This window comes from Excalfactoria chinensis, chromosome 1, assembly GCF_039878825.1.
Source record: "Excalfactoria chinensis isolate bCotChi1 chromosome 1, bCotChi1.hap2, whole genome shotgun sequence".
Lineage (NCBI taxonomy): Eukaryota > Metazoa > Chordata > Aves > Galliformes > Phasianidae > Excalfactoria > Excalfactoria chinensis.
Window position 1 is genome coordinate 40,447,345 of NC_092825.1, and position 144,179 is coordinate 40,591,523.

A 144,179-nucleotide genomic window follows, 5' to 3' on the forward strand; every position below is an offset into this window, starting at 1 on the left:
CTCACCCCTTTGTAAATAATTCTTGTTTCATAGGAATACGTGGACCAGGTGCAATGTGACTTAAACCCTAGGATGTATCTTCCTGTATTGTACAAAAGCAGCTGTATCATTTTGATTACCACTTCACTAACTAGTGCATGTTTTCTCTATTCCAACAAGTTTAGACTTCTATCAACCTGCATTTCACAAAGGCAGCTCAAAGACAAGAATTGTTTTTAATTTTATTTCATTCCCCATAACTCACCAGTGATAACAATTTGCAGTGCTTCTTTTTGCCCACAGTGTATATTATGCAATGAAAACTGAACTAATAATCTTCTTAAACTCTGAAGCTTAATAACAGCATTCAGCTCATGAGTGATTCATTCTAAGAGAAAAACTTAAACACAAAATTAATGCAATTATAAAGATTGCCTATGAGACCCCAGGAAGCAGAACCATTCAAGGCCAGAGAGTTTAACCTCATAAAAGACAACAAATGCAGAGGAAAATAAATAAATAAATAAATAAATAAGGCAAAACCAAGGCAGAGTAGCCACAGGAGAAACATCTTGATTGCTGTTGAACAGTTTCATTTTGGCAAAGGAAAAAGGATTTGTTTTGTGGGTTTTCTTTTCTTTTCTTTTTTTTTTTTTTTTTTTTTTTTTTTGTTTTGTTTTGTTTTTTAGAAAAAGAACTGACACAACAGTGACAGCAACTATTATGAAAGGCTTGGTGAAGCACAAAAGTACTCTTTTCCTCTGCTTCTGTATAGACTACTAAGGATAGTGAGGAAAAAAAAAAATAAGACTTTGATCACTACTTAGTAACTCAAGTGAAGTGATGATAATAGCAGAATTTACTTTAAAACCCAGAAGTGTAAATAAAGCTACCTTATGTTCTATTTTACAGCTATATCCCATGATTTGCTCTAGTTTATAATCTTCTTTCTGGAAGAAACCAAGTCCCAAAAGAAATCCTATACAAGTCTTGTATTTTTGCTTCTGTCTTGTGCAAAATAATGTTTTGGCAGCCAAGAAACTTAAAGAACAGAAGTAGAACATGATTAAAACATATCAAAGTTCCCATAAATACTATAAAAAGAGTTGGTTGCCAACTATAACATTTGATTGTGTGTTTTTATTGCCCCCAACTCCACAGTTTCAGAATGCATTTCCAAAATTTTCTATTTTTTTAAGACCTCAAGTTGTTCCTCCTGTTCTCATTCCACCTTTTCACTTTCCCACATATAAAAGCTACTTCTAGGCTAGAAGTTGTCACCATGAGTTTCTAGTTGAAAGGCTGAGGCCACAAAGTAACTTGCTTACATTAATTTCACAACACTTTTATCTCCATAAACTTCTAGCTTCATGGATCTCTTTAGCTAAGAGAGAAGGAATATTTCATGCTCGTTTCTAAGGAGAGAAACACAGTCTAAATGGATTGAAAAAATACCTTGAGGCAATCAGGACTCACAAGGGATAAGTAGTAGTAGGACTAGAGTGAATGACCACAATAGCATCCATTAGAACAAGCACCTGAAGCATGCTATGAAATAACACTGTACTGATAAGATCCCCCTCAGTTTTCTCCAAGCCAAACAGTTCCAGGTCTCTCAGTCTTTGCTCACAGGGGAGATGCTTCAGGTCTCCAACCATCTCTGTGGTCCCAGTCTGCAGGAGGTTACACTGACACCTCACTGCTTTCAGCTAGGTTGAACAACACTGCACAATGTCCATATGCTCCTCCTCCCCCTGTGCCTGGGGGAGCAACTCTAAGTTACCCCAGCATTATATCCTGCCTAGAGCTTCCTTGTCTAACAGCAGTACCCAGTCCAGAGAAGGTTCTCCTCTCTATTGGAACCAGGACAGCTATCATCCCTAGTGCCCTCTAGAAAGGTTTAGTACTTTTACACCTGCTTGCAAATGAAAACCTTCAGAAGGGAGAAAACAAAAAGCAAAAAGCACTGTTTTACTCATCTGTTGGTCCTAGGAAGCAGCATAACTGTTTCTGACAAGTTTTTTTCTATACTAATGATCATGCTAGTGATAAGGCTTATTGAACTGTAATACACTCCTCTCAGGAACTACCCTTTGCCCAGAAAGCATTCTCCTTTTGGAGGCTAGCTCTTAAATGGTCCCAGTGAAGGTTGGACCTAAGATCAGGTGGGAAGCACATGTAAGTTGTTTGTACATTTCTACATATGTTTCCTTGGCCAGCCACCCCCTTCACCAGGTGCTTGATCATCAGTTCAGACAGTTATAATAGTTCCCTTACACCATCTGTAACAGAACTGTGGCTTTGCAGGGCAAATTTACACTAAAACTCTCTTTAACTGGATAAAAGAAAGAAAACACAGCATTTTAACAGTGCATTGTTATACCTTCCCCATGCAATCCCAGACAGTAGAGAGACTGAGTGTGATTCTATCACTTCTTATGCTTCATTAACAAGGTAATTTGCTAAGCTATACCTCAGCAACCTTGATTGTAAGTCCTGTGTTTGCTAAGGTGCTGTTAATAAATTAATCAGAAGAGTGGAGTCACAAAGAAGTTAATTTGATTCTTCCCTATATTCAATATTGATAATTTCATCAAAAAGAAAAATAAAACCAGAAATTTGATGATACTTCTGAAGACCTAGCTGTATTTTTAGTGCTACTGTCTCATAAGACCATTATTTAGTAGGTTGACCAACTATTAGGGGATTATTCAGAGGTAGCTCTTAGCTGTACAACGCTAGCATCCCTTTCAGAGCAGCATTTAGCAGAGTATACAGTGCCTCTCCCTCAGGAGGAAACACTGTTTCTTACACTGTCTTCAATTGCAGTGGCATGGCATGGCTGAGCCGGCAGTGACAGGAAGGCTCTGTCCTGGATGGTACTCATCCAGGAAATAGCTGAAAGGTAAATGGGAGATACAGCTCTTGTTGGTATCAAGCTAAAAATATATGCAAAAGAATCAGTCCTACTTTAATGCTCTAGTAGCTGACAATCTTTTTTTTTTTTTTTTTTTAAGAGCAAGTGCTGGCAAGTTAGATCAAGAAGGGAGCTGATAGAAGACAGCTACTTAATCTGCTGTAAAAAAATGAATCTGTTTTAATCCGCATTGCGTGTTCTACAAGCAGCAAACAGCAATGCTGCAGAACCTGAGAGGCTAAACTGATCTCTCAGCAATTACCTTCTGTAGAAAATATTCATCCATTAAATAAAACCATAGGATCAAAGTTGGAAAAGACCTCTAAGATCATTGAGTCCAACCAGCAAGGATGCCAATTAAACTGTGTCACTCAATAACACATCTGTGTGCTTCTTGAACACCTCCAGGGATGGCAACTCCAGCACCTCTCTGGGCAGCCCATTCCAGTACATGACAACTCTTCAGGGGAAAGAATTTTTTTGTAATATCTACCTTGAGCCTCCCCTGCTGCAACTTAGTCCATTCCATCTCATCCTAAATCCAGGTTGTATGCCCATGTAGAAGTCTTCCTGTGCCGACCACTCTAATATTAAACCCCTTTGTTTCAGGGTGCATTTGGAACTGAGAGACAGGATGACTCAGGAGCAGAAGCAAGCAACTACATGCTCAGGGCAGAGTGGATATTTATACATTTTATTTGACACATGCAGACAGGCATACACTTAAATAACCCTAGTAAGCAGCAAGCAGAAACTCCCTAAGCAAATGCTGTATGAACCTTAGTAAGCCAAACCAGAAACTCCCTTTAGCAAGCACAACATTACTTACCAACCCTTGGGAGATGAACAAAGCTCCAAGTAGGAGAAGGAACATGCAGGCACTGGATTTGGTAGGTAGTGACAGCAGGGTATTCTCTGCTTCAAAGTGCACTTTCCTCTCAAATCCACTACAACTTCCCTCCTGCAAATATTCTCTTCAGGATCTGCAGGGGTTTTTCCACTTGCATGCTGCATCCGCATGGCCAGGGCATGGTGCAGAGCCCAAGTGGAACACCTGCCTGCAAGCAAGCTCAAACATGTGCAAAAAAGATAACTGACAAGATCAACTTCCTACCAAAACAGACAAACAGCTGTAGCTGCAAATCCTACTTTCCTTATAACTGTGGTTCTAATCACAAAACCACCAAATTATGTTCCCAGAATCCTTTCTTCCAATTAGAAAGGATTGTTTGGTCAGAATTGTTATGTCCCTGACACATCATTTTAATCTGCTTCTTTTCCTTCTATAATAAAAAAAATCTTTAAAAATTATTATTGCATATTACAGTGTATTTCTTTTTCTCACCCCTTAGGTGCATGGGTTTTGTAGTCATGTTTAGAGTCAGCCTTTAGAAATGGAAAATTTAAGCAAAGGTCATAGACATGTATATAGGACTGCATTAAGCAACTTAAATAAAGGAAGTTACTTTGCCAAGTCTCATCCCTAGCTGTATAGCTGACCAATTGCATACCAGAAGGAATTTCTTTGTACCTTATACAGACTATGATAAAACCTCAGCTTCTGAGGCACAGTTCTTTGAGAAACAGAAGGCATCCTCTCTTCTTCCTTCCTGCTCACAACCAGACAGCATAATTGAGAGAGCCAGAGAGGGTAGCACTCCTGCTGAGGAGGACAGGGCTCTGTGGGGAAAGCATTATCTCCACACCTCTCCCTGATGGCTGCAGTGTGCTCATGCAGTCACAGACCAAATATCAAGCTGTGCTCTGGTGGGGGAAGCCTGATTGCAGTGCCATTGCCTGCCTGCCTGCCTTGCAGGGCTCAGAAAACAGAGATAATTATGGGCACTGGCAAGAATAATCTGACCTACTAATGGAAGTAGGTCTCTAAATTACCTGCCACAACGGAGGGAAAAAGGACCTGGATGCTTCTCTGAAAAAGTCGATAACAGCCTCTGCTCAATGCACAGCATTGATCAAAAGAGCAAACAATGTTAGGATGCAAACGGAGCGATGTTGAAAATGATATTGAAAGCGAACTCCATCATATAAATCAGAAAGCCTCCTCTCTCTGAACCACTGTTCTGTGCTGATCACTTCATCAAAAAAGGATGTGTCACGGGGTTTAGAGAGAGACATCAAAAATGAAGAAAGGCTTGGGAAAACATCGATTGTGTGAGGAATGGAATCGCTGGGACAGGTCAGCTTCAAGAGGTACTATTTAGGGTTCCATGAATAATACATTCAGTAAATTGAACTTGGGATAGCAGGGAATTTTATAACCACCTGGTTTAGTAGAAAAAGTGAATTTGTCAAAATGGAAATATTCTGTGGGTATGTATCATTTCAGAAAATGACTTCAAAGGAGTCACAGCCAAAGGCTTCTTCCTGTCAAGGACATTTCTCCCATGAGAAACATGACTGACTAAGCAAACTGAGATAAAAGATTTTCAGATCTGTGTCATGCATCATCTCAGAACAGAAAGCAAAAATTTAAGTTCAAAATCCCAGGGCAAAGCCATACTGGGTATGACCAAGAATTGGAAACCCAAAGTTCCAGAGCTCTAGGAGCTTTGCATCCAATGGCACTGTGTCATAAAGATGGGAAAGGGTGAGCAGAACTGGAATTTACACTGTACTGAGTCACTGTCACAGGGACAATGATGTGTCTCCTATCTGTGGGGCAGGTGAAAGGACACAAGTTCAGGTGGCGTACTGCCCTGATGGCAGAAGTTTGTGGGACAAACTTCCTTTGGGAATACTTGGGAATGTGTCTTCCCCAGAATGGTCCAATATGCACAATTATGACAGCACGATTATAGCTTTCTACCTCTTAATTTTAAGAACTCTCTATTTTAACCTTAAATCAAAGCAAATTTTCCATTTTTCTGATAAAAATCTGTGGAAGTCCTAGTATTCAAGGAAATACAGGGAAAGTGGCATCATAAGATTCATAGCAAGTGTGTTAGGAATTATAATATCATATACATGACAAGGGGACAAGAGGTGATGACATTACACTTTTACAAAATGAAATATTGGAACATAACCTTTGTGAAATGTCATAATTTTTAAAAGAGTAAAAATACCAATTATCTGTCTTCAGTGTAGTTACTTATTTATAGAACATGAAGGAAGTTGAAACCTGACTTTGAAAAGAATTCATTTAGTGCACCAAATAAAAGGAAAAAAAATAAAAATCCATAGAGCTCATTGTTTCAATTATACTAGGCTAGAGGAAGATATATTTAGAAAGAACACAAAAATCGATCACTTCAAGCCATGAGATCACTACTAAATGAAGAAACTTTCCAATGCAATTACTCTTTATATCTTTGCTTTGGAAATGCCTACGGTTCCTCTAAAGCTCCCTGTTCTTACCACCCTAGGAATCTGCTTATGGGGATATCTGGATTGGTAGTTTCCCTGAAGAATGTCTTCAGCCATCTTACTCTATGCATGTAGGGACTGCAAATTTCAGGCACTGTCAGTTCCATGGAAAGGGAGGTACAGTATATAAATTTACAGTACAAACAGCTCAATGAATCCAGTCATGTGGCATGTGGAAAAACAGTTCCTTTAGCAACAGCAAAACAGTGTATATTTAAATTATATATATATATATATATATATGTATGAACATGAATACATATACAGAAAACTTTATTTTCAGGACATAAACTCTTTGTGATTGTTTGCCACAAGTTTACACAAGAATGAAGAGGTTGATTTTCTTTATAACAGCTCTGATGAAAGTCATATCATAGAATCACCAAGGTTGGAAATGACCTTTAAGACCATCTAGTCCAGTCATTCACCTATCACCAGAATTTCCCCACTAAACTGTGTCCCTTAGTACCACGTCTAAACATTTATTGAACATCTCCAAGGACGGTGACTCCTGCACTTCTTTGGGCACCTATTACACTGCCTGACCGCTATTTCAGAGGTGTCTCGTAATATCCAACCTGAACCTCTTCTAGCACAACTCAAGGCTATTCCCTCTCATCCTATTGGTAGTTATGCTGAAGAATAGGCCAATTTCACCTCATCACAACTCTTTTCAATTAGTTGTAGAGAGTATACTGTCCACAAGTTGCCTGTACCTTCTTCCATAGGAGATAGGCTCTCTTTTTCTTCTGGAGCATCAGCAAAAGTTGTCTGTTTATCCACATCAGTTTTCTTCCCCTCCTGCTCATCTTATGGCAAAGGTGAACAGTCTGCTCCTGTGCCTTTAAAATTTTCTTCTTGAGGAATTACCAGCCTTTCTCAACCCCTTTCTCTTTCTGGACTGAATCCCAAGGGATTCTCCTGACCAATGTTCTGAACCGTTCAAAATGTGCCCTCTGGCAGTCCAAGCCAGCAGTTTTGCTGATCCCCTTCCTGACTTCACCAAATATAGAGAACTATTCATGGTTTTATTCATGAAATTTCATGGTCACTCTGTCCAAGATGTCTCCCAGTTTCCACATCTTCCACCAGTTCTTCTCTGTTCCTGAACAGAGGTCTAGCAGGACACCTTCCCTAGTAGAATCTCTTCCCAGCTGCATCAGGAAGTTGCCTTCCATACATTCTAGAAACCTCAAATCTTTGAGAGATAAATGGTATCATCTGGTGTGTTAAAACCTATTTCCATTTTGCCCCCCAATAAAAAGTGTTTGCTAGTCTGTTGGAGTACACTTTATTCACTGCTCTTTCTTGGTCTTAAATAGTGCTAGTGTGTACTGTCCTAGGGATTATAAAATAATGGCCTTTACACCAGCTTTTTCCAAAAGAGCAAATGTCGGATCAGTCATGCTTCAATCAGGGGATGAGAGTCCGCTGTGAGTCCCTCAGGAGAGTCTATTCAAAGTGGTGCAGTGCACTCAAGGACAAATAAAACAATGGGAAATCAGAAGACTTCAACTACTGTGTCTATTTATTCTGCAGCAACTTCAGTCTGAGCTATGGTGATAGTCTTTTAATGCTTTAAATCAAACAGCCAGTATCTGTGGCCTCAAGGTAAGAAATGTTCAACATCTGTAGTTTCTACAGTTGAAACATTGCAGGAACCCTACCTGAAAGAAATTTTGCTGTCATGAATCTCAGTGCTACTGTCATGCACTGTTTTCACTAAGGAGCACATGACTGTCACTTCACAAAACACTGAAATAAGATGAAATTTTAAGTAATTTACAAAACAATGTGGTTATAATATTTTAGAATTTCACAATACTGCAGCCATAAACTGTTTCATTTTTTTAACAGTCTAAAAACTACTCTTGACATCTGGCCATGGCATGAGAAGTTCTATCACTTTCTACTTCAGTAGGCCACCTGTTCAAGCTGTATCTGCCTTGCATGCCCTTTGGTGAGAGAGAAAGAACTACCATGGCAAACGTAAGTAGGAACAAACTGAACATCAAACCTCCCAGAACATTTCATTTCTAAATGCTAATGGGCTGGTACTTTGGAGCACAAGCTATTTGTTGCTCCTGTCTTGTATTGCTAACCAGTTGCTTCCTGTGCCAAGAGAACAAAGTTTTTGATTGAAAGTAGCCAACTGAAATAGCTGGCACAAGGCACTTCTTATCTATTTACCACTTCCAACTATTTATAAATGACTGTCACATTCCTATAATTGTTGCTCCTTCAGTTCTGTATCTTATTTGTTGAGTTTGCAAATGTGACTTCAGAAAAGTCCTGCTGGATTTTACATCCTCATTCACCTCCAGGAGGAATAACAGTTTGTAAAGCCACAGTGGATACCGCAATGAAAACCTTGTAAGCCACTGAGTTCTCTGCTGTGCTTAGTCAAAACACACTTGAATTTTAAAATAAGAATAATTTTGCTGAAGTCAATGGACTTGCAGTGAATCATGTCAGAATATGCTTTGCCTGGCGCATACTCCTCGAAAGCATTCTCATCTTCAAAATCTGCTCTTCAGGTTTTCCCTGCAGTGCAGAAGGAGCTGTAAAGATGAAAGAAGCACATTCTTTCCTTGCAGTGGAAATTCAGCAATAAACTTTCACAATGGATGAGCAGCAGCAGTGAGGGTACCAACCTTTGAAGATACTGCTTTTGTCCAGGGGGAGCAAAATGTGTCGTAAACAAACAAACAAACATAAAACATACCATTATATACATGTCGTTTTAAAAGAAGACTCAAAATTATTGGGAATTAACTTTCTAAATAACTGAAGTATTCTGCTACTCAGAAAATAGGCCCACTAGCAACTACAGGAGTGGAATAACTCCATGGAGTTTACCTGTGTGTATACTCTTTGCTGACTGCTGCTACCACTGCCTGCATCTTGATCCACTGCAAACTAACAATAGCAGTACACGTCCACTCAGGCTTGACATAGTGCTTGATCCAATTTTTGTTTAGTGTGAGCTGAAACATGCTCTGAGACTTGAAAACTGGCTTTTTAGTAGGAAGGAAGAGAAACTGTAGTCGGCCTCATTTTGGATAAAACTTGATTTGGAACCATTTGTTCTTGTAGTGTTAATTTTACTTTGGAATGCAAATGAACACACAGACATTCTTTTATAAGAAGTTATTTTAAGTTATATTTACCATCAGATTATATGAACATCTTTTTTATTTAATTTATTATTAGTAGTATTACTTTATCTTTGCTTGCACGACCATCAGGAGAAGAGGTAGGACTAAAGAAAGCATCCATGTTTTCAGGAACCTTATCATTTTGGAACATTTTGCAAATTCTGCTGTTTACATCTGCCTAATTACCTTTTTTTTCTAGGAATCTGCAGAGGGAATCAGTAGCATAACTTCTGTATTTTAAGCACAAGGGCTTTACTCTTATTACTTCTGTACCACAGTAGTGTGCTTCTATCATTTTCACCCAGAAAGAAAAATAGGATGTGAAAAGCAAAAGCATTTAGTATCTTCTGAGATTCCTCAATTTCATATTCATTGAAGAGAGAATGAAGGAATAGTTTTTGTTACCACTTTTCCAGTCATCTGCACCTTTACCAACTTCTATTTCTTGGACATCACAGAATCATAGAATTAGGATCATAGAATTACCCAGGTTGGAAAAGACCTCAAAGATCATCAGGTCCAACCGCAGCCTAACCATAGTACCCTAACTCTAACAACCCTCTGCTAAATCATATCTCTGAGCACCACATCCAAATGGCTCTTAAACATTCATATTAACTTAAAAGTTCATATTAAAAGTGGGAATGGATATCTAAAAAGTTTCCAGACTGGAAAGGTTAAAGTAGGCTCTCAGTTTCAAAACAGCTCCTTGGAAAGGGTGTTTCCTTGAGAGGGCTGTCCAGTTTGGGTGATAACATAAATGCCCTTTGGAAAGTGTGAGATAAGGCAAAAGTACAGTAACATCATCACTTTAAGATTAAAATAATGTAGCTGTTTAGTGATTTTAAATGTAGGCTGCTGCACCTCTCCCTCGAGTTGGCCACCAGGAAGCATAACAAGCCTGTAATGCATGTTAGTGGTAAATTTAGAGCTGCTGCAGAACACTGTAAAGAGGCTGAGCTCTGGAAGGCTTGAATCAAACTTACTGTAATGAAGGTCCACCCGTGTTCATTGTCTGAGCCTATTCCTGGGACTGCACTGACCCCTAGTGACTACAACTCTAATCAAATTACAGAGCCTCTATACAGTTACTATTTGTACACAAAGTACTACCATACAGAGAAGTTTTCATTAGAAGGTGTCTCAATTAGGATGAAATTATTAAAACCCTTCTTTTTAAGCAATGTCTACTGGAAGGAAAAATTTGCCCTGTTTTTATTTTACAATAACCATTTATTTGTTTTCTCATGTGTGTGCTGAGTTGAGACATACTTTGATATATTAAGAAATGAACAGCTTATTTAAAACATCGCTGCTGCTAAGATCCTGGGAGTCAGTGGTTTTAATTTATCTGTATAAGTTTGTCCAGGAATGCAGAGTCAGCTTGGAAGCCTTGCAAACTTTTAATAAAATACAGATGGCATCGCTGTTAATCTGTTTACTATCTAATATGCTTCACCTACACTACATATCTGATGTGCTTTTAGAAGTACCATCTGGAAAAACATTAGCATATTTTTACATGTATCAAGTGACAGCAACAGATCATTTCTTTTCCCTGAGCCTTTCAACTCAGCAGCAGATTAGGTTGAAGCATGCATGATATGGCAAGTTCAAGCAAGTTCAATTCTCCTTCAGTAGCTCTCTGACTATTATCTCCGGAATAGAATCATAGAAACATAGAATCATAGAATGACCCGGGTTGGAATGGACCTCAAGGATCATGTAGTTCCAACCCCCCTGCCTAGCAGGGCCACCAAACATACACCTTTACTAGATCAGGTTGCCCAGAGCCCCATCCAACCTGGCCTTGAACACCTCCAAGGACGGGGCACCCACAATCTCCCTGGGCAGCCTGTTCCAGGGCCTAACCACTCTCCTAGTAAGAACTTCCACCTGACATCCAACCTAAATCTTCCCTCCTACAACTTGGATCCATTTCCCCTAGTCCTGCTATTGTCAGCCCTTTCAAAGAGTTTACTCCCCTCCTGGGCGTAGGTTCCCTTCAGGTATTGAAAGGCTGCAATGAGGTCACACCACAGCCTTCTCTTCTCCAGGCTGAACAAACCCAACTCCCTCAGCCTGTCCTCATAGGGGAGGTGCTCCAACCCCCTGATCATCTTTGTGGCCCTCCTCTGGACCCTTTCCAAAATCTCTATGTCCTTCTTGTACTGGAGGCTCCACACCTGGACACAGTACTCCAGATGGGGCCTCACAAGAGACTAGTAGAGAGGGACAATCACCTCCCTATCCCTGCTTACCTCCCCTTTCCTGATGGAGCCCAGGATCCCACTTGCCTTCCGAGCCACCAGAGCGCACTGCTGGCTCATGTTGAGTCTCTCATCCATCAGGACCCCCAGGTCCTTCTCTGCCGAGCTGCTCTCAAGGACAACTCCTCCCAGCCTGTACAGGTGCCTGGGGTTCTTCTGGCCCAAAAGTGCAAAACCTTGCACTTTGCCATGTTGAACCTCATTAGGTTCACCTGAGCCCAGCTTTCCAGCCTGTCGAGGTCCCTCTGGATGGCATCCCTTCCTTTCACAGTATCAACCGCACCACTCAGCTTGGTGTCGTCAGCAAACTTGCTGAGGGTGCACTCAATTCCCTCATCGATGTCATTAATAAAGATGCTAAAGAGCACCGGTCCCAAGACAGACCCTTAGGGGACACCACTTGTTACCAGCCTCCACCTGGACATAGAGCCATTGACCACCACCCTCTGTCTGCGGCCTTTCATCCAAATGCTTATCCATCTAGTTGTCCACCCATCAAATCCACTTCCCTCCAATTTGGAGATGAGGATGTGGTGGGGGACCATGTCAAAGGCCTTGCTCAGGTCCAGGTAAGAGGTTTGGGGATGCAGGGTTTAGGGACGTGAAAAAAACTAGAATCCTGGCCACCAGTGAAGACCGAGGTGAAGAACTCATTCAGCACCTCAGCTTTTTCTTCATCTGTTGAAACCAGTTCTCCTTTTAAATTTACCCAAGTAGGTATGCCCGTTTTGGCCTGTCTCTTCTGGCCAATGTACCTGTAGAAGGTTTTCTTATTGTTTTTCACATCCCTTGCCAAGTTCAGTTCTGCTTGTGCCTTGGCTTCCCTGATCCCACGTCTGCAAGTCCGGGCGGCATCCCTGTATTCTTCCCAGGTGACACAGCCTTGTTTCCAGAGCTTGTACACCACTTTCTTCGCCCTCAGTTCTCTCAGCAGGTCCTTGCTGAGCCATGCCGGTTTCCTACCTCGCCTGCCCCCTTTCTTATTCAGTGGAGTGGAGACCTCTTGTGCTTCCAGGAGGGCATCCTTGAAGAGCAGCCAGCTCTCCTCAACATCCTTGTCTTTGAGGGCAGCACGCCAGGGGATCTTGGCCAGCATTCCATTGAGTAGCTTGAAGTCTGCTCTTCTAAAGTTCAGCATCCTGATCCTGCTCTTTGCCAGGCCCACATCGCTTAAGATCACAAACTCAACCAGGGCATGGTCTCTGGAGCCCAGGCAGCCTCCAACCTTGACGCCTCTGATGATCTCATCAGCGTTGGTGAGCAGCGGGTCCAGCAATGCTTCACCTCTAGTCGGTCTGTCCAATACCTGAACCAGTAAGCTATCATCAATGGATTCCAAGAGCCTTCTGGAGCTCTTGCAGCTCGCCGTGTGGTTTTCCCAACAAATGTCTGGACGGTTGAAGTCCCCCACCAGGACAAGAGCCCGTGAGCCAGACACCTCACACATCTGGAGCAAGAAAGCCTCATCAACAGCCTCCCCTTGATCAGGTGGCCTGTAGTATACCCCTAATACCAGCCGACCTTTATTAGTCCCATCTCTAATCCTAACCCACAGGCTCTCAACTTGCATGTTGCTGAAGATCTTATTTTCAAGTATTATCACTTTAAGTCAGCATGGGGGTTTTGTCATGTGTGTGAAAACACAGAAATCTGCTATTGAGGCCTCATGGCATGAAGAGTTGAATGCCCTCCACTTCCTTTAAGCACAGACACGAGCCCAACCAGGTTTGCTGCACTGTGGATCACACAGTTCTCCATGAACAGGGATGAACAGGGATGAACAGGGCTCTGCTGGTTATGGAGTGGGGGTGTAGAAACTAAGAGAGCAGGGATTTTTATTGATTTCAGTTACATAGATTTCAGCAAATAACTTCAGATGTGAAAGATCAGTCCATAAAGGCAGGCTTTTATGCTTGTCAACTCTGCAGTCAAACCTCAGTGGAATTTATTTTAATCTAATTAATTACGGCGCTGTTACTAGCAAAGTAAATATTGTAGATAAAATTCCATATACAATTCATTTTTATTAGGTGCATTTATTTTATTCTTACAAATATACAAACACTGTGTTTTAACCATACTGTAGTAACAACACTGTACATTAAAGCACAGCCTCTGCTGCAGGTGGCTCACCATTAAACTCCTTTAACCTGTTTGCCTTTTGGTTACTGGTTGTTTCTACACCCAGTAAAATAAAACAGGGCTAAGACTCATTTCCTCTCATGTTAGCTCAGAACTATAATAAATGCACAGACTAACAGAGCTCTATTGGTTTAAATACGATTAATTGAGAGAATCAAGTGGAATATTTCTGTTTTCAGATGTCATAATGATTTCTCAGATTTCACCATATATATCTGAATGGCAATAAACCAGCTTCACTGTTCATACATTTGGAGACTGGGAGGTTACTTCGTTACCGCTTCAAATCCAAATTATATCAGCCATAATGACATTTTTTTTCCACACCATTCAGTGCTCCCAACATGTTTCATTAAATATGAATTTACCAGGGAAGTCTAAAACTGTTGCACTGCCTACTCTGTCATTACCTAAGGCTGGAACACTGGGAAACATTCAAATTTTATCCCCATCTGTTCTTTCTAGTAGTTTTGAGCAAGTTTCTGGCAAAGAGATTGTTACTAATTGCAATAACATCTCAAAATTCCACTTCTTGTACATTGATAAGGAAAATCAATAGTCTTAACACCTGTAACAAGCAAACAGTATTAACTGCCCTACAAAATAAAACTGTTAAGCTATAGTAGGAACTTTGGTCTACTGCTCTCAGAGCCAAACAAAGAATAACATGAAATTGCACGAGTTAAATATTGAAACCCTTTTTAACTAAATGGAAAAAAAAAAAAAAAAAAAAAAGGGAACAGACCAGAATAATAATCGAGCCATGCTCAATTTATTGTCCTGTTAAGTATAATACTGTAAACTACAGAGAGATTGGACAAGCACTAGAGGTAAGATTTACATTTAGATAGCTGGGAAAAATGAGAAATATTTCATACAGTGTTAAAAAATAGCTGGGCAGAAGAGCCCTCCAAATCAAGTCTTTAAGATGCCTCAGGCAGACAACAAACAAAACATTGCTGCAAGGCACAGTGTGCTGCAATTTGAAAATCCAGTGTTTAATTAGAGAGAGGGAGACATTTTCAGTGCACTTAGCAATTGGTTTTAAAAAGATGTCCCGTGTCTTTCACATTTTCAGTATCTCAGCTAAAATAGACAATCCATATTCTCAGTTAAGGACAGCAATGCTCAGCTGCAATAATTACAGCATTTTAAACATTCATATTATTAAAAATTAAATTTCTAAAAGCTATTAAAGTGAAAACATTACCACCACCTTTCATATATATGTAACTATTCAGTATTAGGCACATCCTTGGCTACTGACCAGTAGTCTATAAAAAACAGATAACTCTCTGCCTGGTCCACTTAACTCTATTTGAAACACAACCGTTTCTGTTACCTGTAAATGCAATTTTCAGTATTGAAAGCTATTTTGACTTCATCTTCCAACGATCCTCTTTTGGGTTCTACTTCCTGCCTACACCAGACTGCCTTCTGATGTGGCAGTCAATATATTTTCATACATTGCCGTTTAATGTTTGATTATTGAACCAATCATAGAATGAAGGTGATCAAATCCCATTCTCTCCATTTACAGGTAAGAAACCAGAGTGATCCATCATACAGAACAACAACAAAGATCACTGAAGCAAATAAAAGATGTTAAAACAAAATTTGTGCCCTCTAGGGGAAATATCAGAAAAGTGCCATTCATTACAAACACTTAGGCTGTTTTTTCAGAAAGCAATATTAAAATCTCTATCAAATCTTTTATACATTTGTTTAAAATATGTGTAAAGACATATTTCAGGTAATTCTTGCAAAAATGGTGAAATATCAAGGTCAAACTTGGACTGAGCCCCCAAAAATCAAGCAAAAAATTATGTCGTCTATGAACCTGGCTTTGACAGCCACACAGACATCTTCAAGAATGCATCAGTACTGCTGCTTACATTCAGAGTGCTATGAAACTGCCAAGTACAACTAATAATATCTATTCATATTAATAATTATGTATCAAAGCATCTATCTGATAAAACAGGGGAAGACTGCTTAAGGATCTTTTACTATCAGTCCTCCAGCATATAGCCAAAGTCTGTAAAGAAATAGTTTCAAGTGTCAAAATTTCAAAGCAGATTAAAATTTGTGAGCAGACTGAAGATCTTTTTAGGTGCACATACAGAACATACTTTTAATAAACACTTCTATCATTTCTGAATGTTAGAGTGTACTTCCTGTATCTTATTTTGTCATTTTTGAGTCCAGTTGTGCAGTATTTCTTTTTCTTCTTTAACTTAAAAGTTTTCTTAAAAGTTTTGGCTTCGTATCTTTCTGCTGCATATAAATCATTGTCCTTTTTTCTTGGTCTCCATTTCTGCTTGGGTCTGTGGTCAAAATAGATACACTGAGCATTTTGTGTACAATTTGAGTAAAACAGACAGAGATATTTTAAGAAATAAATATTCAACAATTATAGAAGCCGTAGAAACGAAATATTTCATACTAATAAAATACATCTATTTTCAAAATGTTGCATTCTTTTCCCACCAAAACCTTTCAAAGCAGATGTCTGAGAACTACGAAGTACTTGCTTGAAGTAACCAGACACGGCAGCAAGACTAGATGACAGTACATGGTTTCAAGTTGTGAGAATCCTTCTTTGTTTTCTGGCTCAAAACTTAATTCCTGAGGTATTTCTTGTGATAAGACTCTAACTGATTTATGGAGGAGGCAAGTGATGGGTGCTACAGTGTGACAATCAGCATCACTTTGTGGACATTTGAAAGCACCTTCCTTCAGAGCTGTTTGCCTCTGGAAGAGAGTGCTCAGAAGTGTTTACTAGCGGAAGATCTGGCCTGTGACTAAATAGCTCCAGCTTGGTATGGGAAAATTGGGGAATTATACCATTGTGTCCTGTGAAAAACAGGATGCAGGCGGACATCCCTGCTCCCTCTTATCTGCTGGAAAGGAACAGAAGACGGGAACAAAAGAGTTTCTGCTGAGATCCCAGAGCCAAAAGCTGCCATTCCAAGGAGAGCTGACTCAACCACTTTGGATTTGAGCTACCACTCCAAAGAAAGCTGACTCAACCACATTGGACTTATAAATAAGTTTGTACTACCATTGGAAATTGTCGACATGGTCACAATCATCATCAACGGAACAACAAGGCCTGAAGACCTGCCACTACTGCAAATCAATGACTGAACTACAAACCATGCTGGATCCATGGTGGTGACTATCTCCCTCTTGCTTCCTACAAAGATTCCTTGCTTCTGTTTCCTAACCATACCCAACACCCTAACTTGTAATAGTGTCTGTCTTTCCCTTCCCCATCTCCCTGATTAAGATTTGTAATAAACTGGTCGGACCAACATTTGAATCGTTGTTTCTTAATCTCATGCTGGGTATACATATATCAAAGAACCTCCTGTCCCTCCTACAAATTGGAGCAAGACACAAGTGCTTTGCATCTATATGCTGCCTAAACAGAATGCTGCATCTCTGACATTTGGTTGGGGAAGTTCTAAGAAATTTTAAGAGATACATTTTCTCAATGAGGAAAAACACTTCTAATGAAAACACTAAATTATAAATATTTCTACAGCAAATCTACCTGAACGGTTGTTTTAAACTTAGAGAATGTCTTTGCGTGTGGATTTCTTTTCCTCCAAGTTGGTGCATTGTAAGATCCTGAAGAATATTTGTCTGCAGAAGAAAAAATAAAAAAAAAATTCTTAATTTCTGCCACATTTTTAGGAAAGATTATCTCATTCTGCTATATAATTTAAAAATAACAATTACTGAAGTATCAAATTGCTTGATCAGATGAGTCATACATCACCCCCGTAATGCAAGCTATCATTATAGATTTTCCATGATGCTTACAGATTCTTCAGAACAAATGTTCCTGTGTTGAAAATCTTTCTAAAGAGTGGATTGCTTTTAGAATAAACAAACCCATAACCCAACAAACCCTTTTATCTCTGCTCATGAGTGCATCAGATGCAAGACAATATGTTAAGGAATAGTCATTTTGTATAAAATTTGGTACCAGTTTTCAGTCTTTTATTTGAGTCAAGCACATTTTTTGGCTCCAAACCCTATGGCTCCGGTAGTCTGCAAAGAAAAGGTACTGAAAATGGTGAGAGTTCTTTGTATGACAAAAACTCTGGACAAAATTTCTCTGAAATGCTCTTTCCCTTTTCTAGACTGGAAATTTGTTAAAATATATATTTTCCGCTAAAAACATTTGCTCCGTTATAACTATACACACAATCTATTATTCCTTCAGATCTGAACAAAACAAATGTTAAAAGGAAAAAAAAATCCAAAACATTACACTGTTAGTCCCTAAGACTAAACAGTGATGTTGAGATTGATTTCATCTACACTTTCTCATCTAAAAACAATGATCTGTCAAGGGATGTTCCTTTTATTGGAAATGAAGAGAGAAAAGCACCTCAAAATGGAGATCCAGCTTAACAAAAATAAATAAAACTGGCAATGTATTATTTTATTATTTAAATTATTTATTTGTCACTTTAGTGACATATAAAAAGAAAACAAACAGCACAATTATTAAAATATCAATGAAGATTGGAAATAAAACCAAAGCTGTGATACTATACTGTGTGAAGCTGCATTAGAAAGTTAAAAACAAGTGAGAGTTATGAAATTAATTACATCTGAAAGAGCAAAAAAGTAACATATGAGATTCTAAATCCCACTCTAAGCTTCTTGTAAAATTCATGACATAGTAGCTTTTATCAAGAAGACAGATGGTAAAAAGATGAAGGAAAACATCATCCTGAAGGAATGGCAGGAAGAATTAATTTGGCCTTCCACTCAGTATAGACAATGTGAGAATATAATAATATATATCACAAAAGTTCGGAGCAAACTTAAATTGGTAACAGAACTTTGAATACTGTCCAAGACTTCGTTTATTCTGGAAGAAAATTTATCATAAATAATGAAAATAATCATAAATCATACATAAAACTCCAGTGAAATACTAGTTGCAAAGACAAAGACAAAAAAATAAAAGGTCCTTCCTTCATCCTCTGTCAGGAGAAGAAATGGTACAATAAATTTTTCTTGAGAGGAAATTAAAATTCTACTGGAAAACTATTCCTACTACTATTACTATTGATACTTAGAGTAGCACAATAAATTAAAGTGGAATATTACGAGGTCTATTAAACATCATATTTCAAAAGAAAGAAAGAAAAAAAAAAGAAGTGGGAATTAGTACAATGTTTAAATGCGTTTTTATCTCTACCTATGGATATTACTGCAATTTAATTATGAAAATTATGCTGGATGTTGTGGTTTTATGATTTTTGGTTATTGGTATTCCACATCGTAATATCATGAAGTGCACTGGGAGTTCAAGTTAATGCTCCAGTTCCAGGTACTTGTCCCAGAAGAGAACTACATTCCTCAGAAGACTGTTTGCTTTGCTGTTATCATTTCTGCTCAGGGGGAACAGATGTAAGGCCTTGGTAAGCCCTCTTTTCTATCATCAGCTTCTCTTTCCTGCTGCTCATCCTGACCACACACATCACCTCAGCACTAGCACACGGCCTACAGCTTTCAGATACACTCTTTCATGATATTTATTTGCTTCAATTCTAACTATATTGTACTATAGTGTGTTACCTTGCATTCAGATACTGCATTTAGTAAATTAGTTTGTTTCTCCTCAGATCACTGTCACTGTTTTTAATTATTTTGGGGTCCCCTGTTTCCTTTATGTGGAGGGGTGGATTTTGCAAAATCCCTCTACCCTAGTAGTCACAGAACTGAGCCAAACCAGCCCATAAACCATAGACAAGTGACAAACATGAAAGCAGCAGAATACAGCCAGGTATTTTAAGAGTCATCTTAAGACTTCTGTGTAAGCAGAAACTCACCTGGATATCCATTAAAGATTGGTTCCTGTATTACTCTGTTATTACGGTAGAACACATACGCTGATCTTCGAGGTTCTGCAGAATTGAAGTAAGTGTTTCTTTCAGTCTGTCTCACAGAATGAACAGAAGAAGCAGTTTCATTATCCTTCCTTTGATAATTTCGTTGGTAATTTGTTGTAACTTTTGAGTATGAAGTGGGAATTCCTAGAATTGAAAGAACAAATTTATAAAAGTAATGTTGTGATATTACTCAAAATTTGACATATCAGAGATAAATGAAGGCTGGAAGATCAAATTTATATATATATATATTCTGTACAGACAGTCCACTCAAAGTATAGACTGTCCATGTGCAACTCAAAGAATTGAATGAGGTACTGCTAAATCATCAAATAGTTTAGTTTATTGAAATGGATAAGCCAACTGTTTTCTAAAAATACCTTTGCCTGTTCCTGTATTAGGTGAGTTTCTTTGCTCCTCAGAAATCCATTTCTTTTTCTTTACTCCCTTAAAGTGGTATTTCTTCACCCTTTCAGAGCTGTTTGTTGCTGAAAGATTTAAATAGCACAGATTTACTTTTCAAAGAGCACACATTTTCTTCCCAAGAAATGCTATGATGTGTTGAAAACCTAATCTCACACTTCATTCACAGGTTTCCTTAGGGAAGGAACATTCATTTACTCTTCAATTGTTTTGCAAGAATAGTTACATAAAATGAAAGCAAAAGTTGCTACATTTCCACTAGCACAGTTCAAGGTCTCAAAATCCTGATAGCAAGCTCAAACTTCAACAATAACAAAGTCCAACAGTACTTTGAACTAGTACAATTACTTTGACTGATTCTGTCTCAGAATGTTGCCCACTAAGAATCAGAAAATCTTCAATTATACTGTAAAAAAATTAAAAAAAAAAATAAAATCTCGTGTAAAAATCAGAAAATATACAATAAAATTAAGTACCTTTTACATTTGAGTACTTTGATGCAGTTGGTGCTCTTTCAAAAGGTAGTACCTCACTTCTTTTCCCATTAACGTATTTATTTCTCTGTGCTGCAAAATAATCACCCCCTACAGAAAATGAAAAAAATCATCTTTACTAAAGAACATGCTGAAAAATTAAATGTGTATGATTTAATTACAGCATTGCTTCTCAGCTGTAACTTTTTACTAGTGATAGTAAAAATCACCTAAAAGACATATACTGTGCATAAGTCATAGTAAAAGAGGTAGGTCAAAGAGAAGGTGAACATGAGCCAGCAGCATGCACTGGCAGCCTGGAAGACCAACTATACCCTGGACTGCATTAAAAAAGGGTGGCCAGCAGAGAGAAAGAGAGGTGATTTTCCCCTCTACTCAGCTCTTATGAAGCCCTACCTGGAGCCCCCAGCACAAGAAAGATGCAGAGCTCTTGGAGCAGGTCCAGAGGAGGGCCACTGAGACGATCAGAGGGCTAGAGCACCTCTCCTATGAAGAAAGGTTGAGGGAACTGGGATTGCTTAGCTTGGAGAAGAGAAGGCTCCGGGGAGACCTCAATATGGCCTTCTGATACTTGAGCAGAGAGTATACACAGAAGAGGGAACAACTGCTTATGAGCGCAGATAGATAAGGGGGAATGGTTTTAAACTGAGACAAGGGAGATTTCAATTAGATATCAGGAGAAAGTTTTTCACACAGACAGTGGTGACGCACTGGAAGAGGCTGTCCAGAGTGACTGTGGATGCCCCATCCCTGAAGGCATTCAAGGCCAGGCTGGATGCGGCTCTGGGCAGCCTGGTCTGGTGGTTGGTAACCCTGTACATAGCAGGGGGGTTGAAACTGGATGATCATTGTGATCCTTTTCAACCCAGGCCATTCCACAATTTTAAAATAATATGTAAGATACATTTATACTGCTTCATTCTTGTCTGAAGCTAGAAGATGCACACCACTTTGCTCAAAGCTAGACCAAGTATCCCTAGTATAGTAATCAATTATTCTGCATCAACAAACCAAGGGGAGAAAAAGGAATAACACAGTAATTCTTATTAGTTTTTACCAGTATTTAATATTTATGAAGAAAAAAGGAGCAAATACTGTTATGTAAACATACGCAGTCATTCCTACGCTGACTTTGTTAACTTCACAAGCCACTTCTTTGTCCAAAATAAAAGGGAAAAAGTCAAATGAAACCAGCGTAAAGGTTTTTTATATATACTATAATCTTAAAAAAATGGAATCAAAAATGGTATTTTCTTTACCTTTAGTGGTGTAGTATTAGGAGTGTATATGATGTGAGGAATAAAAAACAAAACAACAAAAAAAAAACAACTATGTATTTCAATTATTATTTTATATTTAAGCAGTGACGTTTGTTGCTGGCATATCGATTTATGGCAGCTTTCTCTACCACATTATGCTCAGTACCAAGAAGCCAGTGTTAATTACCTTCATTTTCATAGGATTTATCATGTGTTCTGCTAGTACATGGCACTGATACATTCCTTCCTGAAGTCTCTCTCTCTCTTTCCACATTATTAGATTTTGTAGGAATTGTATTACTGTCACCTGGAAAGGCAAAGAAAGAACATTTTAGCTCCCTGTGTATAAGCACAATAAATGAAAATGTCATTCTCTTCCCTCCACATCTATGAATTAGTAATTAGCTTAAAGCAATTTCCTTTAACTGCTTGCTTTATATTCTTCTTTCTATTTATTACTTATTTGGATAGTGTATGGTGTAACTTAAGCTCTGATGTGTAGCATGTGAGTTAAGGAAATCCCACAATAATTAGGTTAACCTGAGATATGGTAAACTTTGTCTACAAACATGAAAATACCTACCTTTCCACAAATCATGCTCAACAGTTTCCATTGGTAATTGCTCATTTTCCAAAGATGGAGATGGAGATAACATTTCTGTTGACTGGTGTTCCTGAGGGTACTGAATCCTGTAATATTCTCCTAAACATATCCCCAAAAGAGGAAAAAATGCATTATATATAATATATATAATAAATTATATTATTAAGTTTTTATTTTCTATATTTATAATATTATTTATATATTATATTATTGTCATTATTATTTATATATTTATTATATGTTCATAAAAGGGTCACCAATTTCATATTTACCAGATTTATAGCACATTTCCTTTATTGCTCTTTCCTCTTCAATGTCTTCAGCAGTCCTTTCCAATAGATCAGAAATACCTGCAGGAAACATTTTAAAAAGATTATTTTCTTGTGCTGTACAAAGACCTTTAATGTTATTTTAATTAGCTAATAACACAGTGAATTTCATTTTTGTCATGATTATTCCTAAATGTTAGGTTTTCCCAAGTACAATGGAATTTCAGCTACAGCACCTATTAAAAAAGTCGATTTTTGTTGACTTGAAGTGATTTTAAACCATTTTCAGTATTAATTTGCAAAACATTTGTTTACTCTCATAAGGAAATCTCAAGGAACATGTCATCAGGGACTTCTTGTCACAAAGCCTCTGCCCAATGTTGTTAACCTGTAATGTCTGCTGGCACAGCTGGTGAAGTGAGTGTTTCTTGTCTGTCTCAGTTAAGATTAATAAGACTAATCTCTAAGTGAGATGCATCCAACTGCTTAATTACAGGTGTAGTGGTTTTTTTTAGTATTTGTGTTTTGCAATACATATATGTGTGTAAACCAGTGAAGCATATTACATGAACTCTACTAGATTTAAGAATAAACTTTTGTTGTAATAAAATGCGACTGCTAACTGGATTTCAGCCAGTTTAATAAATCAAATTGAACAAATGATTTGAGTGGAAGGCACGCAACTATCTGTTGTAAACAAATGTTCACTGATGATTATGTACAGCCCCAACTCCTGTCCAGAAATCTTTTCCCATAAAAAGAAGTACTGCCTAAACTTGCGATTTTTACAGAATAAGTAACCCATAACATTAGATGCTCCCAAAGAAAGAAAATACTTGGAGCTGTACAGATCAAAAACATTTTGTTCACTGTGAAAACAAATTGTTTCCTGACCTGCTACTGTAAATCCCCTACCAAGCATTCCTCATTGCTAACTGGTAGCAGTTCTGGCTAACTTTAAGCCACACAGTAAACCCTCAGTCAACAAATACTATTAAATATTAAGAATACTGGTGAGAAGAGGAAGATATTATGTGTTTCTAAATGAGGAAATACCATCTAACTGGATCACCCTCAAATTGAGAACTTGTATACTATATTATAGTATCTGACAGACATCTGAATATTTTAAATTCTAACTGATGAAAAACAGAATTTGTGAACTATACCAGCATGAAAATATGAAACTAGATGCTTTGCAGGAGTTAGAAAATACTGGTTTAGTCATGCATCCAGTGATCAACAGTTTTGTTGGAAAACAATTTCGAAAACTTGTCAACAACTCTTTCCCAAAATGATTAATGGTCATTAAGAATAAATCAGTTACGAACTACATTGCAAAAGGTGAAAAACAACCACTCTACTTCCTTGCAAGAGGAAAAATAAAACTTGTTTACTATTCCTGTTGTCTTCATCCTTGTCTTCATCCTCGTCTTCATCGTCCTTATCTTGGCCGAGTTTTATAACCAGTGGAGGGTGAATTGGTCTTATAAAAGCCTCCTGAATTCTGAGCGACTCTTGACTATGGGCAGAATTCAGAACTCCTTCTTGGCCTTCCTGTTGAAATACAGTATCTGCAGAAAAGAACATGATACTGATTTTTTCAGGAGGGAATTGCAATACAAAATCCAGGTTCAGACCAGCAGGAAATCCTCTGAAATAATTATCATATTTGAAGTATCTTCAAATAGATTAATTGTGCCTTTAACTTCAGAGGCAGCAAAAGAGCACTTTCCAAACACAGTGAGAATTAAAATGCATGCATGCTACCTCCTCTGAAGGAAAAGATAACACACTGCTGACTATAGCCTTCTGAAAAGAGAAGCATTTTAATCATTCTACGCTGTTTAAAAAAGTCTGTATATCTCTTCCTGCTAGTAGACAGACAAATCTAAGTCAGTAACTTTCTTCCTTCCACTCTCTTTGTAGATAGTTTACAAAATAGGGAAATATGTGCATAATATGTACATGTATATAATATATGTATATTAGTAATATCTTGGTTGAAGTGAATCAATGATTCTAGGACTCATCTTATGGAAATATATTAAGCATGCTAAACAGCAGGCAGGCCTGTATTTGCTCCACAGGGCATCAGTTTTGAAGAATTTAGTACTGTTAAGCACTAAGCCAAATCAAACTTAACAAGATTTTTAAGTCTTGAAATAAATAGATACAGTTTTAGTATTTGAAGTGTTACTGTGAGCACCCAGACTGTGGAGTTACACATATTCAAGTAAAATGCAACAGGTCAATTTTCTTGTTCTGATTCTTGGATATTACTCCTAGAAAGCGTGCCACAGTGTCTATTGGACATCTTATCTAGTTCATACCATACCCAAAAGTGTACTGAAGTTTACAACAGCTCTGGCTGGCAGAGGCTGATGCTGTGGATATTGGAACTGCACTAAAAGCAGTATGGACGCTCATACAAACATCACTACCACTGCCTGTGGGAACCCAAGTGGGGTAGTGCCTGAAAGGTGGGCCCTGGGGTACAGAGCTATGTTGCAGCAGTGCTTGGAGAGCTGCAGCCTGTGGGAAGGCCATGTGGGATCAATTTAAGGATGGCATCCCACTGGAGTGACCCCAACGCTGGGCAAAGAGTGATCATAAGGGAGCAGAAGAGATGAAGCATTAAGGACTGACTGCAGTCCCCCATCCCCCCCATTCCCTTGTGCTGATTCAGGGGAGGAGGTAGAAGAGAATGGACAGAGAGGAATGTGGTTTTAGTTTGCTTTTTGTTTCTCAATTCTCTAGTCTTTTAGCAGTTGGCAATACACTACATTAATTGTTTCCTTAGAGAAAATGGATAATTTCATACTTTCTTAGAAGTATTAAGTTTGTCTATATGTATGAACTTTATATATAAAAATGATAGTGGAGAAAGTGTAATGCACACAACTGCAAGCTATTGGTGATATTCACTGTGGAACAGTTGAGCGCCAACTATTACATTATAGAGAAGGAAAACATTTTAATATTTTAGTCCCTGAATGATGCTCTAGAGTAAGGCCAGAAAAGACCCTATCAATTCAGAAGTTAAAAGATTAATGATGTCCTATAAAACAAAATCTTCAGACTAAATCTGAGTTGTGTTTTCTGTGTAGTGCAAAAAAGGATGACTTACCATCTACCACTCCAAAAATACAGCACAGATGAAAAGTTAGTGTAAAATCTGTATTCCACAGATCCCAGCAATCTAAATTGCCATTTACTAATTCATCTTTTACATAACTAACAGCTATGAAGGTTTTTAATGTTCCACCTAGATAAATGAATATAGAAACCCATCCATATACCAATACAACTCCTTTATTCACTACGAACTTAATGTGATAGCTAGTCACACCTGATTTATTTGCAGTGCTGCATTTCTTGATGTTAACATGCGCTATTTAAGCAGTGGAAGTTTAAGGATATTTTCAAATATTTTCTTAATTTGGTAGACAAACTGTAGAGGAAATGCTTTTACTTACTGCTACTAGGTGGCAGAAAAAGTCCATTTATATTACGAGGTTTGCTATGATGGAAGATGCAACTGATCCTCACACAGCCTAATGGCTGCGTTTCCCAGAAACACAAGATGTTGCTGTAGTTTTGCTGTGAGACAAAACATTTTCAGACATTGTAAATGTAAGCATACAGGTGGACTACACTGACTAACATACAGTGTACTGCGAAGAACTGATGATTAACACTTTGGAGGACTATACAGTGGTCTGTTAGAATGTTTAAAGTTATCTATATTTAAACCAAAGGATACAGAACCATTGCCAGATTAGAATAGAGTACATCTGTCTACATACTCTACTGCAGACATTTTATGAGATGTTGGGAAGAAAAAAATATTTTTATTGTATACAGTATTTATTTAATTTACATTTAATCTACAGAAAGGGATAATCAGACCTATCTCAAATGAAATCTGCTGTAAAGTGCAAATCTCATGCACATACTCTCTTAAAAGACATGGACTTGCGGGAAAATAAAGACTACAAAAACCCAAAACCATAAAGATGCCTAAAAGAACCTGAAAATGTACTACTTTAGGAGCTTGTAATCCTTGTACAGACTTGTCAGATATGGATTACAAAAGAAGGAATAAAACTCTTCCGTTTCATTTCCCATTCAAGACCACTTTGGCAAGAGAAAGTCACTTTTAACTTCAGACTAAAAACTATGCTTGAAGGAACTCAGTCCTATTTACCTTTGTGCAAACACCTCCCTTGTCTCCATAATGCATACAAGCTAAGAGGTTTTTCACAGTGACAAAATCTTCACTATAAATCCTAATGAGGAGAATGAGTTTGAGGCTTACACGTGTAAAATTCCCATATATGATGTATTAGTGGCTGTTTTAAGTGAGAATCTCCTCCAATGAGACCATAGATCAGCCAAGTACAAAATTATTATGATGAAAAATATTTACAAGTTACAAAAAATGTTCAGGATTTGATGTTCTGAGACTATTATCATTAAACTGCTTAGGCCATCTGCCAGTTGTTTTTTCATACGACACACATAAGCTTAATGGGAAAAAGAAAGTATTGACATTGTTTCATTCAGTTATTTAATTATTGCTGCTTCACTTCTACATACAATAACAGTGCTGGGATTATACTGCTCAGGATTTTTCCAGATTAAGTCTGTGTACAGTAGTGCACAATTAGCATGTTTCCAATGAAAGTCCCTTTCTTTAGTCAAAATGGTCTCCCTGCCTTTTTAGGTTTTTCGATTCTAGCATTTTCTTTGATTATACAATTCATTTTCCATATAACCTGAGCTATCATTCACAAGCATGTCACAAGGAATCTCATAATTAAAAGCAGGTGTGTTCTCATGAATACCCTGAAGAACGGAAAATCGAGTTTATATTTGGGGTATGAATTATACGCCAGCTGAGAGTTGCGAACACCAGATGACCAGCTATTTCTCAATGAATTTGTCTATTTGTTTTTTTGAGGAAAACGCAGACCTTAAATTGTCTGAATTTCCCCTAAAGTAAATTGGAATATTCCCATCTGCTTTGTGGAGGATAAGTTTTGCTCAGCTACAAACTTTAGCAGCTGAAGGGGCAGAATCACGGAGCAGCATCTCAACACCACATTGCTTTTGGAATTCAGCCAATACAGCTGGTTCATGCACTGAGACATGCTTGGGTTTGGAGCCAAAGCCTGTTTCCAAAGCACTAATGCCTAAATTGCTAATGCTCAAACAGATGCAATAACCAAGAACCCTGCACCCAGCGCTGGATTTTTACCAGTTGGAACAGAAACATTTATTTTCTTGAAGGATGAAACCCATTATGAATGGCTTCATTTTCCCTAACAGGCTTTAAAGAAATTCAGGTAACAGGTGTAAGCAGAAATTATAAACGTGGTCTATTCATTCGGATTTAATATTAACACTGGCAGATTAAGAGAGATGAGTGATGAGTGATTTTTAAGAGAGATTTTAAACTTCTGTGCTTCCTGAGCATCTGAGCCCTACTCACAAGAGTAATTAGGATAATTCGCCCTTTTCACTTCTGAAAAATCAGACAACTGATTTACACATACTGCTATGATAAAGACATACCAACTTCTACCGGTAGATAATAAATCTCCCTCTAAATATGCATGTATCAAAGAATTCAAGGACGCTGACCACTCCCAAATCTATAGCATTTACCTGTGTGTACGGAGAATAAAAATAGCGATCATTCCCACCTTCAGCCATTTTCACTTCTTACGCATCAACTCTGCTCGTTTTATTCAGGCAGAGCATACACTAAAACATAAGAGCTATCCCAGTACGGGGAAATTTTAAATTTTATCCTGAAAACCGTACTTTCCTTTAAAAATTGGGTTTTCAGAACTTCAGCTCCGCTTCTGTTTTGAAACAGGACTCCGACTGACAGCGTAGCTAAAACTAAGTACAGCAGAGCTAAGGAGGTGGCCAGGTTGGTTAACAGTCAAAGATGGTGGCTACTGGGGATAGAATGTTACGTTTCCCTGGTTTCCACCACTCCTCTAGATCTTGTGGCATCATCAGATGACATCACATAGCCTTTCAGGCTTGAACCTCCTCCCTATTTGCACTGCTGGAGAATTGAACATGTTAAATCGAACCTTTTCCAAGTTTCTTGTTAACTCCTCTTTCACAATTTCTTCTTGCAAGGTTTCTTTCAAAAATTTTGCTGTAAAGTGGAACAGACCCGTTTGGCATAGTTTAAACAGTACCCAGTCTCTCACTGCAGGAACTGTGGCCTCCTAAACAAATATTTAATACAACAAATACAAATCTTACCTCTAAAATCCTTGAAACCAATGCTTTTCTTACCGTATCTCTCCTTGTACTGAGACACTTGCTGCTTCCTGTCAGTACACTCTAAGGCGCTGAGTGCTGATGTTGTTTCTGTTAATCGCTTTCTCTCGCTCCCATGATGTCCACTGCCACAACTAAAGCGGAGAGAACAGCATAGACTTGTGTTACCAGTTAACACCTCCATTCTCATTCAGGTCCTGGGTTGCGATGACTTCGCTTGAAAGTGCTGGCTAGGCTCAGGGTGGGCAGGAAACGCAAGAGCTCTAGCAGTTCCGTACGCTTTCCACCTCAACTCAACACCCAGGAAATTTAAGAAAATAGATTAAGAACAGATTAATACAATGAATAAGGGACGACCAGTGGGCAGGAGCTAATAACTAAACAGTAACTGAAAACATAACTGAAACAGTTACCGGTGCCAGGAACAACTCTTAACTCCGACTGCACAGAGATCCTGAGCAACGAAAGGAGGCGGCCGTCCCGCCAGAGGTACAACCTGACACTTAGAAGTCTCCGCTCCTTGGGGACACCGTTCCCATACCCGTGCAGAGGCGGTGCGAAGGCTGCCGAGCGAGGGCAGCCGCTGAAGTAACAGCCAACGGCTTTCACCTCGGCCCCAGCGCGAGCTCCGACCCGACGCTCCGCCCGCCGCGGAACATCCCCGCCCGACGCGAGAGGCGGCCCCGCTCCGCCATGGGGCTCCCGCCGGGTGCCGCCGGACTACGCCTCCCATGGCGCAGCGCGGTGCCGGCGCGCTTCCGGCCGGGAGCGGGGCCGGCGGTGGGAGAGAGCCGGCGGGGCCATGAGCCGCAGGGGTGCGGTGCAGCGCAAGGTGCCGTGTTTGTTCGTGACCGAGGTGAAGGAGGAGCCGTCCGCCAAGCGCGAGCGCCAGGTGACCGGAGCGGTGCGGGCTGGGGGAGGCGCTGGGCCCGGTAGGCCGAGACCGGGAGTTGGCGACAGCGGCGGTGTCGCCCAAATGAACCCGGCCTGGCTACGGGGGAGCTCCCCAGGGGCGAGGGCGAAATGTCAGAGGGCGGGTGGCATCTGTCTGTGCGGCTGTAGGCTTCCACTTCCTGCCTTCCAGTTGGACTGAAACATCTGCGGGCTGACAGTGAGCTGGGAGCTGTGTGACTTTAGTCGCTCTTTCATTAAGGAATGGAAGAACTGAAATAGCGCCAATACATCAGTAACTGCATTGTTAACCTTTCAGTACCTTTACCCTATAATGGTCCTTTCCTTTCCTATATTGCTATTCCTTCATATGGAAAAAATAGATGGAATTAGGTATGTAGGCAAGGAGCACTGGGGCAGTGGCTGCTATGAAAGGCAATGCTGGTAGGAAAACTGACGGATGTTTTCTTCACTATTTGAATATATTATCTTCATATGAACTTTATGTTATGGTTATAGGTAGGGTTAATGGAATGTTTGAGGGAGAACTCATTGCAACCTTTCAGTATTGAAAGGAAGTGTATGGAAAACGGGGAGAGTGGCTTTTTGTACGTGGTCTGATAGTGATAGGGAACCATTTCAAAGAGGGGAGATTTAGGTTAGATGTTAGAGGGAACATCATTATTCAGAGGGAATGATGTGCTGGAATAGACTGTCCAGAGAGGTGTTGATGGCCAGGCTGGAAGTGGCCCTGGGAAGCCTGATCCAGTGGGTGGTGCCACTGCCTGCCGCAAGGGATTGGAACTATGTGGTCTTTAAGGTCCCTTCTAACCCAAGGCATTCTATGATCCTATAAAACAGTCCTGCAATGTAAATGGAGTATGTAGAAGCTTCTCTTTTTGTGAGTCCTATGTTCTGTGTTCGGAGACATTTTCAAGATGAGGGCTTCCTTATGCTTGACCAGCAGGCAGAGACAGTGACCAGCTTATAGTTCAAAGCTGACTAGGGAGAGAGGAGGGAGGGATGATTATTATACAGGAAAATATTGTTAATTCAAACACGTACAGGCCAGCAGTATAAAGCAGGAAAGTATGAAAACAATGCAGTAATGTAGCAGTGATTAGGATTTAAAATACATGTCTTCTTTTCAGCCATTTAAAGTTTTGGCAACAGAAACCCTAAATGAAAAGGCGTTAGAGGCAGATATATACCATGCAATTCCTACTGAAAAGGTGGATGGGACCTGCTGCTACGTAACTACCTATAAAGGTAATAAGGAAGATCCATGTACAGGTTTCTCATGCTGACTAGTGGCTTGTTGTAGTTGATCACAAAGTAATAGTTACCATAAATATCTTGAGTTGTCCTTAAAGTTGTTAGAAATTTTACTCTCTGATATATGTGAAGTACAGTTTAAGTTAACATGCCTCATTTGAAAAATCATTATTAGTAGATGTTCTTTGCATGCTAGAATTTATGTAGAGGATGTTTAACTTCCTTGAGAAGGGTCAAAATTATGGAGGTACTATTATGCAGTAATAGGGGTACTATTGCGTAAGTAAACCGCTGTTTTTATAACTTTGGGGTCTGTAGGGCAACCATACCTATGGGCCAGGCTGGACAGAAGACCCAACAAACAAGCCGAAAAAAGGTTCAAACGATTCTTATATTCAGTGGACGATTGTAAAGGTCAGTAAAGATTTTTTCCTGCAGGATACTTCACCTCTCATCTGACACAGAAAATGTTACTTATCCAGCTCCATTTTTTTTTTTTTTTTACATGTCACTCATCTTTTCTTCTCTTGTCTTAATTTAAATATATTACTGGCTATTCAGGTGGCTATTTCTTAATCTTAACTACTTAAAGGCCAATATGTTACTTTAAACCTCTTGATTCTAGACTGTAAATCAAGCACTGGTGCTTTTACAGAGTAATGTGCACTGCTGTCTTTCAAATAAGGTTTAGATCGCAGTATTTTAATGCTTCCATTGATGGAGGATCAAAATGTAATTCTAACAGTTTGCCAGATTCTAAACCCTGCATTTATATGTCTAGAATTTCTTTGGAATGTCGAAGAGGATTTCAAGCCTGTTCCAGATACCTGGATCCCAGCCAAGGAAATAGAGTTCTCTAATGGCAATCCTTTGCCTGATGAAAATGGACATATGCCAGGTACACGTGGTAAAATGGTGAAAAAATACTGTTTTGAAGTGAATCAGAATTAGTAAAAATAGTAGCTGGCACATATAGAAATCAGTCAGAATATTATTCGTTCATTATCCAGAAAGGCTTTGTTCTGACATACTGAAAATAACAGTTTGTCTTACAGATGAAGTTTGTCTTACAGATGAAGTTCTGTACGTCCATACTAGAAAATTGCCATGTTTGTATTCTTCTTATATTTCTTAGTTATAACTGTTTCTCTGATAACTCTGTTTTTAGCTAAGGTAACTGCTGTGGTTTTCTGTTGTTGTTTTGGTTTGGTTTTAATGCATATACAGATTTATTTGGCGTTTGATAAATTTAGATGCTTATTTTGTTAAAATGGAATGTTTTTTCATAGGTTGGGTGCCTGTGGAGAAAAACAGTAAGCAGTATTGCTGGCACTCATCTGTTGTAAGTTATGAGACTGAAATGGCACTTGTATTGAAACACCATGCTGACCCTGGGCTTTTGGAAATCAGACCGGTGTCACTGTCAGAACTTCTAGAACAAACACTGGAGCTTATTGGGACAAATATTAATGCAAATCCATATGGTAAGTTTGTACTGATAAAAATATTGATATTTTAGCTGGAAAGGCTTTAATTTTCTTTGTTTAATTTTTTATTTCTTTTTCTCTCTTTGAATAGAAGAAAAGGCATGTTTAAATATGTAACATTTATTAGGAAGGAAAGGAAGGGCTAGCTCAAAGAATACTCTCAGGTTGGTACCCAAAATGCACTCAGCTTAGAACATGAAATTGTTACAAGTTTGTCTATTAAACCTCTGTCTGCCTGCATGTTCTTCAGGAGTTAATATGAAAGTGCTTTGCTGTAGCTTTTCAACAAAGAGCAGCAGTTTTATTCATGCAAACAAACATAAAACTTTCTGCATGAAAGTAACTGTGATTTTAGAAATATGTGCCTATTACATATATCTGTTTATAGGAAACAGTTTATGGCATACCTGAAACTGAGGTTTCTGCTATACCGATGCAGAGCTTTGTGACTCCTGAAAGTTGGTTTTGCTGTCCAAGACCTCTGCTTTCTCAGTATTCAGGACATAATCTAACTAATCTTTACTGCAATTTTCAGGCAGTTAATGAGTACAATCTCATTTTTAATGAGAATTTCCCAGGGAAAAAAAAAAATACGCTGGCTGGAAAAGTTGTGCTTTTTTTCTTGATGCTGCTTAATTCATTAAAATAGAAAAATTCATTCAGCCAATTTTTTTATAGTTTTGGTCTTAGTTTTCAGTGTGTTCTTTGGCCACTGAAGAGGCAATGCTTTTTTATTAAACATCCTTGCCTAAATGATATTGCGCATTCATTAGAAAATATGCACTTTCTCAAACTAAGATGTTTGTGATATGAGTCGTGATCTGAAGCATGAAGAATTTAGTGGCTCTTTGGTTACCGAGGAGGTGAACATGAGCATGAAACTGACGACTGTAACAACTGAGGCATGTTAATGTATATTCTATAAATAAAAGTTGTATGAGGAGAAAATGGCTACATTTGATATTTATGTGTAATTGGTCTTTTAAAGACAGTATATTGCTGTAAAGTCTAGTAGAAATCTGCCTTTATAGAGCACTTTTTAGATGTCTGTAATAAAAGTGAGGTAAATGTTAAAACACATAACTGCAGAAAGATTTTTGTTCCCTTTAACGTAGGACTGGGAAGCAAAAAGCAACCTATACATCTTCTGGTACCACATGGAGCATTTGAAATAAAGAATCCACCTACTTTGAAACAAAGTGACATAGTGTCCTGGTTTGAAGGCTGCAGTGAGGGCAAAGTTGAAGGAATTGTTTGGCACTGCCGTGATGGATGTTTAATCAAGGTAAATAGATAGACAGATATGTAGAAAGCACTATAATAATTTGTAGTTGCTGGGGCATTGCGGCTTATCATTCAGTTTTTACCTTCCTTCTCAAATTCTTTGCTAGCAATCGTAGCAAATTTGGTTACAGCAGATATAAGCAAGCCACTGAATAGCATTCACCACAGCTGATGGTTTCTTATATTTTTTTATCGCCTACATTATGTTTATAGTAATTGAGAGTGTAAGATAATTTTCCTATCTACACAGCATTTGGTCCATATTTTAAAACTTTGTTTAAAAATTCATTTCTTCTAAGGTTGACTTAAGAGAATAAGGACTGATGGATGTAATCTTTGATTCATTAGCAAGTTAATTTTTATTTCTGATGCTTTAGAGGACGCAGTGTTTCTTGTTTGCTTTTTGTGCTTTGCTTAGTCATATTATTCTAACAACAGATAACTCATAGATGTTTATCAGAATTGACCTAGTACAGAGAATCCTAGAACTGAAGGCTCCAGACAGGGAATTCTCAGGCTGGTATATCAAAATCTCTAAATGAATCTATTTCTTCTTATTTTAGCTCCATCGCCATCATCTTGGTTTATGCTGGCCACTTGCAGAGACATACCTGAATTCTCAGCCCGTTGTTATTTCTTTCAATAGAAATGACTATGACTGTGATTTTGGACCAAAGAGTTTGTTTCACCAGTTTTCAAAACTAGACGGTCAAAGATTTGACAGACTCAAAGATATCAAGTTTGATGACTGAATTTACTTTTCTATTTAATAGCTCTATGTCCTGCATTCCGCTTTTTTCTATCACAGAACTCCTTACAGAAAGGAATCTTCCTGCTTGAACATCAAGCTCTGTACTCTACGGTTTGAAGTCTTTCTTAAATGACTTATCATATGTAGTAGTGTATGTGACATCCAGAGCTTCTAGCATGTTTATTTTCATTCTTGAAAAATCCTCAACTTGTGCACCCATTTCTGGAACTGCTAATGGTGAAGCAGCACGTTGTCTAACAAACTGGCTGATCCAAGTAGCTTAGTTAATGAATGTAATCAACTGTGAAAGTTCCCTAGGATGAGCTTTGCTAAATATAATTACTGTGACACAACATGTAGAACTCAGATTCAGGATCTAGTTGGTTCTTTTTTTATCAGTGATGAATATATTTCTGGTGGGACCGGAATTAGGCCTGAAGTTTGATGACTTCTTAAACCATTTATGTCTTTCTTGAGTGAAAATATTTTATGGTCTTATTCAATTGATAAGCTGCAGCTTTGTGCCAGAACCTGAGAAATGAATTAAGCTACATCCTACATCTGCTTCCACTATTTTTGTGCAAAGATTAGAGGGAGTAAAAGGAAGTATACTCATTCTATTTTGAAGATTCTTAGTGAGAGATCTGATTTGGCTTCATAGTACACATTATAAGACTGCATCTGAATTTATGAAACATATTAAGAATTTGAAAAAAGATGGCACAAATAATAAAGTAAGAATGCATAGTGGTTTGAGTGGGCTTTTACTTGTGCTACAAAAGTATACATCTATATGTATAAAGTATACAAAATGAAAAAATTCACATAGTAACTGTACATTTATCTACAAAAATACTCCTAGTTTGGCTGCTGTACTGCGAGCATGTTTTCCATTCTTTACTCTTGAATTTTCTACAATTAATGTAAAAATAATGAACGTTGTAAGAACAGAGATGACCACAACACAGTCTACTGTTAAGATGCGAGACAGACAGAATAAATTACAGCATTGTTGATTTGGAATTTACCATACATAAAGTGCTTTCAGAGTTTCTGAACTTCTGGTTAGAGTTGAAAACTCGGTCTTTTCCTTAAGAACATTTATTACTGCAATTACCGTTCAGAATAACGGCAGACTTGATGGGAGAGGTAAAACTGGTTTTCATTTTGACTGGTGTATGTGGATACTGACCGTAATCCATTGACTTAATGAATTCAGCAAACTGCAGAATATGCCAAATCATTATGACTTCCATACTTTTTTTTTCTTACCCTGGAATGACAGACAATTCAGTATTCTGTAACTGTCCTAGAATTTATTTTCCTTATCAGTACTAAGGAAACTAAATGCCTAATCAACAGAACTATTGGCTGGGCTATCCACTTGCATGCCAAACTCTTCAGACAGCTTCTTTAATCTTTCTTCTAAAAGAATATTTTTTTTTAATTCTTCGTTATAGTTGTATTTCAGATCTTCAATTTCTTCAAAAAAGGAAGGATTGAAGTTTTCCAGTTCTTTTCTCATCTTTTTTGTTTCTTCCTATTACAAAGAACAAAGGGATATCATCTGTAATCAAAACTTAGGAAATACTTGGCATCAACAGCTTTTTTTCCCTTTTCCTTCAGAGGCAAAGGTGTTAGAGAACACGCATTCTACAACAGACAAATCTACTTGGGAAAATTCACTAACAATAACAGCTTCATAGGCATAATGCTTAGAAATTGACTTGTTTTTGTGTTATTTAGGGTATTAAATAGGTTATTCTAGCTGACTATAGTTGTGATCATTATCTTTCCCAAGATCATCTCTGCAACTCACCTTTAGCTGCTCTTTCTCCAACTCAGAGGCTTTCAGCTGTGCCTGGAGGTCAGCGACTTCTGTCATTAACTTATCATTTTTTTCCTTTGAAACTTCACTATTTCCTGCAAAAAATATTGATAGGAAATTACAGGTAAGTATAATCAATTACATAAATAAAATTGTTACAATAATACTTCAGCTGTTTCAACTATAAAGAGATGCAGTGTGTAAACTCAGTTGTGATCAACAACCACCAAAATTTCAAATTATCCTGGCTATTCTTTGGTTCTCCCACAAATTAGGTAATGGTGTATTATTCTTGTTATTGAACGCAGTACTCAAATGACCAGACTATCAGCACATTCCTGAAAAATACATGTGCAGTTTTTCTAAATTAAATACAGAAAATTTGGAAAAGAGAGCTTAAGGATACTATTAATTATATTAATGATTCAAGAGCATGTTGTTGTTTGTTTTGTTTTGTTTTTCTTCCTAGTGTTATGGCAGCGTGCTGCTCTACAGCTCTCTTTGCTTTTGCTGTGGCTTTTTCTGACAGCTACTAATCTTAAATCATTCACAGGGCTGGTATCCTGAAATAGACACTTGTTTTCTAGAAGCCTGGAACCCAAGGCAAGAAGAGTAAGCAGGAAGGTTTCAATGAATGACTGAAGTTTTACAAGCAGTATTTGAGGTTTATAAAGCAGGAAAGATTTACTTCTGGGAACAAGAAATCTTGCAAAGATTCCAGCCTCTTGCTCAAAATAATTTTTTACTAATACTTCCTTATAAATATCTTAGGTAAATTCACAAACCTTAATTTGCTTCAGTTTATGGTATACTGCCACTAATAAAACCATAGAAATATTTGCATTATATTATCTTGGACACATATTGAGTAAAAATAGTTTTAGGCCCAAACTACACAAAAATCGTTATTTTATGTACTGGAAATGATTACCAGCTGCAGGATCTTCACTTGTGTACATGTGTCTCTGGTGCTTATAGTCTTCTATCTGGCGTACTAGTGCTGCTTTTTCTTCCTTTAATTGACTATTAGTTAATCTGGAATATAAAATCATTTTTTAATAATTTAAAAAATATTATGATGTTTAGGAATATGTAATACGTAATTAAAAATTGCAGTGGCTTTTAGCTGATCATTCTCATTTCATATATGTTGGCTGAGGAATACAGTACCTTAAAAGCTGAAGCTCCCTGATGAGGCCATGCTCTGTCCTTGCACTTTCAGGAAGGCGGCTGAGAAGCTCAATCTTTTTTGTTTAAAACAAACAAACAAACAAGTCTTTGTCTTGAAAACAGTATCCACAGATCGTGCATTTTACATGGAGTTAGTTACTTCTCTTTGACAGAGTTTAATAAAACAAAAGAAATAACACTAACATAGTAGTGGTGTAACCAAGTACTACAAAGGGTTGGAGAAAAAGTAATAACCTACGTCCAGTTTCTGCAGAGTTTCTAATTACGTACAGTACTCTTAAAGCTGGAGTGTGCTGCATATTTCATGAAGGATGGAAAGAAGTATTGAAGAGGATGTTAGGAACATAAATTGAAACATCAGAATGACGTATAGATATACTTATGAAAGTGATAACTCACTAAAGGTACTGACATATTTGCATACCTAGTGTCCAATTTTCTTTGTGTCATTTGAAATGCACGTAACTGCAATTAAAACTCAAATTAATGTATATTGACTAGAAATGATCTGTAGTCATAAACTAGAAGCAAAGAGGGAGTTAGCCTGTAGACATACCTTTCAGTAGAAGATACAAGAGCAAAAATTTAACATCTCTTTAATTAGATTTGTTTTTTTTAATACAGTGATTATTTATGAACTCTCATAAGCCTACTATTAGGAATAGATTTTGGTTCTATTATTACCTAAAATTCTTTGACAACAGATCCGTTTCTTTGAAATGGAGTGAACCATGACCACATCCTTTCATTTTCATTTGAGACAAAACAAACCTGAAATTGTGTTGCCTCAGAGAAATGTCACATCATAAAAGAATTTTCTCTTAATTTTGCTACTGGTAAGCAGGATCCAGCAGTTCAGGAGATGCTTGTTCATGTTAATAGTGCTGACTTTAAACCAGACAGAGAAAAGCAAACATAAGCAAATTGTAAATTGTTTTACAAAACTCCATTCCATGTTCTCTTTCTATTTACTGAATACATTTACTTGGTTAGGGAATGTATGACTTCTGTGTATTCAGCACTTTACTCTGAGAAGTGCCAGTGCGAGACATCCAGGGAAGTAAACCATGTACTTCTCAGTAAACAAGAAGATGGAAACTAATCCAGGATAATCCACTTACATAGACACAGGCCTACATCTCTGGCATACGTGAAACTCAAAATCTAATCCATCTTTTCAAGTGTACCTTAGTCAAATTCAGCAACTCTTCCATGTGTGAGTTATACTGTAAGGACTGTGTAAGGTGATGCCATATTAGAAAGAAACACAAAAATCCCCTTCAGGGTGGAAAAGTCATTCCCCAAAAAGACCTGAAGAAAGAAGAAAGTTCCTGTACAAAAATAACTGTGCTGAACAAGCTAGAATGATTATAAGACAATATGAAGTATCCATACTTACAGCCTTTCAAATGATCAGTGAAACTGTAAGTAAAAAATATATAGAGAAATACTACTTCCCCTGAGAAATCAGTATGTGTTTGTAAGTAATAAACCTTATAAGTCAGTGAAAATATCTAAATGTACAATTATGGCAACTAAAACTGAAAATAATTAAAGACATAGATTAAAGAAAAATGAACTCTGTCAGTATGGACATCAGAAGAAAATTAAAATTTATCAATCTATTCTTAGGCTCATCTGGTTCAGATTTTTACTCACTTGCTCTTTTAGATCCTGTAAGTTTTTATCAGCATTGTGTTCACGTTCTGTTGCCTCCTGAAGCAGCCGTTTAAGGTCAGTAATGCTCTGGGTTTTCTTAGCAATATCCATTTCCAGTTCCTTCATCTTTGATTCATGCATCCTGAGATTAGGGTCATTATGATTATTATTGTGTAAAGAGAGAAAGATAAGTGGAAATGCTAACACTTATAAAAAATAGAAATCAAGATATTCTCAAAGCAGGAAAGGTGTTGAAAAAAAAAAACGTGAAATGTGTTTGGAGTGCAAACCTTCAAATAATCACTGATCTAATTTAATAACTGAGCTGAATGAAACATTTTAGGATTATTTTAGAATAATGGTTCTTATCACTGTTCCACCATTACTGACCTTACTACTATAATAAGGAGTTATTGTAATCCTCTGTGGTTTTGCACATATACATCAAGCTATTCCTTGCTAAACCATGCATGTCTCTTACTGCACTCAGTTGGATGATGCAGTGGATGCACTGTTCAGGTCTTACTTCATTGTCTGTGTTCTAACAATTTATGGAGAATAAATCAATGTCATGCAAAAACTTAATACAGATGCAGGAGATGCAGACTCTGAACAGAAAAAGTGTTCTACAAGAAATGATGTTCTGCCTTGAAGTCTGAGGAGGAATCCATTTTGCTTTGAGCCAGCGACAAAAATCTTTTCCTAGAAACAGAAGTGTTGACTGGACTGCGAGACACTGCTAGAAATATCTACTCCAGTCCTCCTGCTGAAGAGACTTTTCAGATGTGGACTGAAACCTCTTTGTACTTGCCAAATGGTAAAATCCCTAGGATCGTGTAGGTGATACCCTACCAAGGACTTTTTATTACCATGTACCTGATCTGGAAAATATGTCGATGAGGTGGATACATGATAAAATGCTCCAATGAGCTTTTCTAGCTTGATACTATTTATTTACTTCAGAATGTTGTTAACCTTCAACCATCTTAAACCAAATAAAAAGTTTTTATTCACACTATTTGAAATAGTCAAGTATAATTAATCATAATGCTATATTTATATACATAGGTTTCTCCAAAAGTAATATCTCCTGTTTATTTTCATGGAAAGTAGAGAGCACAGTAATGCTATATGACAGCTAAGAATCTGCTCTGCAAAACACTGCTTTTCATCAGTATTAGCTGTGCATTTTTTCTGCCAGTGATGAACAAAAGCTTGCATAGTACAAATCTGTACCAGCGGAGGTGACCCCCTGTCACCGCTGCTAAAATACACCACACCCACTGCCTCACTATGCTCACATCCACTGTTGGGTCTCCAGAAGTGATCAGCAAGTGTTGATGAATGTGAATGGGCGCACCTTCTTCCATATGGAGGAATTCAGTTACATGCCTTTGCTTCATATGCACTTCCTCTGTCAGATGCTATTTTGACAGGGTGTCACTCTGATGCCATCTGTCTCATGGCAACAAAATGCAACAGACTATGGGCAAGGAAGTTCAGATTCTACTTCCATACCACCACCATTTGCAGCTGGTGTCATGGGTCAACATAATAAAACAAGAGGTGTTACTTTTGAAGCAGCCCTCATGCATACACAGCTGTGTGTATATATATATATATATATATATATATATATGTATATACACATTAACACACTACTATGCATATTGACTAAAAAGAAGTTAGTATAAATGTTTTTCAAATAGGTGAATAACTAAGAGACAAACTATATTCAAACATTAAGCTGATAACACAGGCCTTAAATGGTCTACATCTTCAATACATGTTCTTCCTTCTGTGGCTGACAGACAGTATTTCCCTCTTTCTGGCACTAAATACGGCAGTCATCTGACCTTGCATGTAGACATTTTACCTCACTTTGTAACTACAAGTTAGAAAGTTAGAAAGAAGGAGAAAATGAAGGAATTGCTTTTTAAAGTCTCAGTGAAGTGAAATGGTTCAGCTGCAAGTCAGAGAAGCTCTACAGTTCCACCATGGGATCTCACAGCAACGCAAGACCAGAGAGACTGAAGTTCAACAGTAATCTGACCTTTTCTGAACTCAGACAGATGTCTCTTGTCTAGTTAATTTTCTTCCCTTACAAAGTTGCTGGCAGAGGTAGATAAATTTTTTTAGATACTTTCTATCTCTGTTTGTAAACACTGAAGATATTTTTGCAGCATGAGCTTATTTTGTTATGAGAACACATAGAAGCCCAGGGCTAAGTATTTTTCCACAAAAACCTGCTCTGCTCCATGCCTCTGCAGGACTGAAGCTGTTTCTTTTTCCCAGTAGCATAAACATTATTTCAGTTTCTTTAGGAATTGTCCTTTGATGTGCCAAATAGAGGTGATACCCAATTAAAAATTCCACACCTCTTTTTACAGTGGAAAACATGATCCAGTGCTAGTTTCTCATTTTTTCGCCCTTCTACTGTAGGTAACAGGACTGCCAGGCTGACTCCATTCCAGGTCCTTCAGAACACCTATGTGTACATGTCCCAAAGAGCATGGAAATCCCAGTGGGCTTACTAACAACCTCTGCACAACCACATGGTTTTAACTGTAGATGAATAAATGCAACCAGGAAAATGCAGGTTCTGGGCTTCTGTTTTTTATCTCCCCTCCACCCTCCATATTGCTATCCTTTTGCTGAGATAGTAAAGTATGTGCTTTTCATGTTCAGCAAAAAATGCTGATCTTATTCCACAAAACCCTCTTCAGTACATTTAAGCAGCAAGGAGCACAAAATAGTTCCTTTGTCAAAGCTATTCAGGAGTCTAAAGCTGATTTGAAGAAGGAAGGACACAGCTTCTCTACAGAATCAGCTAACAAGGTCAGTACTTAAGGATGGTAGATCTCTGCTGGATTTTTGTACTGATTCTACAGACTAATAGAGAATCAGACAATAAGCATGGTATTAGAAACAATTTCAAAAGAGAAAAGAAAAAATATGAAAATATAAGCACGTATTTTTTATAACATTAGAAGAATGAAGAATAATTTTAATCCATACCTTGCTACAGCAACTGATTTCCAAATTCTTCTGTCAGCTTCATCAAGTTGAGGGCCTGTGCTCTCAGCCAAATTTAGCTTCTTAATGGCTTCCTCCAGCTGTACAGTTAATTTCTCATTTAATATCTCCAAATTGTTTTTTGCTATTCGTAGCTTCTCTCCACTGTCAGCTTCCTATTGTTCAATTAAAAAAAAAAGGTTGCATGATACGTTGTATGATATGTAGCACTGCATTACCTAAGAAGGTGTTGAGACAGTCAGAGCTGACAATGTATCCTAGATACATGTATCCCAGACCACTAGCATTACAACAACTTCCAAATTCCATCTGAGCCTGTCTTAGATATCTCCTCTTCACATGTATTTAAAAGTTCTTTAATGGCAATAACAATACTTAGACAAGTATCCACCACACTGACCGTTTTAAAAAGAAAAAAAAATACTTAGCACAAGAAGCTAATGGAAATAAATTATCATAAATCATATACAAATCATAATATATATAAATATCATCATATATAATCATAAATAAATAATCATGACAATGATCATACCTTTTTCAGCTCTTTACGTAGCCTCTCATTTTCAGTAATGACTTTTTCCATTCCTTTGGTTTTAGATTCGTAATGCATACTCAGCTGTCCCCGAAGATCAAGTTTCATTTTTTTCATTTCAGACTAAATAGTAAATAGTTTGTTAAAGCATATTTACATTACATGTTTCCATTTTTTTGAAGCACAGCAGTTACAGTTACCTTAGCGGACTGAACACTTCATCACATATTTAAATGTATCATAACATACAAAGTAGCTTTCCATAAATCTTGCAGTATGTTAAGCTAAAGTGAAATTTTACTTCTGTGCACTTCTGTACTAATCAATGGGCTTGCTGTTCAATTTTCCTACTAATTTGTATATGAACTGCTATTTGAATATACTATTTAAGATAAATCAGTACCTTTAATCTCTCATTTTCCTGTTCAAGACTAAGTAATTTCTCATTAGAAACCACAGCTGGAGCTTTTTTCAGATCTTCATTTTCTCTTTGGATTCTCTCTACCACCCTTTTCATCAAACCAATGGTTTTTTCCAGTTCTGCGACTGTCTTTCCACTTCTGCCAGCCTGTGCAGAAAAGAAAAGAAAGATACAATACAACCTTCTGAGACACTTCAATTCTTGTTGTTATGCCATATTTTCCATTGCTGTAAACTCATTATAAAGTTGTTAAAGTTTAGAGTCATTTGAATCCTCAAGATTCTTTCTTACTCAGCTTTACAAAAGATCAAATGATATTTTCACTTTCAAAGTCAAATTATCAGCTCCTTCAATTTGTTACTTAAAATAAGCTGCAGTTAAATCTCAAAATTTAATGTATTTTATTAAATAAAGCATTATAAAATTAAATCAAAGTACTAAGTTTTATTTTGTTGTTGTTTTTTGTTCAGATGGTTTAGATATTTTATTATTTTTGATCAAGTTTTTCTTGTAAAGCAGTTTCCTGGTTCAACTGACTGCAACTTCTTGAAGAGTAACACTATCTAAAGGGAAAAGAAAAAGTCATGACTTCCTGTGAGCTTAAAGGACTCATACTTCTACAAATTAAAGTGACAGAAGAACAACAACTTAAAGCATAAGTAAATTTGAAAAAAAAAAAAAAAAAAAAAAAAAAAAAAAAAGGCAATCAGCAATTATTTTCTCAATTTTTCTTCAACCATCCTATTTATGAGGCAGAAAAGTATTTAAAAGTGCTCAGATGCCTTTATTTCCTTATATTCTTTGCAGCAATGGACTTCCTCAGCAATAATGATTTAAAAATGTTTCCAATTTTTGGGCCAGAAGTACCCCCTTTCCACAGAGGTGAACACCACAGTAGAGCAAAAAATGGGGAAGGATTTTAGGAGCCTTACATAAACCTATATAGTGTGGCAAGTTTTGGAAGTGAAAATTACTTCTTTCTTCTCTAAAAGCAGTGAAGGGATTAAAAGTTTTGTGGCTGTACACAGCAGAACTAAGAAAAACCCCTAACAGACCTTTGTGTCTGAAAAGGAAGTTTCAGAATTTGCTGCCTCCACAGAATCTTTGAATGGAGCAGTTTTACAGACTGAACTGCATTATCCAAAAGCTACAACTGCAAAAGATACAATTCTTTCCAGATACCCCAAAGCAGAATTTATTCTCCTTGTATACTTCAAGGCACTTGCTTAATTCTGCTTCATTTCTGTTTCACACAAATAAATTTGAGAAGTCAGCAAAAGGAAAGGTGCTCAGCACTGCTGAAGCCTTTCTTACTGTAACTTTTCAAATATTGCTATATTAAAGCAGCTGACAATGACTAGAGTAAAATTTCTGTAGTCTTGCGTAGTAAATGCCTTCACTAACAAGTTACATTAACATCTGCATCAAATAAAAAAAAGCTGTTATAATTGTAATTTTTTATTACAAAGGCTGGAACTCCTCTTTTTGGTACAAACATGTTTCCCGCAGATAGGTTTAATGACAAAACAAAGCTGCAATACTGCAAATATTTAATATAATAGCTCTATTCATTCTAATGGTCCTATTTTATTAATTTATTATAACACTTCAACAGTAAAATAAAGAACATTCACTGTTTGCTTTCAGTTCATTCAAAATAATGTACCTTAATAAAGTACTTTTTTCATATAATGTAATTATGATGAAAAATGGTGTTGCAATACTCACCCCTCTAACACTGCCCAGTTTTCTTTCAACATCTGCTTTCTCATTTTTGAGAAGTTCACACATTCTTTTTAAGTCACTTACTTGATCCTAACAGAACAAGGTAATAAGGAACTTGATTATTTATATTTCAAATCGAATTAAGAGTAACAAAGTTAAAGTTGGTTTTATTATTAAGAAACCAATTTCCCCATTACAGTGACATTTCTAATAATTTCTACCAAGCTTTCTTTTATCTTTTGTAAGAACATGACAAACACCCAGTATATACAAAACATCAGTTTCTTTTTAAGAAATCCAGGTTAAAGGGGACAAATGGTAAAGAGATGTTACCTTTAGTCTTGGCAAATCTCTATTGGCTTGCTCTAGCTGGAACCTTAGCTCAACATTTTCAGATGATAATCTTAGATTTTCCTTTAGAAGCTCTTGTTCTCTTCGATATTGATCATCTGATCCTACTCCTGATGTCTTCAGAAAACAGAAGAAAAATTTATTATTATTATTAAATCATAGGACACTATTCACTGTACCAATTGTAGCTGATAACAGCAACAGACAATTAGTATTTTTTCACAGAAAAAAAAAATCAAAACGTTTACCATCTTTTTGAAATTTTTTCATCTTGGAAACTTTATGACATATAACTGATCAGAATTGTATCACCAATTAACAAGACCTGATCTACTTTGTCTTATGGACATGGCTTAGGAGTCATGGTGACAATGCACTGACAGTTGGACTAAGTGACTTAGAGATCTTTTCCAACCTTAATAATTCTATGATTCCATTATTCTAACTATTTTTGTTATATTTTCTAAACTTGTTTGGCCACTACAGAAAGTTTACAAATTAGAATAAGCTCTTAAAAAAAAAAAAAAAAAAAAAAAAAAAAAGCCAAACCACATTTAATTATCAAACTATTGGTTACAAATGAAGGACAAAGTCTAAAAGACAGAAAAGGTACTGAGTACAGTAAGCTGTGACACTACCTGGGAACAAAATCTAAATTTAAGGACATATTCTGATATGTTCATTAAATACTTCATATAGCTTCATATAGCATACGAACTTAAATGAAATCAAATAGATCATAGAATGAATCAGTTCCTATATTTTAAGACTTTACCCACAGAGGCTATTACATAAAAAATACTTTGTATGCCAAATGCAAGTGTAGGCACATGAAAAATTATTCGCCAATATCAGCAGAGAGGAAATCCTTTTGACCATACAATAATCTGTAGGCTTTATTTATGTTAGTATGGAATTAGCTATATGACCCATTAACACACTGTTAAGATTATAGGAATAAAATGCTGTTTCAGTACAGTACCTTTTTTTCTAAATGTATATACTATATCATACCAGATGTCTCTAAAGAATGATCATCAGGCTGCATGTGTCATTGTGATTATTTATAAGCTTTTTGCATCAAAACAGCAGAATTGACAACTATGTGAGCTGACATACAAATGAATTGTGAAAGTGTAAGATTCGTTTTTACAGACCATTTGGTAACGATTTCAGTATCACTGAAATCATTCAAAACAACTGAAATGACACTGAAAACATTCAAAACAATGACCATTCAAAACAATTGTATGTTACTTCTACAGAAAAAAAAGCTAGAAGACTGCTACAGTATCAAACCTCGAGCATTTCACAGAATTCTGGGGTTGTTTCAACTCCCTCAGTATTGCTTTGGTAAGTTTCACGTTCATTCTCTGCAGTGTGTTGATTCATTTCATTATTCACATTTATTTTTTGTGCTTCATCATCATTAACTTGATTAGAAGGTTCTCCTGAATAACAGTGATTGCAGCTCATTCTGTTAGAATAAAGCTCTTCCAAGCTTTCTTCTTCATCAGCATTCGATTGCTTGCATATTTCTTGCTTTCTGTCCTCTTCAAATTCCTCATTAGTTTTTCCATTTTCAGGCTGGGTTATATTTTGTTCTTCATCAGTGCAATTCTCTTCACCATCTTCAGCTGTATTGCTGTTTTTCAATCCTTCCCAAGAAGTATCTGCATCCTCACATTTTTCATTATCTTCAGGATGCTGCTGCTCGGGACTGACTTCTGTGCCTGTATCCCTGGTAACCTCGTGGCCTTCATTAAGCACAATGGAACTTTCTATGCTTGCTTCCTCATCTATTTCATTGTTACCAGAAGTGCTAAGATTAGTCTGATGTTTGATTTCATCCCTATTTGAAACAGATTCCTTTTGAGGGTAATTCAAATACTTCTCTTTATTGACACTGACAGGAGGAGACTTGTTCAGTTCAGTCTGATAATATGTACTCTAATTCAAGTTGAAGACAGAATGAAGCATGCAAGAAAAGCAGAAGACAGTGAAACAAAAGAAGAAATAAAGAGACAGACTGGACTGTTGAATCTACTTCCTGAAGAATTAAAAAAAGCAGTAACTCAATATTCACAATACAATTAACTTCGTACAAATCAAAGCATAACAAACCACATCTAATGTAACTGAAAACACAGCTAAAAATCTCCTCAAACTCTGCATGATACATTTTTCAATCAGCGTGATGTATAAAGTAGTCACTCAGTTTCAGACTCACGTTTTTGACAATATATATTTCTTATTTCTCCACTATATCAAATGGGATATTATTTCAGTTTCTACCTGCAGAACTCAGAAACTAGTTCTTTTTTTCTACACAAGAAATTGAGGATTTCATATTCTGTTTTAGAACAATGATTATTTGAAATAACATTTCCCAAATGATACAGAATAGTAACAGATAATAAATATTTTTGTTTAGTAGGTGCAGTGATGATAGGGCTATATTACTAACTTACCGAGGGCCTAGAATATGTCTCTCTTGAACACTGTCTCTGTAATTCATGAAGCTTTTCCTGAAGGTATTGATTTTTTAAATGTAATTCCTCTACAACAGAATCGCGTGGAATTGCTTGCTGTATTCTACATCCAAAAATGAACCAAGCCAAAACAAAAAAAATGGTATTAATACAGAACAGCATACCTTTAAGTAAAACAAACATGAATTTCTGGATTACTGGACTGAAACTTCTGATTTCAATGGACTAGTCATATGAAATCAATGTTATCCATATACACTATTTCAGCTAATCCCAATGAATAGAGATTACCAACTTTGGGGAAAGGAATCTTCTCTTTTGAGATGTGTACACTTTCTATTACACTATTACCTTCTGAGGTACACTATGCACTGCAATAATGGATACAACGATTAGGAATACACTCCATAACAACATCATCTAAGTTCCAGAATCTTTCATCAACTTGAAATTATTAGAATTTTACTTAAAAGGAGTCATGTTTTTTATACTGTTTTACTTTTAAAATAACAAACCAAAATATAATCTCTGTAGATTCACAACTGCTCCCTGGAAGCTATAAGTTCCGTTCATCACAGACTCATAGCACTTTTGCAACCTGCTCTGTTGTTTTTGTTTGTTTGTTTTTCTTTTTTTTTCTGATGGTATGTGATATTTTTCTTTCCTCATTTTGATGACAAAAACTTCTTTACAGAAAGGGTTGTTAAGCACTGCAATAGGCTCCCCAGGAAGGTGGCTGAGTCACCATCCCTGAATGTGTTTAAAAACCATTTGGATGTGGTGCTCAGAGACATGATTTAGCAGAGGGTTGTTAGAGTTAAGGTACTATGGTTACATTGTAGTTGGACTCGATGATCTTTAAGGTCTTTTCCAGCCCGAGCGATTCTATTATTCTATGATTTCATATTTTTTTACAGATTTTCTTGAAATGCCTCTCACCTCATGTGAGCAACTTCATTTTCTAAATTGAGATTCCGTTTCCTTAGTTCTTCCAGTTCTTTTTCAGTCTCTGAGGCTCTTACTCCAACAACACGGTCAACGGTAACGCCAGTATTTTTCAGTTTCTTCTGAAGAGTAATTTTCTCTTTTTCTGTCCTGCAAGATGCAGTAGAAATTGCAGCTAAGCCTTTATTTGTATTTGCTGGCTTGCTTTCTTCAGGTGAAAATATTTTCCAATCTGAAATAATTCTTGTAATTTATTTTCTCACTGTACAGCAACAGCTTTACAAAAATAAATAAATAAATGAATCACAAATATTGGGAAAAATAGCGAGCATGAAGCTAGCAGCATGCTAGTCACAAGTCATTTGTTGTTCTTATCTGTGTTTTATATTAAATTCCTGAGAGATTTACTCTGATCTGAGACAAATTCCATTTTGAAGCTATTTCAATCCACAATCTAACAACAGTTACAACTACCATCATTATTTGGAAGTCATCACCAACCATCATCGCTGCAATCCTGCCAATACTGTACTGAAGTAAACTTAACATACAAATGTGGTTGGTTTATTTGCTATGTTTTGTTTTAAAAAAGCTTCTGTCTCATCATGCTAGAACTGGAAGTACTGCAGCAGCATAATACAACAGTGGCACATCATCCAATTCTAATAGTCTGATTCAATAACATTGAGGCAAGATTAAGTCCATCTCGCTGAAACTTGTTTCAGGGAAACAACAGAATACCATGTAAAGGAAGCATAAGAAGATATATAAATTAGTTTTATTCAGAGACAGTTTATTCTACAGGTGTAGAAGAAAAGAAACTTTGTGTTTTTCCCTTCAAGTGAAAGGATACTAAAGGAGTGGCCTGCTGCCTGAAAATTAAATAATTACTTTAATCTCAATAGCAATATCAAATGTAGGCATCAATCTTGTAATGAGCTGTTATGATTTTGTGGCAAAAATATTTTGATTTCTCCTATGCCATCACTTTGTAGCAGAATGCATTAAAAACCACTCACCTGGAATAAAGTTCCTTCAATGTAGCAAACTGTTTGGCTAAAGTATCAGTTTCCTTTTCCTTTTCTTTAAGTTTGTTTCTCATCCCTTCCATTTTGACTTGCCATTTTTTACTTTCTTCCCATCTAATTATTTCCTCTTTTGAGGCCTGTGAAGCACATACACAAATTATGTATTTCTTTTCAAACTATTTTCCTAAAGCAAACAAACACATTGGAAAACCAAGCACAGAGTATTTCACAATTTTAAATTTGAAACATCAAACCATAATTAGGTAAAAATCAGTCCAAACTGGATATTCTAAACTTGCTGCAGTAACTGGCATAAAAGGCTGATGCAGTTTAATGTTCTAATATCAAATTCATCTTCACAATTTAATGTTCACTTAAGAAAAAAAAAAAGGGGGGGGGGACAGTTTTTAAAAACATTAGATTTGCTTGTGAAATATATCCTTCCACAGGTTTGTAAAGAAGATAAAGAAAAACAAGGGCTTTTCTATGCCAATTTACAGGATATCTATCCTTTTTCTTGCAGCTTACCAGGTTTTACATTCCTCCTACAAAGCTGCTCATTTGTACTTTCTTACAGTTAAAATTAAGTGCTTAAAAAATATGCCTGTATGTATGTGATCATAAAAAATAATCCTGTAAACCATCTTTTTGTTCTGTCGCTGGACTTTTCCCTTCCTTCATTTCACCCCTGTACTTTCTGTCCTGTCTTCATTCTAAATTTACAGTTACTAAAAGACAGACAGAAAGTCTTGCAAAAAGGAAAGATAAAAAAAAGTTTGTGAAAAATGTCTTTAAACACTGAGCAGTAAGTATATAAAAAACCTCAAACTAAGTGGAAGCATAACTTTAGTACTGAAATCATAATTAATATCAAAAAGAGTATGAATGATTACTATGACAAGCCAGTAATCAGTTACCAAAATGGAAAAAACAATTGTAAAATGAACACATCTCCAGAACATCAGAACTTCCTGGAAGTGGAGACTGCTTTTATGAAGAAAAAACACTTACAGACACATCATTGCTTCACACTTTTTGCTCCTCAAGTACTTCAAATTTTTATCACTGCATTGATTTTGTAAACGAGCATTTAACTTCACTAACTTAATCAATTTCACTGCTACCTATAAAATCTTAGTTTTCTACAACCAGTGGACTTTTTATTCTACAAAAAGGGCAGGAAAGCATTAAAACACAAGCACTTAGTACTAAGCAAGAAGCAGTAACTAAGACCACAGGGAAGGCAAAAAAGTGACTGACACAAAACTGCTTTTGATTTGATCAAGTTTGTCTGGTTCACAGTTGTTTTAGGAGGCAGTGGAAAGAGCTAAACTGTCTACACTTAGGATGATATCTTTCAAAGTCACAGTATTTGTATTTATCACACACCTTGTCTTCTTTTATACTTTTTTTTTCTATTTCTTCACACTTCTTCTCAAGTTCATTTTCCAATTTCTTAACTTTCTTCTGAAGCTCATCTATCAGATTTTGCTCACCAGCTCTGTTCTGTAAAATTACAAATTTTCAACATAAACTTTAATTACCACTACCTAAGTATTTTTCTCCCTTCCAAAAATAAGGACTTCAATTCCAATTAGTAGAATTAGCTTACAACCTAAATGATCCTTTAAAAATTATCTTTACTTCAACAATTTAACTCTGCATTCTAAACTTAATTCAGTATTAGTTAGTTGAATTCAGAAACAAAGTTTAGACAGTTATACTTCCAAACAGAGAAGTGAGGGCAGACAGGAAGGTCACAAAACTCAAGCTAGCCATTCTTAACAGCTTTAAAAGTGGCAATTCAACTCTTTAAACTCTAAATTTGTTACAAGGAAAAAGTGTTTTTTAGCCTGTTCAATGTATTTGAGACATATTTCCAACAGGAAAAACTAATAGCTCATGTGTAACCCAGCTGATAGCAAACATACACTTTTATATTGATTCTTGGTCTCAGTGCCTGTCAAAGTTATCTTTCCTCCATCATGCCAGCCCATCTAGTATAGAAGCTTTACCAAGGTGAAATACATTTTTAAAAATCACTTCTACCTGAATACCACTGGTTAGCCTCCTGATCCGTTTCTTCAGTTCATCATTTTCCATTTCAATTTCATTTTTTTCTCTCGTCATTTTAGTAAATGCCTTTTGCTTCCTCTGAAGTTCTTGGCTGAGCTCATCCCTTTCATCTAACAAAGCACTTTCCCTGTTTTTACTCAGTTTAAGATTATCTGTAAGTTTTGAAATCTGATTATTTAGTTCCTCTATCTGTGTCTAGAGGAAAAAAAACAAAGAAAAAAAAAAACCACAAAACATCAAGATATACCAGCAACATAATAATAGACTACAAAGACATTACCTTGTACTCACCATGAGCCTCTTAGTTTCTCTGTCAACAATCTCCTGGACATTCATATATGCCTCTTTCTGTGACGCTGCAGAAATTATCTGCTGTTCAGCATTAGCAGTCATTTCTGCTCGAAGTACCAGAAGTGCTTTACTCAAAGCCTGAAAATAAAAAATGCAAGTTCTAGTAGGAGACGAAGCTACTAATACGAACATCAGAAAACAACAAAATGCAACTGTATTTTATATTAAATTATGCAACCGTGTTTCACTTCTTGCTGTACCATACATAGAATTCGTAAACATTAAGCCACTTTAAGCATTAATTTTTTTTTGTGATCTAGATATGTAATTTTTGTTGACTGACTTTCTGCTGCTTCTCTTTTAGGGATAACTGGTTCTTCAGCTGTTCCACTAGGCTCTTCATTGTTGCTGTAGGTGCTCTCTTATTTGCTTCTTTTTGAGCTTCTAGTTCAGCTTTTACATTGGCTAATTCCTTCTCTGTTTGAGACAGCAATTTCTTCAATCCATTTGCTTCATCTTTTAGTAGTTCCACATCAACTGTGTGTTTTTCCTGAAGCCTAATGTAAAATAAACATTAATAGGACAAACCACTTAATTATTAGCTAGCAAATTCCAAATAAAACAACAATGTTGTATTTGTTGTTGTTAAAGCAAATCATCGTAGAAACACAGAATGGGCTGAGTTGGATGGGACATCAAAGCTCATCTAGTTCCAACCCACTTGTCATAGGCAGGGACACCTCTCACTGGATAAGGTTGCCTGAGACTCCAGCCACTCTGGCCTTGCATGTATCTGGAGATGGGGCATCCATCCTCTCAGCAACCTGTTCCAGTGCCTTACCATCTCATGAGTAAAGAAATGGTATATAGATTTGAGAATAGCAAAAAAGAAAAACAAATACATTTCAGCCAAACCTAAATATTAGCTAAAACATGCACAATTCAGCAGACCCCTTCAGTAACAGCAACACATAGCTGACCAACTTAACGTTAACAGTCTGAAAACTTACTGGGCTCTGATAGTCTCAAACTCTTTGATTTTCATTACAGTAATCTGTTTTTGTTTCTCCAAATCAGATGATGTTTTCTTCAATTTACCAACAAGGGAAGCAAGAGAATTGTCCTGTTCTGCCACAGTTTGCTCCATTACAGCTAAACGGAGGAAGTGTTCATTGCTCATAAGTGATAGAGGAGGATTTTCCATTAACTCCTGTAAAACAGAACAAATGTGTGTGATAACATCTTATGCTTTAAATCAAAGGTTAGTGATGCATTTTAAACTCAATTCTAACCAAACATTAGTATCTAGCATGTTTATCTAATGAGATACAATTCCTATATTATATTGAAAATAACTTTGCACATGGAAAAATCTACAGAATAACCAATTACATGTAGGTGTCACTTTATCACCAATTGTCAAAGGAAAATCTGCATTATAATGGACTTAATGCAACTGACTGAAAAGAATAAAGAAAAAATAAACCTTCCTTCTTCCCCTGTAAGTCTACAGATTAGAATAAAAAGAATGATGATGTAGACTAAAGCAGAAATTTTCTGTTTCACACTTGTCATCTAATTAATCTATCTCCAATTCAAGAATTTCTGAAGTTCTTTCTGTATTGACCATCTATTTATTTTTCATCATCATTATTACTTAATTTTGACTATAAAATTGTTCTTTTGAGTAACCAGTTTCAACATACAGAACAAGTTCACTAACCCCACTAATACACACAACTCACCGAACCAGTCTGTTTCAATTTATTGAAAGAATTCTCAGTATACAAATCTAACTTCTGGTGCAGAATTCTTATGTCTTCTTCATGTTTCTTTGCTATTTCCTCTTGTTCCTGTAAGTTCAAAATAGAAATGTGATTCTAATGATGCACATGGAACTGAATTACCCTCCAAATTGATTCTTCCTTTATTATTCAGTATTGTTCCTCAATTTTTCCTTCAGTTCTTCTGTTTTTAAAAAGACTTTTCATCTTATTAATGATTATACCTTTCTTTTTTTCCGTCTTCTCAGCACTTACTACTAGAAAAAAAATTGACTATCGCAGTTTTCAGATATATTGCAAGTAGTGTACTGTAAAATGGCGGGAGCTAGAAAGCAAACAGCTGCTGGTGCTCCTCACCAACTGTGACTCACTCTGGGTAGTGATATCCGTACTACATAGTATTCAGGGCTGCCCACTTTGGACTAACTTTAATGTGATCCTAAGGGTTGAACGACTACTAGCAGACAGAGCATAGTATGTTCATTCTAAAGACTGCATCTTCTGTTTTAGCTCCTATTCTAAAACTTGATCTCTCTCAGATAAATTAACTATGTATGTTAAGTAAACAGTTATGCTTCAGATATATGCTTCTGATCCAAACACACTAAAACAGATGCATCTTTATTCTTGAAATATCTCCTAAACACAAGGTTTATTATTTTAAATACACTTTAAGAATCCAAAAATTATAAAATTTGCTTTAAGAATACAATAATATGCTTTAACACAAACTTATACTTTATATTTTAAATGGCATCATACGTAAGAAGTGTGTTTTCCATAAATGCTTCTCTTTCATATGCCTTCCAAATTTACTACAAGATGAAGTACACAGATTACTGTTGCAAATACTTGAAAAGTCTCTGGAATAATGCAGACCACTTCTGCATTTGCAGACAGCAAATTTTTATCATCTTCCTTTAATGGAAATTTAATTCCTAGACATATACCATATACATAAACCTCCTGACCAAGCAAACCTCTTATTTAAAGAAGTTAAAAAATTATACATTAACTTTCTATGGAAAAAGAAAAAAACAAAACAAGGGACTGTATTCTCTCTGAGACCAAAAAGAATTTTTTCCACTGGCAGTGAGGTTAACAAAAGATCAACTAAAACCATACAAATGGAAAAAAAGTTTATGCAATTCATAAATACCTTTCTTGCTTTAGCAAGCAGATCTTGGTATTTTTTTACCATTTCCTCCTTCTGATTTAATTGTGCTTGCATACTTGCAATAGTTTGATGAGCAATTTTTATTGCACGGTGGTACTCTGGATCATCTTCTTTTTTGCCTAATTCAGCAATTATTTTTTCTTTTTGTGATGCTGAAGGTACCTGAAGTCTTAGTTCATTTATAACTCTGTCTCTGGACAAAACATTTTGTTCAGCTTTCCACAGAGCAGCTTCCTTTTCTTTTAATTTCTACAACAAAAAGCAATTATTGCATTCACAGAACTCATATGCTACAAAAAAAGATTTTACATTTTAAAAAATCTAACAAAGATTTGTCTAAATGGGTTTACAATCAAAAGGCTTTCTGTATTCAGTTTTGGCTGTATGGAATTACTATTAGTTCAAGAAAGTCCCGGGTTATTTTCTGCTTACACTCTTATGCATCCCACTTGATAAGTGCTATCAAAACTAAGGTGGTGGTGTTTTTGAGATTAGTAAATTGAATGCTGTACAAGAACATCCTACCCTAATGAAGGCAGAATCTAAATTAACAAAACATATTGCCCAATAATCTGTTCCATTTGAAAGAACTACATAACTGCAAATAAATATATTATCTACATTTTTTTCTGAGTTAAAATATTTCTAAGGGAATTAACTTTTGAAGGACATTCATACAAGGAATTTGTTTGAGAGATATAATTATGGACACAAAAATGCAACCTTTATCCTTTATATGGTAAGTTACACATTTAATTACCTCTTGTAGTGATTCGCAGGTTGCCCTTGTTTCCGCAATTATTCGAATATGGTCCTGAATCTTCCTCAAAGCCAGCTCAAGTTGTTGCTGGAGGAGTAAGCTAGGGTCTGGAACTGATCCCTTGGACTCTTCACACTGTACAGAAAAATTTGTATTCATATTATACAACAGGTCTGAAAAATTTGCTTCTCAGTTTATTTATAGTCAATTCTGTGCATGTACCTTCAGAGCAGTACTAAGTATTTCATTCTGTTGCTGATCATATATGTCTAATTGGCGCTGCAATTCTAATTCTCTCTGGTCCCACGCCATTTGTCTTTCTTCATGAAACTGTAACAAATGTTTGATAAAGGCATTTAATTTATTAAAGGCAATGGAGATTTTATAACCAACTTAAACATAAAAAAAGATCAAGTGCTATTCTAATAGCCCACTTGATATTAGAAATTACATGATGAAAACATCTGTTACAAATCTTACTACTAAGAATCACTTCAAAATCACTTAACAAAAGAATATGCTGTTTTTCTAGTAGTATGAAGAAATGCATACCTTGTTCTGCTGCACAACTTCTTCTTCCAGATTACTGATCGTGCATTCGTATTCCTTAATTATGTTATGCAAATACTTCATCTCTTCCTTTTGCTTGACTAATTCTCGATTGAGTTTAAGTTCCTGCAGATGGAGTTCCTCCATCTTCGTATGCCATTCTATTACCTAATAATGAATGATAAACAGTATTAAAATTTACCAAGCCAACAAGTGACCTAGATGCTGTTACACTCCATCTTTGAGGAAGGGAGGCACTTATCCAAGCAAGGGAAAGATTCTGACTATACAGGGATTTGGGAGAGAAGTGAGAATGCCTTATTAAAATTGTAAAGCAGTATTTTTACAATAGCAAAATAAGGTTAAGTAGAATTATATGGGTATAATAACATTTCTGAACGTACTTCCCTTGGATCTATTTAGAAGACAGGAATTTGTAGTAAGATTTCAATACAAGCTCATTCAACAGAACTTCAGAATATTACTCTGTATTTAATTTAATTTAGTGTGTAATTTAATTTAATTAATACTTTAATAAATTTAATGCAATTTAATTCACAGTAAGACCCTATTTCCTATGCCACTTAATTAGAAAAAGAAAATTAGTAACTGACTGCACTGACTTTTATACAGCAAACATCTAATCATGTGGCTACTTCTTTAAAACAGGAAAACTAATAATGACAGCTGTCTTACTCTGACAGAGTACATTTTGAGATCTTAAAGCTCTACATTAAATAGAGGTTCAGGAAGTACACTGCAAATGAAATTTAGCATAAATGCTAAACTAGATCCAGATTGCTATTCAAAGTTGTAAGAAAGCAAACCTTTTGAGCTCCTCTTGTATCCTTCAATGAAGTTAATAATTCTTCTAAACTTTTCAGCTTCAACTCCACCTCCAGTGCTCTGCTTTCTGCATTTCGACGGTCCTGCTGGGCACGCTGAACTTCTTCTAGGATTTTCAGTTTGTCACTCTGTAGCTGAATCATTGTCCTAGAGAATTTTTCTTGTTGTGCTAAAGGTAGAGCCCCACTAAACTGTCTCCGCAAAGACTGAACTGTCTGTTGTAGATGTTTTGCTCTATTCCTTCCTTCCAGTCGTGCAAAATATAAGGCATGCTCTTTATCATCAAGTTTCTGCTCTAAATGTAGATTGTGGATTTCCACCTTCTTTAGTTTTAATTTTAGAGTCTCCAACTTGCCTACAGCATCAGATTCACTGTCTTGGAGAGCTATGATATGCTGATGCAGTTTTGCAATAAGTGCTTTTTCATCAGACTGTGCCTAAGAACAAAATTATACAGCAAAATTATTTTTCACGTATGTTAATGCAGTATATTAATGCAGCTATTAACTTTTCTGTTTTATACATTGCATGCTTTTTATTCCACAAATACGAGCCTTTAAAAAGAACTTTTTATTTTTCCAATCTTATTAATACAGCCATATGTTTGAAATAAACTTTTTCAGATACCAATCTTAAAATCTTTCCAAAATACCAGGAAATAGGGAAGAAAAGCAAACCCAAGCATACTGAATATAATAACATAAAAGCTGGCAGAAGTGTTACATCCAGGGATTGAAACCATTCTAGAAGATGAAGACAATCCCAGGAAATTGATTTAGCTAGCAATAGAACAAGATAGTGAGCTTTATCTTCAAGCTTCACAAGTCAAAGCCTGTCTCATAAAAATAAAACCATAAAAAAAACCACTGACCCTTATTAATTATATAGGAATATATCTAAATAACATAAAAATGAGCTCAGGATCTTTTTTTTTTCTACCGCTGTACAACTAGAAATGGAAAAGAAAGATATACATAATTATGAAAGGTTTGGTAAGATCCTTCTGAAATACTTTCACAGGTTCCTCATTTACTGTAAAATTATTTCATTTCTTCCCCGCCCTGAGAAAAAAAAAATAAATCAAATTGGAGTGCTAATAAATGTTAATATTACTGTACCTGATAGTCTAAAACTTGTGTTCTAAGAGATTCCACTTCCTTCTCTCTGAATTGCTGGCGTGCCTCTAGAGCGTCAACTTGCATTTTTGCAATGTCAGACAGTTCTCTCAACCTTACAGGAAAAAGAAGAGCATTGTGTTGCTTCAAACCACCTAATAACTTATTAAGTTTTTCTACACAGAACATGATAAGAAAAGATGCTTATTTTGTCCCCTCATAACAAAAATTTGAAGAGTTTGGTTTTTTTTTTCCTTTTTAGCACTCTACTGCTCAGCAGTCTTGATAGAAAAAGTATTTTCTATTGCTTCTCACCTTTTATGGTGGATTTTTCTTGTAAGTCTGATACCACTTCTCAAGGAAAACAAAGTCATGTTTTTTCCTTGAAGTAAGTACCTCTTCTCCTTCTCTATCTCTCTCCCAGTTCAAGACATAAATGCAGAACAGGATTCATTCTCTATTCCGTTCTCTGCTTTCCCAGATCTAATGCCCCATTTTCAGCACCAAAATCACTGCACACATCCATAGACTTTGCTGATTTAGGAGTATAGCAGGATTATGTTATTTGTTGTGGATGGTTGTGGCATAGATACAGAAAAAAACTTAATTTGTTCAAAAAGGATGGCAATGAATATTTTAGGACATGCTTATGATTATCTGTCCAGGCCAGCATTTAATTCCTTGCCCAAATCACAATGAAACAAAAAACTGAATTAAATGCTTAATTTCCACTCTAAATTTGTTGTACATAAATGTCAGAAAAAATCGAACACCAAAAAGTGCTACATGCTACTATTTGAGCCAGCACAGACATTTTATTTTTATTTTTTGCAAACTTCCAAATACTTCATTATGAATTTGTTACGTCATCACTTACTTTGATACTTCAATCTTGAGCTCCATCTCACGCTTCTCTAGGTCCATGATTTGTCGTCTGTCTGCATCGTTCACTGCCTTACTTACACTATTTGACAGTTCATCTCTTAAATCCTGTTCCACTTTCTGAGCCTCAAGATTGATTTTGGTGAGCTTAAAAAAGGACCAGAAAAGAGAATGATATTATAAGCACACAACTGATCCCAAACCTGCAAAGAAGACAAAGTGCTACAAAACACTGTTCAGCCATATTTGAAAAGTAGTTTATTTCCTCCCCACTTAAACATATTTTTATTGACAGCATTGCATGCATTTAGGAAGAGACATACAGATCAACGTGGAACAGATTTCTAAATTAAACTCTATTTTAATTAGTTAATTTTCAGAAAGCCATTGCAGGAAAGATCTTGCTTTTAAACTAAAAAAGAAAAAAATAGTAAAACTCTAAACTCTTTAGGAAATGAACTCCTTTACTTACATATTTAATATCCTGCCCAGCATATTGGGGTCCATAACAAAAACACTGACAACACTGTCCAGATTCCTAACACCATATTTGTTCTGTTCTTTTTTAAAAACACCTTTATCAAGCAACCTGATTGTTACATATCGAGTAAATAGTGCATCACATCAAAGAGCATTAGGAAAAGATGGGATACATGAAAAGCATTATGGGACACACAGAGCCTTAGGAATTAATTTACCAAATAAAGCTGTGATAGATGAATTTGATACAACTCATTAACAAAATAATAAGCACAAGTCTTAAAAAGAGTGGCTGATGGAACTGCGGCTGTTCTGTCTGGAAAAGAGGAGGCTCAACGGAGACCTTATCACTCTCTACAGCTACCTGAAAGGAAGTTGTGGCATGGTGGCGATCCGCCTCTTCTCCAGCATAACTAGCAATAAGACAAGAGGGCATGGCCTCAAGTTGCACCAGGGGAGGTTCAAGTTGGATATTACAAAAAATTTCTCTCTGAAAGAGTGGTCAAGCACTGGAACAGGCTGCCCAGGGAGGTAGCTGAATCACCATCCCTGGAAGCATTCAAGAAATGTTTAGATGTTGTACTGAGGAACATGGTTTACTAGGAAAATACTGGTGGTAGGTGGACAGTTGGACTAGGTGATCATGGAGACCTCTTCCATCCTTGGTGATTCTATAATTAAGAAAATAGTTAATTTCCTAAACAAACAAAACTGTTTGGTGTATCTTATTGTCTGGATTTCATATATTTGAGGCAGTACTCTGAAAAAATATCAAACCACTCAGAGGTTCTTATGGGAACTATGAAAAGGGTAAGAAAACAAAGTTACACTGAAATAGATTTATGAGTTTAGAATGTGAAGATTTCCTGTTCTCAAAGTGATTGCACAATTTTCATTAACTACCCAAAATAATGCCTGAGCTATTAATGAAATACAAGAAATTATTCTGTCATAAGAGGCTCTAAGAATATCAGAAAAATTAGAATTTAAAAAACTGAATAAACTCTCCTATTAAATAATGAATTTATAAAACAAATTTCAAATACAAATACTGGGGACAAAGAAGTCCACCAAGATTTAAACTGATACAAAGAGTAATTACAAAGATCATCAGTTTCAACAGCACATGCCTTCTATTCCTGTATTACAGAAAATTCTTGGTATGTGACATAAGAACACAGCCTGCAAAAGAATCATGACAGTCACTTACAATCATTTATAATTAGGGGGAAAAAAGCAGGGAAGAGATTGTATGAATTAGACATAAGAAACGGGTGAAGAACAGGCTCCTTCCTGAGAATCTGCTGATGAACTAGAAAACTATGTCAAGTTGCTCATCATGTGTTTTATGGAGAACAAATGTTATTTGAAATAAAGTCAGTATTTATTTATTTGCATGTCCAGTCATGCAAATTTGCAACTCATAAAAGGTATCTATATTTTGCATAATAAATTTGTCAGTCATAGTGACACATAACTGACAAATACTTTTCAAAAAATTAAAAAATACGTTTCTAATATGTGTTAAATCGTGTTGTTAATTCTGAACACACTTACCTCAGCAAACTTTGTTTCCAATTCAAAATTGCGTTCTTCTACTTGCTTTAAAGTATTCCTTATATGTTCATACATACTTTGAGAATGTTCTGCTCTCTGTCTTTCATTTAGTTCCTTAATTTCCAACATGGCAATTTTCTTAGAAATTGATGAAATCTCACTGTTGGTTATTGCTTTTGTTGCCTTGTCTATGGCATTGTCATCTCCTATATAAAAATATTTACATTACAGAATACATAGGCTGATTTAATTATGAAAATGATTAAACCTTGAAGGAGTCTTTCTTTATCCTTGTTATATAAACTTTACCTAAATGTACATCAGATCAGATGCTGGGGAAATGACTTACTGAGTGAGTGATAAGGTGCTGGAACACACTGCCCAGAGAGTCTGTGGATGTCCCATCCCTGGGAGTGGTTAAGGCCTGGTTGGATGGGGCCCTGGGCAGCACGGTCTCATAATTATCTAGCAGTTGGCAACCCTGACTGTGGTAGGAGGGATGGAATTTGATGATCCTTGAGGTCCCTTCCAACCCAATCCATTCTATGATTCTATATTGCTTCTTAAGCTGGAGGCACAACTATTTAAAAAGTATTACCCTATTACATCTTAAAAATATCTGATCAGGATAAAATGTTATTATCCATCTTAAATGGGTGTATCTGCAACCATGGTTAGAGAAACTAATAACTATTTTCAGTGCTTACTTTGTCTTCTTTCAGCTGGAAAATCTTCAAGAAATTTAAACAAAAATCTTTAAAAGAAAAATAACTGGATGAGTTCTCAAATAATGAGAATGAATGTAAAATGTAAACAAGGAAGTCCCAGATACTGGATAAAAAACATTTTGTTTTGGAATGTGAATCCAGGAAAAAGAGATCATTTTTCTGACTACCAACGAAATACTTTGACTAACAATTGAGTTAGAAGAAAATAAAAAATAAAATCAGCAGATGGAACCTTGAAAGTTCTGGCTTTTGAGCCCTGGACCCAAAAGTCAATGCAGAATAGTTTCCAGAGGACAAAAAAAAAAAAAAAAAAAAAAAAAAAAACAATCTTGGTTTTGGTAGAATAGGTAAGTAAAATGAAACCAACCAAAAGAAGAAAAAAAAAAAAAAGGCACAGAAATTATTTGAAAAAAATAAGACTATTAATTGAAGGTACAAAATAATTTTGACTTTTTCCTTAAAACAGATACCTGAATTTTAAAATACTGTAAAATGCAACTTTTACACAGAAAGTACCATTTCTTTTTAATGTTGCAATTCAACCTCCATACTTACCCAGTTTAGTCATTTGTTCCCAAGCCTGTTCTATAGTATGAAGTTTCTCCTTGGTGATTTCCAGTTCCTTATTCAAGACATTTATCTGCCCTTTTAAGGATTCATTTTCATGCTACATGACAGAAAATTTGCAACATAACAGCAAATTATTAAACTCTAGCAGACTTGATGTTATCTAAAATCTTAGATAATTTTTTATCTAAATAATAATTTGTTATCTAAAATTAATAATTTTAGATAATTTGTTATCTAAAATTATCTAAAATCTTAACACATTTTAAGGAAATACAATAAATTTATTTTTTGGAACAGAATAGCTTAAGTTGCCTCATAAGTTTTTTTCTGTTAAATCTTACTGTCAAACTACTACTGCCATGAATATTTATCATCACAGTGACTTTGGTTCCTAGATTTCTCCATCTAATTCCAGATGGTCTGAGTACTTCTAGAGCATATTTCATCTTACACCTAAATACATTTGAGATTTATCATTAGGCTTCTTTTAGATCTTTCAGGTATCGAACAGGATGCCATACATCTCTCCTCCACACAAAAATATACATTTCCACATTAACCAATGGAACAAATGAAATTCTTCTTATTAATTTCAATTTTAATTGTCTAAACACAGTTTTAGGTTGCTGTTGATAAATGAATATTTAACTGTCAAATTCCTGAAATATATACTAAAAATTTTCATACAAAACTACAAATTTAAAGACAAATTTAATTGTTCATTTAGTTTACCCATCACATATACTTACCAACCACAAACACCCAGAAGACAAGATAATTAATTCTAACTATTCATACTTTCATAGAACATTACATCTGACACAAATGCAGGGCAGAAGGTAGAAACTCAGCTTTGAAACTAGTTTCACAGTTCTCTATGAATAAGCTCTCTTTTTCAGAAATACGTGCCTATTTTCAGCGCCTATTTCATGCTGCAAACACATCACAAACAACCTTTGGTGACTTATTTCTTCATTTCACACCCTTTGGAAGAGTTACATTCTTGTAACTCAAGAATGAGGTAAAGTACTTTCTTTGGGAGAAAAGGGTGCACTCGTTCTACTTTCCTTATGATCTCTAACACTGAAAATTGTAACAGACATGGTGTTTGCCAGCCTGGATTTGGTAATCAAAGCACCCCAGAAGAAACATCCTCAGCTTAACTTAAAACTCAAACAAGCCACAAACAAACAAACAACAACAACAACAACAAACCAAAACCAAACCAAACCAAACCAAACCAAACCAAACCAGAACAACAACCCCACCACAATACCAACAACAAATTAAACAAAAAGCTCTTAAGCATGGAATGAAAGCCAGGACTTTTCATGTTTCTTACTACACTAACAAATTAGCAGGTAAGCAAATTAAAATTTGATAGCAACAATTAGACTTGCTCCAATATCTCATACTAACAATATAAATGTTTTAATTTGTAGTTTTAGTTGTTAGGACTACCAACGCTATAAAAGACAAGTTCCATCTTTCTAGTAACCAAACAGGAAAGTTCGAACCAAAGGCTCAAAGGCAACACAGACATTACCTCCATATGTTCCATTTTTGTTATCCGCTGGACGAGCAAATTATCTTTTTGTAACATATCCCTGTATTTAGCAGTTAATGCATTATACTGCTTATTAGCCAGTTCTAGTTCAGACAATGGGACGCTACCATCCAACACTTTTTGCAGAGCTGCAATCTTAAAGCTAGCCATTTCCTATGAAAATAATCAATACAATGGGTTAACAACGTTTAACTATATTGGAAAAAAAAAAAAAAAAAGAGAGAAAAATAATAGTTATTATAATGTTGGAATAAGATACAGTTTTAACTTACTACATTAATATACACCTTTATGCACTGTTTGCAACAAACACTGACAAATTTCTGCTGGTGTTGAACAGTCTACATCATTCTATCATTAGCTACCTTTACATCCTAATACACTTGAAAATACATATTTTATAAAAATGAGTTAATGCAGGCTCTATCAACCTGAAGGGACAAAAAGCATGATATGATTTCATATGAAACTTTCAATAAAAAGAACTTGTTAAAACTATTTTGGCAGAAGAAAGCAGATTTCATATTATGACACTTCTTTAAATACAAAGAATGCTTTGATAAAAGAGCACTGAGCAAGCACTCACATAAAGCATTCAAAAAACTAGCACTGCTCAAGTTTTTTTAAAAGGTATATTTACTATCAAATTGTAAAAATAAAAATGTTTACTATTACTGCTATGAACTATACCTTGAATCGTCGTAAATGTCCAATCTTCCCTTCAACTGCAGTCTCCATATGTGTAATTTCATTCTTCAATTTCTCATTTTCTTTTCTAAGACGTCGTTCCATCTCAAGCAAAGTGGTACACTGCCTTGTTAATGACCTTTCATTAACGCGTAACACAGTTATTTTTCTATTATTTTCTGCAAGCCATTTTTTAGTTTCATCAGGATCCAGCTCAAGTGCATTGAGTAAATTCTGTAAAAAATACTATTTTAAACAAGAATCTTGTACAGAAATGTGGTAGAGTTCAAATCCATTGATGCTAACATGTTTCCCTTGTCAAAATATATTTTCTAAGCTAATTTTCGTAATTCCATTCATCTGAAATAATTTATTTTTGTGGTAAAATATACACACAGTCTAAATACATGCATAAACACACAAGGAAAGAAAAATTTTAAATCTCCTAAGTCAGTAATTTCTGAAGAACAGTTTCCAAACTTTTAATTAAAATAATTCTCTACATATTCATCAATTTTCATTCTTTTGCAAGCCTTACATATGTTTCTAATCATAACAAAATGTATTTGAATCATCTTCTAGACTAAATAAAATTAGCATGGTACCTAACAAACACTAATAATGACCTGCTTTGAGACCCATATTTTGATAACTGAGATTTGTAAAGTAACCACATGATCTCTGTGTTCTCATAGGTATACATGTGTGTGCACACGTTTGTACACACATATATATATACTGGAGGGTTGTGGAAAGAATCCACAGTGACTCAGGCCACAGAAGACACATGAGTTTTAGCTTTGCTGTTGTACACATCAGCCATGAAAGCAGAGAAAAGGAACTGGAGGTGTAAAAATCCCAGATTTCTCTGACCCTAATGAAGAAGAGTAATCTTGTGGCTAGAAAAAAACCCAGACTCCTGGAAGCCCAAAGAAATTCAGAAATGTAATTCCTTAACAAGAAGCATGCCTTCTGCTTTTTAGGCCTAGAGTAACATGCTGTAGGTGTCTTAACAATAATAGTATGGTTTACTTTCTGTATTCTTGATACTGAGTGCACAGTTCCCTGACAGTTAATTACACTTCAAAAATAAATAAATTTCTCTTCTGATTAGATTTTAATTGAGCAGATTTTCTCTGTGCAACATTTCCCTATACTAATAAATTACAGTACGGTTTTATAATCACTCCTTATTAGCTTCTACTTATTAATATTCTTTTAACGTGGAAACCGAAGTACTTACAAAATATTCCTTTATTTTTGTAGCATCTTGTTCTTTTTGCTCCTCCAGCTTTTTCTTTTCCTCTTTCATTTCTTCTGATTCTTTCTGCCAGTTTTCCTTTTCTCTAAAAGAGTAATTAAATACATTCATTTAGAATCATGAAGCACTTGGTGATTTTCAAACTGTAACTAAGCCAACTCTGAAATACTGCAAATCAAGATTATTATTTTTTTAAAGCAATAATGTAATTTTTTAAAGGTATTATAAATTATAGGTGGATAACTGAAAACTAGCAGCTAGATTAATGATTTCTCTCAGGAAATAGGCAAAATTACACTTAGACTCCTTATATCCAAGATCAGTATTAGAGGTCCAAATTAAAAAAAAAAAAAAGAAAAGGAAGGAAATGGCTGTAATATTAACTCAGATATCCAATGCCCTTGCAAGTCCATAGCAAGGACCCCCATAGCATTCATTTCGTAACAAAAAATCACTACAGTGTAGCTGTAAATCTTGATTCAGAATTATTAAATGTAGATATTTGAACTGAAAAATATAGAGAAGAAAAATACCTTTGATATTCTTTATAAAGTAAGCCTTGTTGATGACGAATTACCGCAAATTTTCGTTTATAGTCCTCTACTGCATCTTCTAATTGTTTAAGTAGCTGTTCTTTATTTTCCAGTTCCTAATGATTATTTCCCAAATAAAGAAAAATCGAAGTCATTATTACAGACTTTAAACATTAAAGCACTAGTCAGAATTACAGAAGATCCAGCTGAACAAGAAAGTAGATTTTTAGATAAAAACACAGATTTTAAACACAAGAAATCCAAACATCTTTTGGTATTACAGCAAAGCAAAACATTTACAGCTTAAAAAATAAACAACAACAGAAAAACAGAATTTTCCAAAGAACTTCCAGATATCAAACTTCAAAACAATCTTGGAGGGCTCTCCTATGGCATGACATGCTAGTAGATTTTGGGAGAATTAGCAATACGTTAGAAATATTCTCAATATCAAGAGGTAAATACGTTACCTGTATAAGTAGTATTAAATATTCATTCAAAGAATTAATTATGTTAACACTTGAAGGAACCATCCCTTCTGGAAGATTCACTGTTTTGAAGATAATATTGGCACATTCAGATTGACGTAATATGCAAATTTCATTATTCAGTTGTGCAATCTAAAGAAAAGAAAGAAAACAACAAAATAACCACAACAACTCTTTTTATTCAATTAAAAAACATCCAATTGATGGAGAACATATTGGCTTTCCAATATTTTTGAGTCAGTTGTGATTACCTGTCTAATTCAGTTCCATTTACATTTTAAAGCATTCACAGAAAGCAAACTTTTAAAAGTAATGTGATTCCATAAATTATTAAATGCACAGTATCTTGACCTAAATGGATCAATGACCCCAAAAATCAGGGCAGATTTTAACTTTTTAAAAGACAAAGTTTAGGATGGAATTACTGCCGTGGCTATCCGATGGTTCATTCTAAACAAATCTTTGCTCTTTCACTTCTTAAATTTTCTCCAGTTCTTTAGTCTAACAGTACACAAAACATTATTCTAGAATATTAGTTGCAGGGAAATCTTTTTGTATTTCTGAAGGTATCATCAAGGGCAAAGTTATATTTATCTTCTTCTAAGATATAGTCTAATTCTTTTCCTGACTCCTGGCCTGGAATTCAGAAGAATCTAGTATGCAAAAAAATGATACAGAAGAATCATTTTAGGGAATTATTCACCATGTTTAGAACACTTAATCAGTTTTCGCTTTTTTAAGAAAGAAATCTGTAAGTATTTTTTGGTATGGAACTTCCGAAAAGATAGCCAGCCACTCTTTGTGTTTCAACATCACCTGGTATTCCAAGGCCAAAATAAGATTAAGAATAATAACATTTGAACTTAAAATGTTTTGTATTCATAAATTCAATAAATAAAGATTTGTTTAATTACACTGCTTACATTACCTAATTTCAGCAACTTACACATTGTGTGCTTTCGTTCTAAATTATCACAGTATCACAAATTATCAAGTACAAAATAAACTATTTAATATAAATTGTATACCTTTTCATTTGCTTTTGCCAGCTGATTAGAGTAATTTGTTGACTCCTTCTGAGTCTGTTTCAGTTCCTGTCTTAATTCTTCATTTCGTCCTGTAAGCTGATCAACCTGAGCTTTCAAGTGCACACTAGCATCAAAGATTCCCTCTGTGTTCTTTGATTCAATTGCCTAGAATAGTAAACATTTAATTCACACAACAGAGAAAAAGTAGAGAAAAGATTAGAAAAACAGACATTTTAACTTTTTAAAATCTGCTCATCTTTTTGCTGATAATATATGTACCATATACCAAATATATGTATAATATAAGTGATCATATTTTCCTATAAAAACACTAATTTTTCAGTATAATTTTTAAATAATGTTTCTTCGACATTTCCTGTAGATCCTGCACAGATGTAACACATGCAAATTAATTTTTACATTAAGCTTTATGTCTGGGACAGTAAATTTATCCAAGTCAGTTTCATACTATGTGATCAATTTTTATTTTTTATTTTTTCCAACACTTCTTTTTTTATCTGTTTATTTCTACAGATGAATCACATTATGTAATCCCACTTTTACTTGTAAGAAGGTATATACCAGCTACTACTTAATTATACAATAATCGAAGACAAAAATAATAGCCCAAAAATCACGTAAGGACAAATAGTAAGAGAGTAAGCTTACACTAACTAAACGATCCAAACTAGGGATTATTAAGGCTGTTTCTCCTCCCTTTACTGCAGCATCCTTCTGTGTTTCCTTCACAGCTTGCAGTATTTCTTTCATTCCTTGTTCAAGTTGTTTATTCTCTTCTGATAATTCTTTTACTGCAATAAATATTGTTAATGTGTCTAAAAGCACTATAACATGATTTACTTACTAGAACATTTCATCATAATAACTCTTGATTTTATATATATCATTCATATTACAGACAGACAAAAAAAACTCAGAAGATTTTTGCTGGGGAAATATCAACAAAACAATAGAGAAATCCTTGATGGGAAGACATCTGACTTTAATGAACATCTCAGTATTCCATGTTTCCCAAAACATTTTAAAGTTCTTTAGTAGCCTGTCTGATCAATTCTCACAGATCCAGAAACATAGTCATCTTGGAAATACTTGTGCGCAACAATGGCAAATAAAGGGATTGCTGGAATTCCTGGTATACAGTGGTAAAAATAGAACGTTTAAATTCTTTGGGTGTAATAAGGACTTACAAATCACAGTTTTCCTACCACTGTTTGTCTCTCAAGTGAAATTATAGTTTCTAGAATGGAAAAAGTGTAGAAACATTAACTAAATGCACAGACAGATATCTGTAGATACAGTTAGATATATGGACAGACACGATTAAATGTCGAGACGGTTCTCTTCATCTTGAAAACACACCTGGCTGTCCTCAAGATTAAGAAGTGAACTGCAAAGTGTGAAGTAATTTGAGTAGTGTCACCAAGTCTATTTTGAAAAGCCAAGAAGAATTTTAAGAATCCACACTCTCTAGGAAACATTAAGATCCTTGTATAAATAAATTAGCATTGTTTCTATTTCAGAGCCTGCATGCAACACACCTCAGACAGCAGACAAATGTACACAGTTAGAAATAGGACTTAATTTCTCAAAGATTTCTTGGAGAAGCAAAGCATAATTAAACAAGGAAAATGCACATCCATTATAAGATGTCTCACAGGCTTAAAGATTTCCTTAGATCCAGTTCTTAAAAAGGAGTTAATCTTGTTCAATGCATTTAGTATGAATAAACTATGTTTCTTATATTACCACTGATTTAATTTTAAAATTAGAAATATATATCCATTAACAGACAACACATACACATATAAATACAATGTTTTGATTTAAAATGGCATTAAGGACAATTCAAAGAAATTCTTATTTGACAAATTCTATTTATTTTTGCAATCATTGTGCTAAAATCTGGATCAATTCAGAAACAACTTCCATACAATGGTATCAAAATAACTGTGTAAAAAAAACTTTACAAATTCAACCATTGTGAAAGACACCAAACTAAACTGCATTTAAAAGAAACTGCAAAGATGAATATTTGTTGTCACAGTCACAAAAAAATAGAACAAATAAACAAACAATCTGCAAGTATCTGATAACACTGCAGTTTTTAAAATACACTGTTCCAACTTACGTTTAGATTGAAATTTGAGTATTATAGTCCTGTTCTTTTCCAAATCTCTCTCTCTCTCGCTCAACTCATTTATAAGATACTCATTCTAAAGAAACAAAAAAGGAATTAAAAATCATAAATTAGGAATATTAGTAGCAAAATTCTAATTAAGACTCTGCAGTTATGAAATGTTAAATAAGAATGGAACATTTGAAAACATTCTAACCCACTATATACAACAGTAAAATTACAATAGTATAGGAACCAAAACAAGGTGTTACATCATGGGGAACTATTAACGAAATAGTCTGGCAGCAACAAAACCATCTAGAAAAGCTACTTAAACTATAAATAAACTTTATATGAATATCCTTTCTCTTTTTTTGCTTTTGAAGTCAAAAAAACACACATAATCTACTAGCTGCTCTGCTTGGCTTCTGCATTGATCATGCTGTAATTCTGAGTAACTACTTAGCATACTCTTATTCAACAAATTTCTGGGTAGCTGCTCATTCTAAAAGAATTAGCCAGGAAGTGGTCCTAAACAAAAATCTTCTGTGCTAGGTTGATCTGAATTAGAAGTTACACATACTTCTTTGTTTCTGTAACTTTGATTATTTACCTCTGAGGCCTGCCACATTCTATGACCTACAGAAAAACAAACCTGTATAGTGTGATATTGAGTCTGTTGATACTAGCCTCATCTCTGTATTACCTAATATCCTTTATGCCAATATAAACTGTAGCTCTGATGATGCAAAAAGTTCTTATGCTAAGAGTTTCTGTATTATAGCTGTCATTAATAACTTGCAACTTGTCACATGTTTTGAATTTAAATGAAGCAAAGAAGTATTTCTAGTTTTGTTCCAAGCGATTTAAATTCCCAAGCATGCCAGAAGTTCTTCTAGGTAGATTTTTCACAGCCTCACTCTTTTCAGTTATATCTTTCACTGAGTTCAAAAGGCTAACTGATGCTACTCTATCTGCAAGTGTGTTTCTTATTTCCACGTTACATGTGTTGCTAGCCTGTACTAAGAGAAAATTAAAAACGTTAATTAGTATTAAAAGTTAAATGCTTATAAGCTTGCTTTACGATCTCACCTTTGCCTTTACTTCAGCAATATTATGTGTGTACAAGAAATCAAATTCCCTCTTATTCATTTGCTTCTCTTCAGCAAAGTCGTCTGCTATTTGTACATCACCAGCCTCCAGTCCTAATAGCAAGTAAATGTACAAGAAATAAATTACTATGATTTCTTTTCTTTTTCTTTCTTTTTTTTTTTTTTTGTTTGTTTGTTTTCAAACAAGTAAATATAATTCAGTGAGATCTGAGTTCTATTTTTCTACATGAGAGCAAGGAGCTGTAAGCCTTTCCATTCATACAGATTATGTTTGCCAAGGTAGCACAAAGTAGAAATTTTTAAGATTTATGAAATATATTTATTATGAAGATGCACTGGAAATCATGGTGAGAAAATCTTATATATAAGTGCAAACCAGTGACAGTGATGCATTACAAGTCATCACATCGAAAATCTATTGGGCTGTAAGACTACAGATAAATAAAACCACTCACCCTATCTTATAGAGTCAGAAAAAAATATTTTACCTTCCAATTTAATCATGATCATAAATTGAACAGAGCTGCATTATTGACTACTGACAATGTTCCCGCAAGACAGTTTGTAACAAGAAATATCCTACCTCTTGTGGCAACTCTTCTTCCTTTCTCCTGAGCCAATTTACGAATCTGTTTTTTCAGTTCAATTCTTTCCTCTTCTAGTCTTTCAATCTGCATATTATTAACAAATCAGCACTTCATTCTCTTCACAGTATTATTATATATTAGTCATATAAAAATATGATTTACCACTTACCTCTTTCAAAAGAATCTGGTTTTCCGATCTATATTGCTGCTGTTTCAGTGTTTTGCTGTTTCTGAATTCATTTAAATCAATCATTGCCTTTGGCTCAAGACCTGAAACACAGTATATGTATATAATGTGTAATCATTTATTAAGAAGGAATATTAATGTTAATGGTCATTAGTAGATAGCCTATTTAAATAACAACATAATCAGCCAGGGAGAATAAAAAACTAGTAAATTGACAGTTAAATACATACATATTTTCACACATTATGCTCTGTGTAAAAAATAACAGAAGAAATCATAATTTTGCTTCAGTTACTCAAAAAACTGCATTAAAATACTACCTAAAATTCAGTGTACTTATGTTTTGATACCTCCATATAAAAATAAGCCTGTCCAATTTTTTCCTGTTTTCCTATTTAGAATTACAATTTCAATATCTTTTGTTTCTAAATAATAAATTATGAAGCCAATAAATCATCTAAAATCAAGAAGAAATAAAAAACTAAAAGGCAATACAAAATCTATTCTCTTGCTTTCTTTAGCCAAAGCAGACTGTAAGCTAAATTTAGAAATGTATATTCACTCATTTTATCCTATCTAAAACTACTTGCAACTATTAGAAAAAATATACATATTTCTAAGTAATTACTTCGTATAGTAAAGAAAGTCGATGACATTCTTACACAATCAGTAACTGAAAATGTAATGAATATAACATACCTAAGCGTTCTCTAAGCTCTTCATTTTCATCAAGAAAATCATTTATTTTAAGTTCAAGTTTATTGATTTCCTTAATTAACATTTCAATCTCGTGATCTCGTATTTTGATTTGCTTTTTTAAATCCTTTATTTCAGCAACAGCCTCGTCCAAACCATATACTCCCTGTAAAAATCCAAATAAGAATTATAAACAAAGCCTCCAACAGAGCACAGAGAAAAAATTACAAATCTGTGTTTCGTTGTTACAAAGTTGATGACACTACTTGAAAACAAAACAAGAAGAAAGTGCTATGATTCAGAACCAACAATCATAGGGAGCTGTGATAAGCAAGATAAAGACAACAGCCAAGTGAAGAAATCCTCCCAGAAGACTACAGGGATCAGATGAGTTCATCCTCTTGATGGATTGACTCAGTGTCCACTAAAGTAATTGCTTACCATAGTATATGTCAGATTTCTAACTGTAATGCTTATTTATTTCATGCAAACATTTTCAGGGTAACATGCCATAGTATCTGTGATTCTTCACCACTGCATTAAAGGATGGCAAGAATTTCAATGTTGATTAATTCCAAAATACCTTTGAAATTAATTCCCGAGACATACAAATTTTACTGAAAGAGTGCCACTTTTTGCATTCTGTGTAATTGTCAAAGTAATTTTTGAGGAACCTGATTTTTTGTACATATATATATTACTTACATCAAATATTAACTACTTAACAAGAAAACATTTTTCAGTTATCAGTCTTCTACACTGTGCTTACTACAGTATGATGCCAAATAAAAGCAAATTCTACAAATCTGTCCTCTAATTATAGAGCAGCCTCTGCGCGTTTTGAAACTGAGCCTGCTTATTATAGGATTCTTTGAAGATTCTACCTTGACTGTGACCAAAAATAGCCGGCATGGATTCACCAAGGACCGATCATGCATGAACCATCTGGTGGCCTTCTATGGTGGAGTGACGGTATCAGAGGACAAAGGTCAAATGATGCCATCATTCCATGACTCTTCAATTAATGTTTAATGAAATTTCACTCACATTCAGCCTATGTTCACATGTTAATATTGTCAACTTCAAAAAAATTTCATGTACAGTTAAAAACTGTATACAGTGACTAGCAAAGTTATTATAAAAGGAAAAAAAAAATAGCATTGGAAGATTCAATTTCTAATCTAGAACCCCATCAATAAAAGACAAAGAGAAAATGATCTGCTAAAATTACGACGAAATGTTCTGTCCACTTGAAAAAACTGTTTACCAGTTCGTAGTCTTTCATTCGTTTCAGAGCATCAACAAGTTCTTTGTCCTTTTCTCTAGCATCTGCTTCTGCTAGTTCTGCTGTCTTCTCAGCCTCCTTAGTTCTCTCTTCTAGAAGTCTTAATTTTTCTTGCATTTCTCCTAAACGATTCTGCTGAGCAAGAGATGAGAGGCCTGAAAAGAAAAATAATTATCTGGTGACAATTCAGTTAGAAATTCTCCCTAATCAAGAAACACTTCAGATAATGTTATAAAGGAGATCTTCAAAATCTGCTCTTTTAAGCAAGTACAAAAGGTTACATGTTACAGCAATTTTTTTGCAATTGTTCTTTCAAACAACCCTCATAAGAACTATGCATATAAGAGACATCAGAATTCATTTTGGATTGCATGCAATTAGTCACTTGCAGGTCTTTATAGAGGTAAGTTTTTGTATATTGCACTCTCACCTGTAAAGACTAATTTTATATATTTTTTTATATATATTTTAAGTCTTATAAATAAATAATATTTATTTTATTTAGCTTTATTTTTTGATGTTACCTCTAAAGCCCACTTAGGTACTGTGAATAAATTTAAAACATCCTTCCATATATGATAAATAGATATGAACAAAAAAAAAAAAAATCAAGAGATTAATATTTCAAAGATTTTTTTTGTGTTTCTGAAGAATGCACCTCCCCTACAAAGACAGTCTGAGAGAGTTGGGGCTTTTCAGCTTGGAGAAGAAAAGGTTCCAAAGACACCTGATAGTGGCCTTTCATTATCTACAGGGAGACTGTAAGAAAGAATAAAACAGACAAGTGTCTGCTGTGACAGACAAGGGGAAATGGTTTCAAACAGAAAAAGGGGAGACTCAGACTGGATATAAGGAAAAGGATTTTTCACAATAAGGTCGTAAGGATGAATTGCCCAAAGAGATGGTGGATGCCCTGTCCCTGAAGACATTCAAGGGCAGAATGGATGAGGCTCTGAGCAATGATGTAGCTGTAGCAGTCCCTGCTCACTGCAGGGGAATTGGACCAGATACCTTTAAAAGATCCTTCCAACTCAATAAAGTCTATGATTCCATGACTTTAAGCTAATCTGTAGGTATGTTTCTTCTGTGGTGCTTTGATTACTAAAATCAGACTGACAAAATGAACATGTTAAAATCTTCAGTGTTAGAGACCATAAGGAAAATAGAATGAGTGCAGAGATTTTCAATGCTTTCTCCCAGAGTAAGTGACCTATCTGTAGCTGTCCCTTTTCATTGCACAAGAGTTGTAAAGATGACTTCTAACGGTCTCTTCAACTGAAATGATTCTATGGCATTTATTCCTTCTTAATTTCCTTTTAATATACTTTAAAATAACATGTGCATCTTACCTTTATCCTTTTGGAGATCATTTTTTAGTTCCTCAATAAGAAATGCATTTTGTTCCATTTCTTTGGTATACTGTTCGACTTGCTCAGTAAGCAGACTTATCTGAGCATCTCTCTCTTGCACACCCTACCAATAAATAAATAAATAAATAAATAAATAAAAATTGAAGAAATTCTTCTTTACTGACCACCTCACTTTTATACACTCAAAAAAAGAAACAAACCATAACAATCAGAACAAGAGAAGTTCCACTTTACTGACACAGAAACTACTTGTACAGAACACCACGTTTCTTCAAAAGTGCATGATAAATGAAAAGCAACTATGATTAAAAAAAAGCAAAAACAAGCAAATATACTATACTTACAGCATAGAGTTCAGATATTAGCTAGAAGTAGCATATTTAAAGGCAAAGCAAGGAGAACAAAAGAAAGAGTAAAAACAAAGCATTCAAATAACACAAACACACTGAAGCACTCATCAATTTTACATGGAATGGTTCTGAATATCAACGCCTGAACTACCAGCAACTCAGGAATCCCAGTGGTGACTCTCTCTCTCTCTCTCTCTCTCTCGCTTTCTACAAAGATTCCTTGCTTTTATTTCCTATCTCTTTTCCATCACCTATCTTCCTTTCCCTATCTCCCTAAGCAACTAGGATTTGTAATAAACTGGTCAGGTTAACATTTGACTCACTGTGCTGTGTAATCTTGCCATTGGGTACACATTTATTACTCCCTCCTCTAACTGGAGCAAGACAGTATGCAGTTTATCACATAGACAGTACCTGCTGAAGGGCCAGTATACTGTTTCTATTTACATCAAGTCGGGCCATTTTCATTTCCTCTTTCATGTTAAACAACATTTGCTGATATTCTATGAGTTCATTGTCTTTTGAAGCCAAGATTTTCTAAAAAGATAGATAAGATACCATCAGAATGCTTGAAATAATCCTTTAAATAATAAAAAAAAAGGTATTGAAATTACCTTCCATTCGTCAACTTTTGCGTTTATAGCTGCCATGAGTGGATCATCTTCCTCATTCTTTGCTTTCAGCTGGTCTGAAAGCTCCTGAACCTAGAAATGTAATTTGGATCAATCTGACATTAAAAAAAAAGAAAATGCTTTACTTAAAAAACACGTATGAACAAATGCACGAACACACACAACTTACTGGAAGAACATTGAAGAAGTAAGGTAAAATTCTGGCTCTAAAAATGCAGTTTGACTAAGACCGCACGAAAGTATTTTGCAATCTGCAATCAAGTTTAAATATTTGCATCAAGTTTAAAGATCGCATTATTTCCATAAAGTGTTATTTCAGCAGAGTACTTTTTTTAACTGAATCTGTTGAAAGTTTTTTAAATTAAGCTAAAATATCACAATGCAATTTAAAACAAATTACACTCAATAATGTAAATGTTAGTTCTTACTTGAAATTTGTACTGTTCATTCTCCTTTCTTAACTGATCCATAATAATATCAGATTGCTGCACAATTAGTTTCATTTTATTATATTCATCAGTCATCTTCTCCATTTCTTGCACCGATTCCTCAAGATTCTTTCTCATTTCTTGGTTCTGAATGTCTAACTTCTCATTAGTTTCAGTCAAATTCTGCAAAATTAAAAAATTCACTCCTTTAAAAGGTAAGCTTCTTAATACCTGAATAAGCAGAAATTGAAAGCTACCTTAAATGTAATACTTTGAAGTATGAATTAGCCCACAATAAAGTATTTCACCTCTGGATCCTCAAATTCAACAAATCCTCTGGGCTAAGCACTAAACCTCTCCCAATGTCAGTAACTTTATTAGACTCCGTTTCTTCAAACATTCATTCACAGATAGAAAATATATACATCACAGAACCTAACTGCATTAAAAATTCCTTTAATTCATGTGATTTGGCCTGTTATTTGTCATAGATTTTGTGAAAAATATTATTGTCAGTAACAGTCTAATAAATGCCCAACAGCATCCATTTTACCTGAATTTCATCCAAATACTGGACAAGCTCAAAGTTCTTTTTGGACAACTGAGATCTGTAATCAGAATCATCTCCTCTTTGTGACAGAACTGTTTCTTTATGAGAGTCTATTTGCCTCTGATAGTCAACTACATCCTGACGCAATTGTTCATTCTGCAGAAAAAGAAATCCAAAAATGAGTCTATTTTGAAGGGCTGAAAACAAAGTTGTTCTTCTACCAAGCTAACACAGAGGGGTAGGACAGTCAAAGCCATCTAAACTCCTACAGTCTGCTTTTAAAAATTTAAACACCTCACCTTTCTCTTTATTTGTTTTTTCTTCTGATTAAAAAGGAGAGAACAAGAGCAAGAGAACAAAGCATGAAAAATATTAGAAAGTATCTTTGTTTTATACAGACTAAGTAGGAATTAACATAAAAGCAAACAGAGAATTCTCTATATATCCATGCATGTGTATATGTACATATGCATACTACATAAAAAGCCCTGAGGAATCATTTTCAGGTTTCCACCAGAACATTAATTTTAACTGTTACCGCCTATTGCAAGATTATAGATATTAAAGGTATAGAAACAACTACAAAATCATCCTGGTAAGGATGATTCAATATGCAACTTAGTTGTAGTGAATATTAACTATTAATTTAATTTTGTTAAAATTATTGACTTTAAAAAAAAAAAAAAAAAAAAAAAAAAAAAGCCATTAGCAAAAGCAGCAAGCATAAACTGAATCCTGACTGGTATCCATTGAAAACATTTATCAATAGCATTTAAGAAAAATATGAAAAACTCAAATAACCAAAGTCCAGATAAAATTAATTTTAGGACTATAAATTCAAGAATTCAAGCATAGATCCTTATCTCAAATAGCTAAATTTCTCCAGAAGAGATCTACCATAAATGTGTGAAAACTGATAAAAATCTATCTTCTTTATACCATTAACTAGAAAATGCTCTAGAACATAATCAAATACCATGTCATGTAAAAAATTATATAGAAATCTAAAAATGTAAAACCTACTAAGTAAAAAAGCAGTCATTCTTTACTAACCTCTCTCCTTAATTTGATGTTCTCATTTTCTGCCTCTTCATTTCGAAGAGCAAGCTAGAACAAGATAACAAAACCTTTATTGTGTATATACACACACACATATATATACACATACGTATATACATTTAAATGTATGACACTAGCATCACAGATTATGAAAGCAAAGACCAGAAACAAAACAGTGACTCTGTTCCATCACTGTTTTTTATTTCAGAGGCTCTTTTCAGAATGTCAAACTTCTAAATGTTGTTTCTGAACTGCTTTAGAGATACCAAACTGAAGCCTTTCTTACCTGTTCATTCACTTTCTTCTCTTTTTCCAGTTCCTTCTCTATATCTATTAATTGTCTCTCCTTTTGTTCTACCTGTTTCTCCAGTTGGCGGATCTCATCACGCAAAAAACGAGTATCACGACCACTAGCTGAACTTCGTGCCATCTTAAGAACACACAAGTGACATAATAAACAGTTCTTCAAAATATAAATGCATTTAAAAAGAAAAAAGAAAAAAAAAAAAAAAAAGATGCTACAGCTAATATTCAGGACACAAAGCAGGAAGGCCTCACTGGCTTCCTTAAACAAAAAAACAAATCACTGAAAGTAAGCAGGACTTACTAAAATAGGTTTCATTGTATATGGAGTTCTTTGTAAAAATCAGGCTGGTGGATACTCAAAAGCCAATTTAAAAAAAATTGTTAACTAAAACTTAAAGTTATTATATCTCTTTAACTTGTTAAAATCGTAGTGTTTAAAAAACAAAACAAACAAAACACATTATAAACAAGAACCCCCCCGGAATTCTATAAACTAAAACCATTTTGAAATGTACCTCTAATTCACTTTCCAGCTTCATCATCTTTGTTTTAAATAGATTTTCTGTTAAAATAGAACAGATACAGTTAATAACCCACCAGTAATTATAAAGTTAAGCCTTTAAATGTCTAGAGTTACTGAAGCAATAGACTACAGATCAGTTGGGATTTTATTCATTTTCCTAAACTATTTTCCTAAACTTAAAGAAACAAGAAATGAACAAACAAGCTTAACAAAAATATTTAACAAATCATTTACAAAGAGCATAATGAGATTTGCTTACCACATTTGGCTTGCTCTTCTCCAGCTTTTTCAACTTCTTCCAGCGCCAGCTCTACCTCTTGAGCTTTCATCTGGGAAAAAAAAAAAAAAAAAAAGTCACAGTAAGCAAAGGAAAGGGAATCATAGAATCACAGAATTACCCAGGTTGGAAAAGACCTTGAAGATCATCAAGTCCAACCGCAGCCTAACCATAGTACCCTAACTCTAACAACCCTCTGCTAAATCATATCCCTGAGCACCACATCCAAACGACTCTTAAACACATCCAGCGATGGCGATTCAATCACCTCCCTGGGGAGCCTATTCCAGTACTTAACCACCCTTTCTGTAAAGAAGTGTTTCCTAACATCCAACCTAAACTTGCTCTGGCGCAACTTGAGGCCATTTCCCCTTGTCCTGTCACTTGTCACCAGTGAGAAGAGACTTGCTCCACTCTCACTGTAAGAACCTTTCAGGTACTGGAAGAGGGCAATAAGGTGTCCCCTCAACCTCCTTTTCCCCAGACTAAACAGCCCCAGTTTTCTTAGCCTCTCATGACAGATTTATACGATCAGTTTTAGGGTGATTTCTTCCATTCATACAGTCACTTTCAATACTACTCCAAAACATCACCCTACTACTGTAACTTCACTTGAAGTTAAAACCATCATTAATAACTCGCTACAGTTAACTCAATTCTGAGAAATTTGTTTGTATTTTCAACATTCAAAACTAAGATTCCCTAAGTTTGCCCTATTCACCTTACTTCCCTCTGGTGAAATGATCTCAGGAGTAACCAGTATCTTCAATGCACAAGAAAAAGAAGGAAAAAAAGAAGGAAAAAAAAAAAAAAAAAAAAAAGAGCAATCATGTTTTCATTCAAATAAATAAATAAATAAGCAAATGTATCTAGAAAACTGGAGAACGGGAGAATTAATACAAACCTTCATCAGTGACTGAGTAATTTTAAATAGATGTATCAGTTGTTCAGGAGTTTCATTTTTCAAGTCTTTCCCGTCAACCTGAAGAGACAATAGTTTTTATACAAATGTCACTGAAATTCACAAACTAAATAACTTATGCATGTGAAAGAGCAAAAACAGGTTAGGGAAGAAGGCATGGCAAAACTTGTATGTTTCACTTTCCCCTCGAGTACCTTGGACAGAGTCTCAAGCAATTTGTCTGCTAGTTCTTCTTGGCGAGGCAGACCATCTGGATCTATTCTCTTAAGTTCCTTCCAATCTAGAATGGGTGCCATATTGATTTTATAGTATTTTTCCTGAAACAAAATATAGAAGTAACAATTATCAGACAACGTTGCTTTTAATCAGTAAAATAATTTTAAGGGGGCTATCAAGTGAAGTACAAAATGATTTTAATAACTGTATGGATTTTCTAGGACTTATTAATTTTTTGTTCATATTTTAGCATACCGTAAACAAGAAGATGACAGTAAAACTATTTTTTCTTTGCACAAAAAATTCATTCACAATCTAAGAATTTGATATTCAAATGTTGAATATCGGGACACAAGACAACAACTTTCACTTCCAAATTTCCTTTGGTTCTTCTCAAATTCTCCTGACCTTTGAGCTAGCTGTTGTATGATTAAATCTCCATAAAATCACAAAATCCTTATTTACTATACTTAAACAACCAATGCTTTCATTTGATGCTATGATATTCACTTCTTTGTAGTCATCACTAGGATACTAAACTCCTGTATTAAGCTCCTTTCCTTTTGACTAGGATACCTGAATTGATAAAGGACAGCAGGCCACCCAAAAACCTTATGCAAATTAATGCAAATCTTTGTTCTAAAGCTTACTTGCTGGTTGCTGTGGGTCACAATAACTTCTCATACACCCAGAAGACAATACAGTACCTGAAAAAGGAAGAATTTATTGGAAACTTTGGATCATTACGTTTTTTACTGAGACAGAGGTGAGGTGCTAGAAGTTGCCAAGAGTGGTTGTGGATCTTCTGTCCCTGGAGGTGTTTAACATCAGGTTGTATGGGGCCATGGGGAATCTGATCTAGTACTTGATCTCACAGTTTGTAACCCTGCCTGTGGCAGGGGGGGTTGGAACTTGATGATCTTTGAGGCCATTCTATGATTGTATGATCCATAATGTTTTCTACTGGCCTACATTGCCAATACTTAAAAAATTAGATTCTACCAAGTTAAAAAAAAAAAAAAAAAAGTCATTTACTTACATATCACACTAAACTTTTAAAATGATATAAATAGTTACGAAAGTTAAGAAAGAAATGAACTGGACATTTAATTCATTATTATTCAACAAACTAATGATATAATGGAAACCTTTACTCTCTGGGAAAAAAAAAAAAAAAAAAAAAAAAAAAAAAAAAAAAGAAAGAAAGAAAGAAAGCTCAGTAAATAGATGTTACAAAGATTTATGCTAAAGCACGTTTCCAGATCAGTTCTCTCATTCGCTGGTCATCATTTAAAGACTCAACATTTCCCTTAATGAAAGGCTGAGCAGCTATTACATTCCCATTGCCTGAGCAATCAGAAAGAACAGTTCTAAATCTTTGAAATCTAGCTTTGTTCCTAACGGAGGACAAAAGTCACTCTTTTGTCATCTTCTTTGAATATGTGAAGTACTTCAGAGTATTGGCCAGGTCTTCAATGTTTGTTAAATATTTAAGAAAATGTGCATTCTATATAATCCATGACCTGACAATGATGACATGCCATGAATGACATATACTTTTCATGTTTTTCTGCTTCCTTGTAAATGACCACAGAAAATACAAGAAAATCACAAGCAGGCACATAAGCCGACTTTGGCATTCTCACTACTTCAGTTAATCCAACGCTACTTGATTTCAAGATCCTCGTTTTTTTAACATTTTAAATTTTTTAAGCAATGAGATGTATAAAACATAGATATAAAATGACTCTCAATCAGAACTACTCTGAGAGCAAATTACTGGACTTACTACTGTCAACGTTTCCTATTTTCCTTCTTTCATTTCTCTTTTCCTCTTCCTGACTTATAGAATAATTTCTTTAAGAAAGTATCACTCCTGAAAAGGTATTTTAGGGGAAAGAGAGATGTATATAAATAACATAGTCCTTATTATGGGACATCACCTCCGCTAAGACACAGATGGCACAACCTCAGTATACAGTATGTTCTATTGTACACAGGTATTTCAAGTACAATAAAAGTGATATTACTTCATAAAATGTAGCTGATCTCTTCCCCTCTGTAGAATACATGCTTTTCGTGACAGGTGATCCATCTATCGATCCAGATTTCATCACAGTGAAATCAAACACCACTACCAACAGCAGTTCCTCTTCCATAAAAATGTGCCTAATGTATAACTGTGCTACTGAGTCGTATATACATACATACACACACATATATATATGTATGTATGTATATATATATGTATGTATGTATATATATATGTATGTATGTATATGGCACAAAATACCAGGAAACAGAACAGTGGAAGATGTGCTTTGCTGTACTTGCTCTATGTATGAACTACAAAACCACAGCTAAAATAGAACCTTGTGCAGGGCTCCTGTTTTGATCCAATTCACATACCCCGGTTCTGACAAGGGCATGACTGCAATTCCTCCAGGATGCTGCTGTAAGACAGTTGTACCTCCGTTTCACCACTGTTAAATTAGCAAATTGCCTTACTTTGCATCCACCTTCGTAAGGTGGCACAGCTGAAGCCTCAGGGGCACAGAGGCAGCGGTGTACGGTGTAACCATCTGCGGGCCCCGCCGGACGCTCCCGCCCGGCACCAGAGGCCCCCGCCCGCGGCCTTGCTCCCCCGGCCGCCCCAGCCGAGGACCGCTCTCCTCAGAGCGGCTCCTCCGGCCGCCGCTCGCCACCGTCCCGGACCTCACCGCTCCGCCGGAACGGTGATGGCTGCGGAGGCCGCTGCTAGGCGACGCCACCAAACTCTCCCGCCGGCTCCGTTCTAAGGAAGCCGGGCAGGCGCAGGGGCGGGGAAAATCGACGCTTCCGCAGTACTACGAACCGCGCAAGGCGCAGCGGATCTTCGCAGGCGCAGACCCGGCAACGCAGGCCGCGGCAGAGATAACGTTTGCTCACTGCAGGTGCGGATCAGAACCGCCGCCCCACGTCTCGGCGGCGGACTGCGAATCCCAGCATGCCATGTAGCCCTCCCGGACCACAGCTCCCGACGTGCCTCGGCGTCCGTGGCCCCGAGCGGGGCGTTCTCCCGGCAGCCTCCGCCGGCCGGAGGGGCGGCAGCGCCGAGGGGGCGGTCTGCGCGTGCGCAGTGTGGTGCGGGCGCCGGCGCGAGCCATGGGCAGCGACTAGAGCGCTCCTGCGGCGGGCTCAGGTAGGGCGGGCGGCGGCGGTGGGTCGGGGTTGGCCCTCTGCTGACGGGGTTTGGGGGCCGAGATCGGCGGAGCCGCTATGTTCTGTGGGTATGAGTTGTTTCTGCTGCTGAGATGCGGCCTCGGTCCTGGCCGCGCTCCCATGCCCCGGCTCGGCCCGATCCCTTCCTTACACTTCCTCACAGCCCCCTCCCTTCCTTAGCCTCCCGTCGGCCCCCGGTGCCCCAACCCGGCCCCGTACGCCGCGCTGCGGGCTGCGCGTTCCTTCCCAGGAGTCCGCCTGTCTGCGGCGGCGGTACCGGCAGCTCATGTATGCACTTACCTGAACGACCTCGTTGTGTAGGTATCGGCAATCGGCCCCAAGGGACAGTGTTTGCAGGGCGGCCCGGGAGGGGATCGTATCTGTGAACTGCCCGTATCCATCGGGTGTTACTGGCCAGCGAGGAATCTGAGTATGGGTAGCCCAAAAAGTTTGTGAGCTTCGCCTAAGTAGATATGAACACATCTTCTCAAATTGGAGTAAAACCGGCTCCCTCTTAAGTGTGTTATATCCTATGTATTCATTCACTAGCTGTGTTAAGAGCCGGAACTGTTTACTTTTACACTTTTTAACTGAAAGATGAAGATGTTTAAATTCTTCTTTTATTTATTTATTTTTCCTGCTTTATTCATGTTTTCTATCTCTTTATCAGTGCAGATATTTAATGAGGGCTGACAAGACTCAAGGTGCCTGGCACGCCTGGTAGTTACGTAACTTGTTCCAGCTGTGTCATAAGTCTTAACTCTTGATTGAAGCCAAAGACTTTATCTCTCAGCTTAGGGTTGACAGCTCTCCTTTGTGGTCAGGAAAGGGGAGACTAAATTTTATTTCTAGGATGAAAAAATGTTGCTAAAATAAATAAAGTTATTCATGACTGAGTATATAGCTGCCTTGCTGTATGATGAGCTTCTAGGAAACAGATCATTATTCCTGTATGATTTAGAGAATAAAGTAGTCCGTTGATGATGTACATGAAGTTCTGCAAGGTCAAATGCAAGTCCCTACACCTCTGTTGCAGTCCCAAGCACAATTACAGGCTGGACCAAAATAAATTGAGAGCGTGCACAAGGAGAAGGATTTTGGGGTATTTGTTGATGAAAAACTCACTGTGAGCTGGCAGTGTACACTTGCAGCCACAAAAGTCAACTATATCCTGGGCTACATCAAAAGAGGAATGGCCAGCAAAGTGAGAGTGGTGATTGTCGCCTTCTGAGGCCTCACCTGGAATGCTACATCCAGGCCTGGGGTTCCCTCTTCAAAAGGACCTGGAGCTGCTCTGATGATTCCAGAGGAGGTCATAAGGATGATCAGAGGACTGGAGTACCTTTCCAACAAAGAGGGGCTGAGAGAGCTTGTTCAGCTTGGAGGAAAGATGGTTCCAGGGAAACCTTCCAGAGGTCTTCTGATATATGAAGGAGGCCAACAGGAAAGCTGGAGGCAAAATCTTTGTCAGGGAATGTAGTGGTGTAGTGATAGAACAAGGTGTAATGTCTTTGTTGAACTAAAAGAGCGTTGATTAAAATTTAATGAACTTATTCCCTGCTGTGAAGGTGATGTGGCACTGGAACAGATTACTTCATCCTTGTAGATATTCAGGGCCAGGCTGGATTAGGCTTGGAGCAGCAGTCTAGCAGGAGACGTCCCTGCCAACAGGGATGCTAGAAATGGGTGGTCTTCAAGGTCCCTTCCAAACCAAACTATTCTGGAATTCTATCATAAGATACTTCTAAATGGGGACGTGCACACATATATATATTCATTTGTTTTTTAGTTTTTAATTCTTTTTATGTTAGCAATCTGATAATGTGTGTGGCTGTTACAAAATCAATAGAAAATAAACCATTATGTATTCTGGTGTTGTAACCACATCTGGATTTGTAGCTAATGGAGAAGATTGATGTGGAACTACAGCAGACTTTGAGGTAGATGGGAAAACTGAAGATGAAATGAGTGGGAAAGAAATGAAATATTAGGCATACAAAAAATGACAGTGTTTAAAATACAGAATGTCTTAGAACAAGTGAAGTAACACTTTTTATTCTGCCCCAATGTGTAATTGTGTGATGAAGTTTATATAAGCAATATCACTTTTGATGAGAACACACTCTTGCAGTTCTGGAGCCAAAAAACATTTTAGTTCCTTATTACACAGCTTGACCTATCGTGATAGAAGAGGCAGGCATCCATATTAAGCCACAATTCTGATATCAGGATGTTATTTCAGAAACCTGACACAGAAACTGCATTGTGAAAATTCAAATGGAATGTCATTCCAAAACAAAAACAAATAGAAGTAATCATATACAGACCAAGCATACTAAATAAGGACATGCATAACAGAGTCTTTTCAGCGTATGCTGCCCATGTAGCTTTTGTTCATCTGTTCTTTGGAGTTAATGAACGTGCAGTTTCTACTGTTTATATTTCTGGAACACAGTGTTGACCGGTTTGAGCATTATTTTAGAGATGCTTTTTTTGCATCACTATCCTATGAAAAAGAAATCATGTTTTTTTAGTGTAAATATAAAGCATGTTATTTTGTTATTGTTTGAATAAATAGCTTGGTAGCCCCCACAGAAAAAAAGGAAGGAATGGCAAGATAAGTCTTACTGAAGTCTTTGTTCCTTTTAATTATTTTATGGTGTTTATTATTCTAACCATGTATTTTAGGTATTTGTATTTCAGCTGACTGTTGAAACAAACTGGAAATAAACCACCAGCTAAGCCAGTATCTCTCATCCATTTTTAAATTGCTTTATACTTTGATCATCATTTGTACCAGAATAACCTAAAATATCTAATTGTTGGTTTAACTAATTCATTGCCAACAAGCTCCTTAATCCTCCCTCTGGGAGATCTTTCCTGTGGCATTGAGCAAGTGTCAGAACTGCCATTCCTCATCTACTCATCTAGTTGATACTTAATAACTTTGCTGAGAGAAGGCTGGAGGCAGTTTTCTTCCTCGACTGTCTAAGTTGGTTAAAACTGGAGTCCTACTTTGGAGGGACATTTTTAGGATAAGATAAAGGTTGTGTTGGAAGGGAACAGTTGGAAGGAAATGGTGATATTTTTCCAGTATTAAACATGGGTATCAAGTTAGAAAAAATATTAGATTTAGTCAAATAAAAATGCAGACGGTGAAGGTAAGTAGGCAAGACAAGTGAGGACAGTATTGGAACCTCAGGTACTAAATTAAGTTGTAAAGAGCAAAACTACTCACTTCAGAAGTTTATTACATGTTTTGGTAGTGTTCATCAGTTCAGCCCCCAAGTCTTGGATTAATTTGTTGCTCGCCTGTACCCAATAGTGGTATTAGTGGAAATTTTAAATGTATTATTAAGTTCTTATAATTAGGCATAGGAGTTATATGATCAACATAAATATATTGGCTTCTGACATTACTGTTGATGTAATATGGCAAATAACATGTTACTTAGCTGTTAGGTTATGGTGGAGTGGTAAGCAACTGCTATGTATCTAGGGACTACACCTGCACTCTTGCCTAAATACATCATGTGGTCAGAAGGTAGCTTCTTTACTTCCAGATTACCAGAGTGAGGACACAAAGCATGTCAGTTTGGTTTTCACGTACATTTGTGTGTGTTGTTTGAGGACATTGATATTTTGCAGTGTGCTATCCTCATCTGTCTAGTGTCATAGATTTTTAGTGACTGGGGAGAAACATTTTCTTGTTACTTCTCTAAGAGTGTTTCAGCTTTTGTGTAATATCTTACTGTTGTTTTTAATTCTTGAAAAGGGCTTAATAAGCTTGTAGAGGATTCTTAGCAAGTTGGGGGAACGTTGCATGCCTTATAAGCCAAGCCTGCTGGAGAGCTCTGATTCTTGTTTGTCGTTTTCACTTCACATCTCTGTACACGCATGAAAATAGCCCAGTGCAAAACACATATTTCTATGCTTGAGAAAATTATACTAATAAGCAGGTATTGTGCATAACTTTGGTGTTCTGTTTTTCCATAATTAGCTCTCACGATCATGCAGTGTAACTTGCTGCTTATTGTTTGCAGCTGTATATTGTTCCTGACATGTTTGGATATTGCTGCAAGTTAAAACATTCAGCAGAAATCTTTTAAATGAAGCACTTGTCTGTCCTCATTTCATCCAGTCAAATGGGGACTGTGTGGCTGTTCTTAGATCGTGAACTGATAGTAGGATAGTAGCACAGCCCAAAGGCTAATTTGGGTATCAGATGTATAGCTGTGGAAGTAGAAGGTGGGTGAAGTTAAAAAGCCCCTGAAGGGACAGTCAGCCTGTTTACATACATTGGACCAGTCAGTGGTGTGGTTTTTCTGTTGTGGTTTAACCCGGCAGGCAGCTCAGCTCCACACAGCCTTTTGCTCACCCCTCTCACTCATTCCATGGGGGGGAATCTGAGCTGAAACAAAGACTATAGGATGGAAAAGGAAGGAAAATAGTAATAATGATAAAAGAATATACAAAACTGGTAATGCATAATGCAGTCAGTCACAGACACATCCAACCCATGACAACTGGCACTGTGGCCTGGCCCAGCCCTGGAAGCACACCAATCGTTCAGCAGCATCCAAACATCGGTGTACCTTAGCACTGTCTGAGCTGGAACCAGGTCACAGGGAGGCAAATGCGGTGCTTACTCAAGTTACGGCAAATAATTGTATGCATTTCAATACATCTACTAAGCAGCGTTTTGTGAACAGAATACAACATGATGCCTTGCTTTCCATTTTTGTTCAAATGGAGTGCTTGGAGTTGCAATCAGATGTTCAACTGAAAAATCTGACCATATCTCTTTACTTTTATGAGCCCCAGCTTAGCAGAGAAAAGCATTGCTCACTTCACAGTCATGCCTTATTCGTGTCATAAATTTTTGGTACTGCACACATTTGTGAATAACTATTTTCAAGGATAAAATACAGGAATAGCAAAATTTCATCAAATGCCTCTGATGAACTCACTGAGAATTGTAGCCACTGCTATCAAACCTGCCTGATACATTACTTTCACAAAAACAAGGTCAAATAATCCTTAGTTCTGTGTTTTTGTTACATTGTTGTTGTTGTTTCAATAAATAGTGTTGAAGAATAAAATAAGTTATTTCTAAGCACAGTATCAGAGGTGGATGTTGGTGGCATGGCAGTAGTGACTGAATATTCCCTCTGATATTCCATTACATTTTCTTGCTGTGTGATGGGTGGCAGCAGACAGGCACTCTGACAAAACGGTGTCTGACTTGAAAATGTATAAGAAATGAAGGTGTGTCATTGAATTCATCCATGCAGAAAAAATAGCACCTATTGACATTCATCAACATTTGCTGAACATTTAGAGACCAAACAGTGAATGTGAGCACAGTGCAGCTCACATTAGGTAGTGGGTGGTGCATTTCACTGATGACAACAGTGATATGGAAGACAAGCCATGTGCCAAACATCCATACAGCTTTTTACAAGTTTGGCATGTAGATTCTTGTTCACTGCTGATGAAAATGTGTAGCTAATACTGGTGGCCATCTTGAAAAAATAGTGTTTTGTAGCTAGCATTTGCTCTATCAAAGAGTGTTGTTGTGCTTTCTGTATTGTAGTTTCCATGAAAACAAATAGGAGGCATTACTTTTTGAGCAACTTATGTACATTACAATAGTAGTTAAAGTTAGAAGGTAGGTGTGAATGAAGAAGAAATGGATAATTAATTATTCTTAATTGTAATCTTCTTTTTTTTTTTTCTAATTTATAGTTTTTATATAACTATGATTTATAGTTCTGCCTTTGTGTAGATGTGAATAAGTAAATCTTAGCCACTGGATTGTTGCCTAAAAACTCATGAAGGTCCTAAAGGAATACATTAAAAAACTATAATACACTTTTTTCTATTTCTTATTGAATACAGCAAATCTGGTTGTTGAAACTCATTGTATTTCATGAACGAGAAAACGTATTTCACATTCTTTTAACATGCTGTCACTACAGCAGCAGTGGATCACCTCCAGTGGTGCAGTTTTATGAGTTCATAGCTGAGAAGAATGCTTAGTTAATGGTGGTGACTATGTTGAAGATAGTGTTTTGTAGATATGATTTTGCTCTATCAAGTAGTGTTTTCGCGCTCTTTTGTTTCATCTGGTTCTTCAGGCCTGTGTGTTAACCCTTACATGTCTGACCAACCGCTTGGTCAGGGTCAATAACTGCAGGCGTACACCAATGTGGTGAGCAGCAAAAGGCCGTTTATTGTAGTAACATATCTATTATAGTCCCCTAGTACATTCATCAATCCCCAATTGGTCTGAGATATAATCTCCTATATACTGATTGGGGGGCTCAAGCAGCATGCCACATCAGCAATCTCCTTAATGATCTTTTCTCCATTGTTCTATTTCTTGATCAGCTCCCCAAAACTTGTTTACTACTTCTTCAAGGTCATACTGACCTTGTTCTAAGCATAGCTCCATATTCAAGCAAGCATATGCATATAGGGGCAATAGGGAGAACTATCCCATACAACCAGGTGCCTGCAGTCGCCTACTACAATACTCTTTATATCTTTTGTAGTTTTCATGAAAATGCGTAGGAGGCATTACTTTTGAAGCAACCTTTGTGTGTGCTGCCCAAGATAATTCCTATTTGCTCAATGTGTCCCAGGCAAGCCAAAAGGTTGGACACTCCTGTCAGCTGACCGATGTCCAGCTAGTTTTCAAGAAGCAGCAGCTTCCCCCTGAGCAAGCTTCCCCAGTTTTATTTTTCAACAGGATACGGTATGGGACATCCCTTTGGCTGGTTAGGGTCAGTTGTTCTGTTTCCATCCCCTTCTAGCTCCTTATGCCCCAACTCAACCCTTCCCATCTGCTCTTAGCTGTCAGGGTGGCATGATAAGCTGAAATGTGACTTAGTGTAAGCGCTGCTCAGCAATGACTGAAATGTCAGTTTGCTAGTTCCCTCAGTGTTATTCTTATCCTGAATCCAAAACACAGCACCGTATCAGCTACTAGGAAGAAAACCAGTGCTATCCCAACTGAAACCAGGCTACTCTCCCTCACAGCAAGCCTTTGTTAACAAACAAGTTGCTGAGCAGCATGTTTTACAGATTTTTATCAATACATCCATCACTAAAAGTGGTGAAATGCTGTCACTTGCAAGACCGTACTTGGGTTGCTTCCAGATTTCAACATGCCTGTTCAGTGAGAAAGGGAAGGTATCCACTCACCATGAATCACTAGAGCAGCCCAGTCATATCAGGGATTCAGCAACATCGTGCACATCTGCTATCCATGAGTTTCTTTGTCATGTGTACTCCTTATATGGCTTCTTACTTTCCAATGTCAAATGGCAACAGATTAATTAGCATGGAGAGTGTTGGCTGCCAGATAGTCATTACTATTTTCTTCTGAGATTAATGGCAGACGTGCTTTTGCCTGACTTATAAGTACAGTTGAACTTTCATAAGCCTTCCTCAGTTTTAATCTTGCATTTTCAACTCGTTGAGTATTCAGTTTGGTGATGGGCCCAATTGTAGAGTAGATAAAAGTACTGTTTTTGATGTGGAATCTTTCTTTCCTTGTCATGCTGAACTAAAAGACCTCAAAAACACCTTTTCCACAGTTATGCTTTATGCAAGTGGTAGTGGTGTAAAATTAGAGTGAGTTCTGGATGGAAAAGATAATAGAAGTTCAGAACAAAAGTGAAGGCTTTTAAAAGCACCAGAATTGCCTAGGATTAAGGTGTGAGTAAAGTAGTTGTGTTAACATAGATTCTGTGTTCAGAAAAGTGAAAACCTTCAAAAAGCAGTTGAGCTCGCAGTTGATTGGATAAACTCATTCCTTTAGGCAGAGGTTGCTTAAGAATCTATCTCATTTTCTTCACAGTTGCGTAGCAGTATATGTTTCTGAAGTAAGAATGTTTAAGAATTAACTCAGTTTGACTCTGAGACTCACAGCAGTATCTACAAAGGCTCACTGCTCCAAACAAAAGGTAAACTTAGATTTCTTAATACATAAAGAAGTCTCAGGTCACTAAAAACAGCTCACCTAGAGATGCATTTTCTTAAATGATGAATTTAAATAATTCTTAATGTTGATTCTGCATTGCAGTATTTTTCCCTTAATTTTTGAAACATCATATTTCAGAAATGTAGGCCTATGTGTATACTGCCATTCACAATTATTCTCTGGGCCCGCCATCCAGCCAGTTTTTTAACCAGTGAAGAGTTCACCTGTCCCAGTCATGAGCTGCCAGCTTCTTCAGGAGAATACTTTGGGAAATGCTATCAAAAGGCTTTGCTGAAGTCTAGATATCTAGACTACATCCACAGCCTTTTTCTCATCTAGGCAGATCACTCAATTATAGAGGGAGATCAGGTTGATCAAACAGGACCTACCTTTTATGAGACCATACTGGATAGGTGTGATCCCCTGGTTGTCTTGCACGTGCTGTGTGATCACGTTCAAGATGATCCATTCCTTCTCTGATACTGTGATTAAGCAGTCAAGCCTGTTGTTGCCCAGATCCTCTCCTTCCAACCCTTCTTGTGAACGGGCATCACATTGGCAGATCTCTGGTCATCTGGAACCTCCCTGTTTCACCAAAACCGCTGATGGGTGACAAAAGGTGGCTTAGCAATCACTTTTGCCAGCTCCCTCAGAACCCTCAAGTGGATCTCATCTGTCCCTGTGGACTTGCTAACAGTTTCCTCCCAAATTGTGGAGATTTTATTTTGCTCCCCATCTCTGTCTTCCAGCTCAGGGAGCTGAGTACCTTGAGGATAACTGTTCTTATTGTCAAAGTCAGAAACAAATAAGGCGTAGAGTACCTCACCTTCATCCTTAGTGGCAGTCTTCCCTACTGCAGCCAGTAAAGGGTGGAGATTCTCTGTGGCCCTCCTTAATGTATTCGTAACAACACTTTTGTTTACCTTTTACAATTGTGGCAAGAATAAGTTCTAATTTTCCCTCTGCATATCCTTGTAGCATTCTTGTATTCTCAAGTTGCCTACTCCTTTCAAAGATGGTAAACTTTTTTTTCCTGGAGTCTCACCAAAAGCTCTCTGTTAAGTCAGGCAGTCTTCTTTCATGCTTTCTTGTGTTACAGGACACAGGGACGGCCTGCACTTGCACCTGTAAGATTTCCTTCTTGAGGGATGTCCAACCTTTCTGGAACCCATTGGTAGTAGTGTCTCCAAAGGGATTCTCCCACCCAGTGTCTGCCCTCTAGAAGTCCACTTTAGCAGTTTTGCTGATCCCCTCTTCTGACTTCACCAAGAACAGAGATCTATCATTTTATGGTTGCTATGTCCAAGACTATTGTTTTCAAACAACCTGATGTTAACAAGTTCAACTGTTGACCCGGCCACCTATATATTATGTATGAAATAGTCATAATATTGCTGTTTAATAATTTCAAGGGATTAGGAAGTTTATGCAAGATTAAGTAATATAAGATTAATTTCTAATGTTTTTATTACATGCTATTTTTCCTTAAGGCAGAGCACTCATGAACATTCGTTGAAATCAGAGAAGTTGGCACAGTTGAGGAAAAAATGACTTTTATTTGAGCTTCTACAGAATATGAAAAAGAGCTAAGTGAGATCTTCAATGGTATGTTTAACTTATTATTACTGTTACTCTGTACCAGTTTTTGAATGCCTTTTTTTATTACACTCTACAGGTTTCCTGTTCTTAAGAATGTTTGCAATATCTGTTTTTAATTGCATTTGAAATGTTTTGTTAGAAAAACCTTTTAAGCTAAAAAATGCATACCATTAACACATTGTTTGCCCTTTTGATAATGTGAGCATCAGCATGTTAATTTACTCAGGGTTTTAGGGCACACAATTTTCGGTTCTCCAGCTTGCAGTATTCGCTTCACTTGCACAGCTTTGTGCTGCAAATTGCATCACAAGTCATCTCCAGTTTTAGGTCTTATTAGTACAATGTGAAATGCAGAAGTATCAATGTTGAGGGCTTTTTAGGTGGTGGCACTCTTTAATGAAAATATTTATCTTAAACGCTGAATTATGTAAAATGTAAAATAAGACTTGAGGGAAAAAAAATAAAATCTGTTAGTGTTTTTTTAGTTATATAGCATTGTTAACTTAGAAAATATTGAAAGTATTAATTTGACTTTATCAAGTATAGTGTTTTGTCAGTGAAATTACCCATTTATCTGTGTATATATTGCAGCTTTTGTCCATGAAAGCTCTTAGAGAAGATGGCTGAAATAAGCCTGAAGGAAGCAGCTTTAATAGTTGGTGTGGTGGCAGCCTGCTACTGGAACAGTCTCTTTTGTGGCTTTGTTTTTGATGATGTTTCAGCAATCTTGGACAACAAAGATTTGCACCCTTCTACACCATTAAAAAATCTGTTTCAGAATGACTTCTGGGGGACTCCGATGTCCGAGGTACACCGTTTGTGGAACTCTTTGAGGAAATGGGGAGAAAAAAAATGCAGACAATTTTTGCACTGTGTTTCCCTAGTGTGGTTTAAACAGAACAGTTGGATGGAATTTGATGATGTCTGTATTTTGAACTATCAGTTTATGAGTAGATGTCACTTGTATTTTTCCTTTTGTTCAGTAAAACTGCTCATAAGAAAATACTTAAAGATTTTATTTTACCTAATTTTAATACAGAAATTAGCAAATCTGACTATTTTCCCTTCTCTCACATATATGCTGACTTAGAATAGGTTTTATTTCTAATGTCTGTCTGGAAGGGAAGATAACACTAAAACAGCAAATCTAGGATTTGGAGAACAGGGGTTTAATCTATTAAGTTCATTCAAGTAATCATGTTGATATGAATTAAGAGTTTTTGGTTAGTAGCCTATTTTGAGTCACTGTGTTTTTATTTGAAAAGCTGCACTGGCATTAATGTTGTCAATAAATATAATTAAACAGCAGCTGAAGGGTTTACATAAAATTTAGAAAGTCACATGTGGTTCCATTGATGAACAAATGAAGGAGAAAAAAAAAAATCATCATGGGTGTTTTGCCTAAAAGGCATTCTGCCTTGTAATCTTCACCTTTTATATCTGCAATATACATCAAGTTTATTGTGAAATACTAATTGCTGGATTTACAAATAGACCTTTATATGTAATTTTTGTATAAGAAAAGTTTCCAGACCTTTTCAGACACCCTGTGGTCCTGTTGTCGTTCAGAGTACATGGGGTTCCTAAACTCCAATTCTGATTTTACACTTAGAAAGCAAACAAAAGTCAGATAAAACTTGAGAAAACTCAGATTAATTTGAATGGTCATCATTTTCCATATCTTGTCCAGTTTCAGTACTTTTCATATTTATGTGCAGTTTCTTCCCTTTTCATCTCTCATTTTTTCTTTGATTTTTTTAGTCTTTATTGTACAGGCATAATCAGCAAAAGATCTGTAAGTTGTAGGCTGAAATATAGTTTATTTTTTCTCTTCCAACACAAAAGGAGAGTGTTAGGGTTTTAAAAAAGCTTATAGAGAGGGTAACATGGGCACACTGACTGCTACACATATTAAGAATATGTAGGTAATGCATTTATCTGAGTGCATCAGAATTTTTATTTTCTAAAATATGAAATGTGAGATTAATCAGAGTGCTTGAATAATACATTAAAACTGTGGGGAAGATGGAAAAAATAATTAGAGTTAACTTCTCTGTTTCAACAGCTGTATTTTCTATTTAGTTTTCATTTCATTCACTCTACTTCATTGTTAGTATAACTGATTTTCATGTCTTTATTCTTAAGGTAGATGTCAGAATAGTGGGGGGAAATCTTGAAGGCACAGGTTTTTAAAGAGATATTTTAGAATAAATGTACTGTTACAAGGTGGTGGTGACTGATTTTTTGTTTCATTTCAGGAACGGAGTCATAAATCTTATCGACCCCTCACAGTTCTCACATTTCGCTTAAACTACTTGTTCAGCGAGTTAAATGCAGTTTCTTACCACTTCCTAAATCTCATCTTTCATGGGGTGGTTTGTGTAGTCTTCCTAAAAGTCTGCAAACTTTTCCTGGACAACCAGAGCAGCATAGTTGCATCCCTTCTCTTTGCAGTGCACCCAATACATACTGAAGCGGTAGGTAAACCTGTTATGTGCTTAATTTGTTCAAACTGCATTTTTTAAGCTTAGATGTTATATTTCATGTAAATGGTTGTATATGGTAAATCCAAAGTGTGTCTTTTTATTTTTTCTATGTACTTTTTACTCAGCTATTTGTGAATTGTGATGGAGATGACCAACTTTAATGCTCTGATTTGTTTGACATTCCTTGCAGCTACTGAGAAAGAAGAAACATTCATTTAGCTTTTAGTCTCTTCTGTGAGCATTTCACTTTTATGATGACTGCTTTATCTCGCATAGTATTTGTGTTTTGTGATGTTTCATCTAGCTCTTTTCAACTACTATCAGTACCTCTCAATTCATTTTCATCAATTCATTTGCTAAGCAGTTACTTACAGCTAATCACAGAACCTGTTCTGTCTACCTTTTTTATGCCAGTATATCCTGCTAATAAGACTCTTGCTTGTGTTGTTACTGCTATACTACATTTATCTTTGTTTGAACCAACATCAGAACAAAGAAATACATATGCCTCTCTTATTTACCTTTCTACCCTCTAGATGTTTTTCTCTGCTGTGGAAAGCAGTATTTATACAAACTACCTGATTATATGCTATTTCATGTTTAACCAATCTTCTAGCAATATTTTGAAGTAAATCATCCTGTGATTCATTGAGTTTCCAGGAGAAACCATGATAAAGGAGATCTGTAGAATTTTCTGCTGTTCCTTCCATATCATGTGGGTTGGCTTGTCTGGATTTCACTTCACATTCGTTGCAAAGCTTATTCAAAGAGTCTTTCTCCTCTCATGTTGTTACATAATTTTCAGAAAATGGAAAATATTAGAAGCATAGAATTGTTCAGGTTGGAAATGACCTCCAAGATCATCAAGTCCAGCTGTTCACCCGTCACCAATCAAAGGTGCATTTTGGGTTCCAGGTTGGACAGCCTGTACTTCTTGAATGAATTTCTCTGGAGCAAAAGGATGGAAACTTGTGCTTTGTGGCTTTGCTTTTTGGTGAGAAGTGAATATCTCATAGAATCACCCAGGTTGGAAAAGACCTTGAAGATCATCAAGTCCAACCGCAGCCTAACCATAGTACCCTAACTCTAACAACCCTCTGCTAAATCATATCCCTGAGCATCACATCCAAACGGCTCTTAAACACATCCAGGGATGGCGATTCAACCACCTCCCTGGGGAGCCTATTCCAGTACTTGACTACCCTTTCTGTAAAGAAGTTCTTCCTAACATCCAACCTAAACTTGCCCTGGTGCATCTTGAGGCCATTTCCCCTCGTCCTGTCACATGTCACTAGTGAGAAGAGACCTGCCCCACTCTCACTGTAAGAACCTTTCAGGTACTGGAAGAGGGCGACAAGGTCTCCCCTCAGCCTCCTTTTCCCCAGACTAAACAGCCCCAGCTTCCTTAGCCTCTCCTCGTAGGGCTGATTCTCCAAGCCCTACACGAGCCTCGTTGTCCTTCTCTGGACCTGCTCCAGTACCTCCATGTCTTTCCTGTGCTGAGGTGCCCAAAACTGAACACAGTACTCGAGGTGAGGCCTCACCAATGCCAAGTACAGGGGCAGGATGACTTCCCTAGTCCTGCTCACCACACCGTTCTTGATACAAGCCAGGATGCCATTGGCCCTCTTGGCTGCCTGGGCACACTGCTGGCTCATATTCAGCCAACTGTCCATCAGCACACCAAGGTCCCTTTCCGTCAGGCAGCTTTCCAGCCACACCTTCCCAAGCCTGTAGGGTTGCTTGGGGCTCTTGTGACCAAGCCTTGAGTTGTTGTGACCAAATCATCTTCTCATGAAGATAATAATCCTGTAACTATTAATTACAGCATAGAAGTAATGAGGAGATCTTTTCTTGGCCCTGTTGGATAAAGCTTTCCATTTTCGAGTACAGATTCCTCTTTTGGATGTGTTCACCCAGAGTTCTAGTCTTTGTTTCTTGTTAAGTCAAACTCCACAGAAATTCAGAAAACTACATCTATGTATTTTGAGCAAATCTTTACAGGAAATAAGGTCATAGTGTTTATGATTGGCTGTTATCTGAGCTACTGTTATGTCCTTTCTTTAAGAAAATAATGGAATGTTTAAAATTGCAAAAGTTAAATTTCTAAAAAAACAAATTCCTGGGGAGAGCAAGAGTTAAATAATTTGTTACTTCTGCTTGCTTTTCTGTTTTCTTTAAGTTTCAAAGTTTGGCTTTTCTTATTTATAGTAGATGTGATAGCATGTTTATAGGAGCAATAACAAGTTGCTAGTGACTTGGATTACTGATTTGTATTTGAGTAATAAATACTTCACTTTATTCATCTTATGATTCTGTGAATCCATTACTGCTTGTCTTTCTTGAACTGGCACATTATGAGATAATGGTAACACAGTTAATTGCTTTAAATACCTTGCAATAGAATTACCAAAGAGTTGCATGAAGCCTGTGAAACCATGAAAGCTTATTCTGTAAGGCAATGTGTTACAAAGCTATAAAGTGCTGTTGAAGCAAAATAATGTAGTAATGTGTGCAGTATTTGATATTAGCCACACGAGGGCACTTTAAGACCACACATTTACTACAACTTCGTGCTGTACTTAAAACCATTATATACTCTTGAGATTCCACTGCTGTTGTATGTAGGTACTCAACAGAAAAATAATTTCTTCCTCCCCATATTTAAATTTAAGCATTCTGATTTTGAGACATAGTATATATTATTCTTTATAGCGTTTGCATGGAGAATGCCATGTAATGTGCAGCTAAGAAAAGATTCTTGTATTTGATAGTTGTAGTTTGTGCATGTGCATAAAGAAATGAGGTTATAACTGACCATGTTTTAGAATCTTGAACTTGAGTGTCAATTGACATATTTAGACTTTAGTAAGAACTCTAGAAAGCTTGCATTACTAGTTTTCATATCATTTGATGGCACTTCTTGTTTCTTTTAATATTCAAAATGTATCTGAAATGAATTCCTTCAGTTTAGTCTCATTATTTTACAAAAGAGTGTGGAATGGGAGATATAATACATGCAAATGTCAAACCTTTACCTGTCTGTTGACAAAGGGATTTGTCTTGGAAAATCTAATGGAACAGCATAAATAGAGGGGAAAAAAAAAAAATAAAAAAAAAATTCTTCTTCAGAGAGAAAATGGGCTGTTGAGAGAAGGCAATATATCATTCTCTGAGGAAAAATGGTTGAAAAATGTCATCTGTCTCACTTGTACTTGACTCTGGAGTTCAAGTTCAGACATTCTACCTAGCTTGCTACTGTTCAGGCCAGAAGCATTCTGGCCACCCATTGAGCTCAAGGGATGTAAATTAACCTTGTAAATGCTGAAGTCTTCTCTTCGTAAGTCACCTTTGTATTCAGAAATAGTCTCTCTTTTGTTGACTCAGGATTATGGAGGCACACCAGCACACTTGCTTTATCTGTGATCTCCTTCAACAGATCTAAATTCTGCTTCATGCTGGACAATTTTGTGGTGCAGACTGGGAGTCTTTGAAAGATCTGAGACCAGACAGTTTTGAAACAAGCACCATCGTGCTATCCAAAATGTTAACACAGTTGCTAATCCCATATCAGTTTTGAAATATGATTTGTGACTGTGAATGTTTCAGTGAACAACAGCAAATGATTTCAAATTCTGTTTTGAATTTTTGTTTCTTTTTTTTAACACCACGACCTTGGATATTGAATTACTTTCTCTTTAGTACTGTACTGGATCAATCATGCTTGACCAGGAATGTACGTAGCTATTAAAATTTTCTAGCACAGTCTGGATGACTGAGAGTCACATTTGAGCATCATCATGATTAAATGGTGAGCTTTGAGGTTTTTATAGCCAAATTTGACTGTCTACTTTGGTATTGTATGCTGCTTTCAACTAGTTTGCTCAAAAAGAACCCAAGTGTGATCAGGCACATTACAGGCAGTCCTAAATGATACTATAGTTAGGACAGTGGATACTACAGTAGATACTAATATAGTGCTTCTCCACATTTTCACAGAATCCTTTTCTCTATGTCCAACTACCCAGAGAGGGCAGTACCTGTAATGTTAATATTGCCAGCAAAATTATCATTCAGAAAATTGTCAAACCTGTAGTAATGCCTGAGCCATTCTTTAACTTTGTTGCTCAGTTTACCATCAGTGTATGGATAACTTTTGACTGCTCAGATTAGAGCTGCCATAGCACCAGTTAGGTGAGTGCTTCTTTCAGATTCCTCTCCATTAAGTCAGTTTTAAAAAGCATGGATAAAAATAACAATTGTAGTTGCTATATGCCACTGTTGGCAGAGTGTGTATGTAAGTGAACACGACAAGGTCTTTCTTGCAAATTTTATTGAGGAAAAATGACTTCAAATAAAATCATGATTCTACTCAAATTCTGCCTCAAATGCTATTTGTGGCTTGTGTTACTGAAGGTAAGACAATATAGTATTTTTCAGTTACCTCATTTATGCTGGTACGTATAAGCACATCAGGTGTCTGACGGACACCTTTATCATAGTGTGTTTGTTTTTAGCAATGATTGAACTGAAGGGAGTCTTGCTTTCATTAGACTTTACTGCTAGTTTACAGATTGTGTTTGTTCATATCCTAATAACATTGGCTTGCACTAGTCTTAATTCTAGAAGTTTTAGAAGCCAACTAGAACTTGCTTGTTTTTTTCTTCTTTCTCTTTCAGGTAACTGGAGTTGTGGGCAGAGCAGAGCTTTTATCATCTATCTTTTTTCTAGCTGCGTTTTTATCATACACTAAATCTAAAGGACCAGATAATACCATAGGTAATAACTTTCAAATACGTGTAACTTAATTTCTGTATTAAAGAGCTCTTAAAATGGCAGTGTAGATATGCTGGTTATTCAGCAAATATCAAAGAATGTCCCCAAAACCATCAGTTCTGTAGTGTCCCTGTAGCAGTACTTTCAGTCACAAATTGCTTTTTATTTTCTTAAAGACTAAAGTGGTTTTAAAAATGTTTTGTTAATCCTTCAGTTCTCTAATGACAGAAAGATTCTTGTAGTAACTCCATTGAATGCAGGTGGAAGTATTCTGAGATGCTTCAATTGGTCCCAAGTAAGCTGCAGAGTTTCAGTAGAGATGTAGGAGGCTTATCTCTTTTCCAAAGTCAGTTTGACCCTGTGAAAATTTATGATTGCCTTTAAAACATGCATTTGAAGTTATCCTTGTGAGTTAGGTTTGGTTTTTTTTTTTTTGTTTTTTCTTATCAAAAGATCCAACCTTTGCCTTTTAATTATTTTTTTCAGTTTAAGGGAGGCAGTTTTAGAACTGGTAACTTGCAAATGATTTTCTATAGAATAAGACTAGGAATGTTTCTTTAGATAACAGCTGATGCATTGAGTAAATTTATAGAGCATGTTCAAACATTTAAGAAATTGGTCTTCATCTCTCAGGTTAACTTACTAAGTTTTTGTGTTGTAATATGAAATGTTTTCAATATTGTCTTCTTGATTTGCAGTGTGGACTCCCATTGCACTGACTGTGTTTCTAGTAGCTGTTGCAACACTTTGTAAAGAACAAGGAATTACAGTGGTGGGGATATGCTGTGTCTATGAAGTATTTATTGCTCAAGGGGTAAGATGCAGTTGAAATTCTAATTCTTCTCAAAAGTTCTGAAAAAGAGATCAAACACTTAGAGGCATAATATTTCATCACTGATTTTGTCAGCTCCAGCTAATTCTATAGTTCCACTAAAATTTTGAGATGTTCTTTTTGACTTAATTGATGTTTAAAATGCATTCCTGATGGAGAAGGATTCATATGCCTTTTAAGTTGTCTTTTATGTGGCAAATGTACATATTACCAAATTAATTGAGGAAAGAATCGCGTCTTTATGAAAACCTCATGTTTTAGTTAAGATTTGCAAAGACTACTATCTAGCAGTCTTGATTAAAGTATTGAGGTGCATGAAGATCGAGATTTGGTTTTTAAATCCTTTAACTAAAGGATTTTAAGTAGAGAACATAGATTCTGTAGATGCTCTTCATGAATTTCTTATGAATAACCAGATGTTTTGGAGTAGTCTTATTTGATTCAGTATTGCTTTAATGAAATTTGTTGCTTTGACTTCAGTTTCTAATCTAAAACACTTTGTGCTGAGCATTGCTAAGTTCGTACATGAACTTTTCTTAAGAGAAACATGTTTTTCCTTTAGTGAAAGAATTACTGGATTTTTAATAGTCAACTCATAAGCATTTAAAAATATGTATAAATGTCTAAGAAAATATTTTAAATGTACTATTCCTTAATTATTTAAATTATGAATTGTTATTTTGTAAAAGCTGAAAGATTGTCCACCTTGGCATGCTCAAGTCTAAAATGACACGTCTTTGTGCTTGAAGAAATCTGTCTTTGCAGCTATTTGGCTTTATATGTCTAGTGAATAAGCATGTCATTTTGAAACTGGATTTCTGAAGGAACAACCTGTATGTGTCCATACTTTTTACGCCTCTACTTTTCACAGTAACTTTTTATCTAAATCTAATTTTTTAAAAAATTTTTAACTAGTTTGTGCAAGTCAGATGAGTAGAATAGATAAAGTGCAAATGAGGGCTTCTGCTGAAAGCATAAGCTTCAGCTTTATGCTGAAAGCATAAGTGTAGCATGAACCTATCAAAGTCTGTACTTCATTTAGCCAGTATATGTGAAGCAGTAAGATGTCCATAGTGCAAGACATGAAGGCACAGACAAAGAAGCTGGTGCACTGGGAAGAAATCAGGTTGTATAATATGCAAGATTGTAACACTCAAGAGTCAGGGACAGGTTGGTTACTGCAGTAGAGGGGTAAAATTGAAAGCCATGGCTAGTTGGAAATGAAGTACTTCAAAAATGTATTTCATTTATTCAATTTCATTTAATATATATTATTTATATATATATATTATTTAATTTATTTCATAGTCATACTTTGTTTAATGAATTATCTGCTTGAGGATGGTCTACATTTTTTCATCTGTCAGTACAAATCATGGTACCAAAGGGATGTGAGTTCTGCTATGATAGTGTTAGCAATAATATCAAGGTAGAATTGTTTTTATTAGAGTGGTGGGCTTAGAGAGGGGGGCATGTGAAACACATATAAATATGAATTAAGTATTTGGACCATGCTTTTACAGAAAAACATGTCAAAAAAGATGAGATACTGAATGCACTTAATCAAAACACCTTTTCTTTTGCAGTATACCTTGCCAGTTCTGTGGGATACAGCTGTTCAGATTCTTCGAGGAAAGGGCAGTATTCCTTTCTCCATGCTGCAAACACTGTTGAAGCTCATAGTCCTAATGTTCAGTACACTGCTTCTTGTTGTTGTTAGAGTCCAGGTTATCCAGTCTCAACTTCCGGTGTTCACAAGGTAATGGAATGTGTCTTGTTTACGGGTACTGATACATAAGATGTAGTGTAATGGTATCTGAATAAAGTACATAGCTGTAATTGGCAATTCTAGCTGTGATCTAGACTTGCTTGCTTTTGGTCTTAAAATCAATGAAGATTATTATTTGCTTTCATTAAAAGCTCTGTTTTCTCCATTATTTATCTTTAGGTTTGATAACCCAGCTGCTGTAAGTCCATCTCCAGCAAGGCAGCTGACTTTCAACTACCTCCTCCCTGTAAATGCTTGGCTTCTTCTCAACCCCTCAGAATTATGCTGTGACTGGACAATGGGAACTATCCCACTTGTGGAGTCTTTGTTAGATGTCAGAAATTTTGCCACCCTTACATTCTTTTGCCTTCTGGGATCTTTGATTGTCTTCAGTCTCCGGTATCCTGGGGATTCCTCCAAGACTGTACTCATGGTATGAATGATGCATTTGTATTATTTTTAATCCCTCTTCTCCCTGAATGTAACTGGCCTAGGATGTTTGATCACCTACCTAATCGTTGGTGACACTGTGATTCATTCTTGGACTAGAATGAACACACAAGAAAAATTGCTGTAGCAGTAAACCCTTTGAATTGCAATTAACTGTGTTTACTGTGCAAAGAATGGGATGGGGGAAAATAAACAGGAATAAATATGGCTTTTATTTATTTGCCAACTGTATTATGGCTGTTTTGAAATATTCAGAAATTGGCTAGAAAACTGGAGTTCTCAGCATTAATAAAGCTCCTCTTTAGTCTTTTCCATTTTCTAAAGGAAAATTAGTTTTGTCAACCTCTAAAATCACTTCCATTTTTTTTGCTAATAAATGACCTTGGAATTTAAATGGGTTTCCAGGGAAGAGTATTTTGGAGGAAATGGAGCGTATGAAAAATAAATAAATAAATAAAAATCATTTAAGAAGTAAAAGGTTTTGGTTGCTGCCACTGCAAAATCTTGTAAGATGAATGATTAGCTGATAGCATGTTCCTTACAAGTCAGTGATGCAATTATGCTTGCAACAGATCTGCACATATAATCTAAACTTGCCTTAGTAGTAATGTGCTTTTTATTTAATATGTAACTAGCCAACAGAAGTTTCAGATGGGTGGGAATATTTATGCACAATTTAACACTAAGAATTTCTCTGCTAATCATCAGACAAACTTCAATTCATGTCATGTCATGACCTAACAAAGTTCTAATATAATATTTTTGTTTGTTTCATCACTGGATGAAATGATGAGGCACATTGTTTCACTAGAAAACTGGTAAAAACGATCAGTAGCTGATGATGCTTTTAGTTCTGACTCTGAAAACAGCTTGTGATATAAAAAACTTAAGAGTATTTATACAATAAATGTGCAGGATGGCATGACCAGATAATTACAATTTAATGCTATTAAACAATCTATATATAAATAACTAAATTTTGTTTTCAAAATGTTATAGTTTTACTGCACTTATATTTGAGTAAGTAGTTTAACTTCCCTATTTACATAAACTGAAAAAAAATTATCCAGTGCACTGATAGAAGTATGGGAAGTAGAACACCCACGTGTAGAAGACCACTCTTGAACTTAGACTCTTTATTTCACTGCTTTTTCCTTCCTGTTTCTTAAAGTTCAGAAGAGATCGGGGTTAATGGAGTTCTAAGCATAAGTCGTTGTAAGTTGGTTTGGTTTTGTTCAAGGGTTTTTTTTTTATTACTTACCATTCTAAGTGTTTTTTACAAGAATGGTCTTCTGAGATCTTTCATAAATCCTGTGACCTACAGTGAGGTTTAATCACCATTTAACAAAAGTTCTTTTCCTTTCATGTATATGTGTGTGTTGTGTATATAATCCTCTGTATGATGTTGATTTTCCCTGGAATATCTAAGTGCCTTAAAGCTAATTTCTTAAGAATTGAGAATGTAACATCAACACTGTAAGCCAAAAGCTGTACTGTCTTATGGTTAACCATTAATATCCTGATGTAGACAGGATATTCTGTCATGGGATTCCTTTGCAGTGGCTTGTCTGTTTGTAAACTCTTGTCTAAGAGTTAGTAATATCATCTTTAAAATGAAGAAATTGAATCCTTTTGTAGTGAAATCAACTTAACACTGTTTATAGAAGTTTTCCAGATAACTACGTTGGAATACTGGTTGGGGTTTTTTGTTTGCTTTTATTTATTGTTCGTTGTTTAGGGAGCATTTTTCCACTCTGTTCTCAGTTCTTCCAATACAAGCTTAACTTTCTGCTAGCCAAAATAAATTACTTCCCTGACAGATGTAAGTTCTGTGGGTTGTCTGTGAGGATGCCTCCTAACATAAAGGTGTTTTCAACACATCACAATTGAAAGTGTGACTGTTCACACTGTTCATTTTGAATTCCTAATGAGTCTCACTCTAATGGAGTTGTAAAAAGCTTTGTAAAGAACTTCTTTACCAGTCTCTAGCAACTTCTGGCTCTTCCATTGCCCCACGAGACCCTGAGGTTTGATGCTGAAGTCATAGGTAGATTCTCAATTGACTGTCATGTATGTGATTGAAAACAGTACAACTTCAAGCCTGCTGGAAAAACAGAGGTGCTTATTTTGACTTTGCAAATAAAATATGAGGGAGACAAATCCAAAATGCAAGACAGAAGGGAGACTTCAAGTGTGTCTTAGTATGTCTTTCTGTATTTGCTGGATTTGGATGTGGGTGTTGTACTTCTTGCGAGACAAGAAAGAAGAGTGGATTCCTCTTCCTACTTCCACAAGTGACAGTGGACATCCCCCAGTTCTTTACAGATGCTCCCACTGGATGAAGTAACAAGAGATATGAATGTTGAAGGACCCATTTTCAGTCATTAAAACCAGTCATCTCCATGAAGAATAACTCTGGTAAGTGGGTTCATTATGTTTTACCTTGTCATGTTTCTATTTTTGCAGTAAGTCCTAAAATTGCCTTTTCAAAATAACATAATTGTAAGAGATCTAAGCAGTAGCTAATTTATTTTTTCAACTAATAATATTAAACTAATAAAAAATGGAATTGTGTATTATAAATCAGAACTCATGCTTTGGCACGTTACAGTCATTACACAGCTCAAAATAATTATTTTGACATTATGAAGGACATGCACTAGAAACAAAATTCTCTTAAGCAGCTGAAGTATCTTATATTTGCTGTTTGCTCAGTCCCTGTGAACAGTCAAATGACTTACTGTCAGAGTAGGTGACCTTTTAAAATAAGTTGCAGTATAAGTATTGGAAATGTTTAGTACTAAAAATAGCACAGATCTGGAATTACTTCAGTGTCTTCTCACTAGGTTTCAGAATCAAGCTGTGATCATGGCTTTTATTTTTGATGTGAAATATTTTGGGTGTACACATGCCTATGTTAGCTACCAAAGTTTTAATAATAGTTTATCTCATGATAAATGCTAAGTGTTTCAAATAAAGATACCTTATTATCCTTCCTCATACCTCTCTTATGTTTAGACTGTACTCAACCAAAAAACTTGTTGGCTTTCTAGTGTGCAAATATCAGGAGCAGAGAGAGTATCCTCAGAGAACATCTTTCAGAAAACATCAGTACTTCTGAATTCACTGATACTGAATTCTGTGCTTACATCTAAGTCTTTGAAATATTTCCTTGTGAACAATAATCTGTCAGTTCACTTAGTCATCATTTTTATGGTCGTATTTCAGAGTTTTGTCATGTGCTTTGTGCTTTCTGCATACTCTAAATGTTTCTCTTTTCTAGGTTTTCCAGTTGCCTTGACTGGGACTTCTTTTTAATTTTTTCAACGGAGCCTCTGCACCTGCTGAAAGACTCTGATAAAGAGAATAAATGAAAAGAAGACATTTTTATCTACTGGAGCTTTGAGTCTGTCTCTTACAAAATTGTATTTGAAGGACAGTATACTAAGGAGAGACAAAAGACCTGAAAGAATTTGAGCAACACATTGTGTAACATGTTGCCATCGAAAAAATTAAAAAGAACAAAGCATGCAAAAACCTTTGTTACTTAGGGACAATTCTTTTTATTAGGTGTCTAGATTGTAGGCACACAATGCTAGCAGGCACTTGCTGTGTGAGCTCTAGAATCCTTCCCACTGGAAAATGGTGGATTTCACTGTTGTGCTGTACCTGTGTTAACCTTGGGGCTTTGAGACCAATGTCCTTACTGTATATAAAAAAACAGCAAAATAGCAATAATGGAAAAACTAACTTCTTAAAATCTTAAGAGATGTCTTCTTCAAATCAGTGTTTTAAAATGAGTTAATTCATTTAAACAAATGTACAAGCCTTATACATTGTGAAATGTACTGCATTGTGAATGACTTGAATTTAAAAAATCTGCAAAACAGCAGTTTTGTTGTTTGTTTTTTGTGGGGTGTTTTGTTTGTTTTTGCTAAATTATGCTTGGAAGATGCTTTTTGTTGATTTTCTTTTGTATGTGTTTGCAAATTACAAATTTCTAGAAAATTCCTCGCATTTTATTCAAAGAAGTACTCAGTTTCTGTAGGGGTTTGGGTTTTTAGTTTTTGCTATTTGTACCTTGGATGCCATGTATTTAGAAATAACTACTTCAATTTTTTGATGATATCAGAGACTGTAAAGCTCTTAGTCACTTGGAACTAAAAGCAAAAGGTTGTATCCACATCCTTTGAAGCAGATGGCTTCTATCTGTATGCAACTGAGATACGATTAAGGAAGCTGATGAGTTCATTGTCATTTTAGATATTTTTGTGCGCCTGTAGTGCAGTATCTTAACATAGATGTTAATTCAGTGGTTGATTCTGGTTTTTGTTATTCATATTTTTAAGAGAAAGTGAAAATTGAATTCATTGTAAAAACAAGTGCTTTTTACATCATGTAAGTTGGTATAAAATTTCTATAGTTATGTTATAATAGTTATATAGTTATGTCCAAAATTGTAACTTATTAAAACCCTATTTTGTGCTTGGTCATTTCATCCTATTATTTTTTCATACAGTTGCTCTTTTCTATAGTATAGAAAACAGTACATTTGTAGTTTGTTAAATAAGGGGAAGTGTCATTTGCAAGTTTTAAGTTTCCATTTTCAGAATGGTCTCAATGTAAAGCAGACCTAGTAAATCTAATCTATACTAGATTCAAAAGAACAAAACAGATCTGCCATGTATGTCTGATTTTTCTGGATTTTTTTGTAATTGCTTCATAATTTGTCTATGAGTACAGTCTGTCACTACCTAATCTTGCTTACTAATTCATTTGCATTTCTTTTCTAGGCACTCTGCTTAATAGTGCTGCCATTCATTCCTGCATCAAACCTCTTTTTTCCTGTTGGATTTGTAGTAGCGGAACGAGTGTTATATGTTCCTAGCATGGGATTCTGTATTTTAGTAGCACATGGATGGAAGAAATTATCAAATAGAAGGTATGGTAGGTTTATCCAGTACTGGTCTAACTCATCACTCTTTATTTAATAAAGGATAAGTATAATTATGGCTGTTAGCTTTCGCAGTAGATCTTTTGGTGATATTATTATATTACAACTCTTGTATTGTGTCAGGGTTTTATTATTGAATGTGGAGTAGTGACAGCTTGTTAGCCGTGTGAACAGATGACAAGAAGGAAATTAAGAGACCGGTGGATATTTTCATTTATAAGCACACATGAGTCATCATCAACATTGCTCTCAGAACAGTAGATGAGCTGTTTTCCCTGTAGAAGTGTTCAGTGCTGCTTTAAAGGATAGATGTTTGCTAGGCAGTTTATTAGGAAAAGCACTTCTACATCAGCAGATACCTTTGATTAAGTTTGTCTATATGCATGTTGGACATGCAGTCAGAAGCTTGATATCTCAAGTTCTTCTTTTAATTAAGTACTGTTACTTATTTAAAAATTAACTGTGGTTTAGCTTAGTGCTACAAAGAAGGTACACTAGAAGTTACTTTTTGCTGTGCTGTGTGTAAATTCCATAGTATCATAACAGGTAGCTTCACAGTCTTTTCAGTCAGTGCCACATTCTTGTGAAGTGAAAGTGATGTACAGCTTGTAAGATAAAACGGTAATGAATTTGATTCAGTTATTTAACCTAATTTTAAAATTTAGATTATAGATGAAAAGTTTTCAGAAAAGGAGATTTTTTTGTATTTTTACTTTTACTGCATAAACCAAATTAATAGAAGTACAGAATGAGTTTAAGAATCAAAGTGCACCTTAGTGCACTGATCCTTTGCCTCTTAAGCAAAATAGTCTGATACAGAATACTGAGGTTCCTCCCCAGCACAAGCCATTGTTGTTACTTTTCTGAGGGTATTACAAGGTTAAATTAAAAGAAAACATGTTTTAAATGCTTTTGGCACCAAGCATTTTAGAATGCAAGCTGCACATTGCTACAAAATGGACTGCCTAGTTATCTCAGACTGCCTAGTTATCTCATCTCTTTTATGTAAAGAAACATGATATTCTTCTTGAAATCATTTTTGAGGATTAAGCAAAAAAAATCTTGACTAGATTTGATTTATACTTCAATTAAAGGTAGTCACTGACTAAAGTTTAGGTACTGCATTTATATCTGTCTGCAGCACATGAAAATATGAGTTACTGATAAAACGTTAGAGTTTAGGTTCTAAGAACAAGTATCAGAGCTGTTCAGTATTTGTTTAACTAAAGAATGTTTTAGATAAGAATTTCTCCATTGGAAATTCTGCTCAAAAGCATATTTTGAATGTACCTTCAGTTTTCTGCTGTCTTCTATTTAGTCTATAAATGCTTTTCCCTGACATTAATGCTTTAACCTTGTTACCCCAGTGCCATCCTACTGCTTGCTTGGACAACTGAAAGGCAGCAGTTCCTAGTCTATGTTGTCTACTGTCATTTGATGTGAGACCTTATAGGATAACGTGTGTTAACTGGCACTGCCAAAGCTGACAGCGCTGGATAAGGAAATCGATACCTAGTGGGAGTAAGGAGAAAGTATTATCACAATCCCACTATGATAAGGAAAAAATAGAAGTGATGGGACAGAAAACGAGGATCCAGGAGAGGACGGGCAGGGAGGAAAATTAGGGAGCACTGTGGCTTACTACAAAAATGCAGGCAGTCAGTGCTCTGAAAAGCCTTCCAATGTAGAAAAGGCTCCTTACTTCAGAAATATGTTCAGTGAAAAAAGCTTTCTTATGAGCCTGGTGGAGATATGAGTTAGTGTGTGCATCAGTTCTCATTTATTGCTTTGCTTAAGTGTTGAAATACCTCATAATTATGTTGTACTGCATCTCAATTTATTTAAAAAACAAAATAACAATGGTACAACCAAGCACAGTCCTATGCATATATATGGCATTTTGTATGTGAGGGAAAGTCTTGTGTTTTTTATCAAGCCTCAGTGAAGTACGCAGGACTGTGAACAGCTTTGCAATGACCAAGAAATAGTTGGAAAGCATGAATGAAAGCATGTCTGCTTGACAATGAGGTTTTCAATGTTTGTTAATAAAGCGATGTTCTTAATTGGAGGATGTCTAGATAGGTATCTTGTGTGTGTTTTCACATTTAGATCCATCTGATCTGTCTGTTAAAGTTTATATCTGGTATGGTTAAACCAAATGATGTTTAAACTTCAGAAAATAAACAGCAAAAACAGTCTAGATGATCATTGCTGACAGTCTGGTCAAAGTGGGATTTCTGCTCCTAGTAATTCAATAAATGTTTAGATGTTGTATTAAGGGACATGATTTAGTAGGGAAATTCTGGTGGTAGGTACACAGTTGGACTGGATGATCTTGGGAGTCTTTTCCAACATTGACTATTCTATGATTCTAATTTGCAGTTTTCATAATAAGAAATAAGTTGTTATAATACTAAATCTTTCTCCTTATTATTAGAGGTTTTTTTATGGAATGTTGAGTGGTATCTACAGGAGACCTCTATAATAAGAAGTGTTTTACAGTGTGGAAAACATTGGTAATATGTTTAGTAAAGAACTTGTATCAAATATAAAGTAAAAAAAATGTGATAATATTTTACTTTTTTTTGTTGTTGTTTGTTTCTCAGTTTATTTGGCTTCTAGAATATAAGATACTTCATTTAATATAAATAAGAATTGTTTGTGTGCTTTTAACAAGTATTTGTTTTATTGCTTTTTTTCTATTTAATAGCATGCTAAGAAAAATATCTTGGGTTTGTTTGATTGTGGTACTGTTCACACATGCCTTGAAAACGCTGCACAGAAACTGGGACTGGGAATCAGAGTACACATTGTTCATGTCAGCTTTAAAGGTATTGTATCTTAATTGAAAAGGATAAAAGAAAATTTATGTTAGTGTTCACAAAAACTGGTAGTGCATGATAAGAATGAAGAGAAATTATGCTTGTTCTGCCACTTTGATTTCTGTGTTGACCGTATCTAAATCAAGTAGTTGCTTTTGGGAATGCTTTAAAAGCAGTGTGATTTATGTGCAAGAAACAGAAGATATATATATATTTTTTTTTATGTGCTAAAACAGTTGAATGTATTCTCTTTATCTGGATGCTAGCACAATATGCTTGAATACAAAAATGACAAAAAACTACAAAAATTTTCCATAAAATAGTTTTTATTTTTTCCTAATGTGTATGTGGCATGATAGGATAATTTGAACAACCATCTATTCATTTTTCCATAACAATTATAATGAATTTTAAAATTCTGCAGATTTTTAGGTACTAATAGCTGAGGTAAATGTATGTTGAGCAACCAGTTTCATGGAATTGCTCTGTACGTAGTGTTGTTATTTTTTACACATAGCAGCTTGATTCGTTATTTTTGTGTGTTTTTTCAACCTTGAGATGTTGAACTAGATGATCTTAGATGAACCAACCTTTCTGATTCTGTGATTCTTTGTAGTTAGAAGAAAATAAAGTGTTGAGTAACTGAGACTCAATGCATTATAAATTTATGTATGTTTTATTGTTTTTAGGTAAATAAGAACAATGCAAAGCTATGGAACAATGTGGGGCATGCGTTAGAAAATGAAAAGAATTTTGAAAGAGCTTTGCAATTCTTCATACAAGCCACACAAGTGCAGCCAGGTAAAAGCTTAGACTAAGTGCCATGGAATGGCTTTTCATTTCTGCTAATGTTACGTTAAACTCTGCTTTAAAATGTTCTGTTTTTCACCAGTTGAACAGCAAACTGTGTCACTTACTTGATCCATACTTTCTGAGTATAATAAAAGTTATTCTAAAGAGATAATAAATTTCCCCCCCAAAAAAAATATCAATAGAAGTTTGTATCTGTACAAAAACGAAGACTTTCCGTGCAGAGCTATTAGTGAAGTTCATTCAAAAAGAATGTCATGAAACCTATAATTCCTTTTGAAGCACGATTAACTATTATTTAATTTCCTCATTTAATGCTAAGGAAAGGCAATCCATGGTATATCAAAGTGCACATTTACTCTTTTGCATACTGTTGCTTAGGAAGTTCTGGGTAATGCTGGTCAACCTTTCCTTCTAGAAATGGAAATCTAATAAATATCTTTAATGTGCTTCTACTAGAGAGGTAGATTAAAGATGGCTACATCAAAATATGACCTCTAATTTTTGGCCAAGTACATTTATAATGCATCTTTGGTTTATGGGTAAATTATTAACTTCATAAATAAGGTGAAAAATAAATCAGAATTGCTTTTGTTTGTTTGTTTGTTTGTTTTTGTTTTTGCTGATCTTTATGCAGTACCTGTTTTTAACACTACTCTCAAAGCATAGATATTTTTTCATTGTTACTCAGTGCATGAAAAATTAGAAGTTTCACTCTTTTCTTCAAGATGACATTGGTGCTCACATGAATGTCGGAAGAACTTACAAAAACTTAAACAAAACTAAAGAAGCTGAGAAATCATATATGATTGCTAAATCATTGATGCCACAGGTAATTAGTAACATAATCATTGTTGGGGAGGGAGCAACTTTTCCAGTCCTGTATTCATGTTATAGTTTTCTTATTTATCGTTGAAGATACTTGTTGCTGTAAGCACTATTATTAAAGCTTAAATCTCTTAAATAAGATCATATTGTATTCTGTTTAAAAATACTTACTTGGACCTTCTTTGTTTAAAAAAATATATATATATAAGTTACTTTTTATACTGTTCTGGATATTTTTTTCCTAAATTGAAGATACAAAAAAAAAAAAAAAAACAAGTTAGAAATACACAGTCTCTAATCACAGCTGTTCTTATTTGCACATCCAGCCAATACATTGATATTGTTCAGTGTTCAAGCTCATAGGAGAAGGCTTAAGTGCAGTGTTAGAGATGGGACAAGGCAGTTGAAGCAGCAACAACAACAAAAACTTTTGCTTCAACATGCTTTTATAAACATGTGCTCTGTTACCTTTGCCATATGTTGGGTTGTATTTATACCTAGCAACTGGTACCTATTTTAGCTGTTTGGGAGAAATTAGATTGACAGGGAAATAAGGAGTCACCTGAGCAGAGAATATGGCATAAAAATGTTTGTGGTGTGAAGACTCTAGTAAACAATACACTATTTACAGTGCCATAGCATCTCATATTATCTCATGAAAATCTTCCTTCCTCCCTTCCTTTTGCCCAACCCCCGCAGAAAAAGTGTTCTGATCTATCGGCTTAGACTTTAAGAGATAACCTTTGTATGAAGGAGAACCTTTTACAAGGTCTGATTGGATGTTAATGGCCATTTGCATGAGCCACATCACAAAGTAGCTGGGATCAATTAACTGATAACGTCTGTATCAAATTTAAGGTGAAGTGTGATTTTTTTTTTTTTTTTTTTTCCTGGATGAAGAGTCTGACAAATGATCTCCAGAGGTACCCTAAAACAAATGAGGCAGATTTAAATGTTAGATCTGTGCTGGTTGTTTTTCATGTTTTCACTCACTGGCATTTGGAAATTTATTCTTTTTGATAGATTATTCCGGGTAAAAAATATGCAGCAAGAGTTGCTCCCAACCACCTGAATGTTTATATCAATCTTGCAAACTTAATTCGTGCAAATGAATCTCGCCTCGAAGAAGCAGATCAATTGTATCGACAAGCAATTAGTATGAGGCCAGATTTCAAGCAGGCTTACATCAGCAGGTATCTTTATTAATTTTAGATATATGTATTCTTGAATATACTTCTGTTTTATTTACAGTGCTAGGAACAGTATTTTGTTTATACAATTTCTTTAGCTGACGGAATAGATTTATTTTCAAATAAGATGATACAAATTTGGAGCAGCCAGTATTTATGACAAGAACTGTTCCTATAATTCTTGTTTCAAATAGTGTGTGTATTTCACATATGCTGTGTTTTCAGTCGTTATACAGGAAGGTGCTTTCGTTAGATTTCTTTATGTATCTCATACTCAGATTTATAGTCTTCTTGCTCAGTTTTAAATTAAAATACTTTTGATTAGTCTGAGTTACGGAGTTCTACTTATTCTTTTCTAAATGATCAGGAAAATGAAAGACTCAAAGAAATAGAAATCTTGAAAATAGGAGGCTGAACAAGAGTTACATGACTGTGGGTTTTGAGGCTTTTGTTCACTGTTTTGTTAATTGTGATTCTCTCTAGGACTTATTGAGGTGCTCAGGTTCTTAGTGAAATGAGATGCCATCCAGACAGATGTACTCAGGTTTGAGCAGGGAACTGAGGTGAACCTCATGAGGTTCAACATATCCAAGTGCAGAGTCTTGCACCTGAATTGTGTAAGCCCCATAATCAATACAAGGAAAGAACTGAGCACAGCCCTGCCAAAAAGGACTTGGGAATACTTGTGATAGTAAGCTGGACATGAGCCAGCAGTGTGCCCTTGCAGCTCAGAGTACCAACCATATCCCACATCAAAAGATGTGTGACCAGCAGGTCAAGGCAGGTGATCCTGCACCTCTACTGTGCTCTGTTGAGATGTCATCTGGAGTACTGCATCCAGATGTGAGGGTTCCCAGTACAAGAGAAGACATGAACCTGCTGAAGCATGTCCAGAGGAGGGCCATAAAAGTGATCCAACATCTTTCCCTGCAAGGACAGCCTGACAGAGCTAGGATTATTCAGCCTGGAGAGGAGAGGGCTCCAGGGAGACCTGACAGCAGCCATTCAGTATCAAAATGGGGTCTGTAAGGAACAAAGGGATGTCCTCTTCAGTAGGATCAGTTGTTACAGGTCAAGGGAAAATGTTTTCAAACTAAAAGAGAAGATGTAGATTGGATATAAGGAAAAAGGTTTTGGTTATTTTTATGACAAAGGAAGTGAAACATTGAAACCAGATACCCAGAGAAATGGTGGATGTCTCATCCTTTGGGACATTCAAGGCCAGGCTGAAGGGAGTTCTGAGTTGCCTGATCTAGCTGTAGCTGTGGGGGATTTGAACTAGATAATGCTTAAGGTTCACTTCCAGCTCAAATGATTCTATGATTCTCTGAGGTGCCTTGACAGTAGCTGTTGCTGGGTCTGTGTCAGGAGTCCTTGATGACTTCTGTGTGGTTGTTTCTTTTTGTAGTCTTTTTTGTCCTACTCATACATCTCCTGTATGCAGAATTCTTAGATCTGTATGCTTTTAGAATAGTACATAAACCAAGTCCTTTCTTTTGCATTATAAACAAAAAAACAAACAAGAAAAACCCAAAAACCTATGTTTCACATCTACTTTCTGTAGGAAAACAAACTTCTAAATTAACACTTGCAATTGTTATTGTACTTCTATCAATTAAAGTTACTGAAGGTTAAATTTGATTCTTCAACAGGGGAGAATTACTTTTAAAAATGAACAAGCCTCTGAAAGCTAAAGAAGCTTACCTTAGGGCTCTGGAGCTAGATAGAACCAATGCGGACCTGTGGTACAACTTGGCAATTGTTTATATTGAACTGAAAGATCCAACAGAAGCCCTGAAAAATTTTAACCAAGCACTAGAACTCAACCCAATGCATAAGCTGGCATTGTTCAACTCAGCCCTGCTAATGCAGGAATCTGGTAAGTTAGCTGTCTCTGTAAGTAATTATTGTATCTTTGCATTTATAAGATTTTAATGAATTGTTACATTTTTGAAAAGCAGTAGTATTCGTGGTATTATAGTCATCTTTGTAATTTATTGGTAGCATGTGAAATATGCACAGTGTACATATATTCTAATTGGTTCACACCTTGAAAACTGTTTTACACTTTAACATCTTGTTAAGAATAGTGCTATGTAAAACTCTTCAAAATTTTTCCTCTGTAATCTTAAAAAAAAAAAAAAAAAAAAAAAAAAAAAAAAGTGTATAATATTAATGTTCTGCATTTGTTTTGATTTCATCCATTCCACACTGACTAAAAAATCTAGCTGATTTCTGTGGGTTTTAAATCCAGCACTGGGAAATGTTTTCATAGTTTCCTCTGCAATATTTCTAATTATTATGAATCAAGTTGGATTTTCGTTAGTTTTGTTTTTCATACATACAGCTTCTAGCTTAATGAGTAAATGTGTGGCTGTTGCCATAAAAAAGGCTGTTGAAAATAATTAGAAAGTGATGAGTAAGGTATGTTTCCCTTTTTCTTAGGGGTAATTTATCATCCAGATGAGATAATAGAATTGATTGGAGCTGATCCAAATGGATTATTCTTCATCTCCTTTCACATAGTAAGTTAGGCAGTACAAGAAACACCTTGTTTCTTGTCTGAAGTAGTGCATGGGCTTCAAATGAGCAGAAGTATTATATATCTAGTTTTGCATTCCTCATGCTGGAAGGTACAGAACTGTTTGAGGAGATGGAAGAAGATAGTTAAAATCAGTTTCCTATTCCCCCATCCTTCAGTAAGCCCGTGCCTGGAATTCCTTACTAGAATACATTCACTGAAGTATTCATAAAAATAGCACAGACTACAAGCCAGAACTGCTGCTTTTATCTAACAGAAGATTATTTTTAATTTTTTAAAAATGTTTGATGTGAAACAGTGAGAATATGTTGTAGCCTGGTTGAATCTAACATAATTCTGTGTGATCGCTATCAACTGTAATTCTTTTCAGTATGTGGACAGGTGCTGGAATGGGCTGCCCAGGGGGGTGTTTGAGTCACTGTCCCTGGAGGTGTCCATGAGACATTTAGATGTTGTAATGAGGGACATGATTTAGTGGGAAACATACCAGATTGGCGGATGACTGGACTGGATGATCTTAGAGGTCTTTTCAAACCGTGGTGATTCTTTGATTCTGTGTCTTCAACAAAATGGGATCCATTCTAAGTTTGCCTGTGTTAAAAGTGATTTGATAGAACTGACTTTTCTGCATTCCAGTTGCTCAGTCATACATGAAAATAACTGCTGTTAATCTTGTAGAGACACCTTCTATATCCGTTGCACCAAATCTAAGTATAATTTAACAGATAATAGGATAATGATGCTTACTTTGGCTACAAGTCAGTTGTAAGTAGTTTTGTTCTGTAAAGAAGGTAACTGTCATTTACTTTTGCTCCTACACAACCCAAATAAAAAGTAGTATTTTAAATCCTTTCCCTTTCACAGATGTTACATTTTAATTTGTGTAGCAATTAGCAGTTTGCAGACCTGGCTTAAAAGTGTTTAGAATAAAACTTAAATGTATTTTCTGTCATTTAGGCAATGCTCAGCTTAGACCTGAGGCTAAACAGAGACTGTTAAATTATGTGAAAGAAGAACCGCAGGATGCAAATGGTTACTTCAATTTGGGTATGCTGGCAATGGATGACAAAAAAGATGCAGAAGCAGAGGCATGGATGAAGAAAGCCATAAAGTTACAGCCAAACTTTCGAAGTGCTTTGTTCAATTTGGCACTGCTTTATTCTCAGACAGCAAAAGAATTGATGGCTTTGCCCATCCTGGAAGACTTACTGAAATACTACCCTGATCATACCAAAGGTCTAATTTTGAAAGGAGATATCCTTATGAACCAAAAGAAGGATATAGTTGGAGCAAAAAAGTGTTTTGAAAAAATTTTGGAACTGGATCCCAACAATGTGCAAGGGAAACATAACCTCTGTGTAGTTTACTTTGAAGAACGAGACTTAATAAAAGCAGAAAAATGTTTGGTGGAAACTCTAGCACTGGCACCTCACGAAGAGTATATTCAGCGTCATCTAAACATAGTTAGAAGTAAAATTACATCTCTTAGTGCTCCAGAGCAGTCATCAGTTCCAGCAGGTGATACTGCCACTGCTGCTGCAGAAGAAAAAAAAAAATCACTTCAGAATTTGAAAGAAGTGAAAAATGAGCAGAAACCCTCCCAGATGACAACAACTGGTAATAATAAAGGACGTTCAAAAAGTAAGAAACAATCAGAGAAAAACAGTATGGAGAAGAAAGAGACTCCCAAAAAATCTACAAAAGATATCAAAGATATTGAGAAAAAGAGAGTTGCTGCTTTGAAAAGACTAGAGGAGATTGAACGTATATTAAATGGTGAATAGCCTTTATTATGTTGCAATAGAAGTACGGTGGTGTACTATTTTTAATTGTTGTTTAATATATGAACCAACGGGATGGTGATTTCAGTATTTTGCAAATAGAGCAAAATGTTGACTGCCTATCACTTAACAAGAAGCAGAACTCGCTGTAATGTTTTATGCAACAAAAATACAACTTTTAAATATGAGGGGGATGGGTGGGATTAAAGGATAATGGGCTGAGAACAATTTTAAATACAGAATCTTAAAATTGAGAAAAGACTCTCAGAAATTATTTGTAAGTCAGGGATATTCAGGAATGCTACTTTAAAAAAGTCTGTGAAAGGACTGAGTGGAGGACTAACAGGATAAACCAGGCACTGCTGCCATAGAATTCTGTTTGTACTAACATTTTCTACATTTCCGTTTGCACATCAGCAGTTTAAATCTTTCTATAACTTTGCTCCACATAGAAAAGCATTTTTCAATGCGTTGTTTCCAGACCTTAACAAAAAGTCAGTAAAATGCCACTGGTTAGACCATGGGACAGTGCAGCAGCAACACTAAAATGTTCTAAATATGGAACGATACAGTAATTGTATTTGATCTTTACTTACTGCTAAGTTTTGTACAGTTTTACTTGATAACTCCTATGGTGCTTTTAAGATCTTTGGAGTCTACTTCTAAAGAAAAAGTGTTTTTTCTTCAACATCTGACTGTTTGGGGTCTGGCATTTTTGTTTTTTGTTTGTTTTTATATATATATATATACATATATAACAAAAAAAAGTTGTTTTTTTGTTCGTTTTGTTTTTGTTGGTTTCTTTTTTCCCCTCAGTTCACTGAGTACAGACAAATGCACTTTTGGTACAGTAAGCAGTATGCTATGCAGTAGTTCTTGTGAACTGTGTTTCAATGACTGTGGATTGACTCCTTGGTGTAGGAAGTTCTTCTTTGTTTAGTGTAATGAATTTACTGTTCATTGGACAGAATTTTTTGTCTCATGACTTTTTGCAACACTAACATAAGCAGTGATTGCTCAGAGCAGTTTGATAATATTTAAACCACTGAATTTAGAAATGTTTAATGCAAGGAAATTTGGATAAGGTCCTTCCAGATACTAAGTTCTTCATTTTGATAATTTGTCATGAATGTGTGCTTTTTATAAAATATTTATTTTGACTACTAAAATAATCCCATTCACATTTTGCCACTAATACACCATTTTTATTTCCTTCTTGACATTAATTTTTTTTTTGTAATGTCAGTGTTCCTTTTATCTTTGTGCGATGCATATATTTTTTGTTCATATATATATTATCTATTACCAAAACACGATGCTTTTGTGTGACTGTTGAGAAAGGAAAAGAGGAGATGGGTTCAGTTATAATTTAATTATTAAATCTAACTTTACTCTTCATGTTCTGTCTTCTTTAATGATGTAGAATTATTCCTTAGCAACTGTACTGTTTAACCATAGTCCTTGCTGTAACTGCTCAGTTTTCTGCTTTTTGGCAGTAATCCAGCTGTATGTAAGATTTAGTGTTTATTTTTATGGGAGGGTTCTTCAGTGTTTGACGGCCTTGCAGGGACCTTGCCACTATTATGTATCGTTTGTGATGTTACTACAACAAGCTTGTATGTTATTAACTAGGAAAAGAGAGTGGGATTTTAAAACTATGATTTAAAAGCTGCAGACATAACTGGGTGGAGCTTTTCTTCATATACAAATTTTAAGGTTTTCTTGTAGCACCAGAAGTCTATTGACAACACCTGGAAAATCACTGCTTTATCTTAATTGGCAAATAGCTTGGATACTTGTAGCTAAAATAGTTGTTATGTAGAGGTCTACTGGAATACGAAGTAGTGTATGAAGTGTGCCCTCCTTACCTTAGCTTTAGGAATGAATTAGTTATTATTCTGGGTGATGCAAAGGAGCATTCATTTGATAGTGAATTTGAAAAGATACATTCTGTCTGACCAAGTGAGCAAATATTTTATCTGAACATTTAAGAGGAGAAAAATCACGTTCTCAGTCTGGCATTTGAGTTTCTGTCACTTGGCTCTTGACTATCCAAGTACCTGCTCTTTGGGAACAAGCATTCAATGACAGTCAAAGGTGTCGTCAGGCTTAAGTGAATGAAATCATCATAGTGACACAAACTAGGGAATACTCAGTGTATGCCCTTTGTTTTAGAGAAATTATAGTAAAAACAAGTATTTTGTCAGTGTGCCAAGTTGGATTTAGCCTGTTTTAAACTCATAGGAAAAATGTTACAGTAAAGTTAAGCAGCATAGCTTCTAAAAATAGTCAAATAGTCACATTCATTCGGATCTGATCTAATTTTTTAGTGTATTGTTTCTATGAACTCTGTCAGGGGAAATTGTTGGGTATTACAACGAATAGGAAATATCTTCCTATAAACAGACATGTACAGAATTTCACAGATTGGAGTCAAAAAGAACCAAGTGCAAGAGGAATTATTTCTAGTGTTCAGTGTTGTTTGTACCTTGCTTAGTCAATACTGGAAGAAAAAAAATGGTGAGGACAGGAGTAAACATGCAGAAATACAGCAGTAGATAGAGGCTCACTTGCAAGTAAAGTAAGAACATGTGCTGCCTTCAACTAAATAATGTTGGAATTTTTTCTTTCTGCCATTGCAGAGATATACTGGTCTGTACCTTATTTTGAAACCTAACACAATTTCAATACATTTAAAAGGAAAATGATGTGCTCAAATCTTAAGGAAGTGTGAATATTGGCTTTAAGCTGCGAAATAATGCTTTCACAGCCTACAGCCACTCCTCATGCAGATCCTCATTTCCCACTGACCCTCTGGCATTGAGATCCTCCTACTCTGAAGAAACAAGGTGCGCAAGGGATGCGAAAGATGCGCTTATTTTTTGTTGCTCTGGACCTATAACTGTTGTGATCAGGTTCCTCCTAAAAGGATATAAATTGCTGACAAAATTATGTTTTACTACTGGGCCTTTTCTTGTTAACCAAAAATAGCTGAGCTGAACTGGGGCTGTGGGATACTGAGACAACCTTACTCTTAATACAAGTTCAGAACAAATCACTGACCTGCTAAAAATACCACCTTTCTCACAGAAAATGCTGTCAATTGTGGAAGTTACGTACTTCAAAAGCTAATGAAGTATTTTGGCACTATGCATATAGGTTGTCCGGCACAGCATCTGAGTAGATTTCTCTTCCTCTCATCCATAGAGCGTTACAAGACTAAAAGGCACAAATAACAGCTTCACAGGTGCATTACTTCAGTCACCTTCTGCTTCATGGCCAGATTAGGTTTTTACAAGAACAGACTGAATGTGCCTTGTAAAGCTGCCCACCCTGCATCCAAGGTACAGAGCTTGTGGCATTTCTTTCTTCTTGAAATTTCGCTGAGGCTCAATGGAGATCAAAACAATTCTGGGAAGTCAGCACCCGCCCCAAGCTCTTGCAGACTTCGTATTCCACAAAGGCACAAAAAAAAAAAAAAAAGAATCCCACTTTGGGCAAATGTATGTGGCTGGGACTTTTCACAGCAGAGTCTCTGACCCATCTTTGCCTGGCAAAATGTCTGGAACCGAGCAGAACCTACTTCTAAAGACCTACGTCAGGTGCACCAAAGTTCAGTCCAGGAATCCTGCTTTGCTTAGGCAAAGAGCTTGAGAATGAAAAGGATGGAAGATATCTCTCCTTCCACCCACTCTTCATCTAACTTCCTCTACTTAGAAAATATTAACACTCTTTGTGTAGGGTTTCAGCTGAGCCGAGGGCATCTGCTCCCCAACCCTCCAACCTAGCTTACAAGAAGGTAAGTAAACCTTATTGATCTTTGCAATCAATATAGTGCAGCTTACTAGTTCACATGCATTTCTATGCTACATTTAAAGCAAAGGGGAAAAAATCTAAATAAATACATTATCTTTGTAAAGGTGAATGGTAGTGAAGTTAGTGTTCAAAACTTATATACTACTTTCTGCAGTCTGATGTTAGTGCCCTTCTACAAACCAGTGGTTCTGCATACAGGACGTTTTCTTCCATACACAGTTATCTGTCTCAAATAAATACAAATAAGAAAGGAGCAAACGCACCACAGTACCTTCTGCGTAATTGTTCTGGGACAGCAACAATGTAATAATAGCCATTATTATTAAAATAATCTTTTATTATTATTATTATTTTCTTTGTCCTGTAACTTAGTAAATATTTTTATCTTGATATCTGAGTTCTATTTTATTTTATTTTTTCCTGTTCTCACCCCCATCCCACTGGAAGGGGTTGGGATGAGTGAACCACTATGTGGTGCTGAGCCACCTGCTGGGTTAAACAACTACAGCTGTGTAATTTCCTTGTGCTAAGAAAGAGCTTGAGAAAACCAAGTTTAACTTTCCACAGTACAGTTTAATTCTTTTAAAGGTTACTAGAAAGAGAATTGGACTTTACAAGTATTAGATGCCCCAGTCTGAGGAATCCTGCTTTTAAAACAGAACATCGCTATGTTTATAGACTCCAGCATAATGCAGGCAGGTTTCACCTGCTACATCTTTTCCTGTATAGGAAATAAATGAAAAACATGCGTAGATAAGTCTGTGTTCAGAAGGTGTCTTCAAACATGCTTACAGAGCTGTCAGTGACTTGTACTGCATGTCCACGCAGAGACATTAATGTGCTTTGCAGCGAGCTCAGAGGTACCCACTTGTCTGGATGAGCTGTCTTTTATTTTACTTTATTGAGATGTGAGTACGAAGAAATAAAAGTGTGGGTATGTGGGGCTTTGTGTGACAGACTACACCTTGAAAATGTGGGAAGATTTACATATGCTAATGAGTGAATGAGTGGTGCTGGCAAAAAATCTCATTGCCAGTGACTTGGCAGTAGGGATAAATTGGTGTATTTGATATAGTTTGAGGGAGGATAAAGTATAAAAGCTTTATATGAGGTTGCAGATTCTCTGCATCTTTTCTGAGTTGCAACTGTCACGAAGGTGAAGCGTGATGGATGCTGGATGGAATAAAAGCAAGCATTAAAATGAAGGAAGTTATTCAGACTTCCTACACCTATTCAGAATATATCTTTGTTCTTTATGTGTAGTCACTAGCGTATTGTCTTTTCAAATACACGTAGCGAGATATTTTTAATTATACATGTATTCATGCACACACAATGCAAGTAGGTGGAGGAGGAAAAATGCAACAATTACAGGATGTCTTACCAAAAGTAGGAGTCATAACTTGATTTTTAAAGTACCTTGAAATTTTTCTCACCTTTATTTGATCTGCAGTTGCTAACCCAATGTTATGCATTGTTGCACGTGATCATCACTGCAGCACAGTGCTGTAGCACTAACTCACTGGTACATAAAAAAAAACACAACAAAACAGATTGTGACAACTGATGCTCACAGGAAGTCAGTTTTTAACTTTCCTCAGCTCTCAATTGAATCACAGAGGTTTGCTTGGGTGCACTGCGTGTGTCAGCTACAGGAATATCAGAAATCACATGACTTTTTGTAAGGCATTGCGGGTTTTCTGTAGATGTTTTAACATGTGCCTCCTCATTAGCAGCATGACAAAGGCAGCATGATTACGTTGCACACACCTGAGAGCTGTACAGAGAGGGAAGAAGTGAGGGAAGTGGATCTGTAAGAAATACTAAGTGTTACTGAAATCTAGTAAATGTACAAAAGCCACGTAATAACTGCCTGTACTCAGAAATGGTGCAAAAGTACAATGGTTTTGGTGTTGTTTTTTGTTGGTTTTTTTTTTTAAACATAAAAAAAAGAACAAAGACAAGTGATAAAAGAAGTTTAAAAGGAGCTTCTGAACGCCCTTCCTACCTTCTGGAACAATTTTCAGACATAAATACAATGCTGGCTTTTTTTCAGTACTCTACAAAAGAGAGCACTTAAAGTTTTGTAGAAAGAATAGTTGCAAACAAAATAAAGGCAATAAAAGACGTGAGATGTTAATACTCGGGAAATTCGAATTCCCTGCAGAAACTGCAAAGGAAGCTGCACGGAGCGGTGTTTCTACAGATGTATTTGTATGAGTGGATTTGTTAGTGGCATATGATCGGTTGATGAGGATTATCTGGATAAATCATACCATATTCCTGCCCCTTACTTTGCTGAATATGCTCAGTCAAGTTTCTAGTGTGATTATTTAGGCTTCAGTTTACCTTTCCAGAGATTTTCCTTCAGCTGTTTCTACAGATATTGCAAGAGAAGTGATTGCTAGAATATCCATAAGAACGAACAGAAAGTTTAATAGATTAATTTAATTATGATCAGCATGCATGAAATGTAAATGCGTATATGTAGGTCACTACAAAAGTAGTGCTTCCTACTGGTTTCCTAGTTTATCTCCGTAGAAACTGCAACAGCTACAAAGAACAGAATAACACTGTTTGATAGAGAAAATTCTCAGCTTTTCTATGTTTTCTAACACAGTTACCAACATTAGCTGTGCATTTTCATCAGCAACAAACAGGAGCCTGCATGCCGTACTCAGAACAGTCTGCACCAGCAGAGGTGATCCACTGTTGCTACTGCTGAAGCATTTCCCTCACTGCCTCACTGTGCTCACATCCACTGTTTGTTCTCCATAAATGTTCAGTGAGCACTGATGAATGTCAGTGAGTGCCATTTCTTCTGTGTGTGAGATTCAGTGACACACCATTACTTCATAAATGCTTCTGTGTCAGATGCCGTTGTGTCAGACTGTCATGCTGCCGTCTGTCTCACAGCAACAAAATGAAATAGGATATTGATGGAATGGTTCAGCTTTACTGCCAGTGTCCACCTCTGATGTCATCATGGGCTGACATAAATAGGAGGCATTCGTTTCAGAGCAGCCCTCATATTATACTCTGTCCAAGGGTAAAAGCAACAGTGAAATTGCAAAGATTTTAAATTCTTGTAAGGAATTAAAATGATACCTTGGGATTTTATCCGGATATTCCAATTATGTGTGCTGGCTTGTCTTGTGATAAAATTCACAAACAAAACCTTCTTTCCATTGACTTCCTTTTGATCATCTTTCTTCTTCCCCTCATTTTATTCTTTCCGTATCTGCACCACCTTTTTTTTTTTTCCAAACCATGTGTACAAAAATTGCCAGATGATCCTTCAAGTTATGAGCATAAGATGAATTCTGTATTGCTAGGTTTATAGAAAAACAAACACACACATATAAGGCAATTGAAATGCATAAAAGTCATCTAGATTTTTATGATTTTAAATGATACCAATAACAAGATATGGCTGCATGGTATCTGGGTACCTGAAGAGCTTTCTGGGCAATGAAAAAATATAGCAAACTAGCTCATCAATTACAGGCCACATCAACTACCGAGTTTAAGTCTTCTCATATGGTTATTTTCACTGGTACACTGTCCCTTTTTCAGTTCAAAGTGAGATGCCAAAAGTTAGAGGCCAAAGGTTAAACTGAATGGGATAACAAAGGCTGTTTCTTGAATACTTAGAGGTTCTCTTTGTTTTCTTGTCTTGTTTCTCTTGTACTGGTACATTCTCACGCTGCTGGTGCTTTAGGGCAGAGGCTGTAGAGGAAAAAGAAAAGGAGAGGTTTTGATGTCTTCATGTGTTTGTTACTGATGAGCATCTTCAGTAGTTGCTTTTTGTTTTAAATACATCTTTAACATAAGAGTATATAAATCCCATAAATAAATAAGTCTTTGCTAAAGAACTAGAACAGTTATCTCAATATTTTTTAGGAATAGTATTCATTTCACTTTCTTATTGCAGACTGTTATTGCAGTTTGAACAAGCAATGTGGAAGAATATCTGCAGACCATGATAAATGAGTTAACTTTCTTAACTAGTATGGAGCAGTTGCATAAATCATGCAAAGTATCAGCTAAGTGCTATGTTATATCCTTGCTTTGGTTTGTTTGCTGCTCACGATCTAGCAGCACTTTTGAGAAGGCAATAGTTATTGCTGCCAGAGTCAGCCACAGTTCATGCTATTGTTTGCCTGCAACCCTGTTAACACTTCAGAGGCAAAGGCTGTTATCAGTCAGGCTTGACCTCTTGATACCTATCTTGTTAAAAGGATGAGGAGTGGTAGAGTCAACAAACCAAACTAGAATAAGATTTCGAGAAGGTTGTAATTATGTCAATAATAACTGCTTTATGGTTTACCATAACCTAATTGTTCCATATTTCTGTCCTGCATTTAGCTGTTTGCAGTTAGTTAGTTTTCCTTGAAGTTGTAGTAGCAACTTTGCTATGGCTCAAGCCAGTAAGAATATAAATCTTAAGCAGCAATCCAATCCATGTTCTCCATGTGACAAGAAAATTTGCAGTGCTCTGAATAACACCTTAAAAATATATGGCCTCTGACCTGAGAAGATCATCATCGTGGAAGTATGTGATGATCTAAACTAGGAAATAAATAAAAATGGTGTTTCCATTATATATTGTCGACTGGCAGTAAAGCATCTAGGGTTTTACAAAGCTTCAACAGTCTGTTGAAGTATGAAGATCTCCTTTATATTGTTCATTAACATGCCTTCCTGCCTGTATTTTTCTTCTTGAGAAGTTCTTGCTTTTCTGTAACTGCATAATCAAAGGAAAAACAATAATTTGCTCTTTAAAAGTCACTGTCAAATCCCATACTCACAATTTTTAGTTGTAATTTAGAGTTGTTATGCATACATGCTGAAGAGCCTAATTGTAGAACTACACCAAACAGCAAAAGTGCTGTAAAGGCCATGTTCAGAATATTGCAAGTACAATACAACTGGAAATGCTTAGTTAAGAGGGGGGGAAAAAAAAAAAGTGTATAAGGTTTTTGACCACAAGGATACAACCAGTCTGTCAAGAGCTGTTTACTCCACACATTTCCAGGAACTTGAGTATATGTTAGAAAAATATCATTTTTCTTCTTTTTTTCTAAGCATTCATTTTCAGAGATTGAAAGTGGGTTACATATGCTACAGTCTAATTTGGTGTGGCTGCTCTTTAGAGTTCTGCTGCATATCCAGTGTGGCTGAGGACTAGCAGATGATGTGTGAACAGAGGCTGAAGAAGCTGGGTTTGATTTGCCTAAAGACAAAGGCCACAGGGAAATATTGCAGTCTTCAACTCTGTAGCACAGAAGCTGTAGCCAGATAATCTTCAGTGATGCACAGCAAATGTAATAGACAAAATCTGCAGTGAGGGAAATACTAATTAAATGTGAGAAAATTCTTCACAATTAAAAATAATCACTAAAGCAGAGTCATGGGATCTCTGCCTATCAGAATTCAAAACTTTCTTGGAAGAAGGCTTGACCATCCTGGCCAAAATTTGACTTTAGGCCTGCTCTGCTTAGGGAGCTGGGTCAGGTCCCCTCTGACTGTGGTTACCCTCATTCTGTTCTGCCATTCTATTTGCATTACTCTATGCACAGTCATGCACCTGAATGTTGTTTCATATATTGCCTTCTGTAAACATCTCAGTTTATGGAAGCTTGCACTTTTATTGCATATTTCTTTACCTGACTGCCCTTCTCAGCATTCTCATTTGGTGATGGCCATACTAATCAGAAACACGTGACCTCTTTGCCTGTTCACAGACTCCTCAGCTGTCCCGTCCTTGTGTGAACACAACCATACTAGCCAACTGCTTCAAAAGGGATGGAGCAAGACATTTTACTTTGCTGGATGCTATCCAGCCTAACTCCAGGCAAAATTCAAAAAGGCATAAGGGAAGATAACAAAGAAGATTAAATTCATGGAGAGGCATGGAAGTTCTGTATTACTTAAATGAGGGTTTTCAGTATAGAAGAGATGTAGCAAAGAATCACAATAGAAGAATAGAAGAGAATAATAGAAAATGACTTTTCCTAATTTTTTTTTTTTAATAGCTAGAGAACATAAATGAATGAAGGTTATGTTGTTAAAAAGAATGTGTGCATGTAATACATCGATGTATTTTGTAGCTTATTCCAGGATGTTGTGATTGCTGAGTTATAGAAGATCCCAAGAAACAAGGAGCTATACTGATGAGAACAGAGATCTCTGGAATGCTATTAAACACAAGGAAATCAGTTTCACTTCTGCTTAAGAAAGGTCTATCCCCCAGAACTTGATAAGATATACCTAGAGAAAATTAAAAAAGCAATAAAAGAAAAAAAAAAAAAAAAAAAAGAGAGAGAGAGAGAGAGAGAGAAAGGTATTTTTTGCTGTAATGCTCAGTTTATTCCTAAACTCTGGTAAAACCAGTACCAGACTCCTGTTATAAGACAGAAATTAGAGAAATTAGAGAAATTATAAGACAGAACTAAGGTGGAAGTTTTCTTGGATGTTTTACATATCAACATGGTGATAGATCACTGAAGTCATGTAAGCAGAAAACATTGTGACAGAGCTGAAAAGGTATCTCCAGTAGGAACATATTAATAATGTTCATTTGGAATGTGAACTTATTTTTGTTTACTATGTTCAAGGTCAGTAAATTTAAATTAAAACAGAGAATTTCTGCTGGCTGAATAGGGAAAGCAGAGGGCTTATATTCTGCAAAGAGCTAGAGCTTGTTATCTAAGGCTAAGCAAAATCAAAAGGGCATGTGGTTATCAAAATACCCAGTAGGAGGTTATAAAATGGAAGAAAAAAATACCACTTAGGCTAAAAGCCAATGTTTGTACAAGAACAAGAAAGGAGAAAACAACTATAAATAACACAGGCTGGAAATGAGGCAAAAGGCACAGACTACCAGAACAATAAATGATGCGAGTATTTTTTGCACACGAGCTATTTTAAGTTAAGGCCATGAGCAGTTTTGAAAGTGAATGCTGCCTCTGATAATGAATTACATGTTGTGACCAAAGAGGTTCATTCGAATTTCTTGATCCACTAAAGAACACTGAACTAAAAAACAATCAGAATTTTATCCCATCATCTGTTTGTTTTATAGCATATGTCTAAATTGGAGAAGTTCTTGTTACATTAAAAATCCCTACTAAAGGTTGCATATTTTGCATGTGAAATTCTGCGCAGAACAGTAAAAAATAACATTACATTAAAATTTTCAGTGTTTATAATCTTACTGAAATCTTAATACAAGAGTGAAAATCAGTTGTCTGAACATAGACATTTATTACCAAACTGTTTTGTCTTCTTACTTCTTTATATTGAGAAACTCCTGCTAGAAGTGACGTATAGGAAGAACAAAACTTTTGCAGTGCCAACTCAATGATCATAGACTCATAGGATCATTTGAGTTGGAAGAGACCAACTGGTCTGCAATGAACAGGGTCAGTTACAGCTAGGTCAGGTTGTTCAGAGCCCTCTCCAATGTGACCATGAATATCTCCAAAAAGTACATGTGAAGTAACAGTGTGTCCCTGAATTCCTCCAATTGCAAAAAATGGCACCCACTGACATGCATCACGCTACATGAATGTTTATGGAAAACAAACAGTGGATGTGAGCACAGTGAGGCTGTGGGTGGTATGTTTCAGCAGTGGCGACAGTGACATAAAAGACAAGCCATGTTCCAAAAAGCCATGTTTTTTATGCTGCATGCAGGCTGTTGGTCATTGTTGGTGAAAATGCATAGCTAATGGTGGTGACTGTGTTGAAAATTATTGTTTTGTAACTGAGAATTTGCTCTATCAAATAGTGCTACTGTGCTTCTTAAATCTGTTGTAGTTTCCTTTGAAACAAATAAGAGGCATTATTTTCAGAGTGACCTATGTACATTATAATTGTAGTTGAAGTTAGAGAGTAGATGTGAATCAAGAAGAAATGGAGAAGAAATTATTTTTATTGGACTGTAATTTTGATTTTTCTTAATATGATTTGTAGTTCTGCCTTTGTGTAGATATGAATAGTAAATCTTAGCCACTGGATCGTCTCCTACAAACTCGGTAGGGTAATAAAGAAATGCATAACAAAAGTAAAACAAAAAGTCTGTTTTTCAGTGAATGTAGAAAATCTCATTGTTGAAATACGTCATATTTCAAGAAAGAGGATAATTATTTCAAGTTCTTCTTTTTAAAATTAATTAAAAAAAAAAAAACCCAACACCTGAAAACAGTTCTAAGATTGCAAGCAATGACAGTATCAAAGAATGCTGAGTTTAAATGCTGTTTAAAAATTAAGTGAAGTCTTGAGAAGAGTTTCCAGCTTTGCTTCTCAAAACTATTGAACACATTTTTTGAAAAAATGTAATCTTATCTTCATCTAAATGTTTTTCCTCTTCTGCTTCTCTTCTTGTTTCTGAGTGCACAAAGATGCAAGGAATGTACTTTTACAGTTTTTCATTTTAATCTAATGATTCAGAAAAGATCAAAATGTAAACCTAATTATCATAATCTATCATTTAGTTTCTCATCAACTAACAGGTTTATTCAAGCAGAAGTCATACATTTTACATGCCCAGTGAGGGTCTGTCTTGACATTTTCAGTACCTGAGGCATAAACATATTTTTGTATTTATAATAAATCAGTTCTATATCCTCTCTTATAGAATTCTGGCTGTGAAAACTTGTATTTTAAAGTGCTTCCTGCTTGTACTGCAGTTTGACACTCAATACAAAATAATTCATTCATGAGCATGCCTTGGCAAGAAGATAATGCAGATTGTCCTGACCTCCTCTGCCACTGCTGAGGTGGCTGGACTAGCAGACTCAGATCTCTAAACAGGATAAATCACTTCAAGATTCTGCCTGATGTAAGACATAATTCTTTGTGAGCAGCAGAGGCTTAATACAAACCTGATAGGAGAGTGTGCAGCTCTTAATAGTTTATCACTTTCTCAGGGCTAAAAACATCACTTTTCTAGACCTTATTTCCCACCAAGCATGTCCTGAGCCTTTAGCATCCAACTCTTAAGGCTTCGATTTTCTAAAGGAAGGATTGGCTTCCTTTAGAGTTGGTACAAGTTGGCTTGTACCAATTAATACCTTTCTTATGCAACAAATTGTTAGAAACCTTTTCTGTATCCTGTAATATTACAGCTTCTCTCTCCAGCTCTCCCCATAAAGAAATTTGTTCCCCTTTCACCTTTCCAGAGAGCTTGATCTGCTTTCAGAACTTTTGCCTCCTAGAGTACATACAATTTGGCCCACTTCTGAACAGCATGTGCAAGACCTGTGAGGTCTCTAAATGTCTGGCTGTCATATGAGGCTGGCAAGACTGACATACAGGTCTACAGTAACCCTGCTCAACTGTCGTCTGATGTTCTGCTCAAGTGCACAGCACACAGTTTCACATTTAAATTTGCATTTTTAAATTGATCTAGCCTTACACAAATAGAAATCAAGAAAAAGAATTAATCCTGTTGTGATTTTTGTTGTTGCATTGGTGTTATTGTTTCTTTGGTTGTTTGGGGGTTTTTGTGTGTTTGTTTGGCGTATGTGTATCTAACAACCTGTTATGGGATTGTTTTGTATGCAGAAATATCAGGCTTGAAGCTAGCCTTTTTATTTGAGACTGCCCTAAGACTGCACTGGGGCTATATTTTAAGGGCATGCTTCTCATATTTATTTCTTGAGAATATTTTGTTGAGCACAATAGCAATTTAGTTTAAGTCTTCATTAGGACCCAAGCTGTTAGGAATCAGGGGAATTCTCCTGACACTGGGCCTATTCACATTACGTTTGAGAATTCTCACACTGCTTTATCTCATCTTTATTGAAAATGACAGTCTTGTGTCTGATTCTCTCCCATATTTACAAAGAAAAGCTTGTTAGTGTAATTTTTTTTTTAATATTTATTTGCTAGATGGATTTATTTATTAAGAGAAAAAAGATAATAATCTAACATGACTACAAGGATTTTGCTTTTTACATATCTCAAACAGTTCTGACCTACAACAGTTTAATTCTAAATTACTCCACTGTAAATTCAGACCTCAGATATTTCTCAAACGAGGAAAGAATATTGATTAAGTTTGTCTGAAGTGTGGGATAGATGAGGATACACAATAATTATGTGTATTCTTTCACTCTACAGTGCATAAAAAAATGTCCTAGCATTGCACTGAAGGTAGTAATTTATGGTCAGATAGGATGGTGAAGGATCTAAGAGGACAGAAGAGGAAGAGGAAGAGCAGCTGAGGACCCTCAGTTTGCTCAGAGCAGAGCCGAGGAGTTGAGGGGAGGCCTGATGGTGGCTGCAGCTCCTCACAGGGAGCGGAGGAGCAGTGCTGAGCTCTGCTCTGTGTGACAGCAATAGAGCCTGAGGGAACGGCATGGGGTCAAGGGAGGGTCAGACTGAATGTTAGGAACAGGTTCTTCAGCAGGTGGTCAGGCCCTGAAATACGCTCCCCTGGGCAGTCAGTGGTCATGGCCCCAAGCTGATGGAGTTTGGGCACAGTCTCAGAAATATGGTTTGAATTTTGGATGATCCCACATAGAGCCAGGAGTTGGAGTCAATGGTCCTCATGGATTTCTTCCAACTTCGGATGTCAGAGGGTTCTCTGTATGTAATATGGATTCATAACCTGCCTTGTTGTCACAATGAGAGAATAAGGGTCACATAATTTTTTTCTTAATTTATATTACAATAATTCTCAACCATCTATGTTACTCAAATAATAAACAGGGAAAAAAAATCATAATTATATTTATTGGAGTACATATTGTGCAAGAGATGGCTGATTAAGTGGAATGTTGTATGGCTAATGTAAAGTTAAACTTGTTTGATGTATTCCCTATTCAAAAAACAATTCCAAAAACACATTTCTTAACCAATAATCATAACTATTCTCACGGATACCTCATTTTTTTACTACATAAACAAATAAAAAGCATTCCAAATGGAAATTGTGTTTCTACTTACGCTTTGGATGTTTTTTGGTTCATCTTCAGTAATTAGAGTTGGAAATAATGTTATCCAAAAGAAACACTCTTTTAATGATGTTATAAAATATTTTCCGGGTAATGTGTAAGCATATGACCATGCATATTGCAGAAAAATAAGACTGATCAGATGCAGAAACACACTTTGTGGGATCTGGATCAAGGGAATTTGAGAGCAGAGGAGGTCTGGGAATTAAATCTATTTTTTGCTAACTTTCACATCCTTGTCAACTCACTGTGTTTATATGGATTTGTCATCCTGTAATAATGAGTTAAGCACAGGAAAACACATTATTAGAAAAGCTCTTATGGGTTTATAACAACCTGACTACGCAAATGCTTGTAAGACAGCAAATAATTCATTTAACTTAAAAGAACAAAAAATCCTACTCAAAGATTAAATTTGGCAGGAGATTTTAAAAAATATTTATATTTTTAATATTTATGGAAGACATGACATATTCCTTTAAGGTGATGGAAGTCACATAATTTTGACAAACCTAATAAAAAAATCTGTAGACCTAAGTTTCAGAGTGTAGGATCTTTGATGACAGCAAGGTATTAAAAAGAATTTTTGTAAAATCTTTGATACTACTATACGTAGTTCTATGCATGTAAAAATACAGCTTAGAAATGAATTTTCTAACAGTCTGAGAATTTGAGGAATGCTTTCCAAAGAGATCCGAACGATGATTGCTGAAGATATCTTTATGAATAATTTGTTAGTTAGCATGTCAATAATTAATGATACATATTTCAGTAGAATGTACATAAAGTTAAACTCTTCAGAGTACCTTTCTAAATCCTGGGTTTATTTGACCTTATTTGAGATAGAACTTTAATTCTGCATTTGTTGAGGTCACCACTTCTGAGCAGGTCTATAATATTTCAAGTTGTTAAAATAAACAATAGACATTTTTAGATGATCAGAAACAACTACTGAAGATGCAGTTTTTGCATTTCCGCCTGTGTTGCAGTTTTACTTGAGCAAAATAAAGATTCTCTAGCTTTTAAAGTTGGTTGCATTTGAACTGATCAGCCTCGTGAACTGATCAGAGTACAAACTATCTCTTTATGCCCAGCAAAACTGAATTCCATATATGTATCATGCTTGTAACTAATATGGGAGACTTTTAATATTTAGGCAATAAACAAAGCTGTTATGTGACTTTCTTTCAATATATTTTAGTAAATGGAATTTTTCTGTTCACAGTCAACTTAAGGAAAATTGAAATTCCAAAGAAATCTCTGCTTTCTGTTAGTGTCAGTATCCACAGGTCAAATTATAGCTTGTGAAACTTCTAAGCCTTCAGATATTTTTACTAGATCCGTGTGTGTTGTTTCATCATCACCACCATCATTCTTATCAGATGCTCTGAAATGGAAGGGGCCTTTAAGATTATCTAGTTCCATTCCCTCTACTATAGGCAGGGACACTTTCCACTAGACCAGGTTGCTCAAAGCACCATCGAGCCTGGCCTTGTATTTGTGATTAGATAAGACAGACTTGTCATCCAATCAATTCCTATCTCCTCAAGGAATGTATCATAGTATTGTAGTATCGTGCGAGTTGGAAGGGACCTTAGAGATCATCGAGTCCAACTCCCGGGTTTCGAGCCCCCTGTGTAGCGAAGCGGCACTTCTACCCCTGCGCCACAGGGGGGATTCGAACCCGGGCCCTCCAGTGCCGCAAGCAGCAGTTTATACCACTGCGCCACTGGGGGCACACCAATGTGTGTATCCCAAGATTTCAGGTCAACCAAAAGTTCTCATACAAGTAGATTTAGAACCCGCTTTCCCCTATGGCAATTCTCTGTATTGACAAGAACAGAATTAATTGTCCTGGGTATCACATAGTCTTTAAGTGTTCTGCCTATAGCCTATGGAAAAAGGGATGATGAATAACCTTGCTTTTTTATTGAAAGTTTGTGCAGTAGTTAGATCTGCTCAGTGTTGAACCTGTGAAGCAATATTCAAGTGAGATGTGAGATGCTAGTCTACCTGCTAGTCTAACTATACTTCATACATGTTTTCATACAGTTGAGTTGAATGATTTGGGTTAGAAAGGACCTTTAGAACCCTCAGTATTCCTGCCATGGGCAGGGACATCTTCTAGTAAATCAGGTTGATCAAAACCCCATCCAAATCAGCCTTGAATGTTTACAGGGATGGGGCATCCACAACTTCTCTGGGTAATCTTTTCTAATGCTCCATCACATTTACAGTAAAAAATTTCTTCTTTAGTTGCTAAATAATTCCACTGACTGAGATTTTGTGTCACCAGCTGTCTAAACTTCTCTGCAAGAAAGGTCTTTTCTGCAACCTTCTCTTGAAATAAACAGCTAACATGACTGTAACCTCTGATGCCATGTTCTGAGTTAGTGAACTTTTGGATGTGTTTGGGAAGGAGTACTTTCCTGTATCCTTAGACATGCTTAAGTCTGAACTTGCATGTGTATTTAGCTATTGTTCTGGACCTGTCTGATTTGTGAGGATAGGACTGTACTGTTAACCAAAGCATTTTGAAATTGTATTTGCCAGTTGTGGTGCTTATATACTGTTGAGCCCAGTTTTAGAATTAGAATAGAGTTCTTCACTGTCTTTGTCAGGCCAGCACATTGCCTTTCTTGGTGGTAGTGATGTAGATGTATACCATAGAGAACAGAAGTTAAACATATCCTCTAAAGGCAAATAGTAAAATATTCCATTTGGAACAGAAACCTCTGATGTTCTTACTGGATAACTGTTGTAATACAACAAATGAAATATAAATCAGTGAATAAAAACAAATCTTCTCAATGATAACAAGTATTCCCCTTGTACAAGAAAAAAAAAATGTTTAAAACTCCCCTTCTTCACAAAATTTATGTTAAAAAAGAGATTTAAAGGACCTAGGAAAATTATTTATGATATTCTTAGAGTCATATTTGGAAGGACTTGACAGTAGAATCAGTAATAAATATTTTTAAGTAAAGCATTGCTGGAAAAGCCAATTTATAGAGCTTTACTGTGTTTTGTTCAAATGAACTTTTGATTGTTCAATTAATTTTGGGAGATGTCAACACAGGAGTATCAGTGGAACTGGGAAAATCTGCCAGGAACTTTAGCAGATGCATTAGCAAGTTCAGAAAAGCCACACTGCTGGAAGCAGTGTGGTCACAAATCTCGTAATGATCTGGTAATTGACCTCATAAAAGACCTTTGTAAATATGATCTTCTTGTGAGATTTTGCTAATTCTCTTAGCAGTGATGGAGCCAAGTACATTCAATGAGAGTCAGGGACAAAGTCTTCCAGTTTTCTGGAAAGTACTTTCAAAAAGTAAACAAATTCTGTCAAATCAGAATCTTGATTTTCAATCAGATAATATATTTATATCTTTGTTAGAAATAGCATGTGTTAATAAGTTCTACCTCCACTGAAAGATAACCTTTAATAGTAAATTCAAATTCTGGATCATCTAGATTTTTACTGAAGCAGTTTCTCCTGTGGTCAGTCCTTGATATTCCACTATGTTTTCAAAACACTGAGAAGGTAATAGCTTTCACCACTATTTAACTATTCTCTTCCTTCTCTGAAAATTAGTGTTAGTAGTATGTTTCCTTACAAATATTTAAATGAAAGCCTTTGTATTATATGATCCTGATACAACTTCTATGTCAAAATTAGTTTATTTTATGAGCAAATACAGGAGGTACTAGATTACTATCATTCAGTAGCACTTAAAAAATCAAAAAGGACTGAAAGAATGTCTAATTTTTATACTAATATAAATATTTTTATTTGGTTCAAATGTTTTAATTAGTATTATATCCTAAGATAATTAAAAGAATACTGCAGAAAACACCTGAATGAAACAAAAGAAATAGCTAAAATGTTAACATGAAGAATGATTTGTTAGTTCCTCCTACAGAAAGCAAACAGGCAAACAAAAATACTATTTTCTGCACTGGGTGTTTTCTGTCAAAAAATGAATTCAAGACTGCAGATTGTTCTTATTAGTGTAAAAAACTAAAGAATATAAGAGGCTATTATCTGAGTATTAATAAACCCCAGAAAGACCTTCCATGTTTGTTGAGACAATGGATAAACAAGAATAATGAATATCTGTGTTTGCTTTCTGATTTCTAACTTAATGTACTGCACAATCTCAATTCGTGTTCCCAACATCAAGGTTAGTTTTCATTAGCAAGCAAAATGATGGAAGAAAGAAGCCATGATACAGTATTAAAAAGCAACATTTAGTTTAAATGAACACCTGGAACATATTTCTTTTATTTATCTTACTTATCTTTAGTGATACCAACAGTCAAATTTTTATAGTTTTAATTTTTCTATTAATAATGTTTAAATGAGACTGGAGTTACCATTGTGCTTTTAAAACTGTTGCACTCTCTTGTTGAAATGGATTCATGAATTTGATGTCTGTAAAATGTCATTGAAGAAATAAATGAAATTTTGGGGGTTCTTTCTGTGTTATTTGAATTTTTTTTTCTTTTTCGTTCTTGTTTCGTGTTTGTGTGGCATCCTTTAAAGCTGTGAAGATGAGGAGTGAATGTTGTCTTCCCTGCTTCCAGTAGTCCCAACCCCAAAACTATTTTCAGGATTTCGTTTGGCAGACCATCTGGCAATTTCAAAACATTCTTTCTTGGCCTGACTTTCTTGGCTTAGTGGGGGTGGAGGATGACCATATTTTTGTTTTAATTTGGGGGACAGTATTACCTGATGATTACTGTTCAAATGCTTTTTTCTGTGCCACAGTCTGATAACAAACTCTGAGACCAGCAGCTATCCATGCATGGTGTATATAGATGACTTTTGTAAGAGAAAACCTGGCTCATAATGCACTTTTACAGGAAACATTTATTGCATTACAAGATTCGTTTTGATTTAGTTCCAAACAGATGTGAAATTCCAAGTTTTACACATGAAGCTCTTTTCTTTTTTTGATAAATATTTATCTTCTGTGTCACTATGGCCACGCACATCTACCCTCTTTGTGCAGAAATTCAGAAAACTTAGAACATCAGTTTCATTCTTCAAATGGTTTTGTTATATAAACCTGAAAGATATCCATTCATTTGGTGGTTCTTTTCCTATTTTAACTTTTGGACAGAGTGGTTTTCTTTTAGGTAACTAATTTGATTGCATTTTTTTTTTTTTTTTTTTTCAAAGTGGATCCACATCTCCTTTAATCAATTAAGTACATGACATTGTTTTCAGATGGTGCTCTTCATATATAATCTGAATTTGGTGTCTTTCTTTTGGTTCTGCCTCTCTTAAATAGTCAGATTTGATTTTTCTTCCAATAGTACTACTCTAAAATATAAAACTCATTTATAATAATGTATTTGGTAGCTGGGCACTGAAAATTTTAATTACATCAAACATCAAAAGTCATCAAGCTGTATTTCATCTCTGTTCTCTGTGCTTTTACACTTTTTCATCAGATCTGAAGCTTATTGATTATTGTTGACTCAAGCTAATAATTTCCATTTCAAATAGGTGGTAAATTTTTGGAAGACTTTTGAGATAAGACAAACATCCTTCATAGATCATTAAATCAAACAAAATGCTTGTCATTTACAGTCAGTGGAATCAGAGCTTGTTATTTGCACGTGTTATAAAGCATTTTCTAATGCTCTACAAACAGAATCTGTCCACTGACTTTAAAAGTGATCAAAAGATTTAACTGAAAAGCAGCCCTGAAATTAATACTGGTAACAGTAGCTGCATTTCATCTGTTTAGGTTTTTTGGTTGTTTATTTTTTGTATATATGTTTGTCAAGTCTGTTTTACTGATATAAACGGAATGCAGATAGAGTTTACACAATTTTCTCAATGCCATCCAGAAACTACCTAGTTTGCCAGAAATCTAAAGCATGTGACATTATTGGTGTGTGGTGTCCTTAACTATGGCATGTTTTCTGTACAAGGTGGTTATTTTTCTTAGAGAAATGAAAGACATCCTTCGTAAAATATTAATTAAGGCAAATAGGCCAGCAAGTATAATTTTCTGATATCAGAAGATAATGTCCAAAACAAAAGAAATTGAAAAGGGTTAGTGGATTCATTGTTCTCCATTCATCTGATGTAAACCATATAAACCCACAGCCAAATACCAAACAATGTTAAATATTTCTCAGATACTTTTTTGAGGCACTAACTTCAAGTCTTCTCCCAAGGACTGTGTCTGTCTGCAAGGTATAAAAAGTAAGCTTCTAATTTCCCTCATCTTATCTGGATACAGAGCCAGGCTGTTTTGATGAAGGACAAGATTCGTTTTTCTTTGTTATTTTTTTATTTGTTTGATTATGGTTTTTGTTGTTGTTATTGTTTTAAAAAGCACTTAAGGATTAGTGAAAGCCAAAGGCAATATGACTACAGGAAACGATCACTAAGCTGAAAGTATTTTATTTGCTTTATTTAGGTGTTACTGTGAGAGACTAAAGGGAATAGATGGATGAAGTCACTTAGCCAGTACTGAAAGTCAATAATAGATTGCAAAACTCTCTTTTTGTAATGAATACTTACACTTTTATGTTTTTATATTTAGTTTTTAATAACCATTACCTAAGTATTACAATTTGAGCCTCTTCTTTGAAACCTACTATAATTAATATTTGATTTCTAAATGTAATCAATTTAATTAAATTGAATTGATATTTAATTAAATATCAAATGACTTAATATTTTTATTAATGTAGTTAGTTGTTATACTGGTTTATAATTTCATTATTGGGTCTGTTTGTAAATGAAACTAAAATTCTGTTTCACTCATAAGAAATCACAGCATAGCTATTATTGATTACAGTAATATAAGTAGTTAGTGGTCGTATTATTTCAACTGTAATCATAATTTTCTTTCAGGAAATTTTCTGGAAGCTGTTAGCACAGTGCCATTATTGTCAATGGAAGAGAAATATATTTTTAGAGAATAGAGCACATAGTCATTGTAGAGACTGAAGATCATCAAATGCTTCCCACTTAAAAGAAAAAAATCTATTAATATGGGACGGCATGGAGAATGTAGTGGGAGTGTATGGAGAACTGAAACAAAAGTATTGCTTTCATGTGGAAATTAATCCTAATCGTTTAGATGGTTTGACTTATATTTTGAAACTAAATACAGGCATGGCCCAGCTATATTTCTTATGCAAAAAGCAGGTTACATATACAAATGTATGTATGTGAATATATTTGTTAAGAGGAATATGCAAATTAGAATTGCCCAGATGAAATTCAGGCTTCATTATTTTCAGATTTTAATTAAAATCTTGGCAAGATTTCTTCTTTGATGTTCTATACTTAATTGTTTTTAAAAATGGATACTTCTGATAGACTTCCTAGAATTGTGTTCAACATCTTTAAAGATGCAGTTAGTTTAGTCGATACCTTCTTCTAAACGTTAACAAAGTTGCCTTTGTTGTTTAAACTCCAGGAATGTTCCTATTGCCACTTAAAAGTTCAGTTTTAGCTGCTCTGAGAATTAAAGCATTTTGAACGCTAGGACAACAAGGACTTTCACGTCTGACTATGTTGAAAGCTACAATTTTAACCTCATATTTTAATCTCCTGTAAGCACCTCTGTTAATATATCATTATTATTTGCAAAGGGAAGCTCTTTAAAGTTAGAAATATCAGAAATAAAACGGTCTCTGCAATGTTGGAACAGCCCCTTTATACCCTTCTCAGTTTTTAATTATATCTTTACACCTTTAATCTAAAGATTCATTTACAATTAACTTCATAAATGTTTACTTACACTTCTCATAATCATTCACATAGGCATAAGAAGACAGAGTTGAAATCAGTGTAAAAGAAGATTCTTTGTCTGTGATATTCAATTTCACTCACTTATTTTATACTTTAAATTGGGAAAAATGTGTTTCTCTAGAACATTACTCCATTTCTGAAGAGCTTGAGGGTAAACAAGGGGTAATTCAAGAAAGAAGACCTTAGCATATATATAATACTCTGTATTAGTAAAAGCTTTTCTTCTAATGAAGCTTAATCCAGGTATATATAAACATATATGTATGTGTGTATTTATGTATGTGAACTGCAAACATATGCATAGAAACTTCTTAAGAGCAAATGAAGTGGGAAGTATTCCATATGAATCATGGCACCTTACAACTTAACTTAAACAGTGGCACTGGGAGTTGCAACAACTGGTCAGCTGGTCATTGGAAGTTGTAACAACTGGCCAACTGATCATCACTGGCCAATCAAAAGGAACAGGTCACCCTTGTTTTTAACTGCTGCTCATTTTGAAATACTGAGTTTACAAATTTTCAGTTAATTCATAAGAGTCACAACTGTATTAAAGAGTTTGAAGGGATATTATAGATTGCAAAATAAAATTGTGAAAAAGATCTTTTTGACAAAAAGGTACTAAAAGAATGTGATAGAATGTCAAAGTACTAGAATAGGACATGTTTGGCAAATATGATGGGTACTGACTGAGGCTTGCAGGAGAAAACTTTAAGCCTTGGACCTGACCAAATGCACACTTTTTCAAGGTAGAACTCTCTATTTGTGAATGATAGGGCATGCACTATCCGAGGTAACACATAGGGACTTAACTGTGCCCTAGTTTCTATATACAGTCTCTCTCAGAGTGTCCTCCTTTCCTCTCATTTTGTTATTCCTGACACTCCTGGCACTGTAGACAAGTTAAGAGAGGGAGTACTGAATGATTTGGAATTGATCCCTAAGCACAAACAAGGAAAAAATTAGAAGCTGTCAACCATGGAAATCATGACGAATGAATACGGGAGAGACAGCAGCTTGATTTTTTGGATATATTCACAAATTAAACCAAAATAAAATTGAAGATGCTCATTCCTCCTAAAGAATCGGAGGATTGGATTTAGAGGTTCTGGTGTTTTGAGCACAATGAAAATTGAAAGTACAATTCATCTCAATATACTTACTGTTGTACTTAGACAACTGCACTGAAAGTGGTTGTTTCTATGTTAGACAACCAGCACTGTGACAAAACAGACCTGATTCATATGCCTTACTATTTTATGTTTGTATATATCTATATGGTTTGGTAATATTGCTCCTAGTCTAGGTCAGTATATAATTAATTTGAACAGCTAACTTGATACATATAGGAAAGTTTTGTGTCTTTAAAAAAGACTGGATTAAGCTGGCCATAAATTCCTTGCTTGTGTTGTTTTAATTAAGTTAAAACTCCTCTGATAGCACTTTTATCCGTCAGTTATGGATGTTTTGGTGTTTGTTTTTTCTTAAATTAATTACAGTAGGGGAGAAAAAAAAACCATAGTTTGCAGACATTATCTTTAGGAAATGTATAAAAAGTGCAATTAAGCAACATACAAAATTAATTTTGCAGCAGTATGCATTAACTCCAAACAAACAAAAAATATAGCCAGTATCAGGTGAAATAAGACATCAGCAATCTAAACTACAGCTGAAATTATGATACTCCAGAGGACAATAGAAATTATCCAAATAGGTTGAATAGGATAGCATCTCCTAGCATCAAATGACCACTAAATCATAAGCATCTATTCCACCCACAGTGTTCAAAGCATGGTCAGCTACAGCTGCTCCAGGCTGTGTCTAGTTAGGATTTGGACATCTTAAAGGATGAAAGCTCTACAACCTGCCAGGGCAACCTTTAAAAATGCTTGACCACCATCACAGCGCAAAAAAAAGCCACCTTCTGTTGAAGTGAAAATTCCTGCATTTCACTTTTTGTACTTTGACTGAACATAACTGAGGAAAGTACATCTTTGTTACCTCCTCTCCTCCTTCCTCCTGCATTAACAGATAGTTTTACACATTGGTAAGATCCCCATGCACTTTTTCATCTCCAGGCTGAACAGCTGCAGTTCTGTCATCCTCTCCTCTTATTTCAAGTACTTCAGTCCCTTAATCATCTCCTTGGTCCTACACTTGATGCACTCAGGTAAGTCCATGTCTACCTTACACTGGGGATGCCAGCTGGAACCCATCATTCAACACATAGCCTTTACAGAATCACAAATGGTTGAGGCTGGAAGAGACCTCTGGATCCATCTGGTTCAAACCCCGCTCAAGCAGTGATGCCTGCTGCAGGTTGCCTGGACCATGTTTGATTAGCATTTGAAGATTTTCAAACCCCCGTTTGGAGTAAAGGAGAAGGATCAACTCTCTCAAACTTCTGGCAACAGTCTTCCTGTGCTTTTGGTATTCTTTCCTGCAAGGATGCATCAAGATGCCTCTTGTCCATCATGATTAACATGACCTTTTTAACAGAGATGCTCTCCAGATAGCTGGTTCACATCTTATAC

At 35.9% G+C, this 144,179-nt stretch overlaps 4 protein-coding genes across 9 annotated transcripts; 2 read left to right on the forward strand and 2 right to left on the reverse strand.

Annotated features, from left to right (window-relative positions):
• Positions 1-14,605: 14,605 nt before the first annotated feature.
• Positions 14,606-29,843, reverse strand: C1H12orf50 (chromosome 1 C12orf50 homolog). 2 transcript variants are annotated; one of them, XM_072352021.1, is made up of 12 exons: positions 29,546-29,843; positions 29,148-29,266; positions 26,303-26,426; positions 24,221-24,380; positions 22,827-22,904; positions 22,534-22,653; positions 22,138-22,257; positions 20,674-20,781; positions 20,155-20,262; positions 19,715-19,918; positions 17,413-17,504; positions 14,606-16,180 (listed from the first exon to the last, which is right to left on the reverse strand). In XM_072352021.1, the coding sequence occupies exons 3-12, from the start codon at positions 26,327-26,329 to the stop codon at positions 16,142-16,144; spliced, it is 1,056 nt and encodes a 351-aa protein (XP_072208122.1). In that variant the 5' UTR covers positions 26,330-26,426; positions 29,148-29,266; positions 29,546-29,843; the 3' UTR covers positions 14,606-16,141. The 2 variants fall into 2 exon arrangements, with proteins under 2 accessions (XP_072208122.1, XP_072208131.1); XM_072352030.1 differs by having other exon boundaries at positions 29,629-29,765.
• RLIG1 (RNA 5'-phosphate and 3'-OH ligase 1) lies at positions 29,799-40,516 on the forward strand. Its single transcript, XM_072352042.1, has 7 exons — positions 29,799-30,024; positions 31,175-31,292; positions 31,617-31,712; positions 32,080-32,196; positions 32,588-32,782; positions 33,901-34,070; positions 34,633-40,516. The coding sequence occupies exons 1-7, from the start codon at positions 29,935-29,937 to the stop codon at positions 34,819-34,821; spliced, it is 975 nt and encodes a 324-aa protein (XP_072208143.1). The 5' UTR covers positions 29,799-29,934; the 3' UTR covers positions 34,822-40,516.
• CEP290 (centrosomal protein 290) lies at positions 36,172-84,130 on the reverse strand. Of its 3 annotated transcripts, XM_072351961.1 has the most exons (56): positions 83,976-84,124; positions 81,698-81,754; positions 81,026-81,148; positions 80,814-80,891; positions 79,892-79,961; positions 79,625-79,671; positions 79,090-79,233; positions 78,798-78,851; positions 77,748-77,900; positions 77,195-77,377; positions 76,749-76,838; positions 76,549-76,671; positions 76,129-76,149; positions 75,764-75,887; positions 74,397-74,569; positions 73,133-73,295; positions 72,416-72,516; positions 72,243-72,330; positions 71,640-71,752; positions 70,560-70,644; positions 69,080-69,222; positions 68,411-68,575; positions 67,365-67,514; positions 66,895-67,010; positions 66,344-66,446; positions 65,104-65,334; positions 64,393-64,566; positions 62,832-62,943; positions 61,549-61,754; positions 59,507-59,658; positions 58,633-58,744; positions 57,496-57,951; positions 56,672-56,836; positions 56,342-56,449; positions 56,120-56,254; positions 55,342-55,608; positions 54,144-54,251; positions 53,409-53,608; positions 52,742-52,955; positions 52,399-52,536; positions 52,081-52,302; positions 51,421-51,537; positions 50,023-50,168; positions 48,998-49,153; positions 48,038-48,161; positions 46,866-47,516; positions 45,549-45,683; positions 45,219-45,305; positions 43,473-43,637; positions 43,070-43,192; positions 42,517-42,689; positions 39,499-39,640; positions 37,819-37,892; positions 37,580-37,683; positions 36,640-36,743; positions 36,172-36,360 (listed from the first exon to the last, which is right to left on the reverse strand). In XM_072351961.1, exons 3-56 carry the CDS (start codon positions 81,125-81,127, stop codon positions 36,172-36,174), a joined length of 8,079 nt encoding a protein of 2,692 aa, XP_072208062.1. In that variant the 5' UTR covers positions 81,128-81,148; positions 81,698-81,754; positions 83,976-84,124. The 3 variants fall into 3 exon arrangements, with proteins under 3 accessions (XP_072208062.1, XP_072208071.1, XP_072208078.1); XM_072351970.1 differs by lacking the exons at positions 46,866-47,516; positions 83,976-84,124 and adding an exon at positions 83,556-83,668; XM_072351977.1 differs by lacking the exons at positions 46,866-47,516; positions 76,129-76,149 and having other exon boundaries at positions 83,902-84,130.
• Positions 84,113-120,472, forward strand: TMTC3 (transmembrane O-mannosyltransferase targeting cadherins 3). Of its 3 annotated transcripts, XM_072351999.1 has the most exons (16): positions 84,170-84,228; positions 92,116-92,221; positions 93,729-93,843; positions 94,429-94,645; positions 96,096-96,314; positions 101,003-101,102; positions 101,798-101,913; positions 103,518-103,690; positions 103,880-104,132; positions 108,943-109,091; positions 111,814-111,934; positions 112,615-112,726; positions 113,464-113,567; positions 114,587-114,756; positions 116,406-116,632; positions 118,253-120,472. In XM_072351999.1, the coding sequence occupies exons 4-16, from the start codon at positions 94,457-94,459 to the stop codon at positions 119,077-119,079; spliced, it is 2,760 nt and encodes a 919-aa protein (XP_072208100.1). In that variant the 5' UTR covers positions 84,170-84,228; positions 92,116-92,221; positions 93,729-93,843; positions 94,429-94,456; the 3' UTR covers positions 119,080-120,472. The 3 variants fall into 3 exon arrangements, with proteins under 3 accessions (XP_072208090.1, XP_072208109.1, XP_072208100.1); XM_072351989.1 differs by lacking the exon at positions 92,116-92,221 and having other exon boundaries at positions 84,113-84,228; XM_072352008.1 differs by lacking the exon at positions 92,116-92,221 and having other exon boundaries at positions 84,146-84,228; positions 93,733-93,843.
• The last annotated feature ends 23,707 nt before the right edge of the window (positions 120,473-144,179 follow it).

Bases quoted from the DNA above. Each gene is read 5' to 3' on its own strand.
- C1H12orf50 (XM_072352021.1), bottom strand. From the start codon at position 26,329: ATGGACTTTTTCTGCCACCTAGTAGCA. The intron at 24,381-26,302 runs GTAAGTAAAAGC...GTATTTCAACAG, and splicing joins TTTTCTGCCACCTAGTAGCA to GAAGGCCAAGAAGGAGTTCT. The intron at 16,181-17,412 runs GTAGATTTGCTG...TTTTGACCACAG, and splicing joins AGTTTAAAACAACCGTTCAG to ACCCAAGCAGAAATGGAGAC.
- RLIG1 (XM_072352042.1), top strand. From the start codon at position 29,935: ATGAGCCGCAGGGGTGCGGTGCAGCGCAAGGTGCCGTGTTTGTTCGTG. The intron at 30,025-31,174 runs GTGACCGGAGCG...TCTTCTTTTCAG, and splicing joins CCGCCAAGCGCGAGCGCCAG to CCATTTAAAGTTTTGGCAAC. The intron at 32,783-33,900 runs GTAAGTTTGTAC...CCTTTAACGTAG, and splicing joins TATTAATGCAAATCCATATG to GACTGGGAAGCAAAAAGCAA.
- CEP290 (XM_072351961.1), bottom strand. From the start codon at position 81,127: ATGGCACCCATTCTAGATTGGAAGGAACTTAAGAGAATAGATCCAGAT. The intron at 76,672-76,748 runs GTAATTTCAATA...CTATCTTTTTAG, and splicing joins CAAAAGTTGACGAATGGAAG to AAAATCTTGGCTTCAAAAGA. The intron at 49,154-50,022 runs GTGAGTGGTTTT...TGCATCTTGCAG, and splicing joins TTGAAGGAACTTTATTCCAG to GACAGAAAAAGAGAAAATTA.
- TMTC3 (XM_072351989.1), top strand. From the start codon at position 94,457: ATGGCTGAAATAAGCCTGAAGGAAGCAGCTTTAATAGTTGGTGTGGTG. The intron at 101,103-101,797 runs GTAATAACTTTC...CTTGATTTGCAG, and splicing joins AGGACCAGATAATACCATAG to TGTGGACTCCCATTGCACTG. The intron at 109,092-111,813 runs GTATGGTAGGTT...TCTATTTAATAG, and splicing joins AAGAAATTATCAAATAGAAG to CATGCTAAGAAAAATATCTT.